At 41.8% G+C, this 144179-nt stretch overlaps 2 protein-coding genes across 8 annotated transcripts in view; one reads left to right on the top strand and one right to left on the bottom strand.

The window, feature by feature from the left end:
• UPF2 (UPF2 regulator of nonsense mediated mRNA decay) overlaps window positions 1–24312 on the top strand; it is a 61365-nt gene extending 37053 nt beyond the window's left edge. For 2 of the 3 annotated variants that reach the window (XM_039357497.1, XM_039357496.1), the window contains 11 exons: window positions 881–1066; window positions 2935–3138; window positions 4631–4906; window positions 6779–6962; window positions 10056–10195; window positions 12270–12374; window positions 14197–14295; window positions 15375–15542; window positions 17900–18041; window positions 20327–20447; window positions 22896–24312. In XM_039357497.1, the coding sequence (XP_039213431.1) occupies window positions 881–1066; window positions 2935–3138; window positions 4631–4906; window positions 6779–6962; window positions 10056–10195; window positions 12270–12374; window positions 14197–14295; window positions 15375–15542; window positions 17900–18041; window positions 20327–20447; window positions 22896–22905 (1635 nt within the window). In that variant the 3' untranslated portion in view covers window positions 22906–24312. Of the gene's footprint in view, window positions 1–880; window positions 1067–2934; window positions 3139–4630; window positions 4907–6778; window positions 6963–10055; window positions 10196–12269; window positions 12375–14196; window positions 14296–15374; window positions 15543–17899; window positions 18042–20326; window positions 20452–22895 lie in introns of those variants that run through there. The other variant, XM_039357498.1, reaches the window with a different exon arrangement.
• A 10323-nt stretch (window positions 24313–34635) lies between these two features.
• Window positions 34636–123268, bottom strand: LMNTD1 (lamin tail domain containing 1). Of its 5 annotated transcripts, none has more exons than XR_005558436.1 (12): window positions 123168–123268; window positions 86116–86214; window positions 72177–72292; window positions 71234–71448; window positions 68365–68560; window positions 67304–67487; window positions 65327–65446; window positions 64529–64740; window positions 61988–62160; window positions 55539–55630; window positions 54850–55438; window positions 34636–35192 (listed from the first exon to the last, which is right to left on the bottom strand). XR_005558436.1 is itself a non-coding variant. In XM_039357567.1 (11 exons), exons 1-11 carry the CDS (start codon window positions 123183–123185, stop codon window positions 55409–55411), a joined length of 1455 nt encoding a protein of 484 aa, XP_039213501.1. In that variant the 5' UTR covers window positions 123186–123268; the 3' UTR covers window positions 54842–55408. The 5 variants fall into 5 exon arrangements, 1 of the variants encoding a protein (XP_039213501.1); XR_005558437.1 differs by having other exon boundaries at window positions 54850–55147; XR_005558439.1 differs by lacking the exon at window positions 86116–86214 and having other exon boundaries at window positions 123168–123256.
• Between the last annotated feature and the right edge of the window lie 20911 nt (window positions 123269–144179).

The raw sequence follows: 144179 nt of genomic DNA, 5'->3' as shown, positions 1-144179 counted from the left end.
AGAGGTGTGTGTGTCTTCCTTTGTTTGGAGGCTTGCCAGAAACGTGGGAGCATTTGGGAAAAATTTGGAGCAATTAAAGGGCGGTTTGAATTGCCAGCTGACTGCACTGCCTCTGAGTCATCACAGGGGGAGAGTTCCCATTCCTTGCCTCAGCTCCTGCCCATTTAGCAATTCGAAAGCAGGAAAATGCGAATAGATCAGTGATGGCGAACCTTTTAGAGACCGAGTGCCCAAACTGCAACCCAAAACCCACTTATGCATCGTCGGCTGCCGGGTGGGTGTGGCCCATTGGGTGGGCGTGGCTGCGGTGGTAACGGCAGACTGGGTGGGACTAAAAAGTTCAGTCAATCAATTCCAACTTTGCAAGATCTTTTTTTTCCCCCGCGAGAAGTTGAAATTGACTGATTGATTGAACTTTTTTTTTTTTTTTTTTTGCACATAACGGTGGAGGCCTAAAGCGAAAAGGTTTTATAAAACCCAGCTGAAGGCCTAGGACTGGGGCGACGGCACGCGTGCCCACAGAGAGGGCTCTGAGTGCCGCTTTTGGTACCCGCGCCATAGGTTCGCCACCACTGAAATAGATGAATAGGTACCACTTCAGACAATGCTGCCTCCCTCCGCCAAGAAACAAAGATGAGCACCGCACCCTACGGTCAGACAAAACTGGATGGGGAAAGCTTTATTTTCCACCTTTACCTTAGTAAATTGTTAGTCCGTATTCTGAAGCTTCTGACTTGGTTGGAGCAGCTTATCCAAACCAGGGGCTCATTCAGGTTTTGTTTATTTCATGCATCCCATTTGGAAGCCCCTCCATCTCACTCGCAGAGCGAGACGACCTCGTGGCTTCTCTGCCCTGCACGATTTCACCTCTTGTTCCTAGGAGCAAATGATGCGGAAGAAGCAGGCCATGCATCTCGACGCGCGCTACGTCACGATGGTGGAAAATGCCTACTATTACTGTAACCCTCCTCCCGCGGAGAAGACGGTGAAAAAGAAGCGCCCTCCTCTCCAGGAATATATTCGGAAGCTGCTCTACAAGGACCTCTCCAAAGTCACCACTGAAAAGGTTCCTCGTATTTCTCCTTCTGCAGCCGTGATCGATGTTGGGAAGAGATGAGCCCAGGGGTTCTCAACCTTGGCCACTTTAAGACTTGTAGACTTCAACTCCCAGAATTCCTCAGCCAGCAAAGCTGGCTGAGGAATTCTGGGAGTTGAAGTCCACAAGTCTTAAAGTGGCCAAGGTTAAGAACCCCTGGATTATCCCTTAGTTTGGGGAAGGATGAAATTAGGCAATTGGCTAAATCAGTGGTCCTCAAACGTGACCACTTTAAGACTGGTGGACTTCAACTCCCAGAATTCCCCAGCCAGCTATGGCTGGCTGGGGAATTCTGGGAGCTGAAGTCCACCAGTCTTAAAGTGGCCACGTCTGAGGACCCCTGGGCTAAATGCATTATTTTAGCATTTTTATTTCTCACTGTTTTGTAATCCTTAAAGGACGTTCTGTAAATCAGTGGTTCTCAACCTTTTTAATGCCGCAACCCCCAACCGGTCGTAAGTTGAGGACTACTCAACCAGTCGTAAGTCAAGGACTACTCAACTGGTGCAGCACCGTTTGCAGAACGGGACTTTTGGCAGGCTCAGTAGGGCAGAGACAGCCTGGACAATTCCTATTGGCTTTTGAAAGCCAATAGAATTAGACTCTATTCAAGAGAGTCTATTCTATTGGCTTTCAAAAGCCAATAGAATAAAAGGGAGTAGCACAGCTAAGGAAAAGGGGGGAAAAATGGCAGACTGCGTTGTTTGGCGACCCCCGTGAAATGGTCGTTCGACCCCAAATGGGGCCCCGACCCACAGATTGAGAACCGCTGCTGTAAATGAAGAAGCAAAGTGGAAACCGGAGGTTTAAAATTCAACAGTGGCAGTTGACTTTGTTAACTGGAACTTAGAGTGACAATGTTGAACCAATATCGGATTCAGAGACCAAATAATCTTTCTCAGATTTCTTATAGATCATTAACTTCTTCCGCATAGTTTTCTGCATTAAGTTTAATATGTATATTCTCCAGAACAGCATGCTTATTCAGTCAATAGTTTAACCCAAAATTTCTTAAGCTGGGACTACAGATAAGCTTAAAACTATCACTAAAATGCAATCATTTGGTAAGCCGGCTTGTTTGTTACATCATTTGTTTGTGGCACCTTAAAACAGTTTCTCTTGTGGAAAGTTCTTACCTGTCACAAGCTGGTAACAACCATTGTTGTTAAAAAAAATAAATAAAAAATCTTATGTTTTCCTTGAAAGGTTTTTGAATTTTGAGGGTTGCCTGTAGCTAGCAGGATGTGCCTACAGTCCCAACAGATCTGGAATTTATTGTGGTAACAGGTCATGAAGAGAATACGAGTATCAAAAACAGTGTGTTTGTTTTGGAATATTAATCAAAAATGTTCAAACATAATTCTCGATGTTCAGCAGATGTTAGGTGTAATGGACAAAATTTACTCCTGAATAGATCAGGAGCATTGATGCAATTTACTTCATTTGTGGCAAATTTATCTCGCGATGTAAACTGATATAAATCATGTGTAACAATTCAGTTATTTGGTTGCACAGCTTATTGTAGTTTGGGTTTAATGCCTCTTACTCTCAGAGGGTCCATGAAATTTACAGTACTTTAGCGCAGGGCCGTGGACCACTTCAGGTCCACAGCATGCCAGCAACCAGTCCGCACAAACAAGCAAAGCCCCATCTGTGGGATGCAGGCAGCACACAAAACCACACACCCTCCGGTCCGCGGAAAAACCTCTCTCTACGGAACCGGTCCCTGGTGCCCAAAAGGTTGGGGACTTCCGCTCTAGCAACCAATTAAAGTTATGTATCCGACCTTTTTAAGAAATGCTCTTGAGTTATTTGAAGTTCTTCAAAACTTTGCCTAGGTCCTGAGACAAATGCGCAAACTGCCTTGGCATGACCACGAAGTGAAAGATTACGTGATATGCTGTATGATCAACATTTGGAATGTGAAATATAATAGCATTCACTGTGTAGCGAACCTTCTTGCCGGGCTGGTCCTCTATCAAGAGGATGTTGGAATTCACGTGGTGGACGGAGTTCTAGAGGATATTCGATTAGGAATGGAGGTAAAGTCGTCTCTGACCGTAAAAATAAAGTTAAAGTATATTTAACTTGAATGTTCTTTTTTTTAATATAGATTTTATTAGTTTTTATAGGGTTGGAATTAAGGTGGGGTCAGGGTTAGGGTTGGGATTTGGGTTAGGGTTAGGGTTGGGGTTTTTCCAAATAACATTTTCAATATTTAGCAAACAGCCTAATGTCTGGGTACATGGATTTAATTAGCAATAATAGATATAGCTAATTATCGTAAACAATATGTTAACTAATGCTAGTATACATTCAAAATTACATGTCACGTTCCTTTCTCTCTGACTCGTTTTTCTAGCCATTGATAGAAATGATCCCATGTTCTAAAATAGTGACATGGCGTCTTCTCTCCCTTTAATCTTTAAGGTCAATCTGTCCATTTCTGCACATGTGAACGTTCTTGTGGTATGATGTCCTCGTTAATGATAACGCATAAGTGCTTGTCAGAATGAAAGACTTAAGCTTAGAACTAAATAGCTGCATCCTTGGTGTTGTAGCATCCTAGCCAAGTTCTTTTGCAGTGCTATTTTCTGCAATGTGAATGAACAGAAAATCAGAAAAGATTTGATCTTGCCGTCTCCCTCGTGGCCCCCATATGTTAAGGAAGAAAAAAAATATGTTTTATGTCACCTATTGTGGTTTCACTTAGTCGAGCCCTTGTTTGGAACTTTGCAATGAGACCAAGTGCTTATAAACATACTCCAAACGCTCCAATTACATATAAACATAGAGGTATATAAACAGACAGCAAAACCCAGTCCCTTCTAGCACTAATGATGTTCCCTAATTGGGTCATGAAATGTCTGCAAGAAAATACCAAGCTCAGAGATCAACAAGGATCCCACAGTTCTCCTCCTCCTCCTCCTCCTCTGCCTCCTCCCCCCTTCTAGCACTGATGATGTTCCCTAGTTGGGTCATGGCATGTCTACAAAACAATATCCAAGCTCAGTGAGCCTCAAGGACCCCACAGTCGTCATTCTCCTCCTCTTCTGCCTCCACGCTGCAACCCCCCTCCCTTCTAGCACTGATGATGTTTCCTAGTTGGGTCATGGCATGTCTACAAAACAATATCCAAGCTCAGTGAGCCTCAAGGACCCCACAGTCGTCGTCGTCCTCCTCCTCCTCCTCCTCCTCCTCCACCACCACCACTACCACCACTGCCTCCTCCCCCCTTCTAGCACTGATGATGTTCCCTAGTTGGGTCGTGGCATGTCACCAAGAAAATATCCAAGCTCAGAGAGCTTCAAGGACCCCACAGTCGTCATCCTCCTCCTCTTCCGCCTCCACGCTGCAACCCCCCTCCCTTCTAGCACTGATGATGTTACCTAGTTGGGTCATAAAACGTCTGCAAGAGAACAACCAAGCCAGAGAGCACCAAGGACCTTTCATTTCAATCTTGAGCTCTCTTTTATTGGAAGGGGAGAATGCTAACTGTTCTCTAACTCCACTTGCTGTTTTGTTCCTTTGAAGGTTAACCAGCCCAAATTTAATCAGCGGAGGATCAGCAGCGCTAAGTTCCTCGGCGAGCTGTACAATTACAGAATGGTGGAGTCGGCGGTGATATTTCGAACTCTGTACTCATTCACGTCGTTTGGGATCAACTCTGATGGTACACCGAGTCTCCTCGACCCCCCAGAGCATCTCTTCCGAATTAGACTGGTTTGCACCATCCTTGACACCTGCGGACAGTATTTTGACAGGGGATCTAGCAAGCGAAAACTTGATTGCTTCTTGGTCTACTTTCAGGTAGGATAACCTTTGACCTCGTGATCAGCTTCGTCTTTACAAGCTACACATTATTTCTCTCTTTGCCACGCTAAATAAAATCGACAAAAAAAGACCCGGATAAGAATGGCATCATTAAATCAGGTGGTCGAAAGGAAAAGAGGGGGAGGGAGGGAGGGAGAAAGGAGATGGATTAAGCCAGTGGTTCTCAACCTGTGGGTTGGGATCCCATTTGGGGTCGAACGACCATTTCACGGGGGTCGCCAAACAACACAGTCCGCCATTTTTTCCCCCTTTTCCTTAGCTGTGCTACTCCCTTTTATTCTATTGGCTTTTGAAAGCCAATAGAATAGACTCTCTTGAATAGAGTCTAATTCTATTGGCTTTCAAAAGCCAATAGGAATTGTCCAGGCTGTCTCTGCCCTGCTGAGCCCGCCAAAAGTCCCATTCTGCAAACGGTGCTGCACCAGTTGAGTAGTCCTCGACTTACGACTGGTTGAGTAGTCCTTGATTTACAACCGGTTGGGGGTCATGGCATTAAAAAGGTTGAGAACCACTGGATTAAGCCAAGGGAATAAGAAAGCATTCAATAAAATTTCATTCCAACCATTCTAGGATTTCCTGTCGACTTGGCATTAGCAAACAGTGTTTCTTAGAAGTAGGGAACGATAAGGAAAGTAAGTTGGTAAAAGATCTAAAAATCACACGCTGAATATTTGACAAAGGAATAGTATCTTTCACAGTATCAATAATGGTGAAAGTGGGTTATCTTTTTTTAAAATCTCCTTTTCACTTTTGCATGTCCAGGGAAGCAAATCAGATTGTATGCTTAGAGAAAGTCCTGAGGGTCAAATCCATTAAAAAAAAAAATCCAATGTCATATGCTATTGATATTACAGTGATTTAACCATATAATTATGGTTTCTAATAACCAGATTTTGATGGCTTTCCTACATCCCCAAAATATTTGGGGCAAAACAAATCTTTGGGATGGGGCAGTTATTGAGATTATATTCAAGACATGGAGTAGCATGAATAGAGTAGAGTAGAGTAGAGTAGAGTAGAATAAGGTAGAATAGTATAGAACAGAACAGAGAGTAAAGTAGAGTAGAATAGAACAGAGTAGAATAGAGTAGAACAGAGCAGAGCAGAGTACAATATAATACAATAGAATAGAATACAATAGAACAGAACCATTTAGCAACCACTCAAAATTACAATGGAAAAAGTAACTTACGACCTATCCTGGCAACTAGACTAGCTAGTCTAGATTAGAACAGAATAGAATAAAGTAGAATAGAGCAGAACAGTACAGTAGAGTAGAATAGAATAGAGCAGAGCAGAGCAGAGCAGAGCAGAGTACAATAGAATAAAGTAAGTACAGAGCAGAACAGAATAGAATAGAACGGAAACAAAGTAGAGTAGAATAAAGAATAATGAAGTAGAATAATATAGAATAGAATAGAACAGTAGAGTAGAGTAGAATAGAATAAAGTAGAATAGAACAGAATAGAATAGAACAACAGAACAGAGGGAGTAGAATAGAATAAAGTAGAACAGAACAGAGTAGAGTAGAATAGAATAAAGTAGAATAGAATAGAGTAGAATAGAATAGAATATAAAGTAGAATAGAACAGAATAGAATAGAACAACAGAAGAGAGTAGAGCAGAATAGAATAAAGTAGAACAGAACAGAACAGAGTAGAGTAAATAGAATAGAATAAAGTAGAATAGAATAGAGTACAGTAGAATAGAATAGAATAAAGTAGAATAGAATAGAACAGATTTTTGAAATATTAACTAACTTGCTGAAACAAGTTCCTAACTGATTCGACTAACTAGAGAAGCTGGGCATTTACCGTACAGTGTTTTTTTTTTTTTGTTTGTTTCCAGAGGTATGTTTGGTGGAAGAAAAGCCTGGATGTATGGACAAAGGATCACCTGTTCCCTATAGACATTGACTATATGATCAGTGATACATTAGAACTGCTGAGACCCAAAATAAAACTCTGCAATTCTCTGGACGAATCTGTTAGGCAGGTACAAGAGCTGGAAAGGGAATTCTTAATCAAACTAGGTAAGACGGCTATATCAAGCCCAGAGGGAGCTGAAATTCCCCCTTTGATATTTTACATCTTTATAGCACTGTTTATAATTTTGAGATGTCTCTGGGCAAGTGAGTATGAATGTTCCTCTGTCTCCCTAGGGTGGGAGAAAGTGCTTAATTGATGCTGATACAAGCTACTGTGAAACTATATAGAGCAGCGGTTCTCAACCTGTGGGTCGGGACCCCATTTGGGGTCGAACGACCATTTCACAGGGGTCGCCAAACAACGCAGTCCGCCATTTTTTCCCCTTTTCCTTAGCTGTGCTACTCCCTTTTATTCTATTGGCTTTTGAAAGCCAATCGAATAGACTCTCTTGAATAGAGTCTAATTCTATTGGCTTTCAAAACCAATAGGAATTGTCCAGGCTGTCTCTGCCCTGCTGAGCCCGCCAAAAGTCCCATTCTCCAAACGGTGCTGCACCAGTTGAGTAGTCCTCGACTTACGACCGGTTGAGTAGTCCTCGACGTACGACTGGTTGGGAGGTCACGGCGTTAAAAAGGTTGAGAACCACTGATATAGAGCTTGCCGCATACTAGTTTAATAAATTATGGCCCCTCAACCCACTTTCTTTTTCTGGGCCAACCTCTTCCTCAAGAAGACAAATACAGCTAGTCCTTGACTTACAACCACAATTGAGCCTAAAATTTATGCTTGCTAAGCGAGACATTTGTTAAGTGAGGTTGGCTCCATTCTACGCCTTTTCTTGCTTAACGTTTGCTAAGTGACTCGCAGCGGTTATTAAGTTAGCAAGAAGGTTGTTAAGTGAATTCAGCTTCCCCATTGGCTATGTTCGTCTGAAGATCGCAAAAGGGGAATCACGTGACCCGCGGGACACGGCAGCCGTCCTAAATATGAGTCAGTTGCCAGGCATCTGACTTTTGATCACGTGACCATGGGGATGCTGCCATGGCCGTAAGTGTGAAAAACGGTCCTAAGTCCCTTTTTTTCAGTGCCGTTGTAACTTTGAACGGTCACTAAATGAACTGTTGTAAATTGAGGACTACCTGTAATTCACTGTGGGATTGTGGGAAATGAACAGAACTAAAAGATGAGACAAGAAGAAACATCTTAAGAAATATCTCTTGACTTTGAATACGTTTGAATCTCGAGAGGCAGAGAAACCAGGCAGACCTTTGTGAATTTCCTTTGAGAAATCTTACAAGAACAAATGAAGGAAGAGGGGAATTGTTTTGATTTTCCAAAAAGAGGGTCCCGAAGCTGCAGACCATTCAACTTGGCATAATCCTTGGGAAGATTCTAGAATAATATTAGAAAGCAGTTCATTCATTAGCAGCCTGAAAAATGACCTGGCAATCACCAGAAATCGAAATTGAATTACTCTAGAATTAATCTTGATATTTTGGTTTCGCTTTATTTTTTTTTTCCATCGAGGAACTTCCTTCATCGATTGTGGGAATAGGATTAGTGTAATGAATCAAGGAGTTGAGGAGACTCAGATAGTACAAGGGTATCACATATTGTATCACATATAATATTTTTTTTCTTTTTTTTCAATTTTTTTTTATTTTTAACCAACAAAACAAAACAAAGCAAAACATAACACACACACACACACACACAATATATATATACTCCTCTCCCTTTTTTTTTTACAGCAATTACGTAACGGTAATCTATTATTTACATTTCCCCCCTTATTCTTCTTTAGAATATTTGTCCTTATTGCCCTGTTATTTCTTATTTACATTTTTCTTCCTTCATATTCTATTTCTTACTAAGAATAATTCATATTATTATTATACATTATTATGCACATATTTTCACTTTTGACCTTTCCATATTTATTCTCCTCTATTATTTCTAGTCTCCAACCAGACATACCACTTGTTGCATGTTATATAATACTCTGTGTCTTCCTTTTCTTTTATCTCTTTTGTTATTTGTCCATCTCAGCACAGTCCAGGATTTTTCTTATTACTTCTTCCTCTGATGGTATATTCTCATTTTTCCAGCACTGTGCATATGCTATTCTTGCCGCCGTTATTATATGTATCATATATAATATTGATATTTGTCTCAGGATGCAAAATGGGGGATTTGAATTACAAGAAGGCAAAGTTGTAGATAAAAACAGATTCCCAGTGATAACATTTCCCTTTTGTTGTTCCTTATTCATTTGCTCTCTTCAAACGCACACACCAAATACTCAGTATGGCGGTGATTGTTCAGCCTAAACAATTTGCAGCTTGGTGTATCTCAGGGTACGTCCCATTGATTGCAACACTGCCAACCCCCTTGTAGTTGAGCCAGATCATAACTGTAGGATTTTTCCAAATGTCTGCCTTCATTGTTGTTTCTTGTTCTTACAACTGAAACCAGGGACTTTTCTTTGATGACTAAGGAACAGGCAACTATTAATATGCTCAGAAGTTGCAAGGTTTGACACCACGGTGGAATAGTTGGTGAATATGATGAAGTTTACAGAGGGTTAAATTAACTTTTTTTCCGGAGGAAAAAACATCTAAATTTATGGCTGACTGAAAACCCATTGTAGACTTTTTGCATGAAATGGAAAAAGTGCTCTTACGATTTGTGGGAATGGGGTGATGGGGGAAAAAAACTTGGATAAATAGAAAAAAAGTGAGCTTTTTTTGTAATCATAGAGCAGGGGTAGGCAACCTTGGCTCTTTTATGACTCGTGGACTTCAACTCCCAGAATTCCTGAGCCAGCATGGCTCAGCATGGAAACCTCTCCATTTTTCCTCAGCATGGCTGGCTCAGGAATTCTGGGAGTTGAAGTCCACGAATCATAAAAGAGCCAAGATTGCCTACCCCTATCATAGAGTAAGAAATTATTTTGTAATTGTACTTATATTTGCTGCAAAGTAGATTGGAAACTTTTTTCTCTTCCCTCCCTCCCTCCCTCCCTCCCTCCCTCCCTCCCTCCCTCTCTTTCTTTCTTTCTTTCTTTCTTTCTTTCTTTCTTTCTTTCTTTCTTTCTTTCTTTCTTCATCTCTTCATTGCTATGTGTTATTTTTTCTGTTCTGTTCAGCTTTTAATAAGAAATTACTTATTTGTTTCTTCTTCCTTCCCCCCTTTAGGTCTTATGAATGACAAAGACTCTAAGGATTCCATGACTGAAGGAGAGAACCTGGAGGAGGATGAGGACGAAGAGGAAGGTGGAGTAGAGATTGAAGAACAATCTGGAAATGAAAGTGAAATAAATGAAGCAGAGGAGGAGGTGATTCTCTCTGCTCTTAGCTTTCTTAAATACAGTTTGGAAGGGTGGCTGATAGACCTGCTGGCCAGTTGCTCCCAATTCACAAGCAAATACCTGTCATGCTTGAAGCCTACCACATCTGTGGTGATGTACTATATATAATTTGGGCAAGCAAGGAAGACAGGCCAAATTTATCCCCCTCCCCCCCCCAAATATTCACAGGATATGGTTGAAAAATGTCCAGGAGCACTTAAGAAAAAAGGTGGAAATCTGTTTGCACCACACGGCTGCCATCTTGACATCTTTAACCATATCCCATGGAGACTCTGTTCCCAGCTATGAAAATTTACTAAACAGAATATTGTCGAAGGGTAGTTTCTGAAATCCAGTTGAGAATATTGGTAATTTTGCGAACTGCGATCTATTGTACACAGATTTCATCAGGATCCCATCCCTTCTGATTTTTTTTCTGTTAGGAACAATTGGGATGGATAATTAAGTTTGGAGTGAATTTCAAAACAGCGCTGGCACAATTGCTAAAATGTCATAAAGTTAAGTTGGGCAAAGTTTTTTGCACAACAGCTTTGAAACCCACATGAAAACAAGACTTTCGGCTGTACGTTAAAAGCTCTTGATTTTTTTAATAATAATTTATTAATTTTCTAATTTTACATTTGAATATTTAAAAAGCAACGTGGTGACTGGGTTAATCAATAGTTCAACAATAAAGTCTTAGTGCAAATCTCAGGTTACAACATCAAATATTCTTCTCTTTTTCCCTTAACATTTACTGTCTCATATTCAGGTTAGTATATTTCTAATTATATCAATTCAATAAGAACATCATTTTTACATTTATCAATAAATTTTTAGCTTATACATATCTTAATTACAGTCAATCTTCATAAACAATCCATATCCTGTTATTGATTTTTACTCAATTTTTAATTTCTTATCAATATTCCAATTTAATCTTTGATATTTATAATTTTCAGACTTTGGGTAACCAAAATTCCCCTTTTCTCCCTTCATAACAAACTACAGTATAATATCCAAAATACACATTTTATCTATTTGTATATAATCTTGTTCTATTTCCTAAGAGTTATCTATTTCCCCCCATATTAAACCATTCCCACCATATTAAATCATCTACACAATATCCTCTTTAATAAATCAAAATCATATATATTGCCTGGGTTAATCAGCAAATCAAACATATTCATAATATTTAATTCTCTTTTTCCTTTTATGTCTAATTTTTAAATATTAAACTGATAAATCCTTATTTTCAACTGATTAAGAAATATTTTAAATCTAATAACCCAAATTCCCCTCATCTCAATATCTCCCTTTAACCCTGTAATTGGCAATATAAAATCCCCTCTAATGAGTCAAAGTCCCAGTTTTTTCAACCTGATTCTAGCTTTCTTCCTTTGCCAATTAGGCTTCCATATCAGCGCCTTTAAATCATCAAATAGATCTCCCTCTATTCTTATGTATGTTATTCGAGTTAAAGGAGACCATTTGATAGCCAGTTTTCTGGAAGGACTAACCCAGTGGTGGCGAACCTATGGCACGGGTGCCAGAGGTGGCACTCGGAGCTCTGTCTATGGGCCGTTGCCCCAGCCTTGCCTCCGCCCGTGACCCCCTCCTCTCCAGCAGCCCCCCTGAAGGAGAATTGCCCCTGAGGGTGGCCCACGTGGAACAGCGCAGCCAAGGACATGGCAGCCAGGCAGCGTAGACAAGACTCTGCCCTCACACCCCATCGTGCACAGTTGATGCTGCAGGGCGCGGGCAGAGGGCGTGACCGCCATAGCGCTGCTGGGCTGCCTGGGCGATCTGTGGCGGGCCCTGGAGGCGGTGAATGGCCCTGCAGGCATGCGGTGCGGAGGATGGGGGGCGGGGCAGGGGTGGAGCGGGGCGGGGGCAGTTTTTGGGCACTCAGTCTCTTAAAAGGTTTGCCATCACTGGACTAGCCCATTTGTATTCGTTAAATTGTCTCCCTGTTAGTCCAGTTCCCCATGTTTACTCTAATATATTTGTCTTCAGTTCAATCTGTTCTACTTCTTTCTCAAAGCTCTTGATTTTTCAGGAGGGGTCTGAGAATGAGGATGATGAAGGAGAAGAGGAGGAAGAAGAGAACACCGATTACCTCACTGACTCTAATAAGGAGAATGAAACCGATGAAGAGAACACGGTATGTTTCTTTAAAAAAAAAGACAACAACATTTATTGACTCTTTGGGCTGAATTGGGAGAGAGAAAAGTCAAATAGACCCTTATCTTTACCTTATTTGATGTGGATAAGATGCCCCCACTAGAATGGGTGGTGCTGTTTTCCATTGAAAATTACCTGCTAATAAACTAGTAGGAAGCCAACCACCAAATTTCAAGAACACAAATGAGTGTCCAGATGAGGAGATCCAAACTTATTAGTAGCCTCACATTGCAGTGAAACGGGACATGCATTCAGTTTTGCAGCTACTAAGATTGTTGGCTGAGCAGGTACAAAAACAGCCAGGGAAATAATTGAAGCCTGGGAAATGGGCCCCTTGTCAGTCAACAGGAGTGCTGATTTACCACCAGCTTATCAAGTACATAGGAGCTGAAGGCTTGGCAGCATAAGGAAACAACAGCCAATCGCCGGCCATCAATACACCAATCAGCCAGTAGGAAGGCACCACATAAATATGACGCATAGAATAGCCCAAAACACACATTCTGGCAGAGAGAAGTTCCCTGAAGTTGGACTCCAGCACAAGTCCGAAAGCTTGGAAGACAAAACCTCTGGTCCCATTGACCGACCCAGATTGGATCTTACCTGCTAGTGATCGATTGGAAGAATAAAAAGAAAGGAACAGTACTTCACAGAATTAGTTACATTGCTTTGAAATGACATTTAAGGGAATTGACCATAGAAGCTGGGATGTTTGTGTATGAACTATGCTATCAAAAGGAAGACTATCTTAAAATGGCAAGCTGAACAGTGGGTGTTTTTTCTAATGCTTTCTGGCACAAAGTGTTCTTTGTAGAAGGAAGGGCTAGCTTGTCCCAAACCAGAGAAGAGAGCTGAGCTAAAGAACTAAACTGCATAGGGACATAAAACAGTGCTGCAAATTTAATTTCAGAAAGCCCAAGGCAGTTTTATGTTCTTGCCTGACAACTAGGTAAAAACAAGTGGAGCATCAGTACAGCGTCTTCTGGATGGCCACCGTATAGCTAATAGTTGTGGATTTCAAGAGAACAAAATATATTCAAGGTGTGCAATCTTACAGAAGGCACAGAAACGTGCTTGCCTAAATTGGATTTTTTTTTAAAAAAAATAATAATTATAGTCCATGACTAACACTGGAAATGAAATCAATCCCCAGTGCTGATTTTTCTTTTTCCATCTCAAAACTATAAGCTGGTGTTCGTCAACCTCAAAAATGTTTGTGTGGACTTCAACTCCCAGAATTCCCCAGCCAGCCATGGGAGTTGAAGTCCACACATCTTAAAATTGCTGAAGTCTAGAGACACTGCTGTAAGCTGTTTGTCACATTCAGCAATTTCTTTCTAATGAATCATATTAGATTGATCTGTTTTGGGCTACTTTTAAAAAATATATATGCAAAAATGTTCCTTTTTCACAGTAAGCAAGATACATATCTTTGTATCAAATGCTGTTCCTTGTCTCGCACTTGCTGATCAGGATTAACAATAGCAAGTTCTTCTCTTATTTGTGGATGACATCACATTGTCACACCTGTAACCTCTTTCTGCTTTTTTTATTTATTAAAAAACAGAAAGAAACATGTACTAGAGAACACCTTTTAGTTATAAGACCCTTAATGAAGTCATTATTTGAGAAACTGAAGCATTAAAATAAATTCTTGGATCTGTTTTGAAAACATTATAGCCCCATGAATGAGATCAAGTTCTTCAAGGGAGGACTCCAATCTGTTGGCCACCCCCAGTTGGCAGAAAATATACGTCAACTGAAATGGTGCTGTTTTCTTTTTTTTAATATATATCTATCAGGAAGTAATGATTAAAGGAGGTGGGCTGAAACGGGTCCCGTGCGCCGAAGATGAAGATTTTATTCAGGCATTGGATAAAATGATGCTGGAAAATTTACAGGTACCGATTGATTTTTTAGTACAATCATACAAGGCATTCTGTTTTTACAAAACTCCCCACCTCTTGAAACAGCAGTGAAATGGGCGGTGTCAAATGTCTTGAAGCTTGACTGCAGTTGCTAAGTGACAGGGCATAAGGCGAGAGTTACCGGAGGAAGACAAATAAACCGGCGTTTCCCAAACCTGGCGACTTTTAAGAAGGTTTCAGAAGTTAAAGATGATGAAGAAGATGGGCTTCAACTCTTAAGGAGTGGAAGCCCACCTGTCTTAGAGTTGCCAAGTTTGAAAAACCCTAAGCCAGGGGTCGGCAACCTTAAACACTCAAAGAGCCACTTGGACCCATTTCCCAGAGAAAAGAAAACACTGGGAGCCGCAAAAGTTTGTGTGTGCACGTGCACGCATGGGAGGGGGGAAGCTTGAGTGAAGAGTTTAATTAAAAAGAAATAGAGATTGCTGTGCATGAGTTCTCTCTCTCCCTTCCTCCCCCCTCTCTCCCCCCCTCTCTCTCTCCCTCTCTCTGATCTTCTGCTCACCTGGCAAGCTGGCTTCACGCTGTCCTCCAACAAGCTGACACACATTCTTATTGGGCTGACTCTCTCCTGCCCTTGGTCTGCCAGTCCTCTTCCCCCATTCAGTGTGAGTTTGTGTGTGTGAGAGAGAGAGAGACAGAGAGACAGAAAGACAGAGAGACAGAGAGAGCTGCTGCTTCCTGCTTCCTGCTGAGACGCAGCAAAGGGAGGAGCCCCGCCCAATAAGCTTGTCAGCTTGTCAGAGGACAGCGTGAGGCCACTCTCTTTTTTACAGAGAGAGAGAGAGAGAGAGAGAGAGAGAGAGAGAGAGAGAGAGAGAGAGAGAGAGAGGAGGGAAGCGCAAGTGCCTCTCTCTGTCTCTCTGCAAATGGTAGAGGAGGCTGGGAGCCGCAGAAGAAGGCTCAAAGAGCAACACGCGGCTCTGGAGTTGCGGGTTGCCGGCCCGTGCCCTAAGCTAAACAAAACAAAGCATAAAGGCTGCTCTCATTCGTTCTGCTGCTGTTCTCGTGGCCTACAAACATTTCAGAGGTCTGTTTTTGTGCCCTGGCAGCAAAGAAGCGGAGAGTCGGTGAAAGTGCACCAGTTGGACGTGGCCATCCCTTTGCATCTCAAGAGCCAGCTAAAGAAAGGACCACCTCTCGGCGGTGGGGAGGGGGAGTCTGAATCCGGAGACACCATGCCTTTTGTCATGCTAACCCGGAAAGGCAACAAGCAGCAGGTAAGCTTGTGCTGAGTTGGAAAGGTGGCCCTTTTTATGCTCTGACATTTCTGATTAATTGTCTTATGTGGATACCTAATACTTGAGGGGTCCTTGGGGCTCTCTGAGCTTGGCCTGTTTTCTTGCAGACATTTCATGACCCAACTAGGGAACATCATCAGTGTTACACTAATGTTGGTACCGACTATCATTCTAGACAAATGACTGTCCAGTCTCTTCTTGAAAACCTCCAGTAATGCTCTCCGAGCTTGGTTGTTTTCTTGCAGACATTTCATTACCTAAACTAGGTAACAACATCAGCACTGATGATGATATTACTTAGTTGGGTCATGAAACGTCTGCAATAAAACTACCAAGCCTCAGAAAACATCAAGGACGACCACCATCTCCACCACAAACTTCTAGCACTGATGATGTTACCCAGTTGGGTCATGAAACGTCTATAAGAAAACCACCATGCTCAGAAAGCATCAAGGACGACCTCCTCCTCCACCTCTTCCACAAACCCTGCTCCCTTCTAGCACTGATGATGTTACCCAGTTGGGTCATGAAACATCTGCAAGAAAACCATCATGCTCAGAAAGCATCAAGGACCTCCTCCTCTCCCACAAACCCGCTCCCTTCTAGCACTGATGATGTTACCTAGTTGGGTAATGAAACGTCTGCAAAAAAACAACCAAGCTCAGAGAGCATGAAGGACCCCTCATTTCAATCCTGAGCTACAAAATATTCTGCTTTATTGATATTAAATACTGTAGTTTTTGGACAATAAGAAAGTGGCCGTTTCCCCCTTAGCCATTCACAGTTTCAGTGGACAAATGGTAACTTCATTTACATTTAACAATTAGAATTATTTTGGGGGATGTGATTGTAAGCGTTCCTTTATTTATATATATATATATATATATATATATATATATATGTAGGTCTTTGGTTGTTTGGGTTTTCTCCCGCGTAAAATTGGAAGTGTCTTGGCGACGTTTCGACGAAGTCCCATTCGTCATCTTCATTTGAGCATTGCTGCTCGAAGCACAACAGAATAATCAGAGAAGCCATCGAGATAGAAAAACGCCCACACAGCATGAACAAGCGAGATGACACCTCCCGCCTACCAGCCATTTGGAAACCCGCCCTCATTGACAAACGACTCCCTAACACAAAAAATGATACCAGACCCACACTCACAAAAACCACACAGGAGGTCACCACCAAACATCCACGCAAAAAACAAACCCAAAGCCACACTGACTATGAGGCACGACCACAAACCAGAAGCCAGACCACAGCTGCATCATTAGCCACTTTAAACCCCCCCAATCCATACATGAAGCAAACTGACACCCTCCATGAAGAGGAAGCACGACCACGAACGCGAAGCCAAGGAATGGCAGGGCAGCCCAAAATCTTGAATCCCTCTGCAACTCAGACTAACCTGAGCACAACCAAACAGAACACTCCCCCAGCCAATCAGAGCACAGCCAACCCCCCAGCCAATCAGAGCACAGCCAACCCCCCAGCCAATCAGAGCACAGCCACGCCCCTAACCAATCAGAACACACCTCCACCCAATCAGAACACAGCCAAGCTCCCACCCAATCAGTTCATACCCCCACTGGCAGTTAAAAGGAAGAAACAGCTAAGACCACACATTGCTGCTCGAGGCACGAAGCTGAAAGCACCAGCCTGAAGATGACGAATGGGACTTCGTCGAAACGTCGCCAAGACACTTCCAATTTTACGTGGGAAAAAACCCGAACAACCAAAGACCTACATACAAATACCCGCGAAAACCTCAGAAAACAAATATATATATATATATATATATATATATATATATATATATATATATATATATATATATTGATTCATTTATCAGTGGATAGCAGATATTGATTGGTTTTCCCAGATGAGTCTCTGTTTCATGCAATTAGGTGGCATTAAAGAGACTGATTTTTGTACTCTTAGTCACACATTCAATTTTTCTTCTTCTTCTTGCGACCCTGTAATCCCTTACTTCAGGGTCGGGTTGGGGCGACTGGATGGAGCTGAGTATTTACCGGCCGGATGCCCTTCCTGATGCCTACACGGAGTTCACAGCAGAATTTTTCCCTTTGCGCCCTGACATCTGCCACTGTCCAGGATTGAACTCTCAGCCTCCCAAGTGGGAGGCGAGCGTCTTCACCTCTGGGCCCCCACGCCACTATTCACACATTCCAAATACAGTTCTCAAAAATACCCTGGACCTGTAACACGCCAAGTAGTGGTTCCAATTACAGAATAATACTTGGGTCCCTCCCCTTGTAGTTAGGGAGGTTTCCCTTTCTTTGGGATCTTAAGATGGGCTTCTGTTCTTTCAGTTTAAAATCCTAAACGTGCCGATGTCCTCTCAACTGGCTGCCAATCACTGGAACCAACAGCAGGCCGAGCAGGAAGAACGCATGCGGATGAAAAAGCTAACCTTGGACATCAACGAACGGCAGGAACAGGAGGACTATCAAGGTAGCGGCCTGCTGTTAAAAAAGTTTCATACCGGTAGTCCTCGGCTTGCAAGCAACTATTTAGTGACCCCTCAAAATTACAATGGAAAAAGTGACTTGTGACCTATCCTGGCGAATAGACTAGGAATAGGAATAGGAATAGGAATAGGAATAGAATAGAATAGAATAGAATAGAATAGAATAGAATAGAATAGAATAGAATAGAATAGAATAGAATATTGAATAAAATGTTGAATAAAATGTTGAATAGAATAGAATATTGAATATTGAATAAAATGTTGAATAGAATAAAATGTTGAATAAAATGTTGAATAGAATAGAATATTGAATATTGAATAAAATGTTGAATAGAATAGAATGTTGAATAAAATGTTGAATAGAATAGAATGTCGAATACAGTGTTGAATAGAATAGAATGTTGAATAGAGTAGAGTGGAGCAGAACAGAATAGAATAGAATATAGGAAAGAAGAATAGAATAGAATATAGAGAGAATAGAATAGAATAGAATAGAATAGAATAGAATAGAATAGAATAGGAATGTAGAATAGAATAGAATAGAATAGAATATTGAATATTGAATAAAATGTTGAATAGAATAGAATGTTGAATAAAATGTTGAATAGAATAGAATGTCGAATACAGTGTTGAATGGAATAAAATGTTGAATAGAATAGAGTAGAGCAGAACAGAATAGAATAGAATAGAATAGAATATAGAGAGAATAGAATAGAATAGGAATGTTGAATAGAATAGAATAGAATAGAATAGAATAGAATAGAATAGAATAGAATAGAATAGAATAGAATAGAATAGAACAGAACCTTGGAGGTCTTCTAGTCCAGCCCCCTGCTTAAGCAGGAGAATCTACACCATCTCAGACAGGTGATTGTCCAGTCTCTTTTTAAAAATCTTCAGTGATGGAGCACCCACAATTTCTGGAGGCAAGCTGTTCCACTGATTGATTGTCCTCACTGTCAGGAAGTTTCTCCTTAATTTCAGGTTGCTTCTCTCCTTGACCAGTTTCCAATCATTGTTTCTCGTCCTTCCCTCTGGTGCTTTGGTGAACAACCTGGCCCCCTCTGCCTTGTGGCAGCCCCTCAGATACTGGAACACTGCTATCATGTCTCCCCTATTTCTTCTTTTCTTTAGACTAGCCAAACCCAAGTCCCGCAGCCGTTCTTCATATGTTTTAGCCTCCAGGCCTTTGACCATCTTAGCTGCTGTTCTCTGAATTTTTTCCAAACTCTCAACATCTTTTTTGTGATACGGTGACCAAAATTGGCTGCAATATTCCAGGTGTGGTCTTACTAGGGCTTTGTACTAGGGCTTACAACCATGCAGGGTTTCCCACGGTTACGTGATCAAGAATTCTAGCGCTTGGCAACCAACACGTGTTTATGACAGCTGCAGCAGCATCCCAGGGTCAGGTGACTTCTGTTTGCGACCTTCCCAGGCGGCTTCTGACCTCAAAGTCAAGGGGAGAAGCCAGATTCGTTTAATAATGTGATTCGCTTAACAATGGCAGTGGTTTATTTAACGACCATGGCAAAAAAAGATCATAAAACCAGGCACGGCTGACTTAACAACTGCCTTGCTTAGCACCGGAAATTCTCAATTTCCCAATTGGGATTGTAAGTCGAGGATTACAACCCCATCCGAACTTTAATGCTGCTTGGGTGGGTTTTATTCCTGCATTCAAATGTACACATGGCTGCTCTAAATCGTACAAGAAAAATAATAGCTCAGGATCAGTGTGATCAAAGGACCTGCTTCCAATAGAAATCAAACAGATTATTATAATATGCCGATAACATAACTGAAGGGTATTTTCAGAGTCTTGTGTGCCCTCCACCCCTTTGAGATACCTGCAGTTGGCTGCCAAGAGAGTTGGCGTTTCTGGCAAGTTCTGTGGAACATCATTTGCTCATAAATTAAATTTATTTAGGTTCTGCTAAGCAGCAATAATAGGCATGTAACCTCCAAACAGAGACATGCTCTGGTTTTCTCCTCAGAATTACCTTTTGCTGATCCCGCATGAAAATGGTTTATTAGTCATTATTGTTTCAAACGCGGCTGAGATATTTGTCCTCGCCAACCCCGAATATTGCAAATTTCTACCCAGGAAGTCTTAATTGTTCATCAAATGACCGGATTCGTTAGCTGAGGAATTTGGGGACTTCTGATATTTGCTAGAAACATCTCCGGCCTTCTTTTTTTTAACCCAAGAGTGGTCTGTGCTCTTCCCTCACCGTCAGTTTATTTCTTAAAACATTTTAATCCACAGAAATGATGCAGTCCTTGGCTCAGAGACCCGCTCCAGCCAACACAAACCGAGAACGGCGGCCTCGTTACCAGCATCCCAAGGGAGCTCCTAATGCTGATCTCATCTTTAAAACTGGTGGAAGGTAAGAAGTGGGATTGTTCTGTGGTTTTCCGTTTTCCCGCCAATTCTGATTTCAGAACTGGGAAGACTTATCCTTTTTAACGGGATAGTAGCCTTGAGCGAGAAGACGTTTTTTTGCTGGATCCACCTTGAAAAACCTTAGAGTAGAAATCACTCATACTTTAAGATCGCTTCCTTTGGAAATAATGACTGAATTATTATTGTGTAGCATAGGATGAGAACCTGACAGAAGAAAAATAAGCATATGCACACAATCCAAGAAATTATATACGAGGGCAATTCGGAAATAAACCTCCATTTGAGCATGTGCGAGAAACACCCGTCCTGCGGCGCCGTGCGCAGTAGTTCAGTAGGCAGGAGTTGAAGGAGAAGATGGTGTTGCAGTTGACTCATCCGCTAGATCAATTGAAAATGAACCCTTCCATAGAAAATCCCTCCAAATATGAAGTGTGTGCAGTAATACGATTTCTGTGTACGAAAAAATCTTTGGCAGCTGTGATTCTGTAATGTTTATGGCCCAAATGTGATGAGTGAAGGTGTCATACGTCAACGGTGTCTCATGTTTAAAGATGGATGAACCGACGTGCACGATGAGGCAAATAGTGGCCGCCCATCTCTAGTCACCGATGAACTCATGCAGGAAATTGACAGAAAGGTCCATGAAGTCCACCAGTTCACAATGTCTGCACTTTCTTTATACTTTCCCCAAATTTCTCAGACTGTTTTGTACGAGGTAGTGATAGAAAAATTGGGGTACCGCAAGTTCTGTGCTCGTTGGGTACCAAAACTCCTTTCTGAGGAGCACAAAACACCGAATGGGTTCACGATGCTGTTACAGGGTGGCTTCATTCCCAGGCAGGAGATTTTTTTTTTGCAAAAGAAATTTCAAACCTTGTAAGATGTTACGACGAGTGCCTCAGTTTGAATGACGATTATGTCGAAAATATCATGTTGTAGTTTTCTAATGCGTATAATAAAAGTTCTGTATCTGCAGATACAGAAACGGAGGTTTATTTCTGAATTGCCCTTGTACAAAACTCTTATGGGGGTGGATGTCCCGTTCAGCAATCCAGGCGACCTCCTGTGGTGTTGCTTTGTGCGGATCTTCTAAGGAACCAAAGAACGCACAATACGTTTAATATAGGTAGTCCTTGACTTACAACAGTTCATTTAGTGACGTTCAAAGTTATAACGGCACTGAAAAAAGTGACTTGTGAGCACTTTTCACACTTATGACCATTGCAGCATCCCCGTGGTCACATGACTTACATTCAGGCGCTTGACAACTGACTCGCGTTTGACGGTTGCAGCGTCCTGGGGTCATGTGACCTTCTGACAAGCAAAGTTCAATGGGGAAGTCAGATTTCCTTAATAACTGCGTGACTAACTTAACCACCGCCGTGATTCGCTTAACCAAGGTGGCAAGGAAGCTTGTAAAATGGGGAGGGGAACTCATTTCACACATTTCTCACTGAACAGCAGAAATTTTGGGCTCAATTGTGGTCTTAAGTCGAGGACTACCTGTAATGCGTTTTGTTAGTGTCGTATATCGGGGATTAGACGCCATAGGCCAGGGGTAGGCAACCTTGGCTCTTTTATGACTCGTGGACTTCAACTCCCAGAATTCCTGAGCCAGCCATGCTGAGGGGAAAGGGGAGAGGTTTCCAAGCTGAGCCAGGCTGGCTCGGGAATTCTGGGAGTTGAAGTCCACGAGTCATAAAAGAGCCAAGGTTGCCTACCCCTGGTATAGACCATGGCTAGAATGATGATGAATGATGTGGGGGGGGGGAGTTAAGTAAAGGACAAATTAGCATAGGTAGGCCCCATTTTAAGGCCTTTCAGAAGGAGTTTTGCCCCATTTTATGACCTTTCTTGCCACAGTTGTTCAGTGAATCACTGCCGTTGTGAATTTGGCTTCCCTATTGACTTTGTTCGTCAAAAGGTCGCAAAAGGGGATCACGTGACACACACACCCCCCCGGGACAATACAGCAATCATGAATACGAGTCAGTTACCAAGCCTCCAAATTTTGATCAGGTGACCGTGGGGATGCTACAGCAGTCGTAAGTGTGAAAAAAAGTCATAAATCAGGGTTTTTCCCCCCCAGTACCATTGTATCTTCAAACAGTCACTAAATGAATGATTGTAAGTCGAAGATATCTGTAATGCAGAATGGGAGAGCCGTTCCTATAAACCAGGGGTAGGCAACCTTGGCTCTTTTATGACTGGTGGACTTCAACTCCCAGAATTCCTCAGCCAGCATGGCTCAGCTTGGAAACCTCTCCCTTTCCCCTCAGCATGGCTGGCTCAGGAATTCTGGGAGTTGAAGTCCACAAGTTACGAAGGGGCCAAGGTTGCCTATCCCTTCCATAGGCGAAATAAGCAAGTAAGTTTCACCGCTCGCTTCTTCCTGCATCTGACCTTTTCCTTCTCTCCTTCCCTCTGCCAGGAGACGTTGATCCAGCCGCAAGCGTCATCTCATTAGGTCCCGTATCTCCAATGTTGTGGATTAGTGGAGTCCTCCAGCAATTAAAACGAGAGCAGCGGACACATCGGAGCATGTCAGTCTCAGAGAGTTCAGAAATCGACAGGCTGGGGCCGTAGAGCAGATCCACCAGCCTCTATTAAAAACAGAAATAGTGGAAGCTTCCAGTCATGACCTATCAAAAACCAAAAGCATCTTGTTATGGAAAACATGCGAGGGTTAATCTTCTCATGAGAATGGAAGTCAATAAATGAGATGGTTAACTTGACCGGTGAGCAGTTCAGTTACAACAAAAAAAAAGAGCAACTTAAAAAAAATAAGATGGATTATGCTGGAACAGAGACAAGTTTTGGTGGCTAGGTCTGGGGGAGAAAGGAATCAAACTTAAAAGAGTGTCATTTTCACTGAATGACGCGCGACGGTAGTGCCAGGAAAAAGTTCTTTAGCAGGCCTGCAGACCTGCTTCTAGAGAAGCGATACAACAAGGAGTAAGGATTGATTAGTCAGCCCCACCACCCAGGATAAGCAAAACAGCAACTAATTTACCAAAACGCGAGATATTTTCCTGGAAGACGGACATTCGGAGAGGAAACCAGACAGTTCCAGATTGCGTGTGTTTTGAGCGAGCGAGTGAAGGAATCAAAAAGAGAAAGTGGCAAGGTCTCCTGAAGGTTACACAGATAGATGGGAAGGGGGAGAGAAAGAGAGAGAGAGAAAGCATTGACCAAAAGTTGCTTTGAACAGCCTGACACCAGCCTAAATCCAAGGGTCTAGAGGAGCTCATTAAAGCATCATTGAAAACCAAAATGTGCCAGTCAGCACGACAGACAGATGCCAGGAAGTGGAGCTGAATGTTCTGTTGACTTTCATGGGTTGATAAGCCTCTGTGTCTACATATTTAAAAAAGAAAAAAGAAAGAAAAAAAAATAGTTGGCAGAAGTAGAATTTTTATTTTTCTAAATTGAGATAAATCTTTTCTCCGGGCAGTTTCTGACAATCTTGTTTGTTAGTATAGTTGTGGGGGATATATTTCTTCTTCTTCTTCTTTTTTCTCCTCCCCCCCTTTTTTTCCTTCCAAACCCTCCCCCCCTTTCTTCTCCTTTGCTTTCATGTAGTTGTAGTACATTCAATTTAAGAAGACATTCTGTAGGCGACTCGGATTTCGTTTCGTTTTGTTTTCTTCGCTGCTTTAAAAATTCTTTTTTTTCATTTTTTTGACCGCCGTTGAGTTCTTGCATGTAGGCTTTTAAAATGAGATTGTACGACTTGTAACATTTCACATTGGCATATACGGCGCGCACCGTCACCAAGGCCACACCTGATCATCACCAGCTTCAGAAATCTGATCTTTGCCGATGCTGCAATAAAGTGTTATAATTTAGAACTGGCTTTTTTTTTGTCTTTCTTTCTCCCCGTTTGGGGGGGCGTTAGGCCTGGATACACAAGTCTTGGGTTGCGTAAAAGCGGGGAAAAAAAATGGGGATTTCTTTGAACGGGGGAAATAAAGCTATTTTGCATTTGATGTTTCTGAGCTGAATTTCCTATCTTCCCCCCCCCCCTTGTAAAAAACTCGTGAGGGAACTGCTGTCTGATACGTCAACGTGAAGGGCGACACAGCTACTGTATATAAAACAGTTCGCTTAATAATAATAAAGTAATAAAGTTGGAAGAGACCTTGGAGGTCATCTAGTCCAACCCCCTGCTCAGGCAGGAAATCCTACACCATTTCAGACAAATGGCTGTCCAGTCTCTTCTTAAAAACTTCCAGTGTTGGAGCATTCACCGCTCCTGGAGGCAGGTTGTTCCACTGGTTAATTGTTCTAACTGTGAGGAAGTTTCTCCTTAGTTCCAGGTTGCTTCTCTCCTTGATTAGTTTCCCTCCGTCACTTCTTGTCCTGCCTTCAGGCGCTTTGGAAAATGACCATTTAAAATTACAACGGCACTGAAAAAAGTAACTTAAGACCGTTTCCCACACTTATGACCATTGCAGCATCCCCATGGTCACGTGATTTACATGTGGATGCTTGGCAACTGGCTCATATTTATGATGGATGTAAAACTTGGGCTCAGTTGTGGTCGTAAGTCGAGGACTACCTGTGCTTTATAGTATTTTATAAACCACCCCAAGATACCTACCTACGAGTTGAGCAGCTGTATAAATTGGTTAAATAAATCACTATAAATAAACAGCACTTCTTTCACCGTAAGAGCTATTCAGACAAAATAGTTCCTATCTTAAAATGGAAAGCAGTAGAGGTAGTTCTGAACTAAACAGCAGTTCATTTAGTGACCGTTCGAACTTAACAACCGCACTGAAAAAAAGTGACTTTGGACCGTTTTCCACACTTCCAATGACCGTTGCAGCCTCCCCATGGTCACGTGATCAAAATTCAGAAGGTGGGCAACTGACTCACAATTATAACGGTCACAGTGTCCCGGGATCACATGATCCCCTTTGGCTACCTGACCAACAAAGTCCATGGGGAAAGCCAAATTCATTTAATGACCGGGTTACTAACTAAACCACTGCAGTGACTTACTTAACTGTAGCGAGAAAGGTCATAAAATGGGGGCAAAACTCACTTAACAAATGTCTCACTTAACCGCAGAAAAATGTTGGCTCAATTATGGTCATAAGTCAAGGATTGATTTTTTTGGGGGGGTCAAATTATTGCATAGTTTTCCAGCCCTGGCACATTTTGCATTGTGCAGCACAGGGCTTTTATTTTTAAATCCTCTTTTTTTTTTTTTTTTAAAGGATCCAATGTTAGCACGTGCCAGCTTCACTTGAATTTAGACCTTTTCCCTGATTTTTTTTTTTTTTTGGTAGGGGGACATGGGAAAAAAGGCAGCTGCTTTCAGGAATTGCTGGCCCGCCTTTTTGCCTTTCAATCGCAATAGCTGTAGAGTTTTAAATGCCTTTGGGAAATTTAACGTGAGGCACGAAAGCAGCACACAGGATTTATTTCCAGAGTTGAAACTGGAGGCTAAGAGAGACATGAGCGACATTTCACAATGCTTTCTTTTTCTATTAAAGAAATGTTGGGGAATGTTAGGGCTACACTTCAACGATTGGAAAAGTGATTTTATTAAAACAAAAACAGAAGAAATGTCTAGTTTTCAGTGAATGGAAAGAGCTGTTCAGTCTTGTACTTTCTGCATGAATATAGTAGTCAGAATCAAATTTCTGAGTCTGGCCTTTGCCTGTCGTTTATTTAATTTAATCCAGCATGGCCATGAGATAAGCCTGCCCTGGGATCACCCTGGCCAGATGGTTCTCCTTGCAAAGCCAGGACTTCATGATCCTCCAGGAACCCCCTAAGAAGCCTTGCTTTCCAGCTTCTGCAACTCCCAAGCAACCTCTATTAAAAGCAGGCGGTAGTATGCCCAGAACTGGCCTTTGCTGAACATGTATAATCCCCTTTCTTTAAGCCAGCTGAGCAGCTAATGCATCATAACGTGTCAGATGTTATTCCAAGCTGTCTTCTTGAACTCAGTGTTGGCAACCCACGGTGCTTGGCTCGTGTTTCGTAACTGGCCTCTTTTGCTCAGAGCAACCTGGAAAGGAAGCATTGCGTGAAAGCGTTCTGGAGGTTGAATTCAAACACGGCCAATTTACGGTTAAAAGAAAGGATGTTCTGAATCTGGATGTTCTGCTTCGGATACCACGGAGCCCCCTCCCAGAAGGGAACAAGGAAAACAGGTCGTGAAGAGTGTGTGTAGTGTCCCAGATGATCTTACAGACCCTGCTCAAGCAGCGCTTCTGTGCTATGTCCTGGATGGGAGGGAGGGAACTGCCAATGATCTTCTCCGCCATCCTCACCACTCTCTGCACCGCCTTCCTGTCTGAAGCAGGGATGCTTCCAAACCAGACTGTGATGCTGTATGACAGGATGCTCTCGATCCATGCATTGACTGAAAGATTTTTTTTTTAATAATTTTTATTCATAATATAATTAAAACAACTGGACAAACATGACATTCCAGAATGAATTTTCCTATCAGTTCCTATCATGGTACAAAAGTTTAATACATTGTTCTTAACCTCTATATAAGCCTCATCCTTCTATACAATACAATTATATATACAATTATATGTACAGTTATGTATATCTTTTAATTCTACCATTAACTTGAAGTCCGAGCAGTTCTTAATTCATACCAACGGTAAAATTTGTCCCAGATTTCGAAGTATTCGTGTTCTGTCTTGTCTTTCATAATCATTGTAAGCCTGTCCATCTCAGCACAGGATAGAATTTTATGCAGGATCTCTTCTTCCGTTGGGGTTCCCTTATTCCTCCAATTTTGAGCAAAAACCAGTCTGGAAGCCGTTAAAATGTGTAGCATTAAATAAACTACGCCTTTGTCATCCTTTTGCGTAGTTAAACCTAATAGAAAGAGTTCTGGTTTTGGCTCTACCACTCGCTCTAATATTTCTTCCAACCATACTTTAATCCTGTTCCAAAAATCATGAGCTCGCGTGCATTCCCACCACATGTGATAGTAAGTTCCACTTGTCAGATTACATTTCCAACATTTAGGGGAGACATTGGTACACATTTTAGCCAGTCTTGTGGGTGGGAGATGCCATCTATAAAACATTTTGTAAAGGTTCTCTTTGTAAGAGGTGGCCAAAGTAAGCTTCTTGTTTCTTGCCCATAGTTCTTGCAAAATGTGCAGATCAAAATTAAGACCAAAGTCCTTGCTCCAATTCAACATAGCATTGACTGAAAGATTTTCTCGTGTACCACTGACTTCTAGAGATGCAACTCAGGCAGTGGTGGGATTCATCCAGTTCACATCAGTTCGGCAGAACCGGTAGCTAATTTTTTCTTGCCCAAGCTCAGAATGGACTTCCGGAAGCGGCATCCACACAGAGAACCAGTTTTTCTCATATTTGAATCCCAACCACTGGTTGGGGGCACAGGGCATCATCTATCTTTACAACAGAGAGGCTACATGAATTTGTAAAAGAGGAATATCAAAGTGTGTAACGACAACTAAATTCAAAGCAAACCCATGTAAGGGCAGGACCTCTAAACCAGGGGTCCCCAACCCCTGGTCCGCAGACCGGTACCGGGCCACAGAGCAACAAAGATGATTAGGAGACTGGAGGCTAAAACATATAAGGAACGGTTGCTAGAATTGGGTATGTCTAGTTTAATGAAGAGAAGGACGAGGGGGGACATGATAGCAGTGTTCCAATATCTCAGGGGCTGCCATAAAGAAGAGGGAATTAAGCTATTTTCCAAAGCACCTAAACCAGTGGTTCTCAACCTTTCTAATGCTGCGACCCCATAATACAGTTCCCCATGTTGTGGTGACCCCCAACCACTTATACATCACTGGGTGCCAGGGGCGTGGCCAAAGAAAAGGGGAAAAAATGGCGGACAGCCTTATTTGGCGACCCCCATGAAATGGTTGTTCGACCCCAAATGGGGTCCCGACCCACAGGTTGAGAACCACTGACCTAAAGGCAGGACAAGAAGCAACGGGTGGAAACTAATCAAGGAGAGAAGCAACCTAGAACTAAGGAGAAACTTCCTTAGTGAGAACAATTAACCAGTGAGAACAATTAACCAGTGGAACAGCCTGCCTCCAGAAACAGTAAATGCTCCAACACTGGAAGTTTTTAAGAAGAGACTGGACAGCCATTTGTCCGAAATGGTGTAGGGTACAGCCATTTGTCCGAAATGGTGTAGGGTTTCCTGCCTGAGCAGGGGGTTGGACTAGATGATCTCCAAGGTCCCTTCCAACTTTACTACTATTACATATTACTGGTACTGGGCCACAGCATGCCAGCAACCGGTCCACACAAAGAAGCAAAGCCCCATCAGTGGGATGCAGGCAGCAAAGAAAACCACGCACTCTCTGGTCCATGGAAAAACCTCTCTCCACGGAACCGGTCCCTGGGTGCCCCAAAGGTTGGGGACCTCTGATCTAAACTTCTATAGCTTTTCTACCTGACGGAAGTTCACACTCATCAAACTTTAAAAAGGTTGTGATTTTTGCTAAGGTTTTCTGTCCCTCTTCTCAGATCTCGGTTTACACCAGTGGTTCTCAACCTTTTTAATGCCGCGACCTCCAACCAGTCGTAAGTCGAGGACTACTCAACCGGTCGTAAGTCGAGGACTACTCAACTGGTGCAGCACCGTTTGCAGAATGGGACTTTTGGCGGGCTCAGCAGGGCAGAGACAGCCCGGACAATTCCTATTGGCTTTTGAAAGCCAATAGAATTAGACTCTAATAGATTCAAGAGAGTCTATTCTATTGGCTTTCAAAAGCCAATAGAATAAAAGGGAGTAGCACAGCTAAGGAAAAGGGGAAAAAAAATGGCGGACTGTGTTGTTTGGCGACCCCCGTGAAATGGTCATTCGACCCCAAATGGGGTCCCGACCCACAGGTTGAGAACCGCTGGTTTACACTAACGAAAGAAGGAAGCAATGATTGGTGGCCTTTTTAGACGAGAGAATGGCTTTTCAAACATTTACCCAGATGTTAGGCTATGACGTTAACTCCCCTTTTGCATGGAGATGTTCATCATTTTTTCCCGTTCCCCTGGTCACCAAATTATAAATCTAGACACAAGCTGAAGACATAAGCGTTTTCCATCTTCTTTCAGTAGAGAGGGACAGATCCAGATGAAAATGGGAATATAAAAATCAGGTTTTCTTCCCTTGAGATGTTCCACTGTCTAGCCACTAAGGGGCAGCCTTGATAGAGCTATAATAATCAGATGCTATTTCTGTATCTAAAATTCATAATACTGGGAACGAATACGAGATCTAGACAATAGTTTTAAAACTAAAACGCTGATATTTTGCCTTTTCTCCTTTCTTCTCTATTGTATTCTAAATTTTTGTATTCTAAATTCTCTTCTGCAATACCACACACTCATATTATTGTTTTTTATAGTTCTGCTTCTGCGTTTCCTCTCAGTTCTTTGTTCGTGAATGCAGAAGAGGTTATTTAAGGTAAGTAGTTCCTGCGAACAATGGTGAAACAGAAATAAATAAAGATGAAATTCAGACAAAGAAAAATCCTTTTTAAGTAATCACCCATCCATTCAGATCATTCAGATATTAGTTATACAAACAAGTGGTTATAATGGGATTCAAACATGATCAAAGCATGGAAAAATACTTCTGAAACAGCTTCATTATCTAGGTCACAGGGGTAGGCAACCTTGGCTCTTTTATGACTCGTGGACTTGAACTCCCAGAATTTCTGAGCCAGCAGGTTAATACAGGTAGTTCTTGATTTATGATTACAAAATAGCTCAAAATAGAGAGGGGGGAGAGAGAAAGAGAGACAGAGAGAGAAAGAGAGAAATAAAGAGAGGGATAGAGAAAGAGAGAGAAAGAAAGAGAGAGAGAAGGAGAAAGAGAGAGAGACAGAGTAAGAGAGAGAGAGAGACAGAAAGAAAGAAAGAGAGAGAAAGGGAGAGAGAGAGAAAGGGGGAGAGAGAGACAGACAGAGTAAGAGAGAGAGACAGAGAGAGAGAGACAGAGAGAGAGAAAGAGAGAAAGACAGAGAAAGAGAAATAAAGAGAGGGATAGAGAGAAAGAGAGAAAGAAAGTGGGAGAGAGAAAGAGAGAGAGTAAGAGAGAGAGAGAGAAAAAAAAGAGGGAGAGAGAATAAGAGAGAGAGAGAGTAAGAGATAGAGAGAGACAGAGAGAGAGAAAGAAAGAGAAAGAGAGAGAGACACAGAGAGAGAAAATTATGATTTCATAGCCATCATTTTGACTTTTGAAATTCACTCTTCGGTTACCCCTAAAAAAGGCAAAACTGCAGTCCAAGCAAATATTCCAGAACTCAATGCATACTTCTTCTTCACATTAACTAAAAAATAATAACAAAAATGCATAGGATGCCCAGGAGTGATTTGCATTTCTGAAAAATAAAAAGAGTTAAACTTTATTTCGGTACAAACTAAAATCTCCCGAATGAGTCGTGAACTCCCTTGCAGACCAGATTTGATCCAGCTTCAGGCTGTCCATAAAAAAAGGAAGCTGCTGCTTCTCTTGTTAAATCAGTTTCAAGCCAAAATTTCCTCACAGAGAACTGGGAAAGGCATTTTTTGGAAGGGAAAAAAATGGATATACGATCACATAATTCAATAACTGCACGAACCAGGCTGAAAAGGCAATCGGTTAAGAGAAATCAAATCTTTAGTTGGGAAGATAAATGGAAAGGAACAACAGGCAAGAGAAGTAAGCAATTCTGCCCCATCACTCTTGGTGAATCTGATGAATATCCATACAGAGAGTGTCAATTGCCTGGCCCTGTCTGATTTGGGGGGGGGTGGGGTGGGCTGCAGAATTGGAAAAATCTAGGCAAAATTCTTAGTAATCTTGTGTTTATTTGGGGGAAGAATGGGGGTTTGCAAAAACCTAACCGTATTTTCCGGCGTATAAGTCAACTTTCTAAAGCGTGGAAATCGGCGCCGAAGTTGGAGGTCGTCTTATATGCCGAGTCGTCTTATACACCGGAAATTACGGTAGTTTCCGGCGTATAAGACAACTTTCTAGGCATGGAAATCGGCGCCAAAGTCGGGGTCGTCTTATATGTCGAGTCGCCTTATACGCCGGAAAATACGGTAGGTAAAATTCTAGATCACCTTGTATTAATTTGGAGGAAAAAGGGAGCCCTCTATGAAACTTGATTGCTCTTCCTTCCTGTCAGGCACCCATATTATTCCAGCCCTTAAAGTTAATCAACGGTCATTGATTTCAATAGGATTTAAGTGGCTTGCTTGGAGATGGAACCTCCCAACGAAGTGAATGAAATCCCCTTAGTTTCTTTTTTAAAAAAATATATATTCAACGGGAGGTTGCTAATTCCTGATTTACGTCATGCCCAGATGTTAAGGGATTCGTCAGATAATATCCACGGATCGATGAAGATTCCACGTCCGCTGATGACCAGGATCTTTTTTTCAATACGGAGAGATCGATGGCATAATAATCAGATGTGAAATTTGGAGAAGGTCTGAAGATCCAGGCTAGGTCCCTTCTTGGCGCCATGGATCACCCCATAATGTTTTTTAAGATGCTTTCAGGCACGGAGGCTGGATGAGATGCTAGAGGCAGGCAGCGGTTCCTGCGTCAGGAGCTTGAAGAGAGAAGATGAACAGGCAAAATATTTCTCCAAGGGAGAGGCCATGGGGCCTCCGATCCTACGTAAATCACGCCACCTAAATGAGGCTGGGAAGCGAAAGAAACAGAAGCAGTAAGGTACCTGGTTATGACTCTAGGCAGAATAAGCATGGGTTTCAGGGAATCCTCGGCTTACGACCACAGTTGGTACTAGTTGCTAAGCAAGGCGGTTGTTAAATGAGTTGCTTCTCACTTCAGAACCACCTTTTTGCCATGGTCGTTAAGCGAATCGTTGCGCTTCTTAAGTGAATTATGCGGTCGTTAAGGGAATCCGGCTTCCCTCATTGACTTTTTTTCTTTCTTTCTTTCTTTCTTTCTTTCTTTCTTTCTTTCTTTCTTTCTTTCTTTCTTTCTTTCTCTCTTTCTCTCTCTCTCCTTCCCCCTTTCCCTTTTCTTTCTTTCTTTCTTTCTTTCTTTCTTTCTTTCTTTCTTTCTTTCTTTCTTTCTTTCTTTCTTTCCTTACTTCCCCCTTTCCCTTCCCTTTCTCTTTCTTTCTTTCTTTCTTTCTTTCTTTCTTTCTTTCTTTCTTTCTTTCTTTCTTTCTTTCTTTCTTTCTTTCTTTCTTCTTCTCCTTCCTTTTTCCTCTTTCTCTTTCCTTCCTTCCTTCCTTCCTTCCTTCCTTCCCTCTCTCTCTCTCTCTTTCTTTCTTTCTTTCTTTCTTTCTTTCTCTCTCTCTCCTTCCTTCCCCCTCCCCTTTCCCCTCCCTTTCTCTCTCTCTCTCTTTCTTTCTTTCTTTCTTTCTTTCTTTCTTTCTTTCTTTCTTTCTTTCTTTCTCTCTCCTTCCTTCCCCCTCCCCTTTCCCCTCCCTTTCTCTTTCTTTCTTTCTTTCTTTCTTTCTTTCTTTCTTTCTTTCTTTCTTTCTTTCTTTCTTTCTTTCTTTCTTTCTTTCTCTTCTTTCTTTCCCCTCCCTTTCTCTTTCTTTCTTTCTTTCTTTCTTTCTTTCTTTCTTTCTTTCTTTCTTTCTTTCTTTCTTTCTTTCTCCAATCAGCTTCCTCTCTGCCTTTTCTGCAAATTTCTTGATGCATTCTCCTTAGTTTCCCCCCCTTCTTTTCCTTCCAACCTTCACTTAACCATCCATGCAACAATCTAAGTAAAGAACAGATACGTATCCTGAGGTGCTGAAGGGAATTGCAGTAACTAGGCATCGGTTGCCTGTCCCTTGAGTTGTTCAGAATGTTTTTCATGCTTTATAAATATCTTGCAGGCAATAACAGTGTATCCGCAAAGAGCCCTGTCCTCAAATTACAATGCTAATTGAGTCTGACAATTATAGACATTAAATCGTGATAATCATAAAGCGGATCACCACATGATTGGACCCACTTTTACACCATTTTTTTTAAGCAGTCATTAAGCAAACCCATTGTTCACTCTGGACCCTTTTTTTTTGCCAGAAACCATAAGTATATACCAGTTTGTAGAAAAAAATATCGTAAGTAGCAGTCACATGACCCCTGGGGGCTACAAATGGTCATAAATACAGGCCAGTTACTGAGTGTCCAAAATGCAGTTGTCAACATCCAGCTTGAGAATCCAAATAAAACTCCAAGTTCATTCTGTCTCCAAAAATCTTCTTGTTTATTTTTTATTTATTTATTTTTGTTTAAAAAGTTTTTATTTTCCATTTATTCATACAAAATACGATTAACCATTGGTACCGCCTGCCCATTCCCCCCAGGCTGCGTCCACCCTCTCTAAACCTTCCCCACTTCCCTCCTCTTTCTCTCCTCCCCTCCTACTCTCTTCCCCTCCCCATCTCCTCTAACCATCCTACTTCCTCCCTACTCCTTCCTCCTCTCTCATCCCTCTCACACACATGAACGCAGCACAGGGGAAATGCCCAAGCATTTGCCATGACTACATTATCATTACCCACCCACTCACCCACCCACCCACCCTCAACCCTCCCCCCCTCGCTTCCCAGAGCAGAATACAGAGTTATTATTAAGAAAGTTAACAATAATAAAAAAAAGAAAAAAAGAAAGAAAAAAGAAAAAAAGGGGAAAAAACATCATACTTAACCTTTAACTCCCCTTAAATTAAGACATATAAACACATCTCTACAACAATTACTATAAAATTTACTCATAAAATAAATGAAACTTTAAAGTACCATATTTTTTTTGAATATAATCTGTCCATCTTCTCCATACAATAATATATCTTTCTTGTGTATGATCCTTCAAATAAGCAGAAATTTTTGCCATTTCTGCAAAGTTAGAAACTTTAAATATCCATTCTTCTAAAGTAGGCAACGAGTCCTTCTTCCAATACGAGCCTACTAATAACCTTGCTGCAGTTAATAAATTCAACATTAAAGTAGTTTCTTTGTCATTTAAATCCACAAAGATACCCAATAGGAATAATTGAGGGGTGAACTTTATCTTCCTGTTTATTGAATACACTTCATGGGCATGTCAAAGCATGTTGCCTGTTTCTTGGAAGAGGAGTTTCTCCTTGTGAGCATAACAAGGACTCACGTAGGCTGGGACAGAACACATTTTTCACGCTTACAACCTTTGTGGCAGCCCCATGGTCACGTGAACAAAATTCAGACACCTAGCATCTGACTCCTATTTATGACGGTCACAATATCCCGGGGTCACATGATTCCCTTTTGCAAACTTCTGACAAGCAAAGTCAACGGGGAAGCCTGACGAGCTGTAACAACCCAGTTACTATCTTATCAACTGCGGTGATTCACTTAACCACTGTGGCGAGAAAGTTCGTAAAATGGGGCAAAACTCACTTAACACGTCTCACTTTAAATCTTCGGGCTCAGTTGTGGTCGAGGACTGCCTGCATCCTATTTTGACAACCGAGAATAACATTCAAAAATGGTATTTCCTGGCTTTATCCCAGGAGGATTCTCCGGCGTGAAAAATGTCTTTTTCAATTCATTGTTTTCAGTCTTGTGTTGATTGACCGAAGATGGAAAGGTTTGGCTTTAGGCTGGCACAACGGGGCTTCCCCTTGCCTTTCCATCTTAAAAAGGTTTCCAAAACAGCTCACAATGTGGTAGAACAAGAACAAAATCAATCGGCGTTCTTCCTTTCTAAGTTGCTTTAACCTCGGTAAGAATCAGGGAGATATTTGGGAACTGCTAAGTAAGCAAAAAGAACAGAAAAGGGCTTTTATATATATATATATAGATAGATGTTGGAAACATAGACAGTATAAAGAAAAGACTCAGATTGCTCCTTTCTGGACCCATCCAGTATGTCAGGAGGAAAGAGACAATCTGGCTGGCTAAGAATGCATTATTATTTTTTATATAAATATTTTATTAGATTTTATAAGGATAAGGAAGGGATAAGGTTGGTATGGGTATTGGGTAGGGTTAAGGAATAGAGTTAGGTAAGGTGACCAACTTTTTTACAATGAAAAGGAGGACACAAATAAATTGAAGAAAAAAATATAAATAAAAGAAATATTTTATTCATTGCAACAATAATACAGACAACTTGCATGTGCAAAGTTTGCCAGCCAGCGGGTGTTTTGGGGCGCTCAGCAGCAATTCCTATTGGCTTTCGAAAGCCAATAGCGGGAGAAGCACAGCTCATGCAAAAGTTGAAAAAAAACCATCAAAAAAAAGGTGCCGGAACGCCGTTCTAAGCGTTCTGTGAGGGGAAAAAAAAGCCCTGCAGATTAGTCTTCAAATATCGAAAAGGAGGACATGAAGGAAGACACTTTTTGAGGGAGGACAAAACTTACAAAAGGAGGACTGTCTTCCCTAAAGGAGGACAGTTGGTCATCTTAAGTTAGGGCAAAGGTAGGTACAGTAGTGGGGTTACCCCCAACAATAATTCCACACTTTAGCAAGCAGACTATCTTCTGGGTACAAATATTAGGTGACAATTAATATAATACTAAACAATTATAATCACTAAGGATAACAATAAACATAAAAATAATAGTTAATCAGTAAGTAGCATTCATCCTATTAAATTTCACAATCCTTTCTCACTACAACTTATTGCTAACCATTGATAAAAAATTTTCGCATGTTTTGAAATAAACTGAGTCTTCTTTCTCTTTAATCTCTAAAGTTAGTCTATCCATTTCTGCACATTCTAAGATTTTCGTAATTATAATCTGGTCGGGTGGTAGGTTTTCGTTTTTCCAAAATTGGGCAAATGCTATTCTCGCAGCTGTCAATACATGTAATATTAAATATTCGTTCTCTTTTCCATGATTAAGTCCTAATATTCCTAACAGGAACAGAACGCATTATTTTAACCAATTTCAATAAAATAGATTTCTGGTTTTCTTATGGAATGGATTTTCAGACTGGTCCTCCCCGTGAGGCTGACAAACTTTGACATATTCCGCAGCTATAAAAAAAATAGTGGTTCCTCCAGATGTTAGATGACATTTCCTACCACATCTGATCTTTGACACTAGAAAAAAGGCTGGTGGGGATCACTAGATCCCTCATTTTTTGTATTTATTTTCAAAGTCAGGGTTAAGGTTAGCCCTGCCTTAGGTCTAATCTGCATTGTCTCAGTGGGAATCCAGCCACTGGTTGTGTTTGAAGGAAGGCAACCTCTGCCTGTCTTTTTCTGCTCCTGGTTAAAAGAAGTATTTTCTGACTTGTGCTAGTTCAAGTGTGGAAGTCCAGATGGCCTGTCACAGTTCATTTTGTTGAGGCAAACACCCCCAACTCCTGTTGGCTGCTCGGGTCTGTGGCAGAAACACCTTTTCTCTTCCAATCTTGGGCTGTGGTCCTCTGGGACCAATAGGAGAACTTTTTCACACATTCAGGGCTGGAAGAATGAAAAGTCTTCACTGCTCCAGGAAGGAAGGAAGGAAGGAAGGAAGGAAGGAAGGAAGGAAGGAAGGAAGGAAGGAAGGAAGGAAGGAAGGAAGGAAGGAATGTGAAGGGAAGGCAGGCAGGCAGGGACAAAAGGAGGGAGGGAGGAAGGAAGGAAGGAAAGAAGGAAGGAAGCTGGAGAGTATGTGGCAGGCAGGCAGGGACGGAGAGAGAGAGGGAGGGAGGGAGGGAGGGAGGAAGGAAGGAAGGAAGGAAGGAAGGAAGGAAAGAAGAAGGAAGAAAGAAGGAAGGAAGCTGGAGAGTGAGAGGAAAGCAGGCAGGCAGGAAGGAAGGAATGAGGGGAAGGCAAGAAGGGAGGGAGAGGGAGGGAGGGAGGGAAGGAAGGAAGGAAGGAAGGAAGGAAGGAAGGAAGGAAGGAAGGAAGGAAGGAAGGAAGGAAGCTGGAGAGTAAGTGGAAGGCAGGCAGGCAGGGATGGAGAGAGGGAGGGAGGGAGGAATGAGGGGAAGGCAAGAAGGGGGGAGGGAGGGAGGGAGGGAGGGAAGGAAGGAAGGAAGGAAGGAAGGAAGGAAGGAAGGAAGGAAGGGCCTATCTTATCACAGCTCAACCAGTGAACTTGTACCAAAAATGGCTATTGACTCCTCATTTTGACACATAGCAGAAAGAAAGAAAAAAAGAGACAAGGACTGCTTTCCCAGTAGTTGGAGGATGGGTTTGTGTGTCTTCTCCTGGAGCCATGGCTTCTCCTCAGACCAGGACAAGTAGTCACAAAGAGATTTATTAAGGTGACCAACTTTTTTACAGTGAAAAGGAGGACACAAGTAGATTGAAGAAAAAAATATCGTAAATAAAAGAAACATTTTATTTATTGCAACAATAATACAGAAAACCTGCATGAGCAAAGTTTGCCAGCCGGGTGTTTTGGTGCGCTCAGCAGCAATTCCTATTGGCTTTCGAAAGCCAAAAGGGGGAGTAGCACAGCTCATGCAAAAGTTGAAAAAAAAAAACCATCAGAAAAAAGGTGCCAGAAGGCCGTTCTGAGCGTTCTGTGAGAAAAAAAAAAAAGCCCTGCAGATTAGTCTTCAAATATCAAAAAGGAGGAAATGTAGGAGGACACTTTTCAAGGGAGGACAGAACTTACAAAAGGAGGACTGTCCTCCCTAAAGGAGGACTGTTGGTCACCTTAGATTTATTCATGTTTTTCCTTCAGTCTGCTCTACCTTTGCACAGGTAGAGATACCCAGCTTCTCCCTTGTGCGATGTATGGGACAGGTGACCAAGAGGGTAATGCTATCAAAACAGTGTGATTATTTTTTTCCCCAATCCTTTCCCCTATGCTTCATTTATTGCAGTTTAGGAAAGAATCTGGCACTTGACTGATAAAACATTTAGCTACTCAAGTTAACTAGCACCAGAGGCAGGAGCATCAAATTAAGCCTGATTGATATCACTGAAAGCCCAGTGGGATTAATTCTCTAGGTCCACTTTAAGTGATTCATTGCCAAATAAATAAACAATTAGAGGCAGAAGCTTACATAACAGCTAAAAAAAGAACTGCACTCCCTCCCCCAATATTAATAATTACATGGCTAACTTTTATTGTATGGTCTGAATATTAAGAGATGTAAGGAACCACCATGTCCTTCTCCCACCCCAAAATTATTCATGCTTGAAAATGAATCTTAAAAAGGGGGAAAGGAATGATATTCAGAGATATATTTTTTTTAAAAAATGGTAGAATTTTGTGAAAAAGGTACTGCGTGAAAATTGCAAAATTTCATGTCCCATTTGATAGATTTTATTTCCTTGGCACATACAGTTAGTCCTCAGCTTACAACAGTTCATTTAGTGACCATTCAAAGTTACAACGGCACTGAAAAAAGTGACTTATGACCATTTTTCACACTTATGACCGTTGCAGCATCCCCAGGGTCACGTGATCAAAATTCAGAAGCTTGTCGACTGATTCGTATTTATGACGGTTGCAGCATCCCGGGGTTATGCGATCCTCTTTTGTGACCTCCTGACTAGCAAAGTCAACGGGGAAAGCCAGATTCACTTAACAACCATGTTACCAACTTAACAGCTGCAATAATTCGCTTAACAACTTTGTCAAGGAAGTGGTGTGATTCCTCGCCAGTCAGTAGACCAGGCAGCTGAGTCTGAGGAATCAGAGGAGGAGGAGGGGCGTGGAGGAAGGCTCTGTGGAGGAAGGCTCTGAGGAGCTCCAAGACTTAGAGTCGGACGAGGAGCCTGGCCCCTCTACTCGTGCTCAGGCTGAGACACAGCTGTGCTGGGAGTCTGAGTTGGACAGTGATGAAGAACAGTTGGGACAAATCCCGGATGCACGAATGTGCAGACAAGAGAAGAGAGTAGGACAGAGGAATGCAATGGGGTGGCTTCAAAGGCAAAGGAGAAGGCATTAGGAAGCCACACCTTGGCTGAATTATAAAAGGGAAGATGTGGGAGGTGCTGGTTGCCAAAGGCAACTGTTCGTGTTGAGGATTGAGTTTCTGTGGACTGTGTTTGTTTGCCTTGGACATTGACTCAGGTCTGTGAGAATAAAAGGGGATTGTTTTTTTCTTGCGGTTCCTGCCTGTTTCTTGGAAGAGGGGTTTCTCCTTGTGAGCATAACAAGGACTCATGTTGGATGGGACAGAACAGCAAGGTTGTAAAATGGGACAAAACCCACTTAACAAATGTCTCACTTAGCAACATAAATTTTGGGCTCAATTGCGGCCGTAACTTGAGGACTAACTGTAGTGCTCACACATCAACCATCTATAGTCAGAAGAAACTTCTGCATCTATAATACAGCATGTGAATTAGCCAGCATGTGAGTTCAGAGTCAGAGAAAGTAATAATAAAAAAGGTTAGAAGTGAATACATCACAAAAATGAAGAACATCCTAAAGTCTAAATTCGGTGGAGGAAATATCGTCATGGCGATTAACACTTGGGCAATTATTAGATACACTGCTGGAATCATGGACTGGATTCAAGCAGAATTAAAAGCCATGGATAGGAAGACCAGAAAAATAATGCCAATGAATTATCTCCTTCAACTACCTAGTGATGTTGATAGACTCTACCTACCAAGGCAAATAGATAGGTGTGATGACCCAGGGCACAGCACAGAGGCAATGCAGTCAGCTGGCAATTCAAACAGTTCTTTTATTGTTCCAAATTTTCCCCAAATGCTCCCATGTTTGCTGGCAAATCTCCAACAAAAGAACACACCCACCCCTTCAGCCAACTCTGGCTGAAAGTAGGTTCAAATACAGTCTGATTAGCATAAGAAAGTACTCAAGGCCATAGAGATAACAAGGAAGAAAGCATAAACTTAGCAAGTCTGTTTGAATCCAAGCTTGCCTGAGCAGTTTTCAAAAGAGAGAATCCGAAATACAGTCCGAGGTCTTTAAACATACAAGTAACGTGGTCAGTCAATCCAATGGTCAGAGTTTCCGGGTTTCCAACCAGAAGTCACAGAACAAGAGATCAGCAACAACACACACAAAACTCCAAGGAATCAGCATTTGTTCCCGACAAATGCCTCTATCCACAGCGTCTCCTTAAGTCTCAGTCTCCAGGTGTGCCTTGTGGAGAGGGGACAGGATGCTCTCCTCCCAAGTAGTTGAGCCTGCCTGCGTTGTTCCCTCCTTCTCTCCACTCTCTGTGCTCTAGGATCAGGTGGGGGTGGCCCTTGCTCATTTGCCTGCCTCTATTGTTCCTCCTGTTCCAATCCTGAAGGGCCCTGGCCTGCCTCGGCCTGCTCTTCCCCACATTCCTTTGAAGCCACAGACACCTCTCCCTCACCCTCCATAGGGTTCCGTTCCAGTTCCATTTTCCTCCGCAGATTCAGGCTCAGAGGAGGCATGACAGTAGGCGTGAAATGTTGCAAGTACATCAGATGGTTGAAGAAGGGAAAAAAAAGGTCAGTGGAAGAATATTTGAAGGACAGTGAAGAAGCTGCACTGAAGCTAGCATACCAGGAATGCCTACTGAGTACTGGAGAGGCCAAACTGGCTTACTGTCATGGTTCTGGTAGATGAGACCAATTAAAATAATTTCAAGGTAAGGGATTCTTCCTCAAAGAACATTTTTATTTGGCTAAGAAATAATGACACATACAAAGGTAAACCCAAGACTAAATTCCCCTCACCTTGGTTATAAAGTTGCAGGTTGCAATTCCCACCCCAGTTAGATGTCATAAATCATATTCACCAATTGTTGGAAAACACGGGCACTCCTCCCAGTTCTCCAGCCCGCCAAAATGTTATTGTCAAAGCTGCTAACATCAGATGTTTTTGCATTGACAACAGATGGAAATGTAACCATCTTTTCCCTTTTGCTTTTAGAGTTAGATGATGCTGGGAGGGGGGGATGTGAACGAGAGTCTAGCTAGACATAACACACCAAACCTAGCGTGAGAAACAAAGGTTATTGTAACCAGAACTGATAAGGATTTGGCAGGCTGGAGAACTGGAGAGGAAGCCCGCGCTTCAAGCTAATTGGGGAATGTGATTTATGACTGTTAATTAGAGGAGGGAATTGTGCTTTGATACTATGTGCTCAGGGGAGGGAATCCAGTTTTTGGCTTCGATTATGCACTGCTGATGCTATGCTACTCAAAATAAAGATTACTTAAGGTAAACAATGCCTCGAAGTTCTTTGAAGAGTTTCATCTGTCGAAACCATGACAGTTATCAGTAATGACCTTGGTTCCCATACATGAGAATTGTTTTGGCTAACTGAGAACTACACCCCCCTCCCTCCTTCTAATCTAATTATGTGGCAACCGAAGACGAAGTGAAAATGGCTTCAGTTCAGTTCGTCGCAGCGTTGATCAGGAAGGCCTACTGAGTACTGGAGAGTCCAAACTGGCCTACAAGGAAGACCAAATGAAGAACAGAATGGAGCCATGGGAAGACAAAGCATTACATGGTCAGTACATTAAAAAAAAATAGCAGGCAAAGCAGGTAACAACAATGGCTGAAAACAGGAAAGGTGAAGAAAGATACAGAAGGGCTAATTCTGGCTGCACAGGACTAAGCCTAAAAAACAAATGCATACAAAGTTGGAATTGAGAAGACAGCAACAGACAGCAAGTGCTGCCTATTGAAAAGAGGCTGAAGAAACAGAGGATCAACTGCTAAGCTGCTGCAAGAAGATCACCCAGACTGTCTACAAGCAGCGGCACGACAAAGTAACAACAATGGTGCATTGGAAGATCTGCACGGAATACCATTTGCCTCCAAGCAAGAACTGGTGGGACCATAAAGTAGAGAAAATAATAGAAAATGAAGAAGCTAAATTGCCCTGGGACTTTAGAATTCAAACAGACAAGCACCTGCCACACCCCCCAAACTTAACAATTGTCAATAAAAAGACAAAAGAAGTCTGGATAGTGGATGTGGCAGCAGTTGGATCCATCAAAATAGAAGAGAAAGAACTGGAGAAGATAACAAAATGCAAAGTCCTGCAAAGAGAAATAGAACGACTGTGGCAAAAGAAAGCAAAGATAGTAGCAATAGTGATGGGCACCTTGGGTGCCATCCCAAAACATCTGGAGCATCCCTTGAACACCATCAGTTGATTCTCCAGACTAACACTGATGTGAGTCTTGTAATTTTGTCTTCTGAATAATTTTCTCAGCATGGGCAGCCTTATTAATTGCCACTATTACCAGTCACAAAGTTGAAAAATAGTTGTATAACAAATATTAGAGAACATTATTTTTAGAAATGTCTGCTTCACTGGATCATTTATCACTGTGTTGTATCACCTGATTAAAAAATGCTTTTAGTATTTGTTCCTCCGTGCAATCCCATCTGTGTTTTCTTCATCCTGCCAAAAAATACATCCCCTCAATATCTGATCAAATTTCTTTGCAAGAATTTTTGGCTGTGATTTTCTTGTGCCCCTTCCTGACTTTGCTGCTTTCTCCAATTAATTAATACCGTGCTTTTCTGAGGGACACCAAACTTGGAACAAATCCCTGAAGAATCAAACACGAGTTCAAAAAATAAATTAAAAAAACCCCACCTAACACGACTGCATAGAAGAATATTCCCCAGAAACTTGGATCAAAACTCTAATTAAAATAAACTGATACAACTTCAGCAGTTTTCAGGGGTCAGGGATGGCTGTGAAACACATTGGCGTGGAGGTAAAATTTGATACGCTTCGGAAAAACCAAGCATCTTTGCTTCTTTGAAAAATCTTTTGGAGAAAGTGTTGCATTGATTATATTTGTCTCCTAGCTGAAGGCAATACCTTAAATAACCATCATACCCTAGTTTGGGCTAATTAATATTCTATGCCTAGAAAAGAGGGAGGGTGGAAAACGAGAAGACCAGAGAGCTTGGATCAACTCAGCAAAAAAATCAGCAACAAAGCCTGTGTGTATGTGTTGAGTGTATTTAATGAGAAAGAGTACAGAGAAGAGCAGCAGTGATGATCAGGGGACTGGAGGCTAAAACATATAAGGAACGGTTGCTGGAATTGGGTATGTCTAGTTTAATGAAGGACAAGGGGGGACAGGATAGCAGTCTTCCAGTATCTCAGGGGCTGCCCCAAAGAAGAGGGAGTCAAGCTATTCTCCAAAGCACCTGAAGGCAGGACAAGAAACAACGGATGGAAACTAATCAAGGAGAGAAGCAACCTAGAACTAAGGAGAAACTTCCTGACAGTTAGAACAATTAACCAGTGGAACAACCTGCCTCCAGAAGCTGTGAGTGCTCCATCACTGGAGGCTTTTAAGAAGAGACTGGACAGCCATTTGTCTGAAATGGTACAGGGTTTCCTGCATGAGCAGGGGGTTGGACTAGATGACCTCCAAGGTCCCTTCCAACTTTTATTATTATTATTATTATGGATCATCGCACAGTCAGCCAGACGTTCAGACTGGATTTGGCATTTTGTCTACCTATCGAGTCCTTACCCAGGACCTGGGATAGGCAGATGTGGATTTTTGATGGTATTACAGATATCGTCGCAGGATGGAAGCAGTTCCTAATAAGGCTGCCTTTTGCAATTGACTAATAGCGAATTTGTCAATGCCAATGGTGTTCAAATGGTGCTCCAGCTGTTTTGGGATTGCACCCAAGGAGCCTATCACTATTGGTACTACCCTTGCTTTTATTATTATTATTATTATTATTACTACTACTACTACTACTACTACTACTACTACTACTACTACTGCTACTACTACTACTACTATTATTATTATTATTTTTCACAGGCTACTTGATATGTGAAAATAGGAACTGGCAATTCTAACTGGTATCTAGCTAGTCCTCAATGTATGGCCAGAATTGGGAGTTGAGACCAGAATTTTTATTGCTAAGCAAGGAGGTTGTTCAGGGAATTGCAGCTGACTGATTTATTAAGCAATTAAGGAGAAACTTCCTAACAGTGAGGAAAATTAACCAGCCAAAAGGCGTGCCTCCAGAACTAGTGGGTGCTTCATCACTGGAGGTTTTTAAGAAGAGACTGGACAGCCAACTGTCTGGAATGGTATTGGGTCTCCTGCTTGAGCAGGGGGTTGGACTAGAAGACCTCCAAGGTCTCTTCCAACTTTTATTCTGCTACTCTTTTTTTCTTCCTTCCTTCCTTCCTTCCTTCCTTCCTTCCTTCCTTCCTTCCTTCCTTCCTCCCTCCCTCCCTCCCTCCATCCATCCCTTCTCCATCACTGTTCGAACAGTTGGTAAACAAATGATTGTAAGTCAAGGACTACCTTTATCAGAATAATAACAGAATAATAGGATTAGAAATCTTTCAGTCCAACCCCCTGATCAAGCAGAAAATCTATAATATTTCAGACAAATGATTGTCCAAATTCTTTTTCAAAACTTCCAATGTTGGAACATTCACAACCTCTGGAGGCAGGTTGTTCCACTGATTAATTGTTCTAACTGTCAGAACATTTCTCCTTAGTTCTCGGTTGCTTCTCTCCTTGATTAGTTTCCATCCATTGCTTCTTGTCCTGCCATCAGGCGCTTTGGAGAATAGCTTGACTCCCTCTTTGTGACAGCCCCTGAGATATTGACCCACTAAAGTTCATCATTAACTCTGGACAATTCCAGACCAGGATCTTTGAAACAGCCCTGTAAGGATTATGAATATCTCTTCTTTTATGGGTGGGACCTTGGTCATTGTCTAGACTCCCTCTAGGTCATTGGCTGGAAAGTGCAGTGATTGACTTCTGTAGTTTTCGGTATTTCAAGATCAGCAAAAATCCAGAGGGTCGAAGGCTTGCTCTAAACATTTTATGAGCAGTTTCTGAGGGGAAGCAATGCCATGCCATGCCATCCTGTTCTACCCTTTCCCACTGCAGTGGGCCTTGGATTCGTTTGATTAGAACTTGGGATGGCATCATCACATTTTGTGCTGACCACAGCAGGAGAGTTAATACTCTAGGACTCTGAATAATGCACTGTGGTTATAGATCCATGTGCTCTTCTTGGCTGGGTCCCCAGTATTCTGAATTGGCCAAGGTAACAAGAACTGTGAATTTCAAGGGACTTCTGGTTTTGCGCAATAGCACGCAGGAAAAGTAGAAGAATTATTATTCACACTGGAGGAAATTCACACTCGGTCATTTGCAGGAGGGGGTTGTTGATGGTCTTTCTCAACAACTGAGCAAACATCTTTGTTTTATGAGAGAGTTCTTCTTCTTCTTCTCCTCCTCCTCCTCCTTCTCCCTCCTCCTCCTCCTCCTCCTCTTCTTCTTCTTCTTCTTCTTCTTCTTCTTCTTCTTCTTCTTCTTCTTCTTCTTCTTCTTCTTCTCTTTCTCCCTCCTCCTCCTCTTCCTCCTCCTCCTCCTCCTCCTCCTCCTCCTCCTCCTCCTCCTCTTCTTCTTCTTCTTCTTCTTCTTCTTCTTCTTCTTCTTCTTCTTCTTCTTCTTCTTCTTCTTCTTCTCCTTCTCTTTCTCCCTCCTCCTCCTCCTCTTCTCTTCCTCCTCCTCCTCCTCCTCCTCCTCCTCGCCTCCTCCTCCTCTCTCTCTCTTCCTTCTTCTTCTTCTTCTTCTCTTCTTCTTCTTCTTCTTCTTCTTCTTCTTCTTCTTCTTCTTCTTCTTCTTCTTCTTCTTCTTCTTCTTCTTCTTCTTCTTCTTCTTCTTCTTCTTCTTCTTCTTCTTCTTCTTCTTCTTCTCCTCCTCCTCCTCCTCCTCCTTCTCCTCCTCCTCCCAAATGTAGCTTATGGCATTTTCATCTGTTGGGTCCTTGGTGCTCTCTGTGCTTGGTGACTTTCTTGCAGACTTTTCATTACCACCATAATATCATCCGTTCAACCCAGAGCCTCAAGTATTCTCAAATATGCAGAGGAAATGGGATATAAAGAGATAGTTTTATAGGGAAGCTTGCCCCAGGTGTGGAAGTGTGTACGTGCTGATTCTAGGGTGACACTTGAGCAGCGTGGGCATGTGTGCATGTTGACCCTAGACTCAGGGCTGATTAAATCAAGTGATGTGGATTGAGTCTCTTCATTTGAACTGTGAGATTATAATTATGTTTACTTTGTGTTAATTGGGTTTCGTGGGTTGGCCTGTTTATGCTTACAATTTGACATAAGTGTTTAATTAACTCCTATGTTTTCTATGAGTTTAAAGGATTTTGGAGGCTGTTAATGTAACTTTTTTTTATATGATTCCCTATACAATATTTCTAACAGTTACGATATATACATTTACAAATTCTTCCCACATATGTCACAAAGTACACAAGAGCTGTGCAGGAGTTTGCTGTGACCTTGATTTTGACATTTTGGATCCCAGCTTTAACCTCTGTTTGAACGCCCTTGACCCTTTGGCTGGCGAGTTCTTATTTCATTTATTGTCATGTGCTTGCTTGAAATAATGAAGTGGAAGAATGTTCTTCTAACATCCTATGAGTTTCATATTTTTTGTTTTTGTTCTGGCATGGCATTCTCTTGACTTGTGGGCCTCCAACTAAGCTGAAAGGAATAGTCCTCCTGGAAATTATTCCCAGGAAGCTTCATAAATGCTTGATGTAGGGAGATTGTACATGCAATTTGATTACAATAACAATGCTAACAAGCTTACCCTCACTGAATTAGGCTTGAATAATTGAATGAAAATTAGAGAGCAGACATCCAAGCAGCTCAGTAAAAATGTGTGTTTTCTGCAAACAGCTGTGCTCCAGTTTTATGTAATAAAGCTGCACCTGAGCCCTGCAATATTTATGTATGGGGGGGGGAACAAGGATTTTCTACTCATTTCTTTCCTCCGTTCGTTCCTTCCTTCATTCGTTCATTTGTTCCTTCCTTCCTTCCTTCCTTCCTTCCTTCCTTCCTTCCTTCCTTCCTTCCTTCCTTTGTTCTTGTCCTCCCCCTCTCCCTTCCTTCTTGTCCTCTCTTCCTTCCTCCCTCCCTTCTTTCCTTCCTCTCTTCCTTCCTTCCTCCCTCCCTCCCTTCCTTCCTTCTTGTCCTCCCTCCCTTCTTCCTCCCTCCCTTCTTCCTTCCTCCCTCCCTCCCTCCCTCCCTCTCTTCCTTCTTGTCCTCCCTCCCTCCCTTCTTTCGTTCCTTCCTTCCTTCCTTCCATCTTGTCCTCCCTCCCTCCCTTCCTCTCCCTCCCTCCCTCCCTCCCTCCCTCATTCACTTTTGTGCTTTCTCTTTCACTTCCTATCCTCCCTCATTTTCTTCCTTCCTTCCTGTCCTCCCTTGTTTCCTCCCTCCCTCCCTCCCTCCCTCCCTTTTGTGGCTATCCATTGTCTTTTGACAAAGGCACAGGCCCAAGAAACAGCAGCTTCCAATTGATTTAATCCACTTTGGGCAGGGTGATATTTTTTTTCATCGGAACAATGGGAGAACCAAGCATCTTTTCATACATGCAAATATGTCATTAGCTTTATTTGGAGTAAAGGAGAAAAAAGTGGATGCCCAGCTCAAATATTGTGCAAGGACACGGTCTCCTAAACGGTCTTTAAAATAAACAAATACATGAAACCAATAAACAAACCAAGTGCCAGCTATTCCTCTAAACAAGCCTTCAAGCTAAACTGGTTAGAGTAATAAAGAAAGCTTAATAAACTGCAGGGTAGGCAAACTGTGTCAAATGCAATTCACCAGATTTGATGGCCCCTGGAAAGTAATTATATAAGCCTTTGGGAAGAATTAATCTGTCCCTTCTATGTTACACAGAAAAGGGGGGGGGGGAACCACACAAGGATGAGAAAGAGATTAGGATTAAGTTCATTTCACTCTTCAGTTACTCCCAAGCATTTTGTAACTAGCCATTATCTTCATTCTGCCCACCTACGAATGCCAAGAACTGGAATGGAACTCCATCAGCCAATCAGTGTTCTCTCTAACCAACCAATAGGAGAGTGCAATAATCGTCATTGCCCGCCCACTGAACTACAGCAGTGTCTGGAATAATAAAAATCTCTTTACGCTGAAGAGATAGGAAGAACAGTAAATGATTAAATTGTCCCCATGTTTTTCGTGTGCATTATGTGGATCTTTGTGTATTTCACCAAATTGGAATCCTGCATCCAGTTTTGGTCACCACAATGTAACAAAGATGTTGAGATGCTAGAAAGAGTGCAGAGAAGAGCAACAAAGATGATCAGGGGACATATGAAGAACATATGAAGAACGGTTGCAAGAATTGGGTATGTCTAGTTTAATGAAAAGAAAGACTAGGGGGTGACATGATAGCAGTCTTCCAATATTTAAGGGGCTGCCGCAAAGAAGAGGGGGTCAGCCTATTCTCCAAAGCACCAGAAGGCTGTACAAGAAGCAACGGATGGAAACTAATCAAGGAGAGAAGCAACTTGGAACTAAGGAGAAATTTCCTGACAGTGAAAACAATTAACCAGTGGAACGACTTGCCTTCAGAAGTTGTGGATGCTCCAACACTGGAGGTTTTTAAAGGAAAGACTGGACAGCCACCTGTCTGAAACGGTATAGGGTCTCCTGCTTGAGCAGACGGTTGGACTAGAAGACCTCCAAGATCCCTTCCAGCTTTATTCTGATTGATTGAAGATGATGGCCGCCATCTTGACTGTTTTGAGCCCTCCTTCTGTAGATGCCTCTGTTAAGCCCTTTGAGTAACAAACCTCAGTTCAATGAATTTTGGCTGCAATGGGCAACGTTATGGTAATGCATACAAAACAGGGACATCTCTTGAACTGTGTGATCAAGAGGGTAGCTTGACCTTTGGGCCTCTTGCCCCCTCCTCCAGTGGACAATCCTGATGGTATACAGCAGGGCTCCCAACCTTGGTCACTTTAAGACCTGTGGACTTCAACTCCCAGAATTCCCCAGCCAGCATCAAGGATTAGGAAGGATAGGGGAAAGAGGGCAGAACCTGGGGGCGGAGTCAAAAGAGGCATCAGCCTGGAATCCCTACATAACCACATGCATACTAAGTCCAACCCCCATCGAGTGCCCTTGACACTTATCTAACTCTAACCAGGTTCTGACCATTAAGTGAGGAGATTCCTGTGCATAGCCATGAATAGCAATAAATCAGATTAATTGGACCTTCCCGTGTAGATTTGGTTTTTTGCCGCTGACAGGAAGCGGGCTTCTATCATATTTGAAGAGACAGAGGTTTTCCATTTCTGATCTAACCGAACCAAACAGAAAACCTTTCAGACTCAATAAATAATTTGTATGATTTGCATAAGGCTAACAAATTAACCTGAGGCCTGGGTGTAGACAGCTACTTAAATAAATGAATCAATAAATACATTTTCGGAGGGGCCCAATCTCAAGAGTCACACTCCTAATCTGTTCCCACTTCCGATCTTGTGAGATTCAGCCCTCTCTCCCAAATCTCCTGAGATTTTGCAATTTCGCAAGCTTTGAAGCGTTCCAGAGTTTAAATGGAACAGATCTACTATTTAAGATGTGTGTAAATTCAGCTCCTAGACTAGGAGTAGGCAACCTTGGCTCTTTTATGACTGGTGGACTTCAATTCCCAGAATTCCTCAGCCAGCCATGCTGAGGGGAAAGGGAGAAGTTTCCAAGCTGAGCCATGCTGGCTCAGGAATTCTGGGAGTTGAAGTCCACGAGTCATAAAAGAGCCAAGGTTGCCTACCCCTGGCCTAGGCCTAGGCCACTTTATGACTCGTGGACTTCAACTCCCAGAATTCCTGAGCCAGCATGGCTCAGCTTGGAAACCTCTCCCTTTCCCCTCAGCATGGCTGGCTCAGGAATTCTGGGAGTTGAAGTCCACGAGTCATAAAAGAGCCAAGGTTGCCTACTCCTGAACTAGAACTTCCCATCCTACAATCCCAACTATGGAAGCTGAGGTCTTAAAATATGCAAACTTCTGATAGGCAAAATCAGTGGGGAAGCCAAATTCACTCAACAGCCGTGTGACTAATTTAACAACTGTGGTGATTCATTTAATAACTGTGGCAAGAAAGATCGTAAAATAGGGCAAAACTCATTGAACGAATTTCTCACATAGCAAGATAAACTTTGGAGTCAACTGCGGTCGTAGGTTGGGGACTATTTCAATATTTGTGTTGTATGTCTGGCCCTAAAGCCGAGGTGGAATATGTGTCATCTATTTCTTATTTTGTCACTTTCCCTTGTGCTTGATGCTTTTAATCTTTGCAGCGAACACCTCAGCTGAACAAACCAACAAACGCGAGACTCTTAGTTGCAAAAGACATTAATGTACAAGAGTCCCTTGGAGGACAACTTAGCTCATCTAACAAAATTTGGGCACAGAGGACATTAAAAGAAAAAAAAAAAACTTTCTGTAGCTCTCTCTCTTTTTTTAGGGAGGCTCTGGAAAAAATACAGTAGGTTGATCAATCATCTATTATTCAGTGTTTGGAAATAGGATGCATTGTTTTCTCTCTTTTTTTGGTTAGCAAAGTTGAATCTACAGACAAGATGATTTTTTTTAAAACGTCTCGGGAGGTTTTCGGGAAGCAGAATTTTGAAAGTCACGGTCCCTCTTGCCTTAAAAGATGTCAGGGAAACGGTATTTCATGTTGATTTGTTTCAGATCAGAGCTTCAAAGAAAATATGCAGGGACACAGAGTCCCTGCCGCCAAGGCTTTGTAATTGTGCTGCTCGGTAATTTCACTCGCCTGCCCCCAAAAATATTTGATATAAAAATCACATTTTATTATGGAGGGCTCCAGTCAGAGAAAGAAAAATCGTAGGATGCAAATGTTAAGTTCCCCATAGAGCAATCAAAACATCAGTGTTCATCCCAGACCGTCAAATTGAAGACTTTGGATATTTATCTGATTCTTGAGAAAAGGAGAATTAATAGCCACACACCCAGGAATGGATTCCAAGGGTACAACTCAACGGATTGAATGCATAGTCAAAGAACATCGGACCTCCCCTTACCACCAAGACCCCAGCCTCAATTCCTTGCCTTTTAGAAACTCAGTTTCCCTAAAACCTTGATTCACAAGCCTACCTACCTGTGGATAGAAATTTATTTATTTATGAGACTTATATATCGCTTTAAGTGCAAGCACTCTCTAAGCGGTGTACACCAGTAAGCAATGTGTATATATATATATATATATATATATATATATATATATATATATATATATATATATACATTGCCCCCAACAATCTGGGTCCTCATTTTACCTACCCCGGAAGGATGGAAGGCTGAGTCAACCTTGAGCCGGTGAGATTTGAACCGCTGACCTGCTGAACACAGTCAGCTAAAGTGGCCGAACCCAAGTCCCAGTGATAAGAGGGACCATGTTCCTAAGAAGATAGCCAATGTTAAAGATTGTTCTCTTGGCTTAAAAGAATGTCCTATATTTCTCTGTTTCAGATTTGAAGTTCAGGCTAATGGGTATCTGATTGAGTAATTTAATGAGAAAATGCATGTAAAAATTAAGCCACTTAGCTTAATTATAAGTAACAAGGCTCCCCCCACCAGATATTTCACTGGCAGAAATGTGTGCCCTAAGGACACATCTCATCGTCTCCATCTATTAAAATTATATAGCGCAGCGTGGAAAAAAGAAAGGGTTGGGTGGAAATATATAGCTAAGAAGATCTGCAGAGGGCCATTACCCCCTTGATCAAGACCATGTCTGATTTGAGAAAATGGCCAGTTGGATTATCTGCTGATTATCCCCTTGTCCTATCCTCTTAGAAGTCAGCCCTTCTTTCTCAAAATAATGAATGTGAAGGTTGTCATACAGCCACCCTAGCCAACCACAAAATTGGACTCAATATCTATTTTTCTTTGACTTCTAAAACCAATCGACCAATATGCCTCATGAGGCTTATCTGACCTACCAAATATTAGGTACCACTATGAAATGATGTTGCTTGCAGATGGATCCCCAAACATCCCAATTTACAGAAAGGCCAAATCAAAGTATCTCAACCTTAATCAACTGCCAGACCCACTAGCAAAATCAGACCATGGAATCAACTCCACAGCAATGTTAAAACTATTTTTATTGACACTGGCTGTAATAATAGAATCTTGCAGGTTTGATTGTGCTGTATCTCCTCTTCCTTCTTATACTTCATTGGATTAGGGAGATATCTGTCTGAGCTTCTTCTGAACATTATCTGGACAGTCTGGACTTCAGCCTTTTTTTTTTTTTACCAAGTCAACAGCTTCTGCAGATCTCCATCAAGGCATTTCTACATTAAGAGAGCCTTTGGCTTATATGTCACCTGCTCCCATCGGTTTCCCCCCAGCCATTATTCAGTAGGCTGTAATAAGCCAGTAGGTTTTCAACCAATAGTTTCTCACTTCATCTCAACTATTGTTTTAATATCTTGGGTGATGTTTCATTTTCCCAAGGCACACAGGTCTCAAAACATGACAGAGGAAGAAGAGAAGGAGAGAAGGAGAAGCAGGAGATAGGGTAAAAGAAAAAGAGAAGGAGGAGGAGGAAAGAAGGGGAAGGAGAAGGAGAGAGGACGAGGGAGATGGAGAGGGAGGAGAGAGGATGAAGGAGAAGAAGCAGAAGGACAAGAGGAATTGCTCCATAAAAGCAGTGCAATATATCGGGTGGAATGTTAGACATTGAAGGGAAGAGACTGAATCTGAATTTGAAGTTTTGCTCAACCATGAAGTCTGCTGATGGGCCCCATTAAAGAAAATGACTAGCGAGGATTACACAGGATATATCAACAATAGGAAGAAAAGGGACTCAAAACAAGCGGTGTGTTTATTTAAAAAAACAGGCTTGGTCGAGGAGTAGTACCTGAATGAATTTTTGAAAACGATTGGTTTCTGAATGGATGGTGAGGAACGTCAACTCACCTTGGGAAACTCCACTGGTTGGTCACTTGAGGATGGAGATCATACCTGCTGTTTGTTGAAGTCCCAAGACTACTAACCCTCTTACGCTAAGTACACACTGACTAGATTGATGGATGAAAGTCTACTCTGTCAGATGCAACAGATGGTCTCCTAAATTGATAAGCATAGGTGCTAAGAGAGAGAGAGAGAGAGAGAGAGAGAGAGAGAGAGAGAGAGAGAGAGAGAGAGAGAGAGAGAGAGAGAGAGAGAGAGAGAGAGAGAGAGAGAGAAACCCAGGTTGTATCCAGCCCCATAAAGTATTAGGAGAAACAGTGGGAGGCCTGTCAAATTGCTGCACAACGTTTGAGAAGCATGAAAAGAAAATGCAATGCACACCTGCTGTTAGATATTATACATAAGAAAGGTGCCTAAGCAAAACAAAATAATAACAACAATAATAAAAAACCTGGCTCCCAACTTAATCATAAATATGTGTTAGGGTTTCTCTTGCAGAAATTCTCTGCATGATGGACAAATGAAGAAAAATTGCTGTAGACACAGCAACCTTAACACATATTTTCCTTCATAAGTAAGTGGTTGTGGTGCTTTGATTTATTTCTCTTTGATATAAATTAGTAGGAAATTACTTCCGATCAAATAAACCTAATTTTTTGTCCTTAATTGTATAGAACAGTGGTGGCGAACCTATGGCACGGGTGCGAGAGGCAGCACTCAGAGCCCTCTCTGTGGTCACGCGCGCCGTCGCCCCAGTCCTAGGTCTTCAGCTGGGTTTTATAAAACCTTTTCGCTTTAGGCCTCCACTGCCGTGCGCAAAAAAAAAAAGGGTTCAATCAATCAGTCAATTTCAACTTCTCACGGGAAAAAAAAGTCTTGCAAAGTTGGAATTGATTGATCGAACTTTTTAATCCCACCCAGTCTGCCGTTACCACCGCAGCCATGCCCACCCAATTGGCCACACCCAGCCAATGGGTCACACCCACCCAGCACCCGACGATGCATAAGTGGGTTTTGGGTTGCAGTTTGGGCACTCGTTCTTTAAAAGGTTCGCCATCACTGGTATAGAAGTTCTTTAAATGATGCCAACGAATTGGGCTCCAGCAGAATAGGCTGTGGGGGAGGTGGTCAAAACTGAAAACCTTGTGGAAAGAAGATATTGATGCAAAAGCTGGACCATTCTGAATTGGCACATTGTGGTGGACGGTGTGCCATCTTGCCACTTTTGACCTCCCTATGCAGAGATCCTAAGCCAGTGGTTCTCAACCTGTGGGTCGGGACCCCATTTGGGGTCGAACAACCATTTCACGGGGGTCACCAAACAACGCAGTCCGCCATTTTTTTCCCTTTTCCTTAGCTGTGCTACTCTCTTTTATTCTATTGGCTTTTGAAAGCCAATAGAATAGACTCTCTAGAATAGAGTCTAATTCTATTGGCTTTCAAAAGCCAATAGGAATTGTCCAGGCTGTCTCTGCCCTACTGAGCCCGCCAAAAGTCTCATTCTGCAAACGGTGCTGCACCAGTTGAGTAGTCCTCGACTTACGACCGGTTGAGTAGTCCTTGACTTACAACCGGTTGGGGATCGGGGCATTAAAAAGGTTGAGAACCACTGCTCTAAGCTATGAAATTTTTTAGGAATTTAGATTCAAACTTCTAGTATTTTAAAATATGATCTTCCTCCTGTATACGCACTTCTCCTTTTCCTTCTGAAATAAAATGTAAGCTTTGTGAACAATTCTGTACCTTTTTTATCCCAATGGAAGGATTTTGATCCCGACTGTGCCACCTGGAAATCAAACGGTCATCTCTCCCAAACTGTTCATCACGAATATTGGGCATATTTTATATTTATTCTGAGATCTGAATGTTCATACAAAGGGCCACAACCAGACATTCTTCAGTTCCGAGTGAAGTCGCAAATTATGAGTGATCGCAATTTCATTTCTTCATGTCTGTTTCCTCATTCTCCACCGATGGTGGCTGTTTCCTTTTCCTTTCTTTAATGTCGGTCCATCATCCATTACATTGAAGTGAGGACAACCTTGGGGATGGAGAAGAAGTCAAGATGGCAGCTGGGATGGCCTTCTTGATGGTCTAAAAGGACTTTTTTTGGTCAAGATATGGATGCCATCTTGGTTACAGTGGTGATGGGTGCAATTCTGGAAGATCTCAAGACCCAGACTGGGGTCAGATCACACCAGGGAAGGTCCAAATATTTGGTGAATAAGAGTCAACACCAAACTGATGGCACCTAATCAAAGAATCATATAATCATAGCGCTGGAAGGGACCTTAGAGGTCTTCTAGTCCACCTTCTCCCTGATTGTAAGGTTCTTGAGAAAAAGCATTTTGTGTTAATTTTCCTCTGTAAAGTACCAGGTACAGCAACAGGATTTCAATGGAAATCAAACTCACATTTTTTTTCCTACTTACCCCAGCTGACCGAGGTGGCTTCAATCGTCTTTTCTTGTTCCTGTCTGCTGTGGCTAGCTTTATCTTATAACCTTCTCTTGAGTAGGAACTATCTGTAGAGGAAAAATGAAATACAATGTCTCTAAATGAAATTAAATTCAGGGAGATCAGAATCAATTGCCCCTCCCCCATTTATTTTTAAATTAATATAATAGCAAAGGTTAAAAACAAACATTTTGCAAACTTCAAATGCTTAGGCTAACATGGTTGTTGTGATTTTAAAGCTTTCAAAATATCAGTCTCTTATCTTTTTTTTTTATTATTAAACGCTGTTATTTTTTGGGGGGGGGTATGAGGATTTTGACTTGTAAGGATTCTAGCGAAGCCTATTTGATATATTCAACATTTCAAACAAGCTCATAGCTAGCCAGATGTGGCTAGTGAATGTAAGGATTTATCTAAGGGCACAATCTAATTTGGTTTTCCTGCTCAGATTTTAATTGTGAGACCTGAGAATGAATGAAAAAAAAAATAAGAGGCCTCCATGTTCATAGAAGTGATAGATAGATAGATAGATAGATAGATAGATAGATAGATAGATAGATAGATAGATAGATAGATGGATGGATGGATGGATGGATGGATGGATGGATGGATGGATGGATGGATGGATGGATGAATGGAAGGATAGATGGATGGATGGATGGATGGAAGGATGGATGGATGGAAGGATGGATGGATGGATGGATGGATGGATGGATGGAAGGATGGATGGATGGATGGATGGAAGGATGGATGGATAGATAGATGATAGATAGATAGATAAAAATGATAAATATAAAGATAAAGAGATAAGAATAGAATTAGAAATAGAATATATGAATGACTATTTCTTGGCCTCTCAACATAACAGACTAATAGAGTTGGAAGGGTCCTTGGAGGTCATCTAGTCTAACCCCCTGCTCAAGCAGGAGACCCCATACCATTCCAGACAAGTGGCTGTCCAGTCTCTTCTTGAAAACCTCCAGTATCCACAACTTCTGGAAGTAAGCCATTCCACTGATTAATTGTTCTCCTCCTTAGTTCCAGGTTGCTTCTCTCCTCGATTAGTTTCCATCCTTTATTTCTTGTCCTGCCTTCAGGTGCTTTGGAGAATAGGTTGAAACCCCCCCCCCTCTTCTTTGTGGCAGCCCTTCCAATATTGGAACACTTCTTTCTTCAGTCCTTCTTTTCATTAAAGTAGAATGAAAAGGCTTGTGTTTGTATATATTAAAAATCAACCCATTTTTTTAAATCGAAATTATGTTTTTAGCATAAGCCCTGCCTTGGTCACATTGATAGTAAGCTCTGTGGAGGGAAAGAAAATTTCAATAATTCTTCCCCCCTCCTCTAACCTTTATATGCGGTAGAGCAGATGGCTAGAAACATATCTAATCATCTGAAGAACGTTGTACTTAAATAATGAGATACGTGGGTTTCCCCCCCCCTTCTGGAAATATGCATGAGTATTTACTACAAAATCCTATACATCATTTCTGCTCTGGGCAATCAAGATAAATAAATGGCCATAATATTGGTCGTGAACACCACCCAAGAGGTCTCTTTTTTCCGCACCTTCCCCAAGGCATCTTTCCAAAGATCTAAAACCTGCCTAAACAGGGTCCTCCTTCTCAATGAGGTATATAAATCTTTTCCCAAGAGACTCCAGTTCCATAGTGTAGCTATAAAGCCGCTGATGGCTACATTAGTTATGCATAGAAAATAAAAAAGCTTCACAGCCACATTATTATTATTTTTTTCTCTACTGGGCGACCTTAGTAGGGATAATACATTTCAGGGAAAGATGAATTCCTTCTGTAATAAAAGGGAATGAAGGTGGTGTTGGTCTATTGATTCCTGGGGAGAAAAAAAAACCCACAGGAAAAATAAATCTTGATATGGGCTTTTTTGTAAATTCACCAGGGAGCCAACAGCAACACTAAACTCTATTATTTTTCAGTAAAGAGAATAAGAAGGCATAGGAATTTGATCATTGCTCCATAATAGGTAGAATTGAATGAGACCCCTATAAATTTTGGAGCCCAAACGTTTGATTCCAATGCATGGGCACTTTTAAATACAAAATAGCATTGCCAGTATTTCATATAATCTGTCTGTCTATCTGTCTGTCCGTCCATCCGTCCGTCCGTCCGTCTGTCTGTCTTCTATAGTCTGTATCATCTATCTTCTCCTTCTCCTTCATCACCATCATCATCATCATCATTGCCACCATCTATATATTTATATATATTACTTATCTATCAACTATCTATCTATCTATCTATCTATCTATCTATCTATCTATCTATCTATCTATCTATCTACAGTATCTATTTATCTATCTCTATCTATCTATCTGTCTGTCTGTCTGTCTGTCTGTCTTCTATAGTCTGTATCATCTATCTTCTCCTTCTCCTTCATCACCATCATCATCATCATCATCATCATTGCCACCATCTACTTATATATATATATTACTTATCTATCAACTCTCTATATATCTATGTTTATCTATCTATCTGTCTGTCTGTCTGTCTGTCTATCCATCCATCATTTTTCTATCTATATTCTATAATCTGTATCATCTATCTTCTTTCATCATCATCATTACTACCATCTATCTATTACTTATCTATCATCTGTCTGTCTGTCTATCTATATCAGTGGTTCTCAACCTTTCTAATGCTGCGACCCCATAATACAGTTCCCCATGTTGTGGTGACCCCCCAACCACTTATACATCACTGGGTGCCAGGGGCGTGGCCAAAGAAAAGGGGGGGAAAATGGCGGACAGCCTTGTTTGGCGACCCTCGTGAAATGGTCGTTTGACCCTAAATGGGGTCCCGACCCACAGATTGAGAACCACTGATCTATATCTATCATCTATTGCTATCTATCTATATTTCTATCCTCCCTCTCTCTCTCTCTCTCTCTCTCCCCCTCTCCCTCTCCCTCTCTCCCTCCCTCCCTCCCTCTCCCTCCCTCTCCCCCCCTCTCTCCCACAAGGGTCAACCACAAGGAGGTCAATGTTAACATTTGCATTTTGATCCTAGATGAGATAGAATTGCATCCTTGTGGTCAGTTTTAATATTCCCATACTGTAGATTTAAATACTACTAAAGCAGTTTCAATGTTCCCAGTTAATATGGTGTTGTCTGTTCCATTTGTGCAGCACACAACCCACATTCTCCTGAGGTTCCTTTCCTCTCAATATCTCCTCCGCTTCAATCATTTCATTCTTTTTCTTGGAGCATAGCTCCTCTTCCCGACTCCCCATATATTCCCTGCGCGGAGCCTTAATAATTCCTACCAGTGGAAATTGATTTACAGCGATAAAATCTGTTTTCTCCATCTTCTCCCCGTGACTGGAGGCAACCGGAGAAGTGATTTGTAGGCAGGAATGGCAGGTCCCCCCCCCCTCCGCCAGGACTATATTTCAAAGGATGCTTACAGATTTATGCACTTGTGAGAAATCACACAGTTGTTGTTTTTCAATCTGCATTCTTGAAAAGGTGCAGGAGAAGTTACGGGAGTGTGGGAGCCTGTGGGAGCTTTAAAGCCACCTGAAAGAGCAGCAATATTTTTGCATTTCTATCGTTCAGACTATGTTGGGACCGGTGGGCAAGCCAGCCACATTTTTAGACGTTCATATGTGCCTGTGCAGCAGGCATGAGGTTGTGGGCAAACTGAAAGAGGGGCTCGGCCTTATTTCCATAAGGCAGTGATGGCGAACCTTTTAGAGACTGAGTGCCCCAAAACCGGCCCCTCCCTGCCACCCCCGCCACCCCCGTTCCGCCCCCCGCCCCTGCCCGCTCTGCCCCAGCTCCGCCCGCAGCTGCAGGGCCATCCACTGCCTCTACGGCCTGCTGCAGATCACCCAGGTGGCCCAGCAGTGCTATGGCAGCCACACCTTCCACCTGCGCCCCGCAGCATCAACTGCGCACGACAGGACGCAAGGGCGGAGTCATGGCCCTACTGCCCGACTGCCATGTCCTTGGCTGCACTGCTCTGTATGGACCATATTTGAGGGTGACTCTCTTCGGGGGGGGGGCTGCTGGTGAGGATGGGGCCGTGGGGGGAGGCGGGGCTGGGGAGATGGTGCACGTGCCCACAGAGAGAGCTCTGAGTGCTGCCTCTGGCACCCGTGCCATAGGTTCGCCACCACTGCCATAAGGTGTTTAGCTTATTCTGCAAACCTTTGGGAGAATTTCAGTGCAACATTCTCACCGCTAACCATAGGCGACAAACCATCGCAAGCCGCTTTTAAGGAACTACAAAGTCATTGTATATAGCAGAGTTTCCTCTTCTTCTTCCTCCTCCTCCCTCTCCCCCTCCTCCTCCTCCTCTTCTTCTTCTTCTTCTTCTCGTTCTCCTCCTCCTTCTTCCTCGTTCTCCTCCTCCTCTTCTTCTTTTTCCTCTTCCTCGTTCTCCACGTCCTCCTCCTCTTCGTGTTCCTCTTCCTCGTTCTCCTCCTCCTTGTTCTCCTCCTCCTTCTCCTCTTCGTGTACCTCCTCCTCCTCCTTCTCCTTCTCCTCCTCCTCTTCTTCCTCTTCTTCTCATTCTCCTCTTCCACCACCTTCTTCTTGCTCCTCCTCCTCGTTCTCCTCCTTCTCCTATTATTCTTCTTCCTCATTCTCCTCCTCCTCTTCTTCTTTTTCTTTCTCCTCTTTCTCTTCCTTGTTCTCCTCGTTCTCCTCCTCCCCTTCTTCTTTTTCCTCCTCCTCCTCCTCGGTCTCCTTCTCCTCTTTGTGTTCCTTTTCCTCCTTCTCCTCCTCCTCTTCCTCCTCTTCTTCCTCTTCTTCTTGTTCTCCTCCTCCTCCACCACCTCTTCTTCTTCTGCTCCTCCTCCTCATTCTCCTATTCTTCTTCCTCATTCTCCTCCTCCTCTTCTTTTTTTTCTCTTCGTTCTCTTCCTTGTTCTCTTCCTCTTTCTCTTCCTCCTCCCCCTCCTTCTCCCCTCCTCCTTCTCCCCTCCTCCTCCTCCCCCTCCTTCTCCTCCTCCTCCTCCTTCTCGTCCCTCTCCCCCTCCATCTCCGTCACTTATGTGGATCTCATCTGTGTGGAATGCATAACTTTATGCTCATGCTGTGTGTTGGTTTAATGTCTCCTTTCCCCTGTACTGAAACTCTTTGCCGCCATCTCCCTGGAGGTTTGCAGTCTGCTATCTCTTTCTTCAAACTCTCATCACTCACAACACAGCATCTCCCCCAAAGAATTTCCAGTATCTCATTTTTACCTTCCCCAAAGAAATAGGGTTACTGCAAACCTTGTACTACTGTGGCCACAACACACACAAATAGTTACCAACAGATGTTGGGAAGGACTGATGCCAGAGAGGCCCAGCTGGAAATCTTTCATTTTGGTCACCTTTATTACATTTCTACTGACACATACAGGTGGGCCTTGAGTTACAACAGTTCATTTAATGACCGTTCGAAGTTACAACGGCCCTGAAAAAAGGGACTTATGACCGTTTTTCACACTTACGGCCATTGCAGCATTCCCAGGATCATGTGATCAAAACTGAGACACTTGGCAACTGACTCACATCTGTGACTGTTTGCAGCGTCCCGGGATCACATGATCCCCTTTTGCAACCTTACGACAAGCAAAGTCAGTGGGGGAAGCCAGATTCACTTAACAACTGTGTTTACTAATTTAACCACTGCAGTGCTTCACTTAACAAATGTGGCAAATAAAGGTCGTAAAACTGGACAAAATCCACCGAACAAATGTCTTGCTTAGCGACAGAAACTTCGGGGCTCAATTGGGGTCGTAAGTAGAGGGCTACCTCTACATATTGTCAACGCTGCTAACATCAGATGTTTTTGCATTGACAACAGATGGAGATGCAACCATTTTCTTCTTTTGCTTTTGCTTTTAGAGTTAGATGATGCTGGGGGGAGGAATCTGCATGAGACTCTAGCTAGACATAATAACACTGAACCTAGTGTGAGAACCAAGGTTATTGAAATAAGAGATGATAAAGAATTGGGGGCTAGAGAGCTGGAGGGGAAGCCCACATTTCAAACTAATTGGGGAATGTGATTTATGACTGCTAACTGGGGGAAGGAATTGTGCTTTGATACTATGTGCTCAGGGGAGGGGAATTCAGATTTTCGCTTTGCCTATGTACGTGCCAATGCTATGCTACTCAAATAAAGATTCTTTAAGATTAACAATGCTTCGAAGTTCTTTGAAGAGTTTAATCTGTCAGAACCAGTGCTTTTTTTCTAAAAAAAAAAAAGGTGCCAGAACTCACACACATCATACAACCCATCTTGCCTACCCTACAAGGTTCCATCCAAAAAAGGTGCTAGAACTCTGTTCTGGGCATTCTATGAGAAAAAAAGCCCTGGTTGGAACCATGACACATATATGTAAACAAACAAACATGCCACTCCAGCCTCTAGAAATGATCTTAAACTCACCAAGATTGGGAAAAGATTTCACCTCTTGGGTCCTCGTTTGGCTCAACATGTGGATTTCTTTGCTGCCCGGTGGGAGGGTTCTCCCCAGAGAATAATGGGGGTGTGTTGGAGAACTCGGACTTCGGCACCACGAATTCTGAGGAGGACGCAGAATGGGGGGCATCCTTTTCTCTCTATAAAAAGAAAAACCCACGTGTCCAGTGATTGAAATCCCACTCCCTCGGTTCAACTGATAAGGTAGCCCGTTAGTCGAATTTTACTTATTATTTCGCTGAAGTCTGGTTATTGATAAGGTAAAGATCTCGCCCTGTCTTATAACTTTTAGCTGAATTGTGTTACTATGATCCCTGAAGGTGTTGCTCTTAATGAGTGGCTTATAATGATGTGTGTTTCCATGGTTGGTTCATGGCAATGTGTGCTTTTCAAAATTGTATAAAAGGAATCTTCTCCAAGCAAGAGCTGTGTCTAGTTTGGAACTTGGGTTTTGAGTAACATTTTTGTTTGCAAATAAAAATTTCTTTCCACCTATCTGGGGTGGTTTGTTGGGCCTACGTGTCAGGTAAAAGGACACAAACTTTGTGGGATAACACATTGTTCATGCCCAGGAATTCACCTCAAGAATTATACAATTTTGGAAGGCCCACCTACTTTGTGGAATCTGTCCACATTTGATGTCCTCTTCCCTCCTTTAAAGATGATTTATCTGTGTGTATTTTGTTCATGTGATCAATTTCTAGTTCAATATTGTGTTGCTTCAGCTTTGCTGTGTACACAACGAAAGAAAACATTTTCCTTTTGCTACCTATTATGATTTCTACAAACACCACTTAAAAAGTGTGAAATAACTTCAGAATTCTTTCTTTCTCTCTCCACTTTCCCTCTTTTTCTACTTTATCACTATGGATATTGCAGGTATTTGCAGCCTGCAGGCAAAAGAGAACCAGAGAGAAAAGCGTGTTTATAAAGCCTATTTATGACTGTATCGGGATTTTATTTTTAGGTTTTTTTTTATTTCAATGCACTTGGTTCCGCACTTTGGAAACATGTCAAGCAAGGAGAATTGTGATGCCACAATATAGAAAACTAAAATTCTCTCTCTTTTTTTACCTGTGAAAGGCGGGGGGGGGGGTGTAAAAAAGAAGAGAATTGGAAAAAAAAGATGAATAGTAAACTATAAATGGACACATTTTCCTAATGTGTTGAACAAGATCTATGACAGTTACAAGTAGGCCAGAAATGTGACAGTCTTGTCCCATTGCTGGTCTCCTAGCAACTGATACTCTGAATATAAGAGATGAGATTGAATTATTATAGCTGAGAGACATATCCAACATCCCTCTGATTAATCTACTTTTAAAGCGGTTACTATTAACATAAGTGATTCCACAACTTAATTGATTCATTTAAACACTGCCTTTTTTTTTTTTTTGTTCTTCTTCTCCTAGAATTAATATCCGTCGGCTGCTGTAGCTTTAATTCTTTTATATAAGATCTATTTTTTTTTACTTTCCTATGTATTTTATGGATCTCTTCCACTACCCTTTAAATGCTTTTTTTTTTTTTTTAAATTGTGATGGGCAATGCATCCCGTTTGATTTTCGAAAAGGCCTTTGGAGTACAATTCACAGGGACAACTCAACAAGGCAAGATGTTGGTTGTATCAATAGGCCTAAAGTTCTTTTATATGCAGGGAGAAATGAAGTGGGGTTTCTATGGTGCTGCTGCTGCTGTACAGGTGGTCCTCAACTTATGACCACAATTGAACCCAAAGTAAAAAAAATAAAATAAAATGAAATAATAAAATATAAAATGAAATAAAATAAAATGAAATAAAATAAAAAATAAAAAATGAAATGAAATGAAATGAAATAAAATAATAAAAAATATTAAATAATAAAAATATAATAAAATATAAAATGAAATAAAATGAAATAAAATAAAAATATAATAAAATATAAAAAATAAAATAAAATAAAATGAAATAAAATAAAATAAAAATATAATAAAATATAAAATAAAATAAAATGAAATAAAATAAAAAATATAATAAAATAAAAAATAAAAAATGAAATAAATGAAATGAAATAAAATAATAAAATAAAATAAATAAAAATATAATAAAATATAAAATATAAAATAAAATAAAAATATAATAAAATATAAACTAAACTAAACTAAAATGAAATAAAATAACATAAAATATAAAATACAAAACGAAATAAAATAAAATAAAATAAAAATATAATAAAACATAAAATAAAAAATAAAATGAAATAAAATGAAATGAAATAAAATAAAAAATAAATAAAAATATAAAATAAAACAAAATATAAAACAAAACAATACAAAATGAAATGAAATGAAATAATAAAATAAAAAATAAATAAAAAATATAAAAATAAAACAAAATATAAAAATAAAACATAAAATATAAAAATAAAACATAAAACATAAAATATAAAAATAAAATATAAAACAAAACAAAATAAAATAAAATAAAACCCCTGCAGAGCAGGGGGTTTGATCCTCCCAGCCCAGTACCTTATGAGGTAATCTGCTTCGGGTTCTGTCAGGTGGCTTTGACTAGGCATTGCCTGCCATACATCAAACGCTCTTGCTTCATGCTGGTCCTGCTGTTGTTGGGCCTGGGCTCTTCTAATAGCCTGCATAGATTTCCTGCTGACTCTCCCCTCTGCTTCCACCACCTTGGAGGTCTTCTTCTTCCAGTTGATGGGCGTGTACCAAGCCACGGCCTAGAAAGCAGGCAGAAGGACCTTGAAGGGCGGTGAGGTTCACCTAAGAGTGCCAAGCTGCTAGCTGGAAGACCTGCCTTGAATTTTATCTCCAGGGCAAGAAAACTAAAAGGAGAGAACTTGGTGACCCTTTTCCTGCTTTAACATTAATCAATGCTTGCTTGATTCGAACTACAGGTGGTCCTCAACTTACAATCTTTTGTTTAATGACCGTGTGAGAAAAGCATGATCAGTTTTCACGCTTACGACCGTTGTAGAATCCCCGTGGTCATGTGATCAACATTCAAATGTTTGACAACTGGCTCGTATTTATGATGGCTTGCCGTCTCCCGCTGGTCACGTGATCCCGTTTTGCGACCTTCTGACAAGCCAAGTCAATGGGGAAGCCGGATCCACTTAACAACCACATTACCAACTTATCAGCTGCAGTAGTTCACTTAACGACTCTGGCAGGAAAGGTTGTAAAAAGGAGCAAAACTCACTTAACAAAAACTCGCTGAGCAAATAGAAATTGTGGGCTCAATTGTGGCCGTAAATCGAGGACTACCTGTATATCAAAAAAACAGGAAAATTTGAAAGGAGTTACCTGTCCAGAAGGATTACAAAGAATCGTGGTGCATTGAGAGCCTGACTGAAACCTGTCCAGCTCCTTCCACAGGTAATCTGTGGGAGGCTTATGATGCCTTTTAGAATCCATGGACCACACCTGCAATACAACACAATCAGGAGCAATTGAGCATCACATAAAAGCCCTTCCTGAACGTTTCCCACAGTAAGAGAAGAGATAGTAACAGACACAGTAAGAGAAGACATAATCTTTAAACACCTGAGGTTTTCTTTCTTTCTTTCTTTCTTTCTTTCTTTCTTTCTTTCTTTCTTTCTTTCTTTCTTTCTTCCTTCCTTCCTTCCTTCCTTCCTTCCTTCCTTCCTTCCTTCCTTCCTTCCTTCCTTCCTTTCTCTCTCTCTCTTTCTTTCTTTTTTCTTCCTTCCTTCCTTCCTTCCTTTCTCTCTCTCTTTCTTTCTTTCTTTTTTCTTCCTTCCTTCCTTCCTTCCTTCCTTCCTTTCTTTCTTTCTCTCTCTCTCTTTTTCTTCCTTCCTTCCTTCCTTTCTCTCTCTCTCTTTCTTTCTTTTTTCTTCCTTCCTTCCTTTCTTTCTCTCTCTCTCTCTCTTTTTTTTCTTCCTTCCTTCCTTCCTTCCTTCCTTCCTCTCTCTCTTTCTTTTTCCTTCCTTCCTTCCTTCCTTCCTTCCTTCCTTCCTTCCTTCCTTCCTTCCTTTCTTCCTTCCTTCCTTCTTTTCTTTCTCTCTCTCTCTCTCTTTTTCTTTCTTTTCCTTCCTTCCTTCCTTCCTTCCTTCCTTCCTTCCTTCCTTCCTTCCTTCCTTCCTTTCCTTCCCCTTCCCTTTCCTTCCCTCCCCTTCCCTTTTCTGGCACTGGATGGGGTTATTCTATGTACTTTAAATCTTGCATCTTAAACAAGCAGAAAACTGGGACGTCACTTTCAGCAACCTGATCAGTGGGACCCTCCAGGAGTTGCACAAACAGTTGTGCATGCCTGTTTTAGAAACATCTTACCACATGGGAAGATTCTGCTGTGGACGCTCAGCAACACCTTGCAAATGTCAAAGTATTATTACAAGCCTTCACAACTGTTTGCAGAACTGAAATATTTCTAGAGCAATATTTGGTGCCAACAACGAGAAGCACCAGATTTGGATAAAGTAATAAGGGGTTTTTTTTTTGCCTCTATAATTGGTCCTAATGACTAGTCTTAATGATGAGGCCAGATGGTTAGATCATTAATGTGAAAAGCACAGCTATAATATCTGGAAGTTGAGCCAGACAACTGACTTTTTGTTGTGTTGATTTGAAATTTTGTTGCTTATCCAACTCGCTTCTTCTGTCCGAACAAGTTGGTTAGGGGAGTAGGCAGAGAGTTGTTGGAATGTGCCAACTCTTAAAATGATTGTTGTGAGTTATTGACCCAATAACATGCAACAACAAGAAAATAAGTCCAGTTGCATGACTCAACTTCCAGATCATTCTTTTTGCTGGATTAAGAGTCATCAATGGCATAGCTGTAATACTTCATTCTTTAGAAGGTATTCTACATTCTTAGAAGTTGTTGCCCTTCTAAGTGGTACAACTGTTTTTATGAACAGGGTGTGATAGAAGGAAGGAGATTGGTTATCACACTAGAGGGTGGGATTGTGCAGTAGTGGCTACTACGTGGACTTTTTGGACACCTTAAAGCAGTGGTTCTCAACCTTTCTAATGCCGACCCCATAATACAGTTCCCCATGTTGTGGTGACCCCCAACCACTTATACATCACTGGGTGCCAGGGGCGTGGCCAAAGAAAAGGGGGAAAAATGGCGGACAGCCTTGTTTGGCGACCCCCGTGAAATGGTCGTTCGACCCCAAATGGGGTCCCGAGCCACAGGTTGAGAACCACTGCCCTAAAGGATGAAGGGAAGGCACAACTTGATAGCATATTTAATATTCCATTCTACGAGGGTTGTGCATTGCGGCAGTTCCGTACAATGAATCGTTTATATACTTCACTTACCGTCACACAGGATTTCGGCTTCATTCTGATGTTGGGGGGGAATTTAAAAATGGCCACTGGGTGGCCGTTAATGTTCTGCTGAAGAGTGTAATCTCCAATGCTTTCTTCTTTATCAGAGGAACTATTAATTATCTTCACATAATGGCCACTGAAATGAACTTCAGTAATTTTAAGGTTCCCAACACTATTAAAAATATATATATAACAAAACTTAGTTAGAAGACCCAGTCTTGTTGGGAGTATATATTTTTATTTTAACAACCCTATTAATCCTTTGCATCAGGGTGGAGTCAGGATGACTGAATGGATCTGAGAGTTTGCTGGCTGGATGCCCTTCCTGACGCCTAGGCAATGTTCACAGCAGACAATTACTCATTGCACCAGGAGAGAGAAATAATTTGATACCTAGTATTGAACTCACAGCCTCCTGATTGTGAGGCAAGAGCCCCACCTCTAGGCCACCATGCCACTCATTGGGATTATCTATTGTTGTTGTGAAGTCGTGTCCGACCCATCGCGACCCCATGGACAACGTTCCTCCAGGCCTTCCTGTCCTCTACCATCTTCTGGAGTCCATTTAAGCTTACGCCTACTGCTTCAAGGACTCCATCCAGCCACCTCATTCTCTGTCATCCCATTCTTCTATTGCCCTCAATCTTTCCCAGCATTAGGCTCTTCTCCAGTGAGTCCTTCCTTCTCATTAGGTGGACAAAGTATTTGAGATTCAACTTCAGGATCTGGCCTTCTAAGGACAGAAAAACCAAATCTGGTGGCTATCCAGATTTTCGCAGTTCAAACTTGGGAACTCTAGTCTTACCCTCAAAGGATTTTAAACTGAGTAGGTATCTCATTCACATTGCGCTTTTACCCCAAAACAAAGCTTGGGAGAAACATCAGTCCTGAAATGAGACATCTGGATTTCTAAACTTTCTCTGCTATTTCTCCCAGCTCTCTGATTTTTCACGGTTTCCCTCTGTATTTTTCCCAGATCATATTGTCGAAATAAGTGGGATTACTTAGATATTTTTTTTTTTGAAACAAGAGCAGTATTCCAAAACTACCTGGATGACGATGAACTGTAATACTCGGCTGGAATTAGGGACCGTCCTGTCTTCTCCATTAGTTCACCACTGCTCTTCTTAGTGCCACCAAATAACGTTCTCATATAGTCCTGACCTTTTCCAAGTTCTTCGTTATCAAAGGTGTCAGAGCAGGAAAGGTATTGTTGTGGTAAAGGGCTGCTGTTGTTGGGAGAAGCTAAACCAAAATGAATGAATGAATGACAACTAACCAAGGAAAGAAGCAATCTAGAACTAAAGAGAAATTTTCTGATGGTTAGAACAATTAACCAATGGAACGGCCTGCCTCCAGAGGTTGTGGGTGCTCCAACACTGGAGGTTTTTAAGAGGAGATTGATCAACCATTTGTCTGAAATGGTATAGGTCAGTGATGGCGAATCTTTTAGAGACCGAGTGCCCAAACTGCAACCTAAAACTCACTTATGTATCGTCGGGTGCCGGGTGGGCATGGCCCATTGGGTGGGTGTGGCTGTGGTGGTAATGGCAGACTGGGTGGGACTAAAAAGTTCAATCAATCAATTCCAACTTTACGAGATTTTTTTTTTCCTGTGAGAAGTTGAAATTGATTGATTGATTGAACCTTTTTTTTTTTTTTTTGCACATGATGGTGGAGGCCTAAAGCAAAAAAGGTTTTATAAAACCCAACTGAAGGCCTAGGACTGGGGCGACGGTTCGCGTGCCCACAGAGAGGGCTCTGCGTGCCACAGGTTCGCCACCACGGGTATAGGGTTTCCTGCCTGAGCAGGGGGTTGGACTAGAGGACCTCCAAGGTCCCTTCCAGCTCTGTTCTGATTCTGAAACTTTGGAAAGGCAAAGCGGCTCTGTTTTGAGCTTAAGATGGGATCATCCAAACAGGTTCTTTCAAAGCTGAAAATGGATGGAAACTAATCAAGGAGAGGACCAACCTAGAACTAAGAGAATTTTTCCTGATAGTGTGAACAATCAACCAGTGGAACAACTTGCCTCCAGAAGTTGTGGGTGCTCCATCGCTGGAGGTTTTAAAGAAGAGATTGGACAAACATTTGTCTGGAATGGTAAAGGGTTTCCTGCTTGAGCAGGGGGTTGGACTAGAATGAAGACTCGGGGATTAAAACAATTATTTAAAAAAAATAAAAAGAGAAGGTAACTTATTTGGAATGATTATGGGGGGGGGGAATGCCTCGATCTTCTCTTCCTTTTGCTGCCCACATTAAAGTGGAATGCATTTTTTCAGCAAAAGTTATGGTTATAAAACGAGGCACTGCTAAAGTGAATGATTTCCTAGTGACCTTCTGATTTATTACCTTGCTGGAATTACCTTTAGTGGGTCATCATAAGAACCACCAGTGAAATAGCTGTTACTCTGGATGTTTGGATAATGTATTTTCAACCAGGAGCCACTAATGATTTTCCCCCCAAAAAGTTTTCCACCTACAGGAGATACTATTACTGTATATCCTGAGAAAAGTCCTAATTTTTCCCTCCCATTCATACTTTAGTAACAATCAGGGGCTGCATCTGTCTAGGATAGGGGTAGGCAACCTTGGCTCTTTTATGACTCGTGGACTTCAACTCCCAGAATTCCTGAGCCAGCATGGGGGAACTATGGCCCTGCCATGACTTGTGGACTTCAACTCCCAGAATTCCTGAGCCAGCATGACTCAGCTTGGAAACCTCTCCCTTTCCCCTCAGAATGGCTGTCTTAGGAATTCTGGGAGTTGAAGTCCACGAGTGATAAAAGAGCCAATGTTGCCTATCCCTGGCCTAGGCCTAGGCTGCTTTCTGACTCGTGAACTTCAACTCCCAGAATTCCTAAGCCAGCATGGCTCAGCTTGGAAACCTCTCCCTTTCCCCTCAGAATGGCTGTCTCAGGAATTCTGGGAGTTGAAGTCCACAAATCATAAAAGAGCCAAGGTTGCCTACCCCTAGTCTAGGAGATATGTCCAGTCCAAAGAACAATTGGTTGCAGACACCCAGAAGAGAGATGTTTATGGAGATTCTCAGTCATCCAAATCATCGTTGTCCCCAAGATGTTTTTTCAAAGGGCAACTGGACTTCCTTTATTTTTTTTTTCTCTTGAAGACGTTTCACTTCTCATCCAAGAAGCTTCTTCAGTTCTGAATTGAAAAAGCTTCTTGAGTGAGAAGCAAAACATTTTCAAGGAAAAACAAAACAAAAAACAGGTGTCTTTTGAAAAAGCATCTTTGGGACACCCAGAAGAGAGCCAGTTTGGTGTAGGGGTGAATGCACCACACTAAAAACCAGGAGACAGTAAGTTCTAATCTTCTCTTAAGCACAAAGCCAAATTGGGCGACCTTGGGCCAATCCCTTTCTCTCAGCCCCAGGAAAGAGGCAATGGAAAACCACTTCTCTAGATTTTGCCAAAAAAACTGTTGGGATTAGTCCTGGTAGTCAGCAGGAATAAACACTGATTTGAAGGCTAAACAACAACAACAACCCCAAAAACCATCTAGATCAGGGATTTTCAAACTTGGCCCTTTTATGACTTGTGGACTTCAACTCCCAGAATTCCTCAGCCAGCGTGCCTGGCTGAGGAATTCTGGGAGTTAAAATCCACAAGTCATAAAAGGACTAAGTTTGAAGACCTCTGATCTAGATGTTGGAGTCTTTGAAGAAGTTCTAGCTTAACCACGACACCAGACTGGCTGGCTCCATCTGTATTTAATCACCTGTTTTTTTAAAAAATATTTCATTTAATTCTTTAATTCAATTCTTCCAGTTTTCATTGATCATTTTAGCTGATAATAATGGGAATTGACCAGGGCTGAGTTGGGCAAAATTGGGGAAATGATTGGCCTAAAAAAAAGTATTGTTTTTTTTTTAAACTTCCTGGTCTTAGATGCGGACTTACTTAAAGATTTGTTCACTGTCACAAGAGAAGATACAGGGAATCGGACTGTCCTAGACGAAGATCTCCCACGAAGAAGAGTGACTGTTGACGTGGACTCTGTGAACTGGGAAAATACGACTTTCTCGGAAGGCTTGGCTGTGATGCTGGTTTTAGACTCTGAAATATGCTGGAAATGGACTGGAGCGGCAGGCAACTGATAGAGTGCTGGCTCAGTTCTGTAATGGACATTGAAAACCAGCCTATCATGCATAAGCCATCAGATCCATACACGAAGAGTTCAGTTAGCTACTTTATTGCTTAAGCCCATAAGACAGGAATCTTCCCAGACTGACAATATGCACTAGGGTGAAACTAGATCAGATTCAATCTGATCTTTGCCCTCTTGTGCCCACATAATTTTGGGAAGAGAAGGAGGAGGAGAAGGAGGAGGAGGAGGAGGAGGAGAAGGAGGAGAAGGAGGAGGAGATATGTTAAATGTTACATGTTAAATGTTACATTTAATTGACTAGTTTCCTCTCCTTTTTTGTACAATATTTCTTTCTTTCTTTCTTTCTTTCTTTCTTTCTTTCTTTCTTTCTTTCTTTCTTGTGGCTAGGGTTGAATGTATGTTTTTGTTTTGTTATTGGAGATTGTTAAGAAGAGACTGGATAGTCAGTTGTCTGAGATGGTATAGGTTCTCCTGCTTGAGCGGGGGGCTGGACTAGAAGACCTCCAAGGTCCCTTCCAGCTCTATTCTATTCTATTCTATTCTATTCTATTCTATTCTATTCTATTCTATTCTACATTTTGTTTGTTTGTTCTTCTGTTCTGTATTTTATTATCTATGATAAAACAATAAACGTATAAAAAAGATGCTGTGATATGTGGTTACCCAGGGAAACCAGAGCAAGTTTACATAAGGCAGAAAATAAGTGGAGAGTTTCCAGTTAAGTGAATAACCTACCCTTTAATATAGCCAAGTGTATTTTTCAGAGAAGCGATTTCCTCTTGCAGGCAAGTATTCTTTTCCTGAATAACTTCCACGGCTTTTAACTTGGAGAGAAGATGGTCTTGTATTTCCTTAAAAAAAATTGAAAAAAAAAAAGCAAGGAAAAACAGAAGAAAAGATTTGACGAAGTTAAACGCTTATGTGGTGTTTTTTAAAAAAAACTGTTTTGACCTAATGGTCCTTTTTTCCTGGTGTCCAATAACATCATTAACCCAACACGAAAAGGAAGACAACCCAGATTTTGTCATCTTGGTTTTTTTACACAAGTGTCGCGCCAGCATAAATCCTAAACTGGGCTGTCTGTCTGTCTGTCCGTCCGTCCGTCCGTCCCTCCCTCCCTCCCTCTCTCTCTCTCTCTCTAACATCTCTCTCCCTCCCTCCCTCTCTCTCTCTCTCTCTCTCTCATATGAAAATATTGCAATAATAGTCTATCTTTGTACCATAGGTATGGCTATATCCAATTAAGCATGCACCAATCAATCTGTCTTTTGGGAGAAAAAGGCACTAATAGAATCCTTTCACCAGTGATTTACCTTTTGCCAATAACTCAACATTCATTTGGCATGGTGATAAACAGTGGATTTACCGAGCCTCGTGACTGCAAAACACATGTGCTTTAATATTTTTTTAAAAGGTTAATTGCTTCGGAGGGAATCATTCATTTTCTCAGTGTGCCTGGCTTCGCACAACAAAGTCTTTTCAAGCAGAAGTTAAACACTCGTATGTCTAAGGTGTTTTAATATGAATTCCTATACACAGAGGAGAGTATAAGGACAACTTTAGAACTTTTTAAGATTATGGATTTCTTCTAACGCTGGCTGGTTGGAGAATTCTGGAACTTGAAGTCCACCCATCTTAAAGTTGCTAAGGTTGAGAAACACTGCTCTAATTTTGACACCCAACACTGTAATGTAAAGGTTCTCAACCTCTTTAATGCCGCGACCCCCAACCGGTCGTAAGTCGAGGACTACTCAACCGGTCGTAAGTCGAGGACTACTCAACTGGTGCAGCACCGTTTGCAGAATGGGACTTTTGGCGGGCTCAGCAGGGCAGAGACAGCCTGGACAATTCCTATTGGCTTTTGAAAGCCAATAGAATTAGACTCTATTCAAGAGAGTCTATTCTATTGGCTTTCAAAAGCCAATAGAATAAAAGGGAGTAGCACAGCTAAGGAAAAGGGGGAAAAAATGGCAGACTGCGTTGTTTGGCGACCCCCGTGAAATGGTCGTTCGACCCCAAATGAGGTCCCGACCCACAGGTTGAGAACCACTGCTGTAATGGTTAGGAAGTCATTTGTTTTGCTCTGGGTTCACACCACCAACTAGGCTAGTCTGAACGGGATTGGATGGTTAATAATTTCAGCATATAGGAACACACCCACGGTTTCAGCCTATTATGTGAACCACACTGTCACGTAATACGGTTGTTTTTTTAAAATGTTTGGGCATAGCTTAATATGTTAACAGAGCAATTGCATTTTGTTAACATGAGTTAAGAGGTAAATATGTATGTGTGAACACCACCATGATTATCTAGGAAATTATGTCCAAGGTCATGAGGTCCACCATCACCACTCAGTATCCAGTGACATCTGGTTAAGAAATAATTAAAGGTGTTTCTACAAATTGCAAGTCTATCAAGACAAGCTCAATCTTAGCAGCAAGATTGATTTTTTTTTATTTATTTAACCTATGGCAAATGCAAAATTATTCTTCATTTGTACTGACAAGAAAAAAATATTGTAAATGCACTGTTCTTTGGTTTTTAGCGAACATAAACAGTGCAGTCGCACTGGTGATAGATAACATTATCCATGGAACAATCATTCTTACCGCCCAAGAGCTACAAAATCAGATTTGACCACAAAAAAAAGGAGTGATGGTTCACCAAAAGTTCTTTGATGATCTCATGTATTGAAGGGGGATAAAGATGCTTTATCACATGCATGTAATAAGCTCACCAATACAAGAATGTCAGTCACAGCTATTGCATAAATGACCTCTGTTCATAAGGCAATTATTTATCTCTAGTTTTCTGCAGTTCCTCTGCCCCCCAAGTTCACAGCTGCCTCCAACTAGGAAAGTGTCTCATATCTTTGGCCCAGTAATCATTTTTGAAATGTTGAGAGCCACCGTCACAAAATGTCTACCAAGGAATTCTTTGCCCATCGATAAAATAATTAGCTTGTTAATTATTGTCCACTTCTAAACATTTGGCTGGGGAATAATGGGAGTTGAAGTCCACCCATCTTAAAATGGCCAAGGTTGAGAAACATCAATCAGTCAGAAAGTCAATCAATCAGAATATGAAAATTATTTTTTTAAAATCAGACTAGAGCTGGAAGGGACCTTGGAGGTCTTCTAGTCCAACCCCTTGCTTAAGCAGGAAACCCTATACCATTTCAGACAAATGGCGGTCTGGTCTTTTCTTAAAAACCTCCAGTGATGGAGCACCCACAACTTCTGGAGGCAAGTAGTTCCACTGATTAATTGTTCTCCCCGTTTCAGAAATTCCTCTTTAGTTCTAGGCTGGTTCTTTCCTTGGTTAGTTTCTATCCATTATTTCTTGTCCTGCCTTCAGGTGCTTTGGAAAATAGGTTGATCCCCTCTTCTTTGTGGCAGCCCCTCAAATATTGAAACACTGCTATCATTCTTTTCTCTAGACTAGCCATACCCAATTCTTTCTTCACATGTTTTAGTCTTCAGGCCCTTATTCATCTTAGTTGCTCTTCTCTGCACTTTTTCCAAAATATCAACATCTTTTTTTATAATGTGGTGACCAAAACCATCCCAACCCATGTAAGAAAGCTGTTACATTCTTAGATAATGCACAAAATAATCCAACAGGAGGCATTTAGGATTCATGCAATAGCTATCTCAAGTTCCAGTCTATGGAAGAAGTATCGACGTATAATTTGAGAAGCTTTCTTAGTTTTGGACAGAGAAATGCTCTCTCTGCCATGAAAAATTGAAAACATTCAAATAACAGCTAGAACAATGGATAGAAAGTGATGTTTTCCTTTGCCATCAACAGAGCAGACAGTGTACTGGGACTACAAATATCTTTCAAGGGTGTGTCAAATGTTTTTGGCATATTGTTTGATTTTTGCTCCATAAAGTTGGTGGGTGGTATTTCTCATTTGGAATTTTATAGCTTTCAGGGGGGCTGCATCTCAGGGACTCTGTTCCATAAGATATAAAACAAAAGGAAGGGAAAGAAATTAAAGAAAATTAAACTGTTTTCATGTGTGTTTTGTTGTTCAGGAAGAACTGGCTGCAGGTCACCAAGGCAAGGACAGCTATAAGCACCATAAAAACGCAGGATACAAATAATTAAAAAAAACATTTGCAGAGAAGTGAGTCAGTAGGGATCAAAGAAAACACCCAATGTAGATCCCAACCAATGTACAGCTAGTCCTTGACTTACAACAGTTCCTTTAGTGATCGTTCAGAGTTACAACAGCCACTGGAAAAAGTGACTTATGACCATTGCAGTGGTCATGGGATTAAAATTCAGACACTTAGCAACTGACTCATATTTATGAGGGTTGCAGTGTACCAGGGTCACGTGATCCTCTTTTGCGACCATCTGACAAACAAAGTCAATGGGGAAGCCAGATTCATTTAACAACTGTGTAACTACTGCCACAACCCACTTAACAAGTCTCACAAGAAAGGTCAAAAAAGGAAGCAAAACTCACTTAACACGTGTCTTGCTTAGCAACATAAATTTCGTGCTCAATTGTGGCCGTCAGTCGAGAACTACTTGTAATATTTTTTCCGGAAGAATTCCTACGTATATCCTAGGCCTAGGGGATCAATCCAATGATAATCACTTAGTCATAATTATTGCACATGATAATATATAATTATTTATCTTTTTAACTATTCTATAGTGCCAAAATCCTGGGCAAGACAGTAAATCTTACAAGCATTCTGGAAACACAATCCTGTTATGTGAGGCAATCTTGAAAAAAAAAAAATAGAGTAACTGAATGAAATCAGTTACAAAATCCCTGGTAATTTCCTGATTTGCATTCAGAAAAAACCCTGCTATGTTCATAAATCAGCCGTGTGTCTATCCATCCCCTTACCCAGATGTTCAGATTACACTCAATATATGCACATCCATGAATGAAATTAACTTTGTAGAAAATTGAACAGGGAATTAGTACACCCTGTTTTAAAAAAAACAAACAGGCCCTTGTAAAGAACATCTACCGCAGCCGGGGGATCCTGAATTAATTGAGGGCTATTTTTAGCTGTAAAGATGGCAGCTTTTTTATAAATCTTTACTGCCTTTATTTGAAATACTTTGCAGCGTCTAATAGAGACCTTGATGAAATAAAAGAAGCTTTGTTTCTTAAAAACTCAGTCGAAAGGGGCAGAAATTCAGTCGCTGTGTCACGTCCGACATGGAACATGATTGCTGCAACCACAGGAAGTTAAGATCTTGAGGTAGGATAAATAGGTTAGATCACTGGCGGGATTCAGTCAGTTAGCACCACTTTGGCAGAACCGGTAGATAATTTTTTTTGTTGCCCAGGCCCAGAATGGACTTCCGGAAGCGGCATCCACACAGAGGACCGGTTGTTCACGTATTTGAATCCCACCACTGGGTTAGATGCAAAGAATTATGTTCCCCTCCACGCAACCATCTCACTGACATCGGAGGGCTGCATCTAGAAATTGCAGATCAAACAATTTGATCTAGAAGCTGTTAGGCGTCCTTAAGATTCTCCAATACGATCCATTTAATTGGAGCGACTCGTGACTGATATGGGACTTTCGGACAGCAACCTTGCATAATTTATCTAGCGTATGGCATCTCATACACAGACCAGCAATATATGATAACATTTCACCTAGATGAGTAAAAGACAGTAATATATAAATATTTAAAAGATCTGTGTTCAACTACCAGTGCCTAAGCCAGGGATCTTCAAACTTGACCCTTTTATGACTTGTGGACTTCAACTCCCACAATCCTTTTCTTCTACCTTCTCCTCCTCCTCCTCTCTGCCAACCACCCTCTCTTCTAGTATTGATGAAGTTTCCTAGTTGGGTAATGAAATGTCTGCAAGAAAGCCACCAAGTTCAGCGAGCACCAAGGATCTCACAATCCTTTTCCTCCTCCTCCTCCTCCTCCTCCTCCTCCTCCTCCTCCTCCTCCTCCCCCTCCACCCCCCCTCCCCATCCCCCTGCTCTTCCCCCTCCCCATCCCCACCCCTCCCTCTCCTCCTTCTCCTCCTTCTCCTTCTCCTTCTACTCCTTCTCCTCCTTCTCCTCCTCCTCCTTCTCCTCCTCCTCCTTCTCCTTCTCCTTCTCCTCCTTCTCCTTCTTCTCCTTCTTCTCCTCCTTCTTCTTCTTCTTCTTTTCCTCCTCCTCCTCCTCCTCCTCCTCCTCCTCCTCCTCCTCCTCCTCTTCCTCTTCCTCTTCCTCAGTCCTCCTCATCTCCGCCAACCCTTCTCTCTTCCAGCTCTGATGAAGTCACCTCGTTTGGTAAAGAACCGTCTGCAAACAACCAAGCTCAGAGAGCACCAAGGACCCTTCATTTCAATCCTGAGCTACAAATAGTCTTCTCTACAAGCAGCCCTTGACTTAACAACCGTTCATTTGGTGATCACTTGAAGTCACAACAATGCTGACAAAAGGGACTTACAGCTGTCTTTGCACTTATGACTATTGCAGCCTCCATGATCAAAATTGGAGCGCTTGGCAACCAGCACGTATTTACAAAGGCTGCAGCATCCTGCGATTCTGGGATCGCCCTTTGCGATCTCCCCTTTGCTTCCAACAAGCTAATGAATTGATTGTCCTTAATCAATTTTGTGTTTATTGCTTCCTTACCTGCAGGCTTCATGTAATAACAGGGCTAACAAGAGCATTGGGCTCTGGCTTTTATTAATTTGCGACCCCCGACATTTATTTTTTGAGTTAATGAAAATGGAAAAGGCAGGACTTGTTGAGTCCTGTGCAGCTTTTACAGCCCATTAGCTAAATGCAGATCCCTGACTGTGTTTTCCACCCCTTGTTTATATTTCCCTTATACCTTCTGCTTTTAGTGGAAAAAGAGGACACTTAACACCCCCGCATCCATCTCATTCAGTCCCCAGTAAATGGCTCCAGTGTAAAGCATAGAGAACTCTTTATCATTGGTTAAATCCTGCAAAGAACCATTTATTTATTTATTTTATGAGACTTATATACCGCTTTAAGTGCAAGCACACTCTAAGCGGTGTACACCAGTAAGCAATGTAAATATATATATATATATATATATATATATATATATATTTACATTGCCCCCAACAATCTGGGTCCTCATTTTACCTACCCCGGAAGGATGGAAGGCTGAGTCAACCTTGAGCCGGTGAGATCTGAAACGCTGACCTGCTGAACACAGTCAGCTAAAGTGGCCTGCAGTACTGCACTCTAACTGCTGCGCCACCATCCCCATTTTTTGCAAGGGAAAGGCCGGGCACCCTAGCTAGAACCAACTGTCCAGTCTCTTCTTAAAAACGTCCAGTGTTGGAGCATTCACCACTTCTGGAGGCAGGTTGTTCCACTGATTAATTGTTCTAACTGTCAGGAAGTTTCTCCTTAGTTCTAGGTTGCTTCTCTCCTTGATCAGTTTCCATCTGGCTTGATTAGTTTCTTGATTGCTACAACATAGAAAATCTCCACCTACACTTTCTTTAAATCACAGGTGCTCCCACAGTCCAAAGTTTGGGGCAGTTGTATGCTTCCAGCCCAGAAACAGAAACAAACTTCACTGCCCCAAAGAAAAAGGAGTCAATCTGTTCTCCAAAGCAACTGAAGGCAGGACAAGAAGCAATGGGTGGAAACTAATCAAAGAGAGAAGCACTCTAGAACAGTGGTTCCCAACCTGTGGGTCGGGACCCCATTTGGGGTCAAACAACCATTTCACGGGGGTCGCCAAACAACGCAATCCGCCATTTCCCCCCCTTTTCCTTAGCTGTGCTACTCCCTTTTATTCTATTGGCCTTTGAAAGCCAATAGAATAGATTCTCTTGAATAGAGTCTAATTCTATTGGCTTTCAAAAGCCAATAGGAATTGTCCAGGCTGTCTCTGCCCTGCTGAGCCCGCCAAAAGTCCTATTCTGCAAGCGGTCCTGCACCAGTTGAGTAGTCCTCGACTTAGGACTGGTTGAGTAGTCCTCGACTTACGATCGGTTGGGGTCGCAGCATTAAAAAGGTTGAGAACCACTGCTCTAGAACTAAGGAGAAATTTTCTGACAGTGAGAACAATTAATCAGTGGAAATGATCATAAGTCCCATTTTTTCGGTGCTGTTTTAATGTCGGAGGGTCTCTGAATGAACTGTTGTAAGTCAAGGACTAGCTGCAGGGAAGCTAATATTAGCCACAAAGGCTAACTTGCCATTGCTCGACCTTTTTTAACCTCTATTCTGCACTGACAAAGAAAATGTAAATAAATAGAGGAAACACCCTTTGACCACAGGGGGCTGGACAGAAAAAAAAACAGGTTGGGATGCTAGAAACAGTCCCAAACTCATCTGGAATTCCTTCCATTATCAGAATGTTCCAACCTAAACAGTCCACGGCTTTGATACTCCCCTGCTATTCACAATGGAATTAACCTGGCAAATCTGGGAGAAAACATCATAATTATTTGATTGGCTGACCAGAGAGAAAGTGTGCGGCATCAAATGTTCTAGGCACAGCCATCCAGCTGTGCTTTGAACCCAAAAATCAAAGGAAAACATTGTTGGCTTCCAATTTTTTGTTATGCTCAATTGTGCCAAAAATCTGGCGGGAAGAGCAACAGCAGCAGGAGGAAACTGATTTAAAAAAAGAGGCACCAGATCTGAAGGCAATCCAGTGGTTACCATCATAAGCACAAGAGCGGTGTGTTCTTTATATATGATTTCTTGCAATATCAGCTCAATAATCTCAAAATTGTCATAGGGGCAACTCTCCGATTCCAAATCCAGAAGTTGATCGTTGACTTTGTGCATCTCTAGATTGCTGGATTCTGTCTTCTAGCAATTTTCTGTTTTTATTTCCACCCGAAACATTAAATCCATATGGTCCGTGTTTGCTACTAGGAGTAGTGAAGGGTGAAGCTTATAACGATCTTCTCAGGATTTGGGAAATAACATTCGTCCGAGAGTCTGTATCTGCTCAGATAGCAGATTGAAGAATTGGTATTTCTGTCTAATTATAGAAAATGTTACTCCTTGGTGCAAAAAGGGTAATTAGAAAATTGATACCTAGGAAGTTCAGATTTGCCCTGCTCTTTGAAGCAGAATTGATGGAGAAAGTGAAAGTTAGGATAGGATAGGATAGGATAGGATAGGATAGAATAGAATAGAATAGAATAGAAATTAGAATAGAATAGAAATAAGAATAGAATAGAATAGAAATTAGAATAGAATAGAAATAAGAATAGAATAGAATAGAATAGGAATGTTGAATAGAATAGAATAGAATAGATATTGGAATATAGAATAGAAATAAGAATAGAATAGAATAGAATAGAATAGAATAGAATAGAATAGAATAGAATAGAATAGAATAGAACCTTGGAGGTCTTCTAGTCCAGCCCCATGCTCAAGCAAGAGAACCTATACCATTTCAGATAAATGATTCTCCAATCTCTTCTTAAAAACTTCCAGTGTTGGAGCACTCACAACTTCTAGAGGCAGGTTGTTCCACTGGTTAATTGTTCTAACTGTCAGGGAATTTCTCCTTAGTTCTAGGTTGCTTCTCTCTTTCATTAGTTTCCATCCATGGCTTCTTGTCTTGCCTTCAGGCACTTTGGAGAATAGGTTGACCACCCTCTTCTTTGTGGCTACTCCTGAGATATCGGAAGACTGCTATCATGTCACCCCTCTTCATTAAATCTTTAGATATCTCATTAAAATGAGATATCTAAAGTTATGCTTGCATTTTAATTCAGACAGGAAGGTGGTGCAGAGAATGGTGAGGATGGCCAAAAAGATCATTGGCAATTCCCTCCCTCCGATCCAGGACATAGCACAGAAGCGTTGCTTGAGCAGGGTCTGCAAGATTGTTTGGGACGCTACACACCCTCTTCACAACCTATTTTCCTTGTTACCTTCTGGAAGGGGGCTCCGTGGTATCCGAAGCAGAACATTCCAATTCAGCATAGTTTCATTCCATACAGCATTAACCTTGTGAACTCTCAAGCTTCCCCCTTCCGTTATATATCCAAGATGGACAGTGTTTAATATTTATTTGCTATGTATATGTAGCGGTGTGGGTCTATACATATGTTGTATATAGTATGGTAGGTGTGTGTCATGTATCTGTTTCACTTTGAGAGCAGGCAACTAAATTTCATTTTTGATGTGTGCCGTTGTGCCCACAGAAAAAAAAATGACAATAAAAGTTATCTTATCTTAGTAGTTGTATCTGGAAGTCCAATCATGGCAACAAGGAACTGCAAAGTAATTGTACATAAGTCTCCTCCTCCTCCTCCTCCTCCTCCTCTTCTTCTTCTTCTTCTTCTTCTTCTCCTCCTCCTCCTCCTCCTCCTCCTCCTCCTCCTCCTCCTCCTCCTCCTCTTCTTCTTCTTCTTCTTCTTCTTCTTCTTCTTCTTCTTCTTCTTCTTCTTCTTCTTCTTCCTCCTCCTCCTCCTCCTCTCCACAAACCCCATTCTCTTCCAGCACCGAAGGTGTTACCTAATCAGGTAATAAAAGGTCTGCAAGAAAACCACCAAGCTCAGAGAGCACCAAGGACCCCACAATTCAATTCGGATCTACAACTATTCTCTTTCCTGGGTGGATGATCTACTAATACAGTCAATGCCACTTATTGTAGTTATTTGCTTAGCAACGTGCAAAGATATATTCTTCTATCAATATCTCTTTGCAGAGAGGCCAATAATTAACACCAATCAAAAGGCTAATGTAAAAATAAAGCAAAAATCCAATTCCCACTCACCTATTGAATGTATTTGCGTAATGTGCCTCTGCAATGTGCCTTCCCATTTTTTGGGGGGGGGGTAGTACACGTTGTTTTGGTTTGCTCCACGTAGGGGATGACGACAATTTAAGGACAACCCAAATGATTAGAAATCTTATTTTCCCCACTCAATTAATGTGTCTATCAAAGCAGAATGAAGGAATGCACAATGGGGGAAAGACAGTGTCCTTCCCATTTGGAGGGAGAGGGATGGTAAGAATAGATTTGGAAGGAGGCATGAACGAACACACCAAGGGTGACCGCAGCTGAAAGAATCAAATTGGCAGCTGCAAGAGTGCAATCTATGTTCAGCTCACTTTTTAATGTATGGCATGTTCACTGCATAATGCGTATAAAAATGTGCAGCTTTGATCATAGTACTGTGGTCACCATCTTGATATTTTCAACCATAGCCTATGGATATCAAATATATATATCCAAACTGCATTAATAAAGGGACAGAATCAAGATCACATGAAGTTGTAGTAACACTTTACAAAGTCTAAGTGAGACCACACTTGGAATAGCGCATCAAGTTCTGGTCATCACAATATAAATCTAGTCTAATGAAAAGAAGGACTAGGGGAGACATGATAGCAGTTTTCTAATATTTGAAGTGCTACTACAGAGATGAGGAGGTCAAAATATTTTCCAGAGCACCAAAAGGCAAGACGAGAAACAATGGATGAAAACTAATCAAGGACAGAAGCAACCTAGAATTAAGAAGAAATTTCCCAATGGTGAGAGCAATCAACCAATGGAACAGCTTGCCTTAAGACAGTGGTTCTCAACCTTTTTAATGCCGTGACCCCCCAACCAGTCGTAAGTTGAGGACTACTCAACCGGTCGTAAGTTGAGGACTATTCAACTGGTGCAGCACCGTTTGCAGAATGGGACTTTTGGTGGGCTCAGCAGGGCAGAGACAGCCTGGACAATTCCTATTGGCTTTTGAAAGCCAATAGAATTAGACTCTATTTAAGAGAGTCTATTCTATTGGCTTTCAAAAGCCAATAGAATAAAAGGGAGTAGTACAGCTAAGGAAAAGGGGGAAAAAATGGCAGACTGCGTTGTTTGGCGACCCCCATGAAATGGTCGTTCGACCCCAAATGGGGTCCCGACCCACAGGTTGAGAACCACTGCCTTAAGAGGTTGTGGATGCTCTATCACTGGAGGCTTTCAAAAAGAGATTGGACAGCCATTTGTCTGAAAGAGTATAGGGTCTTCAGCTCAAGCAGGGGGTTGGACTAGAAGACCTCCAAGGTCCCTTCCCACTCTATTATTCCACGTTCTATGATACCCCCACATGGAAGCAAGGAAGTCTACGTTTCCTTCATTAATATTCTGAATGATGAATGTTTCATTGCAGAACCAAAGGCTTCAGTTGGCCAAGATATCCTTTGGCCTAGATCAGTGATGGCGAACCTTTTAGAGACTGAGTGCCCAAACTGCAACCCAAAACCCACTTATGCATCGTCAAATGCCAGGTGGGTATGGCCCATTGGGTGGGCATGGCCCATTGGGTGGGTGTGGCCCATTGGCTGGGCGTGGCTGCGGTGCTAACAGCAGACTGGGTGGGACTAAAAAGTTCAATCAATCAATTCCAACTTTGCAAGATCTTTTTTTTTCCACGAGAAGTTGAAATTGACTGATTGAACCTTTTTTTTTTTTTGCACACAGCGACGGAGGCCTAAAGCAAAAAGGTTTTATAAAACCCAGCTGAAGGCCTAGGACTGGGGCGACGGCGCATATGCCCACAGAGAGGGCTGTGCGTGCTGCCTCTGGCACCCGTGCCATAGGTTCGCCACCACTGCCCTAGATTGTTTCTAGACTTGGAGTTCCTCCATAGTGACCATTTGATTTGTATTCAGAGTCATCTCCCACCAGTTTCAAGCTACCAGGGAATCCCAGTCACATTTCCATCAGATCTGCATATTTTCCATGACTGATGGAATTCACTGGCCACTATAATTAAGTGTCCATGTGAAATGTTTGCACCGGTAGTTACCTTTCTTACATAGGAGAAGAAAAGATGGCCATCCAAAAATATCAGAACATGGTCCCCAACGAAGCAGGATTTGACCTTTTGCTACTAATGACTACATTTGCCTTGCTTTCTTTTATTAAGCCTGTTTATCGGAATATCCTAAACTGCCTACTCTCCACTAAACAAGGGCGGTCGTCCCAGTTTTTGAAGAACCAAAATTTGTTTTGAATAAGCCCTACCATTTTTTTCTTCTCAACTGTGTGTTTGTCTTTCTTTTTAGCATCTCTTAAGAAGTGCTTAAAAATGGCACAGCCAGAGTTGGTCATCATAAAGCATTGAAAGTTTGGGGAACTGACAAAAATGCCAACAGTGGCAATCCTGCCAAATGAAATGGAGCCAGGTTCTGCTTTGCTGGGAAGAGAGAGAGAGAGAGAGAGAGAAAAGAGATTTTGGGTAGAAGAGAGGAGGAACGCAACCAGCTACAAAACCAATTTTACCATCCCAATTAAAAGTACCATTGATAAAAGCCTGTGAAAGGACAATGTTATCTTCTTTGTCCAGTGCTATGAATAAAGAAACGCATAATTACAACATTCGAGCTTGCCAAATGGCACGTACCTAAACAAAAATGGCTCTGCCCCATTTCCAGAGATAGATGTCCAAAAGGAAAAAAATATGAGCAGCATCCAGTCAAAACAGAGCCATGGTGATATTATTTTCAGGTGTACCAAGGTGCAATACTCTGAATGACTGCTAGATGGCAGCAAAACATACCAAAGAGATACTGTTTGCTCCCACCTAGTGGTTGTTTGAAGTTTTGCAGTCCATGTATAATAGCTCAGATAGAGGTTGGATTTAAATCTTATTCCAATTAGTAAACAGCCCTTGTAATAGAATGTGTGGATGAATATAGTTTCTGTCATTTGTGTGATGACCTATGTGATGTCACATCTACCAACCAACCCTGCACTGGGCAACTATAGCAGGTAATGTCCAGGAAGACAACTAAGGCACAATTTGAACCCCCTTGCTCTAAGTCTAAGGGATCCACCAGGTGATTTTACAAATTCCCCTTGTCATCATTTCAGTTTTTAAGCTATTTTTGCTCTCTCCTTACTTTGTATATTTGCATTTCTGCATTTATTCTTTATTGTTTTATTTCTTACACTGAACTGCCCTCAGAGCGTTCTTGAGGGGCAGCTTATAAATATCTTCAATGTTACTATCCTCTTTTCTCTTTACTCCCTTTCTGCTGAATGCTATGCATTTAAAATAGAGTTTAGTTTTCTTTTTCAATCAGATCTGAACAGCTTCACGAGATAATAATGGATAAATAGGATAAAAATACAGCAACCCACAGATAAATGAGGTGCAGATCTCAGTTCATCGCCATTATAGCAATTATAGTTCCTGCGAAGAGCAATCACTTTCTTCTTACCTCGATTCTGGAAACTATGATCAGTTTTTGATTTATGTTGTGAAACGTATCCAAGCACGCTTCCTTACTCAGCTATAAATAAAAGCCACATCAGGATTTATTTAGTGCACCACTTTCAATCTGCTATCAGAATGTTTAGTTCATTTTTGACTGCCACATAGAAACTGTACGAAACGTCACCCTCAGATTCATCGCAAAGAGAAAAGAAGGATTTGCCCCTAAATTGGGACATTGTCAAACTCGTGACGTCATGTGACGTCGCGCAACGTATCGGAACTGTTTTGCCATTGCCAGCAATGGGGTGGGTGCAGCTTACACGTGACGCGTCCAGCCTGCAGGCCGGCAGTTTGACACCCCTGTTGTAAAAGATACCCCAGGCTCTGTTTATGAAGTGGACAATTTAAGCTACAGAGGAACTAAAGAAAAAAGTCTATCTGCATCTTCCAATTTTTCATTAACACAACTTAGGAAGTTAATTCCAGTCACAGATAAATACTCACTTCCAACTTTGTCTCCAAATCCTTGATCTGTTGCTGGCTGTGAATGTGTTCGGTCTGGAGTTTTTCAATGGCGTAGCTATTCCCCCCTTTGGTGATGAGCTGTGCGGGGAAAAAGATATATTATCTGCAAGGGTGGAAGAATGACTAATCAAGAGGAAGATGTTAGCTTTTCTTAATCATGTGGCATCAGGAATGTGTGCAGTAAAAACTCAAGATGGTGATCACAAAGATGGCGGTTGAATGCCTACCTACCTGCAAACATAAATGCATGCATGCATACATCACGGATAGGTGCTTCAAGGGAGGTTAACAGAGGGATAGAATCTAAGATCACGCGTAGTGTTAATACCTTGGTAAGACTGCACTTGGAATATTGCATCCAGTTTTGGTCAGCACAACATAAAAAAGATGTTGAGACTTTAAAAAGAGTGCAGCAAAAAACAGCAAAAAAAGATGATCAGAGGACTGAAGGCTAAAATACATGAAGCATGATTGCTAGAATTGGGTATATCTAGTTTAATGAAAAGAAGGACTAGGTGTGACATGATAGCAGTGTTCCAATATTTGAGGGGCTGCCACAAAGAAGGGGTCAAGCTATTTTCCAAAGCACCAGAAGGAAAGGGAAGAAGCAATGGATGGGAGGTAACCAAGGAGAGAAGCAATCTAGAACTAAGAGGGATTTCCTGACAATGAGAACAATCTATCAGTGGAATGGCTTGCTTTCAGAAGTTGTGGGTGCTTTATCACTGGAAGTTTTCAAGAAGAGATTGGGCAATTTTTTGTCTGGAATGGTATAGGGCAGGGGTAGGCAACCTTGGCTCGTGGACTTCAACTCCCAGAATTCCTGAGCCAGCATGGCTCAGCTTGGAAACCATTTCCCCTCATCATGGCTGGCTCAGGAATCTGGGAGTTGAAGTCCACGAGTCATAAAAGAGCCAAGGTTGCCTACCCCTGGTATAGGGTCTCCTGCTTGAGCAGGAGGTTGGACTAGAAGACCTCCAGGGTCCTTCCAACTCTATTATTCCATTATTCTCCTTATCTTTTAAAATGAATTAAGCATACTGTATCACACTACCAGTGCATATTTGAAATTTTAAAATAAAGCAAACAGCGTGCCAATTTCATAACTGAATCAGCTTGAACGGTGTTTATCTGGAGAGAGAGAGAGAAAAAGATTGCAAAATAGTAACTATTGAACAATATCTACTATGCATTTAAGTTTTACATCTGTTGTTGCTCTTAAAATTTTTTTAGAGGGAAAGAACTGTCTAGTCACAATCTGGATTAGAGATGAATTAACTCTGCATTGTCCCTACCATCTTGCAAACTTTCACAAACACATCCTTTGCCCCAAGGAGGCTGTTATTGGTACATCAACTAGCTTAATTAGCTACAATTAGCTTAATAGAATTCTTGTTTCATATTTGTAAGGGAAAACAATTGTAACGTCATTCTGTGTTTGCCAGATTACAAAACAAAACGCTAAAGTATTGAAACTGTTAGAAACAGGAAAAAAAAACATGGCTTTTTTCATATCTAAGTATCCTGCCTAGGAAAAGAATCTGAAATCTGAATGAACCAGATAAGAAAATAATATGGGAGAAATCAGTTCTTTCTGTGTTCCAATTTTTTTGGAAAAAAGAGCTTTTTTAAAAAAAAAAATCTGGCTAAATTTGAGTAACAGTGCAGCCATATTCATAGGCAAGCTTAATAGGAAATCTAAGCCACGAGGCAAACTTTGAGACAGGTTATATAGTAGCTTGCTACACTGATTTTATTATACAAATCTCCATATTTTAACTCTTTTCTATTAAAAGCTAGTTTCTGATTTAAATAATAAATCTAAATATTTTACTAGAGGAACTTGGCTTATTGCGTTCTCCCGAAACCCCCTCTTTTTTGATAGTCTTTTGAAGAAGGGAGAAATAAAATCAAGATTTTATTATGTGTTGTAAAAGAAAATTAATAGTAAAATGATCTTTTATAAGCTGTGGAAAGAGAAAAGAGGTAGGAATTCACGTTATGGAAGATTATGGAACACACATTATTACTGTCTGTTTATTTGGGTGTGTTTTGTGCATAAAATATGATCTTAATTTTAAAATACGTATACATATAATGTGCAATACGTAGCTGGACTTTCTGACGCACACACTATTCAGAACAAATGAAATTAAGTCATTCAAAGTCAGATCATATGCCTTAGTTTTGAAATGGGAAAAGTAGGATACAAAGCTCATAAACAAGATTTCCCCCCTTAAACTTTAGCATACTTGTTGTTAATGGATGCAGAGATTTGGTGATATTTGTATAAATACATATCCAAAATGTCTGAAGGCTTGGAGAGAATATTATTTCCAAAGAGGCTAGCTGTCAAGGATGAAACTTTGGCAACTACACGCTCTGCGTTTCAACTTGCCTTTAGATTAAGGGGGTGGGGAAGTGTTATTTTCAAGTGGGTAGATGGAGAAACGAAACTCCTTTGATTCAGCTGCAGACCGCGGGAGCCTGAAGCCTTGTTAAGGATGCCAGAACGGGTGTGGATTTGAAGTAGACGGTTCCCATAACAAAGTGGATTTGTTGATATGGATTAGGTAAGATGTTGAGGGTTTGCCTGGAGAAACTATTGTTTTAAGTCTATGAATTGGTGTTGGAACCTCAGAGTTAGCTTTTCTTCTACATAACCAAGTGGTGTATTCAATAAACAGTAAGATTTATAAAACCGGGAGTTTTATAAATAAAGAAAACTCTTTTGTTCATCCTCATGACTCATGTCCTCCTGGTTTCAACAAACTAGCATTGGTCTGCTTGTGGCTGGAATTAATTGGAACAGTTCCGGGTTTTTGGTGAAGGGAGTTCTGGGGGAATATCAATAAACCCACTAAAACACAGTTGTGTGGGGGGGGGGGCAGCACAGATATCAACAGACACGTAGACATAAACCACATTTACACACCATTTAAATACTACTAAATATAAACAATTATAAACATCATCCTCTCCTACATTGATCATAGTACACATTATCTTCTACTGGGACTTTCTACACTATCAAATGCAATTCTAATTCAAATTATTCAGAGGTTTGATAAAGTACTTTCACTTCATCATGTTAGACTGTAACAATGGAAGTCCAGGATATATCCATGTTGCATAAGATTAACTACGTTTGCAATGTTTCTTCTTTCAACAAACAACAAAGATTTCCTTCTGCACCAATTACTACTACACAATGGGATAAAACAGGCTTGAGCTGATTAAAAAAAAAACACGGAGGTTATCCCTGTGCTTTCATTTTCATAAAGTTAATATAATCCTCTGGATTTTAATTTAAAAATAATTCATTGGAAATTAATTGCCTCTGGATGCAAATATCCATTTTTAATTAAGCTATTAAGAATATTAAGCTCAAGGTGAAAACTAAGGCAACCAACTCCTTGAGCATTGGGGTATAAAGTCCCTCTACTGTAATACACTTAAAGATTTTAATTTCAAACTTTTGGAGGGTTTAAGAGATGGTCAACTGTAAAGCTGATCAACAGCCAAAGTCTGGTTTTCATTAAAAGGAAAATGGAATTAGATGAGAAAAAGTCATCTTGCAAGGGGAAATTTAACAGCCTTAGTAAATAGACTGTTCAGAGAAAGGCCTTTGAGGAAGCTAAAATAGAAATCAACCACTCCATCCATCCATCCATCAGAATAGAGCTGGAAGGGATTTTGGAGGTTTTCTAGTCCAACTCCCTGCTCAGGCAGGAGACCCTATATCAGTGGTGACGAACCTATGGCACGCATGCCAGAGGTGGCACTCAGAGCCCTCTCTGTGGGCACGTGCGCCATGCCCCGGAGATGGCAACCATCCCTCTTCAACCAGCTCCCCGCTAACTCACTGAGGTCCCACATGGCCAGATGCATCCCAGCACCCATGAGCTCGCTGGCCTCTGTGTGCAGCCACCCCGGCCCCTGCCTCACCTTGCCTTGTGACAGTGGCACCCCCGCCCTGCCTCGCCTTGCCTCGCCTCACCCAGCAGGACGAGCCTCCTACCCACTGCCCCACCTGCCAGAGACCCCCTGGATCTCCCCAAACCCTGCCTGGCCCCCACAGACAGCCTTCCCCAGGAGCAACATTGAGGTGATCACACCCACCTTGGTCATACCCACCAAGTCTACCATGACCACCACAGCCATGCCCACCCAGTGGGTCACGCCCACCTGGCACCCGGCGATAAATAAGTGGGTTTTGGGTTGCAGTTTGGGCACTCGGTCTCTAAAAGGTTCACCATCACTGCCCTATATCATTTCAGACAAGTTTCTGTCCACTAGTTAGTTGGCCTCACTGTTAGGAAGTTTCTCCTTAATTCCAGGTTGCTTCTCTCTTTGATCAGTTTCCATCCCTTGTTTCTTATCCTGCCTTCAAGTGCTTTGGAAAATAAATGGACCCTCTCTTCTTTGTGGCTGGCCCTCAAATACTGGAGTACTGCTCTCATGTCACCTCTAGTCCTTTTTTCCAGAGTAGCCATACCCAGTTCATACCCAGTTTGGCTAATCACCAGGATACGGTGAGTTCTAATTCTGCCTTAGCCATGAAAGCCAGCTGGGTGTCTCTGTGCCAATCACCAGGAGACAGTGAGTTCTAGTCCCGCCTTAGCCATGAAAGCCAGCTGGGTGTCTCTGGGCCAATCACCAGGAGACGGTGAGTTCTAGTCCCGCCTTAGCCATGAAAGCCAGCTGGGTGTCTCTGGGCCAATCACCAGGAGACGGTGAGTTCTAGTCCCGCCTTAGCCATGAAAGCCAGCTGGGTGTCTCTGGACCAATCACCAGGAGACGGTGAGTTCTAGTCCCGCCTTAGCCATGAAAGCCAGCTGGGTGTCTCTGTGCCAATCACCAGGAGACAGTGAGTTCTAGTCCCGCCTTAGCCATGAAAGCCAGCTGGGTGTCTCTGGGCCAATCACCAGGAGACAGTGAGTTCTAGTCCCGCCTTAGCCATGAAAGCCAGCTGGGTGTCTCTGGGCCAATCACAGGAGACGGTGAGTTCTAGTCCCGCTTTAGCCATGAAAGCCAGCTGGGTGTCTCTGGGCCAATCACCAGGAGATGGTGAGTTCTAGTCCCGCTTTAGCTATGAAAGCTAGCTGGGTGACTCTGGACCAATCACTCCTTCTCAGCCCAACCCACCTCACAGGGTTGTCATTGTTGTGGGGAGAATAGGAGAAGGAAGATTAGGTATGTTCACCCACCTTGAATTATTTATAAAAATAATTATAGAGGGGATTTAAAAAAACTTTTTAGAAAGTACCATATTTGAACAAAAAGTACATGGATCCTCAATATATAACATTCATCACCTTGGTAACATACCAAGTGCAGGAAATTCACGGAGAAAATTGCAAAGTACAAACATATTATATGTGGGATATGAATATTTTATTAGTGATCTTTTACTAACACCTAAAACTTCCTTCTTCCTGAACATAACTCTATAACTGCTGTGGTACCAAGAGTACCAATTTTAAAAAGAGCCTAAACAACCCCTTACAATATATTTTTGTATTAATTTGCTATCCTATGCAAAGTCCTGTTTTGGTTACCACCATATAAAAAAGATGTAGAGACTCTGGAAAGAGTGCAGAGAAGAGCAACAAAGATGATCAGGGGACTGGAGCCTAAAGCATACGAAGAACAGTTGGCAGGAATTGGAATTGTCTGCTTTAATGAACAACTAGCAGTATTCCAGTATCTCAGGGGCTGCCATAAAGAAGAGGGAGTCAAGCTATTCTCCAAAGCACCTGAAGGCAGGACAAGAAGCAACAGATGGAAACTAACCAAGGAGAGAAGCAACTTGGAATTAAGGAGAAATTTCCTGACAGTGAGAACAATTAATTAGTGGAACGACTTGCCTTCAGAAGTTGTGGGTGCTCCAATCTTGGAGATTTTTTAAAAAGAGATTGGAAACCATTTGTCTGAAATGGTACAGGATCTCCTGCTTGAGCAGGGGGTTGGACTAGAAGATCTCCAAGGTCCCTTCCAACTGAGATGACGCTCTATATTCTGTTTCCAGAGATTAAGCTTATGACCAAGATTCTCAGTTGCCAGACGTTTTCTGATCAGATGGATCTGATTTTGTACAGGTTGCAAAACTTGACTCAATTATTTCTGGGGGGAAAAGAGAGCATTTTCTAGCAGACTTGATACAATGGAAAAAGGTAGTTGTACTTACTCAGGCTCTTGGCACAGACATAGCAACAAGAATAACACAACAAATAGGTTGCCTGTTTTCTATACCAAGCTTGTGCAATACAAAATCCAAGTTACTTGCAGACAATACAATTGTTTTTATACCCCTACAGGGTTTCCCCCCCAACACATATATAAAAAGGGAAAAAGAATCTCTTTTCAAAAACGCACAGAAATAAGCTAAAGCTTGTGTTTGTTTTAAAGAAATGTTCAAACCTTGTGTATAAATATGTTAAGGAAGGAGGCAGGGGTCACCCCAGATGGAGGCTACAAATTGTGCAATTGAAGTTGTTTCACTTTTTATAACAACAACAACAACAACAACAATAATAATAATAATAATAAAGTTGGAAGTAACCTTTGAGGTCATCTAGTCCAACCCCCTGCGCAGGCAGGAAACTATACCATTTTGGACAAATGGCTGTCCAGTCTCTTCTTAAAAACTTCCAGTGTTGGAGCATTCACCGCTTCTGGAGGCAGGTCGTTCCACTGATTTAATTGTTCTAATGGTCAGGAAGTTTCTCCTTAGTTCTAGGTTGCTTCTCTCCTTGGTTAGTTTCTATCTATTGCTTCTTGCCTGCCTTCAGGCGCTTTGAAGAATAGCTTGACTCCCTCTTCTTTGGGGCAGCTCCTGAGATACTGGAACACTGCTATCATGTCCCCCTTCATCCTTCTTTTCGTTAAACTAGACATACCCAATTCCAGCAACCGTTCCTTATATGCTTTAGCCTCTAGTCCCCTAATCTTCTTTGTTGCTCTTCTCTGTACTCTTTCTAGAGTCTCAACGTCTTTTTTTCATTGTGGTGACCAAAACTGGATGTCGTATTCCAAGTGTGGCCTTACCAAGGCCTTGTAAAGTGGTATTAACACTTCACGTGATCTTGATTCTATCCCTCTGTTAATGCAGCCTAGCACTGTGTAGGCTTTTTTGGCAGCTGCAGCACACGGCTGGCTCCTATTTAAATGATTGTCCACTAGGACTCCCAGATCCCTCTCACATCCTAAGAAGAATATTGATGCTTTTAAACCTGTTAGTTTGAACTCCTCAAAATAGACTCTTCAACCACATAATCAACCAGCAATGGCACCCCTCAATCAGCACTTCACCTCCCAATGACCTTCACCTGACATGACCTACCCCTCACAAGACCCATCACAAGACCCTCACGTGACATGACTGACAAGAATATTTTGAATACTGATGGGAAACTGAATTTAAATAAGAGCTCCAAAATCAGGACCTACGTTGATTCAGTAAGAAGACCTTCATTGCAAATACAACTGAAATATAAGCTGGTTAGAAAAGATGTTATATACTGATATTATTGTTATTTATATAAATACTACAAACAGGCCTATATCTAATTTTTGTATGTATATCGCTAGCACCAAGAACTGTATTTCTTTAATGTTGGTAAAATGAGAACATGACTGGAAGAAGAGAGGATCAAGCAAGTGTATTATTATCTAACATGTTAACTATGGAATTATAGAAATTAATTACTATTAATTATTGCTAAATATGTGAACCCAGACAACATGTGGTTTACTAAGCACCAAAGATTGTTACTGTAAAAAAAAATTATATATATGCAGGTCTTGGTATATTTGGGTCTTTTCCTGTGTAAGATTGAGAGTATCGGCAATGTTTCGATGAGGTCCCACTCTTCATCTTCAGGCTGGGGTCTTCGGCTTCGTGCTTGTGCGAGCAAAGTGTGATCGGAGCTGCCGTCTCTCTATATATATTGGTGGGTGGGTGTGGAGTGCGGGCTTAGTTGCTGTAGGTGGATTGGTTGGCTGTGTAGGAGCTATTGTTTGTGGATTGTTTGGCTGTTTTGTAACATCCTGAGTAGTTGAGGTGCTGGCTGTATGCCCATTAGTCTTTTGTGTGTAACGACTTGGGTAATCGGTTGTGTGATGACATCCTGAGATCTAGTGTAGTGATATCCTGAGGTCTGTGTTGCACCATCCTGGGTGGTTGGTTGTGTTGTAACATCCTGAGCTTTGGCGTTGTAGCCTCCTGAGTTCTGTGATGTGATGTCCAGGGCTGAAGGCTGTGAAGTAACATACCGGGCTTTGGTTTGGCTTCGAGTTTGCGGTCTAGCTCTGTGTTCATGGCGTGTGTCCGTTTGCTTTGTGTGGGGGTCGGAGGGAGGTGCAGCAGCTGGTGATGTCGTCGTGGTTTGGCTTCTGGATGGTGGTTGCATTTCGTCTGAGGGATGGGTTTGGGCTTGGGTTTGGGTCTGGTGAGAGTGAATGGTGATGGCGTGCTGTGTTGTTCTAGGTCCGGTGTCAGTTTTCGTGGCTAGGATTCGTTTGTTGATTAGGGCTAGTTTCCAGATATCTGGTAGGTGGGAGGTATCGTCACGTTTATTCATGTTGTGGGCGTGTTTTTCAATTTTGATGGCTTCCATAATTATTCTCTTGTTGTGGTGTTCAGTTTTGGAGATTAGTTTGGTTCCTTGGTCAATATACTACTCAATATATATATATTCAAAATTTTGTAGCCAACTAGTATAACTATTTCAAGCTATTTAGCTCTCATCAGCTAGCCATGATGAGAGCTAAATAGCTCGAAATAGCTATACTAGTCTCCCTTTAACTCTTTGTCGGCTACAAAATTTTGAATTTGCCATTGTCACAGTAGTGACGTCTGCCTGCAAAAAGCTCCTAGATTGGAGCGAACCCTCATCCAGTGGTGGGATTCAGCCAATTCGCACTACTTTGGCAGAACCGGTAGCTAATTTTTTGTTGCCTAGGCCCAGAATGGACTTCCAGAAGTGGCATCCACACAGAGAACCAGTTGTTCACGTATTTGAATCCCACCACTGCCCTCGCCTGATGTCACCCTCCCATCACCAGACCTACTGACCACACTGGAAGCCCTTAAAAGCAGAGGAACATCGACAATGACACCCCCTAAACTCCCCTGAAGATGTTACCTAGCTTGGTAATGAAACATTCGGAAACAACCCCACAAGCTCGGAGAACGAAGCTCTGCCCTCACTCCTCAAAATAGCATGGACGGCCAAGAAAACAAAGTAGATGAATCATAGAACAAATCGACCCACAATTCTCTATAGAGGCACCAAAAAAAAATCCAAGCTCAGATTATCCTACTTTGGAAATAATTTTGCGAAGATCTAGCTGTCTAGAGAAAGCTTTAATGCTGGGAAAGGTGGAAGGAAGATTCTCCTTCCAGTAGAATTGAGGCAGCTGGATAGACTATATAATTATAAAATAATTCCCTTCCAGAAGAGAATCACATTCATTTCTTTGAAGTATAAAAAGGAGGTTACTACCAAATTATGCAAATTTGCTTCTAGCTGCGCTAATTAAAGCTGCTAATCCACCTCTAGGAGTCTAATATGCCTTGCTCGGAGATGTCTAACAGTGGATGATGGAGTCACTATCAAATTCTTTATTAGGTATTGCCCAGGTTTCTTGCAGGAAAAGAATATCCTTGACAGATATAATTAAAATTCAGATGTTCTTTAAAGCAGGAAAACATCCCTTTGTGTTCTGCAAAACAGATGCGAGTCGATGTGATTGGAGAGTCGTGTCACTTTCTTTAGTGGAATTGCGTGATTCCTTTGAAGTTGGTAAGATCCCACTTGTGAGAAAGACAATTTGCTCTTGTGTTCCTAGTGCTCGGTTTATAATCCGAATTTAGGAGGGCCTATAAGAGTTTTATCACTCCAGGAGGAGATAGGATGCTTGAAATTGAATTCTTTTCTCACCAATGAAACACCTCTACGTCTTCCCAAGGCCTTTAGGCATTGTCAAAGTGACAATGTCTTGTGCGTTGGAGAATGAATTGAGCTGGCAGTCCTGCCAACTCCCAAATATTCTCTAAAGTTCACAATAAGTCCTCGTGATGGGCAGGATCCTTTCTCTTATTGTACCCCTTTAAGAATATGGATTATGCAGGTTTGGGTTACAGTCTTCCTACTTACCCCATAATTACCCAAATATTCTCTAAAGTTTGCAATAGGTCCTTGAGATGGACAGGATCCTTTCTCTTTTTGTACCCCTTTAAGAATATGGATTAGTACATATAGTCAAGGCCATGGTTTTCCCAGTTGCAATGTATGGCTGTGAAAGTCGGACCATAAGAAAGGCTGAGTGCCAAAGAATTGAGGCCTTTGAACTCTGGTGCTGGAGAAGACTCCTGCGAGTCCCCTGGACTGCAAGGCCGTCCAACCGGTCAGTTCTAGAGGAGATCAACCCCGACTGCTCTTTAGAAGGCCAGATCCTGAAGTTGAAACTCAAGTACTTTGGCCACCTAATGAGAAGGAAGGACTCACTGGAGAAGGGCCTAATGCTGGGAAAGATGGAGGGCAATAGAAGAAGGGGACGACAGAGAATGAGGTGGCTGGATGGAGTCACTGAAGCAGTAGGTCTGAGCTTAAATGGACTCCAGAAGATGGAAGAGGACAGGAAGGCCTGGAGGAATGTTGTCCATGGGGTCACGATGGGTCAGACACAACTTCGCAACTAACAACAAGAATATGGGTTATGCAGATTTGGGTTACAGTCTTCCTACTTACCTCATATGGAGTATGGAGAGATGTTTGCATGTTTGAAATACTGGGGCCAAGAAAAACTTACAGTATCTCCAAGGTCCAATGCTTTCTCATGGGAGACAAACTTCTCACTTACACTGCCTTGGTAGGGCTACTGTTAAAATGGATCTTTAAATACCCTTTTGGAAATATTGATGAAGTTGCTGTATCAATTGTCGCCTGAGGGTAAAAAGAACCCTTTCTGGGCAACTAGGAAGCAAATCACAGGAAGTGTTAATACCACTTTATAAGGCCTTGATAAGACCACACTTGGAATACTGCATCCAGTTTTGGTCACCACAAAAGATGTTGAGACTCTGGAAAGAGTGCAGAGAAGAGCAACAAGGATGATTAGGGGGCTGAAGGCTAAACCTTATGAAGAATGGTTGCAGGAATTGGGTAGGGCTAGTTTAATGAAAAGAAGGACTAGAGGGGACTTGATAGCATCTTCCAATATTTGAGGGGCTGCCATAGAGAAGAGGGGGTCAACCTGTTCTCCAAAATACTAGAAGGCAAGAGAAGAAACAATGGATGGAAACTAATCAAGGAGAGAAGCAACTTAGAATAAGGAGAAACTTCCTGACAATTAATCAGAGGAATGGCTTCAATCCAGAAGTTGTGAATGCTCCAACACTGAAGAGATTAGACAACCATTTGTCTGAGATGGAGGTTGGACTAGAACAATGATGGCGAACCTTTTAGAGACTGAGTGCCCAAACTGCAACCCAAAACCCACTTATTTATTATGAAGTGCCAGGGCTGCATCAGCATTGTGATGTCCTCTGGGAGGGAGGAAAGGGAGGTGCCTCTGAGTGCTGCCTCTGGCATGCAAAAACTGGGGGCGCAAAAATGGACCACCGTGCTGCAAGGCGCAAAAACGGCTGCCGCCGCTCCGCAGGGTGCAGATACAACGCGCTGCACCACACAAGAACGAGGCAGGGCTAGTGAGTATCACGCAGGCACTAGCCCCGTCCCATTTGCAGTGCGTGCATGCTCGTGGCCCATGTGTGCATGGACGCATGTAAAATGCTTCCCCCTCCCTTTTCTTCCAGTCCACCAATTGACAATAGTTGGTGCCCTCTGCTCTACCACCTCTACTCAAGCTTGCTAGTCGGCCACTTCGCCTCCTTTGTGCTGGGCGGGGCTCCTGCTCCGGGAGGCAGTGGCGGCCTCCTGCTGGTGGCCGTGGCACGTGTGCCAACAGAGAGGGCTCTGAGTGCCACCTCTGGTACGCGTGCCATAGGTTCACCACTACTGGGCTAGTTGATCTTCAAGGTCCCTTCCAACTCTGTTATTTTGTGTAAAAAATCTCTCTCTCTCTCTCTCTCTCTCTCTCTCTCTCTCTCTCTCTCTCTCTCTCTCTCTCTCTCTCTGTCTCTTTCTGTCTCTGTCTCTCTCTCTTCTTTATTATTACAATCATTATTATTCATTATTCTCAGATCAGGTACCAAGATCATGCAGTGGCTATAGATCAGTGTTTCTCAACCTTGACCATTTTAAGGCATGTGGACTTCAACTCCCAGAATTCCACAGCCAGCAATGCTGGCTGTGGAATTCTGGGAGTTGAAGTCCACATGCCTTAAAATGGTCAAGGTTGAGAAACACTGCTATAGATAATTGTGCATGTCACCACTTTCCAGAAAAAGAACTGTGTGGAAAGGTCCAGTAGAGGAGCCTTCCATTTTTGATCGAAAATGAATATTTTTCACTTCACTGCCCTAGGGTCACTGCCTACATAAGAACAGAATAAATGGCCATTGTCAGAAACTGTAATAGGCTATCCAAAATAGAGAATCCTCTCAGAGGAACTGTCTCCAGTTTGGGGGGGGGAGGAGGAGGGGAAAAAAATGAGATTGCTTAACAGGGATTGTGAATGCATTGTGAACCTTGGGCAGCCTGCCTGTATTTATGAAAGAGCGGAAAAAAGATGGTTGTGGTTTGGGGGGAAAAATTCATTGCTGTAAGTCCGGGCCTTCTCGTGTTTTAAACTGTGGTTTCTCCAGTGCTTCTTGGCTTGGTTACAGGGACAAAAGAGTAAGGAGGAGAGGTGAAGATGAAGCCGTTTGGAATGAGTTACAACCTTTTGTTCAGATTTCCCCAAAAAGGAAGTTCTGGTTATGTAAGAATGCTAAGCTTGGCGTTCAACCAATTCCTGTTTTTCCCGGAGGACAAAACAAACTTTTGAAGTTTTTCCAAGAGAAGGAAAAAGGTTTCAAAGAAATGTTTCTGACCAAGGCGATCAGACTGTTTTTTAAAAACTGGCACCACCAACTGCCTTTGCCAACCAAGTACTTCAAAGAAACAGAGGGAAGCAGATTAAAAAGAACTTCTCCTCTTTGATTGGAGAACTAAAAGAAAGGACCTTTGTTTGGTGCAGAGCTATAGGTTGCCTTCACATCCAAACCATGCTGTTAATTTGGGCCTAGGCCCGCGGTGGTCCACGGGGTCAAAGAAATCAAGGTGGCACATAATGAGGACCAGTGTTTCTATTTCAATCAAGACCGTCATCTTCAACTATCTTCTGGAGATACCCCTGGCTGTCACACCACAGTAAATAAGTCATTTTACAGACTTCCTCTGATGTCTACGGAGATTCTAAGTCAGACATGTCAAACACAAGGCCAGGGGCTGGATGCGAAGTGGTTTCATGTGGCCTGCGAAGCCATCCTGGAAACAGCGAGGGAATGGCCCCTGCTGCCTTGGCCCTGGCCCAGGCCGGCCGGGAGCCAATGTACAATTTTGTGGTGGCCATCTATGCTGAAATGCATTCAGTCTTAGCTCCACAAGGCCGTCTAGAAACAGCGAGGAATCAGCCCCTGCCGCGTCGCCCCCGTCCCCTGGGTGCATGCTGGGGAGGTGTCACCCTTTGTGAGGAATGAAGAAATGCACCATGCCTTGGCACTTGCCCCAGTCCTAGCCCCTTCTGCCAGAGACCCTCAGATCTGTCCCACTCCTGCCTAGGCCCCCACAGGCACCCTTGACAGGAAGGATGTAGAGCTGGCCATGCCCACCCAGTAGGCCACACCTATTGCATCCATGCCCACCCAATAGGCCGCACCCACCATGGCCATACCCACCCAACCCCCCGAGGGCAACCGCAATGCTGATGCAGCCCTCAGTGAAATTGAGTTTGATACCCCTGTTCTAAGTCATCCAAGTCATGGTGGTCCCACAAGTACTTTTTCAAAAGGCCACTGGACTTTCTTTGTTTTTCCTTGCAGATGTTTTGCTTCTCATCCAAGAAGCTTCTTCGGTTCTGACTGAATGGGGAAGGATGGAAGGATCTATATATATTCCTTGCAGTCATCTGGTCATTAGTACTCCCTCTGAGAATCATTTAGGCCACTTGAAGGTTTATCTGTGCCACATTCTGGAGAGAGAGGACTGCTGGTTTGAAAGAGGAGTCAAAGAGACCATCTGCATTAAGATTGAACAGCCCTATCTCAACAGAGAGGGAGGGATACAATTAATACCACTTTACAATGCCTTGGTAAGGCCACACTTGGAATACTTCATCCAGTTTTGGTCACCATGATGTAAAAAAGATGTTAAGACTCTAGAAAGAGTACAGAGAAGAGCAACAAAGATGATCAGGGGACTGGAGGCTAAAACATATAAGGAATAGTGGCTGGAATTGAGTATGTCTAGTTTAACGAAGAGAAGGACGAGGGGGGACAGGATAGCAGTGTTCCAATATCTCAGGGGCTGCCCCAAAGAAGAGGGAATCAAGCTATTCTCCAAAGCACCTGAAGGCAGGACAAGAAGCAATGGATGGAAACTAATCAAGGAGAAAGCAACCTAGAACTAAGGAGAAACTTCCTGACAGTTAGAACAATTAACCAGTGGAACAACCTGCCTCCAGAAGCGGTGAATGCTCCAACACTGGAAGTTTTTAAGAAGAGACTTTATAGCCATTTGTCTGAAATGGTGTAGGATTCCTGCCTGAGCAGGGGGTTGGACTCGATGACCTCCAAGGTCCCTTCCAACTTTATTATTATTATTATTAATATTATTATTATTATTGATCATCGCACAGTCAGCCGGATGTTCAGACTGGATTTGCATTTTGTCTACCAATCGAGTCCTTACCCAGGACCTGGGATAGGCAGATGTGGATGTTTGATGGTATTACAGATATCGTCGCAGGATGGAAGCAGTTCCTAGTAAGGCCGCCTTTTGCAATTGACTAATAGCGAATTTGTCAATGCCAATGGTGTTCAAATGGTGCTCCAGTTGTTTTGGGATTATTATTATTATTATTATTATTATTATTATTATTATTATTATTATTATTATTACCACTTATCTCCAGTTTACAGCACAGTCCTTTCAGCAGTCCCAAGAAAATCGCACACCCATGTGTACTATTCAGGTGACCCAAAAGGCCCAGGTAAACCTCCAAGTGGCTGAACACCTCTCTAAAAGAATGCAACTAACCAGTTGACTGCAAGGCGTATAAATCCTTCCATCCTCCACCATTCTGTCAGAACTGAAGAAGCTTCTTGGATGAGAAGAGAAATGTCTTTAAGGAAAAACAAAGTCCAGTTTCCTGTTGAAAAAAACACTCATCAGCTCTGGCCTGATGAGGTATCTCCACCTCTGAGGGAGACGGGAGGTTAAGAAATAGGAAAGATAAGTAAATAAAGTAAAAGAATGTTGTATGACAAAATACAAAGCAGCAATTCGTAAGCTTTGGGGAAAAAATATTCCTGGGCATAGAAAACCGTTAGTAGCCCACGTGCCTATTGCAAAGTGAACTCAAAAGGAGATGATCTGAGGGACTGGTCTTCCCCTCACTTCTGTTTCCTGACAATTTTTTTTTATATTAAAAAGGTTTTATTTTCCATTTATTCATACAAAATAAAATAAATTCCTAACCATTGGTACTGCCTGCCCATTCCCCCCAGGCTGTGTCCACCCTCTCTAATCTTTCCCCACTTCCCTCCTCTTTCTCTCCTCCCCTCCTACTCTCTTCCCCTCCCCTTCTCCTCTAACCATCCTACTTCCTCCCTACTCCTTCCTCCCTTCTCATCCCTCTCACACGCAGCATAGGGGAAATGCCCAAGCGTTTACCATGTCTATATTATCCTTACCCACCCACTCACCCACCCACCCACCCTCAACCCTCCCCCCCTCGCTTCCCAGAGCAGAGTACAGGGTTATTAATAAGAAAGTTAACAATAATAAAAAAAAAGAAAAGAAGAAAAAAAAGAAAAAAACATCATACTTAACCTTTAACTCCCCTTAAATTAAGTCATATAAACAAATCTTTACAACAGTTACTATAAAATTTACTCATAAAATAAATGAAACTTTATAGTCCCATATTTTTTTTGAATATAATCTATCCATCTTCTCCATACAATAATATATCTTTCTTGTGTGTGATCCTTCAAATAAGCAGAAATTTTTGCCATTTCTGCAAAGTTAGAAACTTTAAATATCCATTCTTCTAAAGCAGGCAACGAGTCCTTCTTCCAATACGAGCCTACTAATAACCTTGCTGCAGTTAATAAATGACAATTTTTTTTTATTAAGCTGCTAACAATGGAAATGAATCAGACACGTAAATGTAATTGGTAAAAGGAAAAAAGGCTCGTGAAGATCCTTATCAGGAAATCACACTGGACATCGCTAGAGTTCTTTGGGACGTATGGGTTCAACCTACTTCCCACGGTGTGGAGACCATTTGCAGGGGACACCTCCTCACCAAAGAATCTTAATTTTCTAGGTTGTCCATTGATGAGGAGGTGACTTGGGGTGACCTGTTTCAGGGCGGGTAAACGGTCATCGGGCCCAACTCTTGTAGGGATCTAAAAGTACTTCTTCAGTCTGTGAAGGAAAAGTCTCCATCATGGTTCAGTCCAAGCCGGGGATAAACAACCTGGCGACTGCTTTAGAAAGAAGGTTGCAGTTTATTGAAGAAGAGAGCCAGACAGGAAGATGGCTCTGGCTGGAAAGAGGAAAAAAAGGGGCTGAGCACATGTGGGGAATGGGTTTTTATACCCTCTGGAGCCGTTTGTTTGGAGTTGCTTCCTGTGGTATGAACTTTGACCTGAGTATGAGTGTGCCCTTTGGTATCTCTGTGTTAATCCTATTATGTCCTGTCTTAGAGTTTGGGTGGGGTATGCAGATTTTAGGTGTCTTTGTCTTCTTGATCTTCTAGCTGGGCCTCCATCTGCATTTCTACAGAGCTGGTTTCTGCTTGGGGGAGGGAGATCTGGGGCTATTAAGAAAAACTGGGCCTGCTTTTCTGCCTCTTTAAGATCCTTTGAGGAAATATATTTTCCTGCCCTTTTAATATTTCCTTCTCTGGGGGGCTGACTTCCCACAAGTCCAAACCTTGAGTATGATGTTTGTCCCTCAATGATGAAGGAGACCAGAACACCAGTTCCTACACCCAATATCCTTTGTATTTTATTTTGGTCAACCACAGAGGGTGGAGCTCTGAAATTGACTAGCCTGTCTCAAGTAGGGAAGATATCGGGCAGCAACCAGAAGGGAAGTTTATTGTGGGTGAGAGAGCTTTGTGATTTATATCATGGTGAATTTCTCCCGGAACTGAAATGGCTAACAGCCAGTAGCAGGAATATCTGCAGTGGAGGATCAAAAGAAGACAGTGGCTTTGAATACCTGATGCCCATCATATCTGTAGAAAATGGACATCTATATTTTTTGACAGCCCCCCCCCCTGCAAAAACATTAGTCAGAAAGTCCATGAACCATACATTGTGAAGATAGCTCATGTTTTAGTATTATTGACGTCAACCCGGTGCATGTGTTTAAGGCTTAGCCTTATGCAATGTTAGCACCTGAAATAAAACGTCACATTGAATTTGTAAAGATAAATGCACTTTTTAAACTCAGCATAACCAGATTAGTCCCTGACCATAATAATAAGGGTCAAGGAAATGATTAGCATATAGATAGCTCTTTCCAGATTCCTGCTTTAAGCATCTAGTTCTTTTTTTTTTACCCCTATGACTTGCATCATTTTAAATGCAAAATGATGCAAGTCATAAACTCAAAGAAAATTAACTCCAATCAATTTGAGTGGACTTCCCCCCCACACCAGAGCGTACAAAAGAACAATGGTTTAACAAACAGATAAAAAGGTGCTTTCCATAGCTATCTGGCAAACACAATTATATATCTCTTTAACTTGAATCTATATTCTTTTTCATATGTTTTAGCTATCTTAGTTCTGAACATTCAGAAATTGGTGATAAATGGCAAATCAGTACAGAGATTAGGAACAGGATCAAAGCTGAGTAGTCTTACTAAACATAATTAATACATTTATAAAATATTTTTGAGCTTCAAAATGAGCCCTGGAGATTCAGATTTACAGGGAAAAGCGAGTTAGATATAAAAAAGGGGGGAAATATCAAATCTATCATCTATCTATCTATCTATCTATCTATCTATCTATCTATCTATCTATTATCTATCATCTGTCTATTTATTTATCATCTATCATCTAAATATCTAATATCTATCTATATCTATCATCTATCTTTGTATATTTTTATATCTTTATATCTATCTATCTATCTATTTTCCATCCATCCATCCATCCATCCATCCATCCATCTATCTAAATGGATAAATAAATAAAAAGTCAAATCAAATACTATATCTTCATTACAACCATTGACCAGACTTTGCAATAAGAGAGTACAATAAACAGGGAAATAATTAAACACCGCAATTTACTATTGGGGAAGGGAAAAAAATAATAATAGGAGAGTAAAAGTGTGTAACTAATGAAAAGTTTTGTCCAGTTTGTATAACTTGGTGAAACTCTTTGGCCCCTGACACATGAGCGTGGGGCCTTAAAAAGCATCCCTTAAAAAAGAACAAGCATAAATTTTTCATGCCCTATAAATATAAATGTATATACCCCTACACCTTTTATATTCATAAAAATATATGCAGAAAGTTTTTCAGACAGACGTCTGATTGATTACACCTTGACATTTTCAACTGCTATACTGCAGTTTTACTTTTTACAATCTCTTTTGCCTTGCAGCCCCCCCAACTAGGGGCGTTAAGCAGGCTCAAGTCACAACTGCGAAACACTACAAATCCAAATTTCTTTTTCTGACAAAGAGTTAAAGAATGAAATTGGGAGACTAAGATGGCCATTTCGAGCTCATTCTGCTCTCTTCAGTTAGCCACACCCTTTATGGGATTCGAACCTGGGCAGTTTACATACTAGGCAGACATCTGTCTGAAAAACTTCCTGCATATACTCCCTTGACTCGGCTGGCAAAGAGGGGAGGAGAGCCTGTGGCTTGGTGGTTAAATCACTGCCTTGTATGTAAACTGCCCAGGTTCGAATCCCATAAGGGGTGTGTCTAACTGAAGAGAGCAGAATGAGCTCAAAATGGCCATCTTAGTCTCCCAATTTAATTTTTTAACTCTTTGTCAGGAAAAGAAATTTGGATAAATATATATATATTTAAATAAAAGGTACCACCAAAAGTTTACCCCTTTCTAAATGTGCATTGAATGCACGATGCATGTTAGAAAAAAAAAAGGATCAGACTTCAGCTGCAAAGAGGTGGTCATGATAACTACCATTTTGGATGGCCTGGATGTCCCCCATACAGCAGCACGTAGCCCAGAGATAGCTAAGAAATTAGGGAGAAAAATGAAATATATTGCACACGAAATCGAATACAAAAGAGGTTTCCAGCATGTTCCTTCCTCCATCTAGCTTGTTTCATGCTCGTTATGATTCATCACAAAAGGTTGATTAATAGTGGGGGCGGGTTGGGAGGTATCTTCCCCTTGCCACTCTCTGTAGTGCACCAAGCATGGCTGACTCAGCGATCTTCCTAATTGGGTGGCACACGGCCATCTGCTTAATGAGGAGCTACATGCGTGGCTGACAACCCGTTCGGGCTAGATTGTGTCATTTGTGCATGGAAGCAAAAATCTGATGAGCAGCAGCGGTGACAGTGATGAACTTTTTACTGTGTCTCCCCCCCCCCGTTGTGCTTCGAATAGGGGAGAGCAGAATCCGAATCCAAGGCTTGAGGTCTTCTGCTCTTCACCCTACTTGAGCAAATCATACTCTATTTGGGATTATAGAAATAAGATCCATTGTTCCTCTGTATAAGAGAATAATAGAACAACAGATTGGAAGGGACCTTGGAGGTCATCTAGTCCAACCCCCTGCTCAGGCAGGAAACCCTATATACCATTTCAGACAAATGGTTAAAACTTCTTAAAATCTTCCAGCGTTGAAGCATTCACAACTTCTTGAGGCAGGTTGTTCCACTGGTTGATTGTTCTCACCGTCAGGAAATTTCTCCTTAGTTCCAGGTTGCTTCTCTCCTTGAGTAGTTTCCATCCGTTGCTTCTTGTCTTGCGTTCAGGTGCTTTGGAGAATAGCTTGACCCCCTCTTCCTTGTGGCAGCCCTTCACATATTGGAAGGCTGCTATCACGTCACCCCAGTCCTTCTTTTTCACTAGATCTGAATTCATTCCGGCGTTGTTGAGGTTGCGTATTATCTTTGGGTTTTGTAACAAGCTGAGGGAGACTTCAGCCCCAATCAGCGACTTTTCAGCCTCACTGATGAAAGCATGAAAGCGTTTGACACCTACTTCAATCTCTTCTACTGAAGTCTGCAGAATTACATCTCAGATTTTTGTATCAGATGACGCTGACATCACCATCTAGCAGTGCAAAAAAGTCTCATCTTTTAACATGGCAGAAGCTGCGTCTGTTTAATTATTCTTGACAGTAGGAAGTTGCTTTTATGATTTTATATCTCCATCCATTGGCAAAACCCGCAGGCTGAAAGCAGGGGAATGATATGAAAATCCCTACAGGCAGACCTTGACTTACAACACTTGTTTAGTAACTGTTTGAAGTTATAATAGCCCTGTAAAAAAGTGGTGAAGCGTCCTGTCACTGGAACGAAAAGAAATTGTTTAGCCTAACTATTGCTATCTCGCTTTTGTAATCAGAGTTTGCATCAAGGGGAAAAAAAATCATGCAAGAGTGGGAAACATGTACATGGATGGGATGTACTGAAGAAGGGAATAAGGGAGTGTACAGGAAAAATTGATGTCTTCTTTATGATATAATGGCTCTGTTGTCTGATTTTCATTGGCTAAAGTTTATTCTTAATTTACATGAAAGCTGGGACATGACCGGTGAAGTAAAGACAAGGATAGAAAAAGCCGAACAGCATTCTTCCAAATGAAAAAGGTCTTCTGCAGTCACAACATAAGCCTAAGACTGAAAATCAGGCTTGTCAGATGCTATATTTTTTCTATCCTGCTCCATGGAGTAGAGAGTTGGTCTCTGACAGAAAGCCACCTGAAGAGACTAGAAGCATTTGAAATGTGAATTTACAGGTGGCTGTTACGTATAAGCTTGGTTGACAAGATCAGAAATGAGGAGGTGATCAGCCGCCTGGGAAAGCCCAGGGAAATCATCAAAACAATTAAAAAATGAAAATTAGAATATTTCAGACATGTGACGCGACACCCAGAAAAATATGGCATGCTCCATTTAATCCTCCAGGGAAAGATGGAAGGCAAACGAGGTCCAGGCAGAAGAAGAACATCGTGGCTTCAAAATCTAAGGGACTGGTTTGGACAAAACTCAGCAGCCCTTTTTCGTGCGGCTGTTGATAAAAATAGGATCGCCAACAGGATCGCTGACGTCCGATAACGGATATGGCACAACAACAAGAAGAAGAACAAAGTTTATAAAGCAATGCTACTAGCTTTCTAAGGTCTGGCACTTCTGAACGCAGCGCTGCCAGTGTTCAGATTGTGTTCCCACCCAGGACTTATTTCGATCGAAAATAAAGTGTTGTGCCCTTAAGAAGCCTCCGCTTGAGTTGCCTCAAATTTCAGGAAGGGACCTTACAGTGACTTACGACCATTTTTCACATTTACAACCATCCCGCTGAGTCACGCGATCAAAATTCACATGCACTTGGCAACTGGCTCGTACTTACGACGGTGGCCATGTCCTGGGGTCACGCGATCCCCTTTTGCAACCTTCTGACGACGGGGAAGATATTGCTACTAACTTAACAACTGCAGGGATTCACTTAACAATTGTTAAGTGAAAGAAAGGTCGTAAAATGGGGCAAAACCCACTTAGCAACTGTCTCACTTAGCGACATAAATGTTGGGCTTAATTGTGGTCGTAAGACGAGGACTGCTTATACTGAGCTCAACTGGTCTTCAGCACTCCATGATTTAAAAAATAATAATAATAATCACAGTTGCACAATATGGAGGATTATGCAAATAATTCATCAGCGATATCAGTGTCTTTTTTTAATCTATATGATGTGCCCATTAACTCTCAAGCTATTTAATTCACAGTCAAAGATCTATGTCCTCATTTAATGAATTGTCAAAATACGGCATATCCTCAGACATGAGAAAAGAATGCAAAGCCTGCGTATAAATTTAGTAATATACTCAGATAAAAGGAGCTTTGGAGCAGTGGAGAAATATTAACTGCAGTGGATTAATTGTCCCTTGGTAAAATGGAAGAGAACATGCACGCTGATTATGGTGCGGCGTGTAGGTTCATTTAGAGAAATTGTTTAATGAAAAAAAATAAATTGAGCTCTTATTGGGACAGTTTAATGAACTGTTCTTCGGTATAAATATCACATTTTGGCAACAAATTTAAAAGAAGGCCTTAATCTTCTTGTCACATTATGGAAAGACGGGACTGCTGAGTGAACGGCTATGAGCATGGGCTGAATTTTTCACACTTTTAATCAATTTGTACTGTATATTTATGGAGAAACAAATCCTTTTGATTCCCATGGAGTTTTGCAAAGAAATTTGCAAGAAGGGGGGGGGGTCAAAATAGCAAGGCAACAGTATTAGCATTTAGGCTCATAGACTGCCTTATAGCCTTATAGATGCAATTTTTTGCATCTTGGCCCCAATAATCTGGGTCCTCATTTTACAGACCTTGGAAGGATGAGTCAACTTTGAGCTAGTCAGGATTGAATTCCAGGCTGTGGGCAGAGTTTGCGTGCAATACTGTATTTTAACGACTGTGCCACCAGGGCTCGTGGTGTCCTTGACTACATAATTAAAACCCCATTCTTTTTATATGGGTACTGTATATGGGTTGACCCTAAATCCTGGTACCAAATTTTTCTCTCTCGTTCTTTCTCTTTCTCTCTCTTTCCCTTTCCCTCTCTCTTTCCCTCTTGCTATCTAGCTATTAGCTATCTAGCTATCTAGGTATCCTCTATCTACCATCTATCTATATTTATCTATTTATCAACTGTCCATCCATCCTATCATCTATCTATCTATCTATCTATCTATCTATCTATCTATCTATCTATCTCTATTATCTATCTGTCTGCCTATCATCCATCCATCCATCCATTCATCCATCCATCTATCCATCAATCCATCCACCCATCCATTGTATGTATGTATGTATGTATGTATGTATGTATCTATCTATCTATCTATCTATCTATCTATCTATCTATCTATCTATCTATCTATCTCTATCTATCTATCTGTCTGTCTATCTATTATCTGTCTATTTGCCTATTATCTATCCATCCATCCTCTATCTCTCTATCTCTCTATCTCTCTATCTATCTATCTATCTATCTATCTATCTATCTATCTATCTATTATCTGTCTGCTGCCTATTATCTATCTATCCATCCATCCATCCATCCATCCTTCATCTATCTATCTATCTATCTATCTATCTATCTATCTATCTATCTATCTACCTACCTACCTACCTACCTACCTACCTACCTACCTACCTACCTACCTACCTACCTATGTATTATCTAGACAGACAGACAGACAGACGGACAGGATTGTCCTGTTCAAGACCTGTTTCTTAGCAGTGTTACGCAGTTTTATAAGAGACATAAACCTGGCCAAATACATTAATTTGATAGAAGGAAAGATTCTTTCATTTCTAAACTTGATGACGGCTCGTAATAGCTTTCTTTTATAAAGGTCTAGTTTGAAGATTTTTATTTTTTTTTAAATGCCTTGGCACAACTCGGTGAGATTTCTGTACTCTATATTTCTGAATCTCTTTCATGAATTATAGATGGTCCCACTGCTGATGAACTAGCAGGTGAGGCCTCCATTTAATTAATTTTGTATGTTCTGATGCCATTTTTACTGAAATGACTTAAAAAGATGGATGGATAGCTGATCCAGACAGGACTGTTGGTGATGAAAGAAACTGCCTTTTGTACTGTTAAATGAAGACTGCTGGAAGTAGAGCAAGCTGAAACGGAATTAACAGGGGAGAAATGCTGTTTAACTTCTTTTAAAAAGTAAGCAAAAAAGAGAGGAATAATGTGAATGCAAGTAAATTTGTAGGTATGTATATATTTCTCGCTCAGGTTAGTTCTTGTAGGATTAACATCAGCAGTACTGATTATATAGAAATGATTGAATGAATGAGTGAATGAATGAATGAAGTAAATGCATATTTATCAGACTTTTGTTTTTAATAAATCTGTAGAATTTTGGCTACAACCTTAGAATCTGTACATAGAATCTGTGGATAACGCTACAAAATTCCAATTCATAAGCTCTAAACCCAGACTGCCTAAGGCAGTGGTTCTCAACCTTTTTAATGCTGCGACCCCCAACTGGTTGTAAGTCAAGGACTACTCAACCGGTCGTAAGTTGAGGACTACTCAACTGGTGCAGCACCGTTTGCAGAATGGGACTTTTGGTGGGCTCAGCAGGGCAGAGACAGCCTGGACAATTCCTATTGGCTTTCGAAAGCCAATAGAACAGTGTTTCTCAACCTTGACAATTTAAGGCATGTGGACTTCAACTCCCAGAATTCCACAGCCAGCAATGCTGGCTGTGGAATTCTGGGAGTTGAAGTCCACATGCCTTAAAATTGTCAAGGTTGAGAAACACTGCAATAGAATAAAAGGGAGTAGCACAGCTAAGGAAAAGGGAAAAAAAATGGCGGACTGCGTTGTTTGGCGACCCCCGTGAAATGGTCGTTCGACCCCAAATGGGGTCCCGACCCACAGGTTGAGAACCACTGGCCTAAGGTGACATGAGCCTTCTTCAATGATGAGCGTTGGTTCCCATCAACTCAAATCTCAGGATAAAGCAGGTTTGTCAAATTACCTTTGGTTAATGCTGCACCCATCTAGCCCTCCATGCACACTAGAACAGCTAAAGGAAGCAAGTTCATGGTTTATTTCATCTGAGGCCCAGCCTCAGACGATACCAAGAGTTGATGCAGATCCAATATGTTTATTCCTCATTGGGTTCAACCTTCAGCCTTCAGAAAGGCAAATTAAGAAAGATGAAAATCAAGTGGCTCATATAATTGGCTTTCATTCATGCCCTTTTGTTTCTAAGACAACATGGGAACACATCCATCCAAACCTACTTTTTTAAATTGTTATTACAAGTTAAAGAAACGAAACCAAAAATCTGGAAACATCCCGTTTTTTTTTTAAGTCAAAATGCAATGATTATTTTTTTTTAAATTGAACACTGGGAGTTTTGTGTCCCTCACCCAAACGTTTATGGAGATTCTCAGTCATCCAGGTCATGGTTGTCCCAAAGATGCTTTTTCCTGAGGCAATTGGACTTTCTTGTTTTTCTTTGAAAACATTTCGCTTCTCACCCAAGAAGCTTCTTCAGCTCTGACTGGATGGTGGGGAGTGGAAGGATTTATATTCTTTGCAGTTATCTGGTTGTTAATACTCTCTCTGAGAGTCACTGAAGCCACTTGGAGGCTGATCTGTGTCCTCAGGGTTACCTGAGCGATGCAAATGGGTGTGGAGCCTTCTTGGAGCTACTGAAAGGACTGTGCTGTAGTCTAGAGATAGATGATGTCGTACACACACACACACACACACACCCGTTGAGAGAGAGCTGTTCAGTTTTGACCTAGATGGCCTTTTTGACCCCTCTTTCAAACCAGCGGTCCTCCCTGTCCAAAATGTGGACTTTGCTGTCTTCAAAAGAGTGGCCTTTGTCTTTCAAATGTAGTAATAGTAGTAAAGTTGGAAGGGACCTTGGAGGTCATCTAGTCCAACCCCCTGCTCAGGCAGGAAACCCTACACCATTTCGGACAAATGGCTGTCCAGTCTCTTCTTAAAAACTTCCAGTGTTGGAGCATTTACTGCTTCTGGAGGCAAGCTGTTCCACTGATTAATTGTTCTCACTGTCAGGAAGTTTCTCCTTAGTTCTAGGTTGCTTCTCTCCTTGATTAGTTTCCACCCGTTGCTTCTTGTCCTGCCTTCAGGTGCTTTGGAAAATAGCTTAATTCCCTCTTCTTTATGGCAGCCCCTGAGATATTGGAATACTGCTATCATGTCCCCCCTTGTCCTTCTCTTCGTTAAACTAGATGGACTGCTGAATCTTGTCCTGATGGGTTTGTTCTCCTGGGTTGTGCCTTGTACTTATGAAGTGGTTGTTTTGTTTCCCCAGTGTACAGATCTGCACATGGCTCACTGCATTGTACTGCATATACCACGTTGCTGTGACACAAACTGAGCAACGTCTTCAAAGAAAAACAAGAGAGTCCAATTGCCTCGTGAAAAAGCATCTTTGGGACCCACTCCGAAAGGTTATCCACTGCTACTAAATTAACATTCTTTGGATTGCAGTTTTCAGTTTCACTTACAAAGACTGCCCAATTCATGGACATACAGATTGAAAATTTCAACTGTCTGTGCCTTCTTTATTGTTGAAATGGAAGGGCATTCGATGCACAATAAAGTGTCTTCCAAGCCTCTCGCTGGTTAACAGATCTTGGAAAGGAACTGCAGTAAAAGTCTTTAATGCATGCATTGGCACAGAGCTACCGAGACTTACATTTTAATCCCATATACCAGTGATGGCGAACCTTTTAGAGACCGAGTGCCCAAACTGCAACCCAAAACCCACTTATGCATCGTCGGGTGCCGGATGGGTGTGGCCCATTGGGTGGGAGTGGCCCATTGGGTGGGCATGGTAAGAGCAGACTGGGTGGGACTAAAAAGTTCAATCAATCAATTCCAACTTTGCAAGATTTTTTTTTCCTGTGAGAAGTTGAAATTGACGATTGATTGAACCTTTTTTTTTTGCACACGGCAGTGGAGGCCTAAAGCAAAAAGGTTTTATGAAACCCAGCTGAAGGCCTAGGACTGGGGCAACAGTGCATGTGCCCACAGAGAGGACTCTGAGTGCCACCTCTGGCACCCGTGCCATAGGTTCGCCACCACTGCCATATACTGTGCCTACCCATTCTCCCCAAGGAATAAAAAAAATGAGTAATTTGTAGTTTAGATGAATCAAACTGCACTTGTATTTGCAGAGATGAAATTAGAGGGAAGGAATGTGATGTAATTCATATTTTGCTGATGACAAAGTTGTCCATTCTACTGGACAAAAATGGCGGAATTGAGCCAAACCAATTTGGATGAGATAATGAACAAGTAGGGGGGGGGAATGGAATATTGGGATTGGGGATTTCTTGAAAGCAATACTCTTACAGAGTTCATCTACAAACAATTATATGGAAAAAAATATAAAAATTAATCATAGTCTAAGCCCATGGTGGCAAACCTATGGCATGCAGAGCCCTCTCTGTGGGCACGCGTGCCATCGACCCAGTCCTAGGCCTTCAGCTGGGTTTTATGAAACCTTTTCGCTTTAGGCCTCAGCCACCGTGTGCAAAAAAAAAAAAAAAAAAGTTTCAATCAATCAATTTCAAGTTCTCATGGGGAAAAAAAAGATCTCGCAAAGTTGGAATTGATTGAACTTTTTAGTCCCACCCAGTCTACCATTACCACTGCATCCATGCCCACCCAATGGGCCATATCCACCCAATGGACCACATCCACCCGACACCCGATGATACATAAGTGGGTTTTGGGTTACAGTTTGGGCACTCAGTCTCTAAAAGTTTCACCATCGCTGGTCTAAGCTAAAGCAGGAAGGATTATCCACACAGTCTTACTCATGTATTCATACACCTCCAGACTTAACAACAATGAAATAAATTCTACAGCGAACACAAAAAAGCACAACCCAGCACAAAGCAACATTATGTCCCACCAATATACATGCAAGGTTTTCTAAAACATGTCCAAAAAAGTACCAATTAAGACCATTTCTACATGCAGCAAGGCACAATGTCTTCCTATTTTTGAGGCTAACACATTTTTCTCACTGAGTTTCACATCTGGAAGAAAATTCTTAGAGTTCCCAGTTGTGTGACTTATTATGAGCCCCAGCCTTATAAATATACAATCTAGTTGTCAAAACGTACGCCATACTTTAAAGAAAGAGATTTGGTTAATGCCATCAAAGGGATTTCTACAGCTGCTATCAAACAATTTGATGAAGGAGGCCCTTTCCCAACAGACCTTATAGATATTTTGGGACTACAACTCTTAAAATTGTCATTCTGTTCCAAGAACTTTAGATGAAAAACACTGGCTGTAATAATTAATAAGATTTGGAGTAAGCGATACATTGGGATGAAATCCAACGTATAGCTTCCCACTTAAGTTGCTAAGATTAATGGACCACATCAAACAAATTGCTATTATCATCAAAACTGTGGGCAACTCCAAAGTCATTGCCTAACAATATGGATTAGAATCAAACTTAATCATATTTTGAGCACATGCTCTGGAATCAAATGTGGGGGTTTTATCATCATAACAATTTGAAGCCCATACCTTTGCAATTTATTTAAAGATATTCAACCAGAAAATAGACAGGAAAATGATAAGACAGACAAAAAGAAAAGAGAAAGATGATAGAAGATATTAATCAGGATATTTGTTAAAAAATGAGCAAAACTTTCTAAGTCTCATTAGACTTAATGCTACCTATAAAAGTAATCAAAACTATTTTAAAATGAAATCAATAGTAAAGCGTTAAGAAAGATAGCTAGATAATAAGAAATATAAATCAAAATAAACAATTAACAAAAGTTTCAATCTGCTCTAAAAAACTTCTATTCTTATATAGCATCGGATATGAACTAATATGTTAAAGATTTCGTGTTAACCCAAACTTTGCATGCAGTATAAGTCCATGTATAGAATTATAATTTGTCAGTGATATCCATTGAATGAAATTTTATATAACAGTTATTTTCAAATACCAAGCTATTTTTTTTTTACACTGATGCATTGCTGTGATTTCCAGTAAGAAGAATAGGAATTCTGGCAGCTGCTATTACATACAAGGCCAATTCTGTAAACTTTATATAAGATTATTTCATTCTATTATACATCAACTTCCAGAATTTTTGAGCTTTATTACATTGTCACCACCATACACAAGAATGATCCAACTGGATTATTGCTTCTGCAACCATATTTAGAAAATGAATTCTTGCATCAGCAATCAAGCAACAAGCCAATTGCCAAATAAAATAAGAAAAATACGTACCAGTTTTCCAAGTGTTACATTTACAGTGCATTTAATATTTATCTTCCATTGATATTTTGCACATCAACGATCTTATTGAGATTCTGTATCTGTTCAATCGTGCAGTCTTTAATTTGTTCATTTCCCCCCTTTAAACATATTTATTTATTCTTTTACCACCAAAAATGAAAAACAAAACAAAGAAAAAGAAACAGATTAATGAATATTCAACAACAACAAAAAAAAAACATGGGCACAAAAAAGAAAAAAAAGCCAAATATTGATAATTTGTTCAATTTTTTAATTTGTATTTCAATTTCAGTTTGCAATTAATCCTCCAAAGATGTTCTGTGTTATATATTGTAAATTCTTTTAATTCAGTCCAATCTCCTAGTCTTGCCTCGTTTTTGCAATTCCTTTTGGATTACTTGAAGACATGGAAACCATTAAATTCTGAAGAACAGGCCTATTTATCTCACGGGTCAACCCTAAATAATTCAGCTTTAACAATGATCTCATTGCTCAACTGACATTTAGAAAAAGTCAAAAAGAGAACTTTGTTCTTAGCAGCTCCCCCCCCCCAAAATGCACAAAATAAAATCCATTTATTCCAGGGTAACTGGACAATACGTTTGTGCAAGGAAATTGGGAGACATTTTATAAGGAAGGAATTAATTTGATGGCAGCTAGATACCAGATGCAGGTGCAATCATCTCTCATTTGTTTTATATTTAAAATCAAAACATCGGTAAACAAGATGCATATCCTAAAATGGATAGAAGAAGGGTGAGGAAGATACGTCTTCAAGAAATCAGCCTTAACTGAACATGTGTGAACCAATGAAACATTATTTTAGCTTTAAGGAGCAATAATTAGCAAGAAGAGGTAAACTACCAGAATTCACGATGTCAATAAAGAAATAACCACTCTATAGCACAGAGAAGGAAGCCAATAAAGGACAATATTTGTAGCTCAGGGTTGAAATGTGTGGTCCATGGTGCTCTCTGAGCTTGGCGGTTTTCTTGCAGACGTTTCATGACCCAACTAGGGAACATCATCAATGCTAGAAGGGAGGGGAGTTTGCTCAGAGATTTGAAAGCGTGGTCCTTGGTGCTCTCTGAACTTCATGACCCAAACTAGGTAATATCGTCAGTGCTGATGCTGGTTTAGGTAATGAAACATCTGCAAGAAAACAATTAAGTTCACAGAGCATCACTGGAGGTCTTCAAGAAGACACTGGACAGTCATTTGTCCACAGTGGTTTAAGGTCTCCCTGTTTGAGCTGGGGGTTGAAGTAGAAGACTGCCAAGGTCCCTTCCAATTCTGTTATTCTGTTATTCTGTTATCATGCTTATAGCACCAAAGACCCCCTCAGAGAAAGAGGCATATTGATATATCTGCAGCCAGACCAGTGGTGAGATTCAGCCAGTTCGCACCACTTTGGCAGAACCGGTAGCTAATTTTTTGTTGCCCAGGCCTAGAATGGACTTCCTGAAGCGGCATCCACACAGAGAACCGGTTGTTCACCTATTTGAATCCCACCACTGAGCCAGACTGTTCCTTTCTTGATTTCTATCATATTAAAGGCAGATGGATGAGTGGCTTTATTTCATCCTCAGTGCTTTCCTTGTTACTTCAAGTGCACAATTATGTGAAAGATTAATAGTATTAATAAAGATAATATCTATCATTTTAAAATCATCATGATTGCCAGCCGGATTATAGCGTCAACAACAACAACAACCTGGGAATTATCTGGAACAAAACATCTGGCAACATCATCCAACTATCAGGCTCCAGAGTCAACTTGCCACCTCTTAGCTTCATTTTTTTTGCTCATTTCAGAAACATCCAGGAACACAGTTTCAAAATTCATTGGCAAAAGTGACCATTTTTGGAGAGGACTTTTCCTCCTTTCAGAATTCAAGTGTAATTGTAAAAATGTTCCTACTATTCATGAGGTAAATAATGTGCAGGCCTCCCAAATAAATAAAAGCAGCTTAAACTTCCAACCCAGCCTACTCCAGGACTCCTCATTTATCCTAATTCTGAAAATAATAATTGAAAAACGTCACGCCTGTGAGGGAAAAAAAAGCTCCTGTTTCGGGGTTTAAGATCTGTTTTGAGAAATTAAATTGGGTTCCGAAATCAAACGAGCTGATTGTGTTCTCAATAATTGTTTAAATTAAGCACAGTTCCTCACCCTTGTTGCAAGATCAAAATTATTTCATTATAGATGAGCCTAGATTTCACTTATAGCTCACCCATCTAAGGTGGTTCAGACAGTCAAGAAGCAACGGATGGAAACTAATCAAGGAGAAAACCAACATAGAACTAAGGAGAAACTTCCTAACAGTGAGAACAATGAACCAGTGGAACAACCTGCCTCCAGAAGTTGTGGGTGCTTCATCACTAGAGGCTTTAAAGGACAACTATTTGTCTGACATGGTGTAAGATCTCCTGCTTGAACAGAGGATTGGACCTTGGAGATAGAAGACCTTCAAGGTCCCTCCCAACTATATTATTCTGTTATTCAAGATGGCGGCCACTGGTTTTTATACATGCGCAGTGGACCACCATAATAACATTGTTTGAACCCTCTCCACTGTTTGATGCTGCTGCACTAGACAGATTAAAACAGAAGCTTTTGTGAAGGAAATGAAAGCATTACATGTCGATGCTAAATATATCACCGCCCCGTTACAGCCTTTATTAAGGCATGAATTAATGTCCTCTCTCTCGATTGCTATAATAGGCTCGTCCCTTATGCTTGAACTCGGTGGCACGTTTTTATTATTTTTTGTGTGTGCTGCAAACGACAGCTTTGGCTCGGCGGAAATAATCCGGGCTGCACCTGAATGGTTTTGATTTTAAATGTTTCGATTGCTTTTTTTTAAAGGTCTTTTTCAAGCCAACGTTTGATCCCATAATCAACAATATGCACAGCTGTTGTGGGTTTTTTTAAAGGCATTTTACATATTTATGATGCCGGGTGATAGAGAGGGTCCTTAAATAAAGAGTTCTTTGCGAACGTGTTGCTCAGTCTGTTTCATCGCCTGTTGCATATTCAGTGTGGTTTTGCTTTAACTCACACACTCTCCAAAAGGGACAAAATAGAAGAAGAGAATCATTGTTTCTCACGCCTGGAGAATCTGCTAGGAAGGAGAGAAGATTGCAATCTAAAATGTTGCCGGCTTTAGCCGCAGAGGTCCTGACCATCCATCCTCCCCACCATCCAGTCAGAACTGATGAAGCTTCTTAGGGGGTACCTTGCTCAATAGCAATAACTGTCAGAGGGACCTCGGAGTCCTAGTGGACAATCACTTAAATAGGAGCCAGCAGTGTGCTGCAGCTGCCAAAAAGGCCAACACAGTGCTGGGCTGCATCAATAGAGGGATAGAATCAAGATCATGTAGAGTATTAATACCACTTTACAACGCCTTGGTAAGGCCACACTTGGAATACTGCATCCAGTTTTGGTCACCACGATGTAAAAAAGATGTTGAGACTCTAGAAAGAGTGCTGACAAGAGCAACAAAGTTGATCAGGGGACTGGAGGCTAAAGCATATAAGGAAAGGCTGCTGGAATTGGGTATGTTTAGATTAATGAAGAGAAGGACGAGGGGGGACATGATAGCAGTGTTCCAGTATCTCAGGGGCTGCCACAAAGAAGAGGAAGTCAAGCTATTTTCCAAGGCGTCTGAAGGCAGGACAAGAAGCAATGGATGGAAACTAATCAAGGAGAGAAGCAACCTAGAACTAAGGAGAAACTTCCTGACAGTTAGAACAATTAACCAGTGGAACAACCTGCCTCCAGAAGTGGTGAATGCTCCAACAGTAGAAGTTTTTAAGAAGAGACTGGGCAGTCATTTGTCTGAAATGGTATAGGGTTTTCTGCCTGAGCAGGGGGTTGGACTAGATCCTGCCTGAGCAGGGGGTTGTTGTTGTTGTTGTTATTATTATTATTATTATTATTGGATGAGAAGCAAAATGTCTTCTTCCTCAAGGAAAAAACATATCGTATTTTTCTGTGCTATTTTCCCATGCAAACACCCCGTTCAAAAATCAGGTGTGTCTTATACAAGGGCAGCGTCTTATACACGGAAAAATAATGGTAACCTCCGTAGCCCAGGCCATGCCTGTGTGGGTCCTTTACATGCCGCTGCCATGCCGTCTTGTGCAGGGGTCAAGGTCCTGTGGGCTTGCCAATAATGGGAGGCAGGAGGGGGCAAGATCTTCGGCCGGCTAAACTTCTGGATTTGCCGGCTCAGCTGTTCGGCGCTCTGCCAATTGGCGCGGAGAAACGGCGGGGAGTTTAAAAACTGCCTTCACTTCCTTTGCCTTGCTGTCATGCCGGTGCTCACACCGGTTTGTTTACCAGGGCCGGAAGGCTGCTGCTGTGAACCGACTATACATGCTCATTGTGCCAGATATTGGTTAGGTGGGTGGGGTTGAGGCCGGCCGGAAGGCGTCTATTTAGAGTGCTGGGTGGCGGTTGCTCCCAGCGCTGACTTTATTTGATGTAAGCTTGGAACTCGCAAGCCACAGCGTCTTATACAAGGGTGCGTCTTATAGATGGGAAAATACGGTCGTCCAGTTGCCTTTTGAAAAAAAAAAGGGGGGGGGAAGCATCTTGGAGACAACAGGAAAGGAAGAAAATCAACTCCTTTTGAGCAGTGGTGCTGGATTTCTATTCCTTGGGCAGCAAAAGGGACCAACAAGCAAGTCATGGAGCACCTAACACCAGAAATGTCACTGGAAGACAAAATTACAAAACTGGGTCTCACTTATTTTGGCCATGTCATGCGGGGCAATTCACTGGAGAAAGCAATTATGCTTGGAAGAGTTAGCGCTAAAGCCTGGCCACCAAAGAACAGGGTGGTTGAACACCATCAAAGCTGGCACCAGCCAGAACATAGAACAACTCAAAGAAATAGAAGATTGGAAGATGTGGAGAGACCTGGCCCATAGAATCGTCAAGAATCAGACACGACTGAACAGAAAACATCATCATCAAGAAACACCAAGAAATAATGGTTGGAAACTAATTAAAGAGAGAAGCAACCTGGAACTAAGGAGAAACTTCCTAACAGTGAGGACAATTAGCCAGTGGAACAGCTTGCCTCCAGAAATCGTGGGCGCTCCATCACTGGAGATTTTATAAGAAGAGACTAAACAGTTACTAATCAGAAATGGTATAGGTTCTCCTGCTTGAGCAGGGGGCTGGACTAGAAGACCTCCAAGGTCCCTTCCAGTTCTATTCTGTTCTGTGCTGTTCCATTCCATTCCATTCCGTCCTGTCCCATCCTGTCCCATCATCCCATCCCATCCCATTCCCACATTCTAATCTGATCTGTTCTGTTCTGTTCTGTTCTATCATCATCATCACCATCATCATCATCAAAAATAGGTTCTTTTGCCCCTGTAGCTACATATATTGTGTCAACCATGCATTTATGCATCAGACCCACATAATACACAATATCCAGCCTCAGTATAAATTAGGTATGGCTAGTCTAGAGAAAAGAAGGACTAGGGGGTGACATAATAGCAGTATTTTAGAATCTGAGGGGCTGCCACAAAGAAGAGGGGGTCAACTTATTCTCCAAATCACCAGAAGGCAAGACAAGAAGCAGTGGATGGAAAGTAATCAAGGAGAGAAGCAACCTGGAATTAAGGAAAAAACTTCCTAACAGTGAGCACAATTAACCAATGGAACAACTTGCCTTCAGAAGTTGTGGGTGCTCCATCACTGGAGGTTTTTAAGAAGAGATTGGAAAACCATTTGTCTGAAATGGTATAGGGTCTCCTGGTTGAGCAAGGGGTTGGACTAGAACAGTGTTTCCCAAACTTGACAATTTTAAGGCATGTGGACTTCAACTCCCAGAATTCCACAGCCAGCAACGCTGGCTGTGGAATTCTGGGAGTTTGAAGTCCACATGCCTTAAAATTGTCAAGTTTGGGAAACACTGGACTAGAATACCTCCAAGATCCCTTCCAGCTCTGTTCTGATGGAATATATGCCAAGGGCTTCATTGTACGATTGCAGCTACTTTAACAGCCACATCAGGAGCATCCAAGCACACTTAACCGGCTCCTCAAGAACAGACAAAGAAATGGTCCCTATTTGTCACAATTCAGCTCACGGTGTTCTTCTCCTGCCCAGCAGGACACACCGTTCCATCAAATACATCACCAGCAGGACATCCTGCTGAGTGAGAAGCCAAAATTACTCTAGCGTTAAAAAGAAATAAATCAAAACGGCGTCTTCTATTTTTTTTTCTCAAAATGCCATTCTATTTCCTTTACATAAATGTCTTGATTTCAGTACAACTTGGCGCTAAGCAATATAAAAATCTTAGAGGTATTAAGAGAATAACAGAGTTGGAAGGGAACTTGGAGTACAATCTAGTACTATCCATTTCTCAAGCAGGAGACCCTACACCAGAGATGTCAAACTCAATTTCATTGAGGGCCGCATCAGCATTGCAGTTGCCTTCAGAGGGCTGGGTGGGTGTGGCAAAGGTAGATGTGGCCTACTGGGTGGGCATGGCCAGCTCTACATCGTTTGTGTCAAGGGTGCCTGTGGGGGTCTGGGCAGGAGTGGGACAGATCTGAGGGTCTCTGGCAGAAGGGGGTGGGACCAGGGCAAGCGCCAAGGTATGGTCCACTGGAGGAGCCTCACTGTTCCTCTCAGGCCATGTGGGGGGGGGGGGCTGGATGGTGGTGGGGGCTGCCCAGAGCCCTGGGCAGCAGAGGTCAAATGCCCAGCCTGGCCCTTGAGCACCCGCGGCACCAAGCCCAGCCCCACTTCCTCAAGGCTGCTGCTCAAGGTTCTCCTGGTTCCTCGCTGTTTCCAAACAGCCTTGTGGAGCTAAGACTGAATGCGTTTCAGCATAGATGGCCACCACAAAATTGTACATTGGCTCCCGGCTGGCCTGGGCCAGGGACAAGACAACGGGGGCCGTTCCCTCACTGTTTCCAGGATGGCTTCACGGGCCGCATGAAACCACTTCGCAGGCCGCATCCGGCCCCCGGGCCTTGTGTTTGACATGACTGCCCTACAACGTTCTGGACAAATGGTTGTCCAATCTCTTCTTAAAAGCCTCCAGTGATAAAACACTCCCAACTTCTGGAGGGAAGTCATCCCATTGATTAATTGTTCTTATTGACAGGAAATTCCTCCTTAGTTCCAGGCTGCTTCTCTCCTCAGTTAGTTTCCATTCATTGCTTCTTATCCTGCCTTCAGGTGCTTTGAAGAATAGGTCAACCCCCTCCTCTTTGCGGAAGTCCCTTAGATATTGGTTCTGCCTTCAGGTGTCTTGGAATATTATTTTGTTGCTTACTTTGTGGCAAACTTCAGAAAATTAGGGAAGGGAGAACTAAGTGCTTTCCTGGAGAACAAGTACTTCAAATACTTGTCCCTAATCATTTTCAAAGCATGCACACTCTTTTATGTCCAACCTCTCACTAGGACACAAACTTAACTCAAACAGAGAAGTTATTCTTGTTCTGTTTTTCTTTCTTTCCTTTCACAGACACTTTTTGCTTGTTGACAACGTTGATAGCAATTTATTTTCATTTTAAGCAATTGCAATTTTTTTTCTGATTTTTTTCCTCCTTCCTAATAAATACATTCTGCACCCTTTTAATCTATCTAACCAAGGGCATCTTCATCCTAGTTTGTGGGTTCCAAAATCAATTCTCCCCTAATTAAAACTGTGTCCCAACATTACACACATACTTGACACGGGAATAGATTTCCTAGAACAGCGAGCAAGCACCTTCTGCAACTTTATGCAGTATTAAAAACTCTACCTTGTTGTAAACAAACACACACACACACACACTTACAGATTGAAGAAATTCCATTCCGCTGGCTAAATTCTCTCATCAGCTCTGGATCTCAGTACTAGAAGAAGTACTTTAAACAGAGACAAAAAAGTCTCCATTTTCTTCTGGAGAATGCTGTGTATACAAAAGATGATGTTACATATTTATGACATCACAGTGGCCAACATCAAAGCATAGCAACAACAGGGTCACCATTGGAAGTGTCACAATTTCCACCTAGGATTTTAAACGATCTGACTTCAGCATATTTGAACGGTGGTCACTTCTGCACGATGGACCTAAAAATGGATTTTGTAGATGGTGTATATCTCTAGAGAGTCCTAAGCAGTGGTGGGATTCAGCCAGTTCGCACCACTTCGGCAGAACCAGTAGCTAATTTTTTGTTGCCCAGGCCCAGAATGGACTTCTGGAAGTGGCATCGACATAGAGAACTGGTTGGTCACATATTTGAATCCCACCACTGATCCTAGGAAATGTAACTGAAAGGTCAGCTAAGAAGAAATTCTTATGGTTAGGGCTACCATATAGAAGAGGGAGTCAAGCTATTCTCCAAAGTGCCTGAAAGCAGGACAAGAAGCAACGGATGGAAGCTAATGGAGAGAACCAAATTAGAACCAAGGGGAAATTTCCTGATAGTGTGAACAATCAACCAATGGAACAGTTTGTCTCCAGAAGTTGTGGTGCTCCAACACTAGAGGTTTTTAAGAAGAGATTGGACAACTATTTGTCTGAAATGGTATAGGGTTTCCTGCCTGAGCAGGGGGTTGGACTAGAAGACCTCCAAGTTTTTTTCAACTTTGTTATTCTGTATCTAACTGTACATTCTAGAATTCTTTAAAGCAGTGGTTCTCAACCTTTCTAATGCCGCGACCCCATAATACAGTTCCCCATGTTGTGGTGACCCCCAACCACTTATACATCACCGGGTGCCAGGGACGTGGCCAAAGAAAAGGGGGAAAAAATGGTAGACAGCCTTGTTTGGCGACCCCCGTGAAATGGTCGTTCGACCCCAAATGGGGTCCTGAACCACAGATTGAGAACTACTGCTTTAAAGGAATCCATGACTGTAAAACTAGATGATGTGTAGACATCATCATGTTCATAGATTATGAAAAATATCCAACTTGTGTAAGGTTTGAGCTCATAAGACCATTTTAAAATATATCCATTTACTTCTGACAGGGCAAGCCAACTTTGCAATTCATCATCACCATTACTGAAATAGATTCTTCCTTGGTGGAGAAGTAGAGAAAACAGTAGTAGCCATCAATTTCTACTTCAAGAAGTTTGAAACTCTTGGCTAGATGGGGAAAAACCTTGTATATATAAAATTATTTCTCCAGGAATCTTTGCAGCCTCTTCTCTCTTGTTTCTTTTTCAATTTGAGCAAAAATCTAGGGGGATTTAACGGGAATGTTTCAAAGAGCCAAGTTCAAATTAGTTAAAATGATGATATTTCTGGAGAGGTATCTCTGGCAAGAACAGATACGGATCAAAACCGCACAGAATGTTCATCTACATCAGCTTTGTGTTAAAATAAGACTTTTTGTCTGCAAATCCTCATGCGGTTGCTCCTTCCTCTTGACTTGAAACTATCAGAAGAAAAATAGAAGTTGAAAGTTAGCCTATTTTCAAGATACCATGTAGTAAGATAACGATAGATTAAAAAAAAAAAACAGTACAGGAACTCCTTGATTCAGAACTGTAATGGAGCCTGTCATTATGGTCATTACTGTATATAAAAAAATTGACAACTGAGCCCAACATTTCCATTGTTAAGTCAGACAGTTGTTAAGTGAGTCTGAGCCCATTTTATGACCTTTCCGCAAATGTTGCTAAGTGAATCCCTGCAGGGGTGACCATATAGCAGTGTTCCAATATCTACGGGGTTGCCATAAAGAAGAAGGAGTCAACCTATTCTCCAAAGCATCAGAAGGCAAGACAAGAAACAATGGATGAAGACTAATCAAGAAGGGGACCAGCCTAGAACTAAGGAGACATTTCCTTAACAGTGGGAACAATTAACCAGTGGAACAGCTTGCCTCCAGAAGCTGTGGGTGCTCCATTACTGGAGGTTTTTAAGAAGAAATTGGACAACCATTTGTCTAAAATGGTACAGGGCAGGGGTAGGCAATCTTGGCTCTTTTATGACTCGTGGACTTCAACTCCCAGAATTCCTGAGCCACCATGGCTCAGCTTGGAAACTCTCCCTTTCCCCTCAGCATGGCTGGCTCAGGAATTCTGGGAATTGAACTCCACGAGTCATAAAAGAGCCAAGATTGCCTACCCCTGGTATAGGGTCTCCTGCTTGAGCAGGGGGTTGGACTAGAAGACCTCCAAGGTCCTTTCTATTCTGTTCTGTAATTCTGTTCAGTTAGTAACATGGTTTTAAGTTAATATGACTGCGCTTGTCAGAAGGTCACAAAAGGGGATCTCATGACCCCAGGACACTGCAACCGTCATAAATGCGAGTCAGTTGCCACGCGTCTGAATTTTGATCCCATGACTATGGGGATGCCGCAATGGTCGTAAGTGTGAAAAACGGTCATAAGTCCCTTTTTCCAGTGCCATTGTAACTTTGAAACGAAGTGTTGTAAGTTGAGGACTATCTGTATTTTACATCAACCCTCAGGACCCCTGGAAGAGTCTGCCCTGCAAAGACCAACTAATAATAATAATAATAATAATAATAATAATAATAATAATAATAATAACCCCCAGTGAGGCACTAATAATAATAATAATAATAATAATAATAATAATAATAATAACCCCCAGTGAGGCACTACCTTGACGTGGTTGTGGGGCTTGTGTACTCTGAGGAAGATGAGAGCTATGCCAGAGGTTCAACCATACTGGACAGGTCTCATCAGAGGAGTCAGACAAAGAGTGTCTCTCCCATAAAAAATATGGTGAGACGTAAATTGCAGAATGCCATACCGGCTCGGACGTCGCCCGGGTTAACAAGGTCCGCACTAGATATTGGAGTTCCTGGATATCTGGTGAAAAATGGGTTACAGGACTCAGGACTGTTGGCTGAGCAACCAGGGCCAGCAGCTGCAGAACTACTGGAAGAAAAGGTGTTTACCCGTCGCAGATACACAGTGATGGAAAACAAAGAAATAATGATCTGTTACTACAGATCAAGTCCAACAAGAAGAGGATATCTAAAACGAATGCACCAATTCTGGAAAGAACAACATCCAGAATCAGAAATAACAGAACAGAGACTAGCAGATCAACGCCGATTTATAACACGAAATAAAGTATTCACAGAAACAGAATTGGACGAACTGCAAAGGTTTACCCAGGGCAAAGAAATCAAAGCCTTACCAGAAGTAATTCAGAATGTAGAGGCAAACCAGGGGGAGTTGGCAGTGAAGGAATCCAGCAGAGATATACAACTGTTCTCATTTGGAAACCAGGCACCTCTTCCTCAGGAAGAACAAAACCCTCTAACTAAAGAAATAAAAGAATTGAAACAAAGAATAATGAGCATCTAGAACAGCACAAAAACAACAGAATAAGGCTACCTGCATTGAAGCTTGTTCCAAAGAAACAGCTAGCACAAGCATTAAAAGATGCAAATATTGCAATATCAAGTATAAGCACCAATTCACTGCAAGAAACAAACCAACTAATGTACAGCACAGCTGCAGTTATAACAGAATACCTGGGATGCAAAATCAACAAAGAAGAAAAACAAACAAACAGTGCACCAGAAAAATGGAAGGTTAGACTAGAAAATAAGATCAGCAAGTTAAGATCACATGCAAGCAAGCTAGAACAGATGAAAGAAAAGAAGCTGAAGAACAAGAAGACCAAAGAATACCTAATCAAGAAATACCACTTAGAAACAAGGAAGATCAAGGAAGCACTGGAAATAATAAAGCAACAAATAACAGCTATAGCCAGGAAAATCAGTAGATATGAAGCTCGAATTGCAAACTATAGGCAGAACCTCCAATTTCAATCCAATCAGAAACGTTTCTACCAATCCATCAATGGAGAAACTGCAAGAATCAGTCAGTACCTGACAAGGAAGAAACAGTGCAGTTCTGGAAGCAGATATGGGATAACCCAAAGAAATACAACAAGGATGCGGCTTGGTTAAAAGAGGTGGATGCAAATAAAACAGAAGTTGAAATGAAAGAACTAGTAATAACAACAAAAATGGTAGAAAAAAGAGCAAAGAAAATCAAAAATTGGTCAGCACCAGGTGAAGATGAACTGCATGGGTTTTGGTTGAAACATCTAACTGTTATACACCCACTCATTGCCAAACAGTTCAACAATATACTACAAGGAGGAGAAATTGAAAAGTGGCTAACAACTGGGAAAACCTACCTAATAATGAAAAATCCAGCAAAAGGGGCAACACCAGGTAACTACAGGCCAATTACCTGCTTACCAACAACTTTCAAATTACTAACTGGTGTAGTAGCTGATGCAGTGCAACAGCATCTAGTTGAAAACAATCTCTTTCCACCTGAGCAGAAAGGAAACCGCCCCAATAGCAGAGGAACAAAGATCAACTCCTAATAGACAAAATGATCTTGGAAAACTGCAAGAGAAGGAAGACCAACCTGAATGTGGCATGGATTGACTACAAAAAGGCATTTGACTCTCTGCCACATGATTGGATAATAAAGTGCCTAGAAATAACAGGAGTCAGTAGAAACATCAGAAAATTTGTGCAAAGATCGATGGCACAATGGAAGACACAGTTGCAGATCAATGGTGAGAGGCTGGGAGAGGTTAATATCAAGAGAGGAATATTTCAAGGAGATTCATTATCACCATTACTATTTGTTATTGCACTGTTTCCTCTGTCAACAATACTGAATAACTCAGGACATGGCTATCAAACATCAAAAACATCTGCCAGACTATCCCACCTCCTTTACATGGATGATCTGAAGCTGTATGGAAAAACATCATCTGAAATAGAATCGCTGCTCAACACTGTCCGTATATATAGCCAAGATATTGTAATGGAGTTTGGCTTGGACAAATGTGCCACACTTACTATCAAACAAGGAAAAATAGTGAAAACTGAAGGAATCAAGATGCCCCACGAAAATAACATTAAGAGTCTGGATGAGGAAGAGTACTACAAATACTTGGGTATCCTTCAAGCTGACAACATCAAGCACACTGAAGTCAAGAAAAAGATTAGAAGTGAATACATCAAGAGAGTGAAGAAGATCTTAAAGTCCAAACTCAATGGAGGAAATACCATAAAGGCAATCAACACCTGGGCAATCCCAGTCATTAGGTACACAGCTGGAATAGTGGACTGGACTCAAGCAGAACTAAAAGCAATGGATAGGCAGACCAGAAAAATAATGACAATGAATCATGCCCTTCATCCACGCAGTGACATTGATAGACTTTATCTACCAAGGCAAATAGGTGGGCGTGGAATGCTACAAGTACATCAGATGGTTGAAGAAGAAAAAATGGCTTTGGAAGAATATCTGAAGAACAATGATGAAGATGCACTGAAATTAGTATATCAGGAAGGCTTACTAACTACTGGAGAGACCAAACTGGCCTTCAAGAAAGACCAAATGAAGAACAGAATAGAGGCATGGGAAGACAAAGCACTACATGGCCGATACATGAAAAAAATAGCTGGGAAAGCAGATAATAATAAAACCTGGCAATGGCTAAGAGCAGGAAAATTGAAGAAAGAGACCGAGGGACTAATTCTGGCTGCACAAGACCAAGCCTTAAGGACAAATGCATACAAAGTCAAAATTGAGAAGACAGCAACAGACAGTAAGTGCCGCCTATGCAAAGAAGCTGAAGAAACAGTGGACCACTTGGTAAGCTGTTGCAAGAAGATTGCACAGACTGATTACAAGCAGCGGCATGACAAAGTAGCAACAATGGTGCATTGGAAGATCTGCAAAAAATATCATTTGCCTGTAAGCAAAAACTGGTGGGATCATAAAATAGAGAAAGTCATAGAAAATGATAAAATTAAACTGCTCTGGGACTTCAGAATTCAAACAGACAAGCACCTGCAACATAACACCCCAGACTTAACAATTGTCGATAAGAAAGACAAAAAAGTCTGGATAGTGGACGTGGCAGTGCCTGGAGACAGCAGAATAGACGAGAAAGAACTGGAGAAGATAACAAAATACAAAGACCTACAAATAGAAATAGAAAGACTGTGGCAAAAGCAAGCAAGGGTAGTACCAATAGTAATAGGCTCCTTGGGTGCAATCCCAAAACAACTGGAGCACCACTTGAACACCATTGGCATTGACAAATTCGCTATTAGTCAATTGCAAAAGGCGGCCTTATTAGGAACTGCTTCCATCCTGCGACGATATCTGTAATACCATCAAACATCCACATCTGCCTATCCCAGGTCCTGGGTAAGGACTCGATAGGTAGACAAAATGCCAAATCCAGTCTGAACATCTGGCTGACTGTGCGATGATCGATAATAATAATAAAGTTGGAAGGAACTTGGAGGTCATCCAGTCCAACCCCCTGCTCAGGCAGGAAACCCTATACCATTTCGGACAAATGGCTGTCCAGTCTCTTCTTAAAAACTTCCAGTGTTGGAGCATTCACCGCTTCTAGAGGCAGGTTGTTCCACTGATTAATTGTTCTAATTGTCAGGAAGTTTCTCCTTAGTTCTAGGTTGCTTCTCTCCTTGGTTAGTTTCCATCCGTTGCTTCTTGTCCTGCCTTCAGGTGCTTTGGAGAATAGCTTGACTCCCTCTTCTTTGGGGCAGCCCCTGAGATACTGGAAGACTGCTATCCTGTCCCCCCTCGTCTTTCTCGTCATTAAACTAGACATACCCAATTCCAGCAGCCTTTCCTTATATGCTTTAGCCTCCGGTCCCCTAATCATCTTTGTTGCTCTTCTCTGCACTCTTTCTAGAGTCTCAATGTCTTTTTTACATCGTGGTGACCAAAACTGGATGCAGTATTCCAAGTGTGGCCTTACTAAGGCATTGTAAAGTGGTATTAACACGTCACATGATCTTGATTCTATCCCTCTGTTAATGCAGCCTAGCACTGTGTTGGCTTTTTTGGCAGCTGCAGCACACTGCTGGCTCATATTTAGGTGATTGTCCACTAGGACTCTGAGTTCCCTCTCGCAGTTACCACTATTGAGCAAGGTACTACCTATACTGTACCTGTGATTTAAATAGACCGGAATTCCACCTTTCTGCTAACTCACTTCAGTCTCTTCCCAACGGTGTCCTCTGCTTAAAAAAATCATATATTGTCGAGGGAAACACTGATGGGGAAACATCCCAAATGACCACAAGGGTCATTAACCTTGCAACGTTCGACTGAAGACTTTCCCGAGCAATTATAGCTGCACATTACGCTTGGGGCTAAACGTGCTGCGCACGGAGAAGCTGGCTAATGTGCAAGGTTTTCCTGGTGCTGTAAATCCATAATTTGTCAATTAAGCAAATGGGCATTGCCCCATCATTCTGAGCTTGCCTTTGTAAAGTCGCCCTCCTCTCCTTTGACCGAGTTCTGAAATAAATCATGTAGCTGAACTAGACCTCTGTTGAGGAAAAGACTGTGGATTAAGAAATTAATATTTATTCAAAGGGCTCAAAAAGCTTTGCTGGAGGTTGAGAGACAATCTTTGTATTGTGGCTCAGATCTTGGCCATATTCAAGCTGGGTTCTTGAGCTGTTTCCTTTTCTGATATTCGAAACATCGCCAGCCCACTTTACCCTTCTATTTAAAAGCAGGAGCTACTGACCCAAGCTTGTTCGGTAATATAACATCTCCAGTTTCTGCTCACCGTCTTGGCTGCATGCTTGATTTATTCTCCTTAGGTCTTTCCGCTTCTTTTCTCTGTTCTTTACCCCCTCCCTCTCTTGATAGCAGAAATCCTGTTGAGTTTAATGGGCATGTTTTATGGGCTTACAAGCAAGGAGGCCAGTTTAAGGAATGCAGGCATAATCGTTCATTGGCTATAAAATGATCTTCTGCGCTCTAAGTCATTGACAGGCCTTCCCTGTCAGTTTTCACCTTCCCCGTTCTTCCCATTTTTCTAACTCAAGCATGCTCCAAGTTCTCATCACGGGCAAATCATTTTCCATAACACCAGCTTTCAAATCATCCCTTTTTCAGAGCCACACTCAGTGGCTTGAACACCTTATTAACCTTTTTTTTATTCGGTGTCCTTATTCAATATCTTTTTCCTTTAAGACACCCCTCACCTCTATGGACTATGGTGCTGGAGAAGACTACTGCAAGTCCCCTGGACTGCAAGGCGATCAAACCGGTCAGTCCTAGAGGAGATCAACCCTGACCACTCTTTAGAAGACAAGATCCTGAAGTTGAAACTCAAGTATTTTGGCCACCTAATGAGAAGGAAGGACTCACTGGAGAAGAGCCTGATGCTGGGAAAGATTGAGGGCAAGAGAAGAAGGGGACGACAGAGAATGAGATGGCTGGATGGAGTCACTGAAGCAGTAGACGTGAACTTAAATGGACTCCAGAAGATGGTAGAGGACAGGAAGACCTGGAGGAACGTTGTCCATGGGGTCGCGATGGGTCGGACACAACTTCACAATTAACAACAACAACAACAACAACACCTCTTTCGACTTCTTTTTTTTCCCTCTTTGCTTTCTTCTTTCCAAAGCTGTGACTTTGTCCTTCAATTCATCAGCAACTGGGAGAAGACATGTGGTATCGTGTGTGTTATCAACAAATCATCCCACCCATAATGCAAGCTTGGTCATTGGTGTCATGATGTAACTGCATCCAGTACCAGATGCCTAGGGTTACATGGTTTATCTCCTGGAAAATATTAATAGGTAATTTCAACACGTCTCTTCTTGACCATGTTTGAAGCTTTTCTCTCTTCCAATAGGGAGCTTAAAGCATGGGGTTCAACTCCCAGAATCCCTAAACCAGCCACAGGTCTCAAAGTTGCCAAGGTTGAAGACCCCTGAAGCAGATAACTAGAAGAGAATACAGTAAGTGAACGACTACAAGGTCTGCAAATTTGCAGATGACACTAAGCTGGCCGGAATAGCCAACACCCCAGAAGACAAGCAAAGGATCCAAAAAGATCTTGACAGACATGAACAATGGGCCCTATCCAACCAAATGATATTTAATGTGGAGAAAAGCAAGGTTTTAAAGCTGGGCAGAAAAAAACCCAAAGGTACAAGTAGAGATTAGGTGAAACCTGGCTCAAAAACAGTAACTTTGAGATGGACCTTGGAGTCCTAATGGACGATCACTTAAACATGAGTCAGCAGTGTGCAGCAGCAGCTAAAAATGCCAATACAATCCTTGGTTGTATAAACAGAGGCACAGAATCAAGATTACGTGAAGTATTATAGTACCACTTTATAAAGCCTTGATAAGACCGCACCTTGAATACTGCATCCAGTTTTGGTCACCACATTACAAAAAAAAAAAAAAAAAATGTTGAGACTTTAGGAAAAGTGCAGAGAAGAGCAACTGAGACGATTTAAAGGCCTGGAGACAGAAACATATGAAGAGCATTTGCAGGATTTGGGTTTGGCTAGTCTAGAGCAGTGGTTCTCAACCTTTTTAATGCCGCGACCCCCAACCGGTCGTAAGTCGAGGACTACTCAACTGGTGCAGCACCGTTTGCAGAATGGGACTTTTGGCGGGCTCAGCAGGGCAGAGACAGCCTGGACAATTCCTATTGGCTTTTGAAAGCCAATAGAATTAGACTCTATTCAAGAGAGTCTATTCTATTGGCTTTCAAAAGCCAATAGAATAAAAGGGAGTAGCACAGCTAAGGAAAAGGGGGAAAAAATGGCGGACTGCGTTGTTTGGCGACCCCCGTGAAATGGTCGTTCGACCCCAAATGGGGTCCCATACCCACAGGTTGAGAACCACTGGTCTAGAAAAAAGAAGGACTGGGGGGACATGATAGCAGTCTTCTGGCATTTGAGAGGCTGCCAAAAAGAAGAGGGAGTCAACCTATTTTCCAAAGCACCAGAGGGCAGGACAAGAAACAATGGATGGAAACTAACCAAGGAGAGAAGCCACCTGGAATTAAGGAGAAACTGTCTAACAGTGAGGACAATTAACCACTGGAACAGCTTTCCATCAGAAGTCGTGGGCGCTTCACCACTGGAGGTTTTTAAGAAGAGATTGGACAGTCACTTGTCTGAAATGCTATAGGTTCTCCTGCTTGAGTAGGGGGCTGGACTAGAAGACCTCCAAGGTCTCTTCCAACTCTGCTCTGATTCTGAGAAGGGGAGGGAAGATCATTTCAACCACATCAATACGACAAAAGCCGCTGCCAACCTTCCTTGAAGACTGTTCCAGAGAAAACTGCTCTCTATTTTTAAACGTGAGCAAATGTAGGTCAGTGTATATTTGAAGGAGAAAGTGTGGGAAAGCTCAAGCATGTTTTATCTCTTGCAAATGAATGCAAGATCCCAGATTTAACCAGAGGCTACGGAGCTCAATCTTTCAGCACAGAAAAGACCCCTCCCCCCCCCAGGTGCTATTTTTCTTTCTGTTTCCTTGGCTGGAGTCAGGCTTGAAAGACAGGTATTTGAGAGAATTATGGACGTGCAAAGCACACCACTTGAATTTGCCATCCTGTTGCGGCTTCTTCCAAAGAATTACTTAAGAGACTTTGCTGACAGATGGAGGTGGGGGATGCTCTGAGCAGTTTCTCAACTGGTTATGGTCCAGTCAGCATCTCCTGTCCTTCTTCCTTTTATCTCAGTTTAATCAGATTAGAGCTGGAAGGGATGTTAGAGGTCAACTAGTCCAACCCCCTCCTCAAGCAGGAGACCCAGTACCATTTCAGATAGGTGGTTATCCAATCTCTTCTTAAAAGCCTCCAGTGATGGAGCATCCACAACTTCTTAAGGCAAACCCTTCCACTGGTTGATTGTTCTCATTGTTAGGAAGTTTCTCCTTAATTCAAGGTTGCTTCTCTCCTTGATTAGTTTCCATCCATAGTTTCTTGTCTTGCCTTCTGGTGCTTTGGAGAATAAGTTGGACCAGTGGTGGCGAACCTATGACACGCATGCCAGAGGTGGCACTCAGAGCCCTCTCTGTGGACACACAGGCCATGCCCTGGAGATGGCAACCGTCCCTCTTCAACCAACCGCCCACTAACTCGCTGAGGTCCCACATAGCTGGATGCATCCCAGCACCCATGCGCTCGCTGGCCTTTGTGTGCAGAGGTCAATGGTGTCAGGCAGCAGCCGCCCCTGCCACACCTTGCCCTGTGACAATGGCACCCCTACCCTGCCTCGCCTTGCCTCACCCCGCAGGACGAGCCTTCTGCCCACCGCCCCACCTGGCAAAGACCCCCTGGATCTCCCCCAATCCTGCACGACCCCCACAGGCGTCCCTCCCCATGAGCAACATCGAGGTGATCACACCCACCTTGGCCACTCCCACCCAATCTGCCAGGACCACCACAGCCATGCCCACCCAGTGGGCCACGCCCACCTGGTACCTGGCGATAAATAAGTGGGTTTGGGTTGCAGTTTGGGCACTCGGTCTCTAAAAGGTTCACCATCACTGAGTTGGCCCCTTCCTCCTTGTAGCAGCCCCTCAAATACTGAAACGCTGCTATCATGTCACCCCCTAGTCTTTTTTTTCTCTAGACTGGCCAGACCCAGATCCTGCAACGATTCTTCCTATGTTTTAGTCTCCAGGCTTTTAGTTATCTTAGTTGCTCTTCTCTGCACTTTTTCCCCCAAAGTCTCAGCATCTTTTTTGTAATATGGTGACCAAAATTGGCTGCAGTATTCCAGCAAACCCCTCCCACTTGTACCGATTCTGAAATGTACAGTAAGTGCCTGGGCGAAGTAAATTCCTGGCATATTTATTTTCACCCAAAAGGCTCCACCAAGGAATTAATTTAAAAAAAAGTCGACAGGCACAGAGGTACTGTTTGTTTACATTCAGTTTTGACTCGCTGTGAGCCTAGATATCTGTCTCCATCTCTTCTCCTTTCGATCTGTTTGCATAATTCCACCCAGTCTTAATTTAGACTGAAAACTCCTTAGGGCAAGGGACTCTTTTTTCCTTATCTGACTTGCTAAAGTCAGCACCCCGTAGTTGGAGAGGATGATATAAATCAGAATTCTCCATTAATCTCATGGCTTCGGAGGGCCTGACCCAGGTGAGGAGAGACATAATAGAAGACAATAAACAATGGCCCCGTGGTGAACTGAAGAAGTTGTTTTGCCACAGAGTTGTTTCTAAAATGACTGAAGTCGGAGTAGATGTTGAGGAATAATTTGATCCTGGAGTCAGAGAAGCATAAAGCAGGGATCTCCAACCTTGGCAACTTTAAGACTTGGGGACTTCAACTCCTAGAATCCCCCAACCAGCATGGCTGTCTGAGGAATTTTAGGAGTTGAAATTCACAAGTCTTAAAGGCTGCCAAATTTGGAGTCCCCGGCATAAAGCATAAAGAAGAACTGCATGGAATAGTTAGACGCAGTGGTGGGATTCAAATAGGTGAACAACCGGTTCTCTGTGTGTGGATGCCGCTTCCAGAAGTCCATTCTGGACCTGGGCAACAAAAAAATTGGCTACCAGTTCTGCCAAAGTGGTGCGAACTGGCTGAACTCCACCACTGGTTAGAGTCCAGTGTTTCTCAACCTTGACAATTTTAAGGCATGTAGACTTCAACTCCCAGAATTCCACAGCCAGCATTGCTGGCTGTGGAATTCTGGGAGTTGAAGTCCACATGCCTTAAAATTGTCAAGGTTGAGAAACACTGGGTTAGACGGTTAGACGGAAGATTAGGACTACCAAGTCAGGTTTGCAAACATCTCCATGACTCCATGAAGCTTCTTGGATAAGAAGTGAACAATCTCTCTCTCTCTCTCTCTCTCTCTCTCTCTCTCTCTCTCTCTCTCTCTCTCTCTTTCTATCTATCTATCTATCATCTATATCTATCTATCTGTCTGTCTGTCTGTCTATCCTTGAGTCAACAGAAAACCCATACCACTGTGAAAATCATGGTCTCCGTCAGTGACCTCTCATACATTCATTTGTCTCTGTTCTCTTTTGCCTTCCATGGTAATGGATGACAAAGTCTAACACACTAAGGCTGACCTTGGATAGTGCTCACAGAAGAACGAGGACAGCCAGCGATGACTTGAACCTCTCTTATTTCTCTGCTGGGGATGAGAAGACAGCAACGTCATTTGGAGCAGAGAGAGCCATGGATGGCTAGGTTGTGTCTGTGCTATACTTAGGTTCAAGTGGAGAGATGTCAGTTGTCTTGAGCACATTTGGGAAGACCTTATTTTTTGCATATCTTAGTGCTCTGTTATCCCCCAGGATCTCCTGAGCAACAGACTGCTGAGTTTTGCATAAACTGTCCTCTTTCTTTCTGTACAGTTTTCCTAGTTTGGTTAGGTATGTGTTCCTGTTTGATCCCTGTCAAAGGATCAAAGCAAGAGAGATGGATCAGCAACCTGTCAACACCTGCCATTTTCCATTGATGGGTTGGTCTGGTTATCTTCAAAAATAAGACATTTATAACCCTGGACTGCCTTTGAAGGACAGTGATTTGAGCCAAGTGAAGAACTGATTAAAGTGATGGACTGGAGTGGGGACAACCTGGTGTAAAAGCTTGCCTTGAATCATGGTGCTTGTGCGGACTGTGTGTATATGTTTACTTTATAAATAGAAGAGCCCTGACACAGACATGCCCTAAATCCTAATCCTCTAATTCAAAAATTTATCTGGCAAGGAAAGAAAGCTAGAATTGAATCGAAAATGTTACAAGACGCTAAGGGAAATGGAGGTTTTGGCTTGCCGGAATGGGTTTTATATTATCAAGCGTCAGTGCTAACCTTAGTAAAAGAATGGATAACTCTTAGAAATAAAAGATTGATGTAGTTGGAGGGACATGACCTACAAGTTGGTTGGCATGCTTTTTTATGGTATGGAAAAAATAAAATACATAAATGCTTTCAAAACCACTATATTAGAAATTCACTATTATTAACATGGGAAAAAATAAAATGTAAGGTCTATTTGAAAACTCCCTCATACGTTTACTTCTCTTTGTCATGTTCTCATCATATGCTAAATAAAAATAGTCAGAGGGCATTGATAATAACAGAATAACAGAATTGGAAGGGACCTTGGAGGTCATCTAGTCCAACCCCTTGCTCAGGCAGGAAGTCCTAGATCATTCTGGACAAATGGTGTCCAATCTCTTCTTAAAAATTTCCAGAGTTGGAACATCCACAACTTCTGGAGCAGGAGACCTCATACCATGGGAAAGTAATTGAGACTTCCATTCCATTCCTTAAGTATCAGAGAAAAGATAGAATATTAAGACTATAGATCAGGGGTCTTCAAACTTGGCCCTTTTATGACTTGTGGACTTCAACTCCCAGAATTCCTCAGCCAGGCATGCTGGCTGAAGAATTCTGGGAGTTGAAGTCCACAAGTCATAAAAGGGCCAAGTTTGAAGACCCCTGCTATAGATCAATGTATCCAGTGAGTTCTAGATTTGTTTGAGCAAAGTCAAAAATAGATGCTTGAGAACCCAGAAAACATCTTAATTTTGCCTGCTCAAAATCTTCCTCTCTCTCTCTCTCTCTCTGTTTGTGTGTGTGTGTTTGTGTGTGTGTGTGAACTCGGCCATTATCATTTGTGTTCACTGAAGTCAGCTCATGCAGCTCACTCAGGAAACCATACTCAAGCCTGCACAGATCAGTACAATGTGTGAAGCCAATTTTTTTTTTGTCCCTTCGACTGTGACAATGTTCTTCTGACATTCCTTTTAGAATAGAACATGAGATGATTTTCATTGTTTTAATTCTTTATCAATGTTTTATTACTCTTGTGTTATTAGTGCTCCTCTTTAGGTGGATCTTCTCGTAAGTCATCTTGAAATGATACAATAAAGAACGTTAATCCATATTTATATTAAATGAGAGGGTGAAATATATTGCCTTTTTAATATCCCTTTGAAAATGGCAGGGCCTGTTCATGTAACACGAAGAACAATTATGTGCAGTTGCTAAATGGGCCTTTGGGGATGATAAAAGCAAAGACGCTAGATTCCAGAATTGAAACCAATATCTGGAATGAGTTGGAACTGAACAAATATTGAACATTGAAGTCCTGGCCATATAAAATGTGTTGAGTCACATCAAGGCTGGGAAGAGGGGATATTTTTTTAACCTCAATCCATTAGTGATTTATGGAAACACAGCTAGAAAATGAAAAACTCCCTCATTAGGCCATTTCAAGGAAAGATTCATGGACGAAGGGTTTCTTGGTGGAAAACATGAGCCATCAAGTTTGGAAGAATTTTTCTGTGCCCATAAGGAGTGACATCATATCCAATGACATCATCATTGCAGGTGACATTTCCAAGGCTTTTAATGGATGGCTATGGGTGAATAGCATTACCAGATGTGCTCAAGAAGCAAAGAACTTGAAATCAGTTCTTAGAATGCCTTCACTAAGAAATATCTTTAAACCATGGCTCAGTGTGTGTCTTAGTTAATCAAACCCATGCCTCTTTCTTTCCTATTAAAAGAGCTTTTTCTGGCAGAATATTTGGTTGTTGCCTTCATTGCTTGCTGTGGCACATCACCGATTGTGCAACTAAGGATTGTAGAAATTGCAAAAGTTGGTGGAGAAGAAGGGTAAAACTCTGAGATTCTTAGACATTAAATTTTGTCTCGGTTGGAGATGCGACATTGCTCACCAAAGTGATGGGTAAATAATCAGTTACTAAGAGTTATAGGAACATAAAAAACTGATGGCAGAAAAAGACCTAGGGGCACGTCAAGTCTGTCTATTGAGTGTTTTGTTGGTTATTTGATTTTGTTTTAATGACTTATGGTTTTTGATTTATTATTTTTCATTTATTTTTATGTTATGTTTCGTCACACAGTCAACCAGCTGTTTAGACTGGGTTTGGCATGTTGGTCTACTTATCAAGTCTGGGATACACAGATTTGAATATTATTTATTTTTTAATATGGGACCAACAAGCATGGAGAACTTAGACAGGGGTCACATCCGGAGAGGATATTATCAGTGTGAAGAAAATGGACAAAGCAAACATATTATTGGAAGTTGATCTGGCCCTTTTAACTTGGAAGCCCCCTTTGGAAGCATTGGTGGTAGAGAAAGGGTTTGATGCAAAGCATTCAAAACATGGATTTACCATCAAGCCCAGGGGCCTTGTCAGTGTAGTTGAGCCTGTTTTCTGCTTGCATTGACTGGGCAGTGCATAGAAAGTGTGCAGAGAAGAGCAAGAAAAGATGATCAGGGGACTGGAGGCTAAAACATATAAGGAACAGTTGCTGGAACTAGGTATGTCTAGTTTAATGAAGAGAAGGATGAGGGGTGACATGATAGCAGCATTCCAATATTTGAGGGGCTGCCACAAAGAAGAGGGAGTCAAGCTCTTCTCCAAAACACCAGAAGGCAGGACCAGAAGCAATGGATGGAAATTCATCAAGGAAAGAAGCAACCTAGAAATAAGGAGAAACTTCCTATCAGTGAGAACAATGGGTGCTCCTTCACTGGAGGCTTTTAAGAAGAGATTTGTCTGAAATGGTTTAGGGTCTCCTGCTTGAGCAGCGGGTTGGACTAGAAGACCTCCAAGGTCCCTTCCAGCTCTATTCTATTTTTCTGTTATTCATTCTGTGATTCATTCTGTCATTCTGTTATTCTTGGTTGCTATTCTGTGTTATTTTAAGTTATTTGTGTTTTGAGTCCCTGGTTCTGTTTTACTTTGTCGCTGTTTGTTTTAACAGCCACCCAGAGTCATGTATATGAAAGGGGAGGCCATATCAATTTACTAAATAAATACAAATGAATAAATATAGATAAGGGCAGTCTGCCAGGTATCTCCCTGGAAGGGATGTGTGTCACATCCCGGTATTCAGCAAAGCATAATGATTCAATTAAGACTTTGTCTCTTTCTTTAATTCCTCAGAAGCATGTTTCATCTTTCTTTAGAATTATGAGCCTGTGACTTCTCCATTCCAGATTCCTAAGGCTAAGTTAGTGACCTTTGAATAGTCTTGGCCATCTTCAAGAGAGAAAATACACTTTAACCCAAGCCACTTGTCCTATTTAGTTCTCCTATTTTGTCTTCAGGCCAGTGGTGGGATTCAGCCAGTTTGCACCACTTCGCAGAACCGGTAGCTAATTTTTTGTTGCCCAGGTCCAGAATGGACTTTTGGAAGCGGCACCCACACAGAGAACCGGTTGTTTACCTATTTGAATCCCGCCACTGCTTCAGGCCCAAAAACATTTTGCTTATGCATTATGGGAAGAAGAGAAATTCTCGTTCTTAATTTTCTCCTGGTGAGCTGGAGATGGTCTTTTTCTTCTTCACCGTGCTAATGAGAAGAAATGGTGGGTTGATTTATTTCACCAAAGATCAGATTGGATAATGAGAAAAGAGGACAGAATGAAAGTAAGTCCGAAAGGAAGACCCCAATAAAACAAACAGACCAGGTATGACAGCATTCTAGTATATATTTTATTACAGATAGTCCTAGACCAGGGGTAGACAACCTTGGTTTTTTTTTATGACTCGTGGACTTCAACTCCCAGAATTCCTGAGCCAGCATGGCTCAGCTTGGAAACCTCTCCCTTTCCCCTCAGCATAGCTGGCTCAGGAATTCTGGGAGTTGAAGTCCACGAGTCATAAAAGAGCCAGGGTTGATCTGTCCTAGACCGTTCATTTAGGGTTTCCTGCCTGAGCAGGGGGTTGGACTAGATGACCTCCAAGGTACCTTCCAACTTTTTATTGTTGTTGTTGTTGTTGTTGTTATTATTATTATTATTATTATTATTATTATTATTATTATTATTACGGCTGTTGCCAGCATCCCCCATGGTCATCTGATCAAAATTTGAATGCTTGGCAATTGACGGTTGTAGAGTCCCGGGGTCATGTGATCCCCTTTTGCAAGCTTCTGAGAAGCAAAGTCAATGGGGAAGACAGATTCACTTAACAACCGTGTGACTAACTTAACAACTGTAGGAATTCACTTAACAAACGTGGCAAGGAAAAAGTTACACAACTTCAGTATCTTTTATGCAAAAAACACGATCTTAGTTTAACTCGCAGAGTTATTTTTTTTAAGTGCCATCTCAGTAGCTTTATTCCCATTTTAGGGTCTGCCTCTAGTATCGTGATAAGGAATCTGTTCTTCGACAGAATTGTGTGCTAGCATCTGGTCTAAACAAAATTGTAGGTGATTTCTCTCGCAAAAATGAAAAACTAAATTCATTTTACGTGAACTGTTTTCCCAACAGCATCTTTTAGCATCTTGTGTCAGCCGTTGATTCTTGAGATGATATAAAGTCTGCCTTGTTGCCATATTATGACACGCAAACAATAGGTGACTCTAAAAGTCAGCCTGGAGGTTTTCACACTTGCACCTAACCGCAAATCAAACATGCCTTGACAACATCTTTTTTTCCCTGTTCCTTTTTCTGTCTTTTTTTTTTATTTCTAATCCATGAGTAAGAAAGCCGTAGCTGCCTTAGAAGTAGTTGTTTAATATTTTCCCCTTACTTTGCTATCATCTAAGATCAATTTCGGCATGGGTAAAATGTGTTAGGCTTTGTCCTCTTGTTGGAGAAAACTACACGGATATCACCCTGTGGTCACCAGGACTTGATCTTCATTTGTGGGCATCTTGAATTTAAGAGTAGGGATTGTATCAAACCAACCTTTGCTGATTTTGACTCAGTTTAGTTCCTGGTTGGGACTTCACCAGGATAGATTGGAATCTAAAGCAAAAAGGATAGTTGTAGGCCTTTGATAAGGAAATTGCATGGACTTGATTCTAAGGAACTGTTATGGATCACTCTTGAGTCTTCAGAGTCAGAATGTTAGGTGTGAAGAATCAGGACCATACATTAAGTTGCAGTTCAGAAGATTTATAGTTCAAGCCTAAAGACAAGAATCTAGCCAACTAAAGTTCAATGCTAAGTAGACAGTAGATAAGGGTCAACAGAATTCAAGAGGAGTTGGACTTTGAACATTTGAAGCAACATAATGACTCTAAGCTGCTGACCTGCTTAACTCCACCCCCAGCTCTGCTGTTCTCTACACAGAAGCTGACGCACTTGACTAGTCTAAGTTGATAAGAGGACACCTGAGGAGACATAGGTGGAGGTTGGGTCAGCTGAACCACAGCCTGAGCCAAATACTCAACTTAAAAACACATAGGAAACATAGACTTATAGGGCTGGAAGGGACCTCAAAGATCTTCTAGTCCAGGCATGCCGGCTGAGGAATTCTAGGAGTTGAAGTCCACAAGTCATAAAAGGGCCAAGTTTGAAGACCCCTGTTCTAGTCCAACCCTCTGCTCAAGACAGGAGCCTTATACCATACCTTACACCAATCTATTTTTGATGGAGCCCCCACAACCACAGGAGGCAAGCTATTCCATTGATTAATTGTTCTTTATAATTGTTCTTTATGACTTGTTCTATACAAGTCACACCTTGCTGGATTGGATACCTGGACTATCTCATCCCACAACCAGGATTAGAATTTAGTCAATAGATTTCCGATGCAGCGGAGAAGATGCTTACCATATTTGTGCCATTTTACCAAAATTTGTGTCACAAATTTGCAATGCACGACGTACTCTCTGATTTAAGAGACAATTGGAAATAACAGAACAGAAATGGAGGATTCGTTTCATTTTTTTACTAACTAACTTCACATGTCATTTGTATGGGTTCGTGCTCAGTTTTTCAGTGTTTCTCAACCTTGACAATTTTGAGGCATGTGGACTTCAACTCCCAGAACTCCACAGCCAGCAATGCTGGCTGTGGAATTCTGGGAGTTGAAGTCCACATGCCTTAAAATTGTCAAGGTTGAGAAACACTGGTTTAAATGCTCTCATCCAGTCCATCACCATTGCTGAGATAGAGAGCAAGCATTTTTGGAGAAGTCACCTGAAATACAGCCAACATTTCTAAATACTATATATTTAGGTGGAATTTACTTTTAATTATGTCATTCTTTTCTCAAATACTCCATCTTGTTCAGCAATTAAGGTGCTTAACTCTAAAAGAAAGCCTGTCATTAAGACTAATTTATCCTAATCTCCATAGTATTTTGATGGCAGCTTGTGATGATAGAAACTCTGCAGAAGTTCTTTATATCACAGTATTTTTCTGCTCGACTCTGTCCATGGGTGGGTGGGGGAATAAGCCAGGTTTTATAGCTAATTTACTCAATGTCTGTCAAAACTATTGAAAACACATATGTTTTGCACTGAACCACAGGGCTGAGAATAGGGAAAGGAGTATGTAGAGATGGAAACTTCATTTTTGTGACTAATAGGGAGAATTCACCAGGGGTTGCAGAAAAAGAAGGAGGGGCTTTTGTGGGGGAGGAGCTAAGATAGTTGCTGCAGAATCCAGCAAGATAACTACTTCTGAGTAATGGAACACAAGAGACACCAAGCACATAAAGACCTTTATATAATCAGTAAGGAAGAATTATAGATGATCTGTAGGAGCAGAGTAGGCAGGGCCTGGGGGCGGAGTCAAGAGAGGAATCAGCCTGGAGTCATTATGTTCCCAGAAATGGTCTAATTCCAACCCCTATTGAATTCCATTGACTCTTATCTAGATCCAAGTTAGTGCTGACTGTTAGATGACTAGATTCTTGTGTATAGTGTGGGAAGTCAGCCCTCCAGAGAAGGAAATACTAAAAGGGCAGAAAAATATATTTCCTCAAAGGATCTTAAAGAGGTAGAAAAGCATGCCCAGTTTTTCTTAATAGCTCCAAGCCTCCTTCCTCCGAGCAGAAACTAGCTCTGTAGAAATGCAGATGTAAATAATCCAGGAAGGTTGGAGGCCCCCAGCTAGAAGCTTAGGAAGACAAAGACACCTAAAATCTACATACCCCACCCAAACTCTAAGACAGGACATAATAGTATTAACCCACAGGTGCCAAAGGGGCACACTCAGACTCAGGTCAAAGTTCATGCCACAGGAACAGCTCCAAACAAAAGGC

The sequence above is a fragment of the Crotalus tigris genome, unplaced genomic scaffold, assembly GCF_016545835.1.
Source record: "Crotalus tigris isolate CLP2741 ecotype Arizona unplaced genomic scaffold, ASM1654583v1 scf7180000018925.3142382, whole genome shotgun sequence".
Classification (NCBI taxonomy): Eukaryota; Metazoa; Chordata; class Lepidosauria; order Squamata; family Viperidae; genus Crotalus; species Crotalus tigris.
This window is presented reverse-complemented; position numbering and strand designations above follow the sequence as displayed.

Bases quoted from the DNA above. Each gene is read 5' to 3' on its own strand.
- LMNTD1 (XM_039357567.1), bottom strand. The intron at 68,561-71,233 runs GTAAGTCCGCAT...ATTTTGGTTTAG, and splicing joins GACAGTGAACAAATCTTTAA to CTTCTCCCAACAACAGCAGC. The intron at 65,447-67,303 runs GTAAGTGAAGTA...GTTGTATTGCAG, and splicing joins AGCCGAAATCCTGTGTGACG to GTGTGGTCCATGGATTCTAA.